The 111,599-nt window shown below is 25.4% G+C and overlaps 8 protein-coding genes and 2 non-coding genes across 14 annotated transcripts; 2 read left to right on the top strand and 8 right to left on the bottom strand.

The window, feature by feature from the left end:
* Nucleotides 1-2,231: 2,231 nt before the first annotated feature.
* Nucleotides 2,232-14,957, bottom strand: LOC122858483 (photoreceptor-specific nuclear receptor-like). Its single transcript, XM_044161414.1, has 7 exons — nt 14,505-14,957; nt 11,276-11,768; nt 8,653-8,756; nt 6,702-6,816; nt 3,255-3,361; nt 2,627-3,157; nt 2,232-2,551 (listed from the first exon to the last, which is right to left on the bottom strand). The coding sequence occupies exons 1-7, from the start codon at nt 14,623-14,625 to the stop codon at nt 2,313-2,315; spliced, it is 1,710 nt and encodes a 569-aa protein (XP_044017349.1). The 5' UTR covers nt 14,626-14,957; the 3' UTR covers nt 2,232-2,312.
* Nucleotides 3,483-6,003, top strand: LOC122858482 (centrosomal protein of 78 kDa). Its single transcript, XM_044161412.1, has one exon. It carries the CDS (start codon nt 3,791-3,793, stop codon nt 5,939-5,941), a length of 2,151 nt encoding a protein of 716 aa, XP_044017347.1. The 5' UTR covers nt 3,483-3,790; the 3' UTR covers nt 5,942-6,003.
* A 5,394-nt stretch (nt 14,958-20,351) lies between the features above and the next one.
* LOC122858478 (glycerol kinase-like) lies at nt 20,352-24,229 on the top strand. Its single transcript, XM_044161409.1, has 7 exons — nt 20,352-20,466; nt 20,550-21,616; nt 21,678-21,883; nt 21,966-22,103; nt 22,175-22,252; nt 22,321-22,487; nt 23,698-24,229. The coding sequence occupies exons 1-6, from the start codon at nt 20,416-20,418 to the stop codon at nt 22,419-22,421; spliced, it is 1,641 nt and encodes a 546-aa protein (XP_044017344.1). The 5' UTR covers nt 20,352-20,415; the 3' UTR covers nt 22,422-22,487; nt 23,698-24,229.
* Nucleotides 22,497-23,879, bottom strand: LOC122858481 (testis-specific serine/threonine-protein kinase 3-like). The gene is made up of 5 exons (XM_044161411.1): nt 23,718-23,879; nt 23,472-23,641; nt 23,262-23,411; nt 22,921-23,197; nt 22,497-22,783 (listed from the first exon to the last, which is right to left on the bottom strand). Exons 1-5 carry the CDS (start codon nt 23,877-23,879, stop codon nt 22,517-22,519), a joined length of 1,026 nt encoding a protein of 341 aa, XP_044017346.1. The 3' UTR covers nt 22,497-22,516.
* Nucleotides 24,230-24,355: 126 nt separating the features above from the next.
* Nucleotides 24,356-27,439, bottom strand: LOC122858480 (acetylcholine receptor subunit beta-like 1). The gene is made up of 6 exons (XM_044161410.1): nt 27,331-27,439; nt 27,095-27,231; nt 26,845-26,999; nt 26,677-26,774; nt 25,626-26,596; nt 24,356-25,538 (listed from the first exon to the last, which is right to left on the bottom strand). Exons 1-6 carry the CDS (start codon nt 27,419-27,421, stop codon nt 25,374-25,376), a joined length of 1,617 nt encoding a protein of 538 aa, XP_044017345.1. The 5' UTR covers nt 27,422-27,439; the 3' UTR covers nt 24,356-25,373.
* A 145-nt stretch (nt 27,440-27,584) lies between these two features.
* Nucleotides 27,585-30,275, bottom strand: LOC122858477 (acetylcholine receptor subunit beta-like 1). Its single transcript, XM_044161408.1, has 6 exons — nt 30,151-30,275; nt 29,906-30,042; nt 29,712-29,834; nt 29,610-29,641; nt 28,498-29,542; nt 27,585-28,422 (listed from the first exon to the last, which is right to left on the bottom strand). Exons 1-6 carry the CDS (start codon nt 30,206-30,208, stop codon nt 28,243-28,245), a joined length of 1,575 nt encoding a protein of 524 aa, XP_044017343.1. The 5' UTR covers nt 30,209-30,275; the 3' UTR covers nt 27,585-28,242.
* Nucleotides 30,276-30,440: 165 nt separating this feature from the next.
* Nucleotides 30,441-97,921, bottom strand: LOC122858476 (furin-like protease 1, isoforms 1/1-X/2). 4 transcript variants are annotated; one of them, XM_044161405.1, is made up of 15 exons: nt 97,575-97,921; nt 94,902-95,524; nt 93,320-94,835; nt 43,836-44,054; nt 43,622-43,750; nt 43,311-43,476; nt 43,066-43,238; nt 41,527-41,944; nt 40,862-40,979; nt 40,660-40,741; nt 40,373-40,583; nt 38,686-39,459; nt 36,684-36,959; nt 32,011-32,212; nt 31,286-31,430 (listed from the first exon to the last, which is right to left on the bottom strand). In XM_044161405.1, exons 3-14 carry the CDS (start codon nt 93,482-93,484, stop codon nt 32,058-32,060), a joined length of 2,886 nt encoding a protein of 961 aa, XP_044017340.1. In that variant the 5' UTR covers nt 93,485-94,835; nt 94,902-95,524; nt 97,575-97,921; the 3' UTR covers nt 31,286-31,430; nt 32,011-32,057. The 4 variants fall into 4 exon arrangements, with proteins under 4 accessions (XP_044017339.1, XP_044017341.1, XP_044017340.1 ...); XM_044161404.1 differs by lacking the exon at nt 32,011-32,212 and having other exon boundaries at nt 30,441-31,430; XM_044161407.1 differs by lacking the exon at nt 32,011-32,212 and having other exon boundaries at nt 36,627-36,959.
* Nucleotides 97,922-103,032: 5,111 nt separating this feature from the next.
* Trnap-ugg lies at nt 103,033-103,104 on the bottom strand. The gene has a single exon. It is a non-coding gene; the product is annotated as a tRNA-Pro (tRNA).
* An 86-nt stretch (nt 103,105-103,190) lies between these two features.
* Trnap-ugg lies at nt 103,191-103,262 on the bottom strand. The gene has a single exon. It is a non-coding gene; the product is annotated as a tRNA-Pro (tRNA).
* A 2,209-nt stretch (nt 103,263-105,471) lies between these two features.
* On the bottom strand, nt 105,472-111,185 carry LOC122858475 (proton-coupled amino acid transporter-like protein pathetic). Of its 2 annotated transcripts, XM_044161402.1 has the most exons (9): nt 111,095-111,185; nt 108,712-109,069; nt 107,846-107,896; nt 107,468-107,586; nt 107,233-107,383; nt 107,031-107,152; nt 106,367-106,957; nt 105,937-106,103; nt 105,472-105,860 (listed from the first exon to the last, which is right to left on the bottom strand). In XM_044161402.1, the coding sequence occupies exons 3-9, from the start codon at nt 107,846-107,848 to the stop codon at nt 105,613-105,615; spliced, it is 1,401 nt and encodes a 466-aa protein (XP_044017337.1). In that variant the 5' UTR covers nt 107,849-107,896; nt 108,712-109,069; nt 111,095-111,185; the 3' UTR covers nt 105,472-105,612. The 2 variants fall into 2 exon arrangements, with proteins under 2 accessions (XP_044017337.1, XP_044017338.1); XM_044161403.1 differs by lacking the exon at nt 108,712-109,069 and having other exon boundaries at nt 105,589-105,860; nt 111,095-111,182.
* Nucleotides 111,186-111,599: the final 414 nt, after the last annotated feature.

The following is a 111,599-nucleotide window of genomic DNA, read 5'->3' as shown; positions in this document are numbered from 1 at the left end:
CGATTGTATAATCTTGTCTTTTATTTATCCTCACTGTCTCACCCTCAAATAATTTTTTCATCCCCTTGCATCAACTGAGAATTGAGGAAGTAGAAGAGAAATAACACAAAGTGAAATACAACAAGTCTCGACGCCATTGCTGTATCACCCTTCAACGGGAATTTTGTTGTCCTGGTGGTAGAGAAAATAGTGGGGGGTTGTAACATCAAGATAATATCCTAGTAGGAGTTTACCTTATATATAAAAATATAAAAAAATTATTTTATTTTTCTTATACTTTGAAGCATCATACATTTCCTCAGCTAAAATTATATGTATTTTGTTCATACTCTTTGTTATTTTTTTATTATATTTGGATGTCTTTTCTGGGATTTTTATATGTAGGGTTGTTTTTATATACATGTATATGTGTGTGCATTTAGAAGGGAGGGTATATACAACAGGTCGAAAACTCCGCCCCCATTGAACCCGCAAAATCGAGTCAATACTATGTGCCAGACTTACTTTTGTACTCTCATTTTATTTTTCATCCCTCTTGGATTGATTTTATTTTTTTATTTTTTATTATTTACTCTGTGAGGTCTTTTAATGTTGGCCATGTTACCAACAATTCATACATGCATCAAAATATCGAAATTCAATTTAATCTTTGGATTAATCTATACATCATCAATTAATTTATTTTCATTTTTATTTAATAATAAACATTATGATATATTTTTCTTAAAAAAACAAAAAAAAAGCTTATTTTAAAATTAAACACAGAAATATGTAGAAAATTATTTTTTTTAATTATTAATTTTATAAATAAATAAATAAAAAAAAATTAAGTTATTAAAAATATTTTTTATTTATTTTTAAAATTTATATTTATTTAATAAATTGACTTTTAATTTTTAAGGAATCATTATTTCAATAAATAAATATATAAATGAAAAGTAAAAAAATTTAAATTTATCCACATTATCATTTTTTAATTTTTTTTTGTTTTTTTCAATTAAATTATATTATTTTTCAAAAAAAAAAAAAATAAAATTGCAAAAAATTGTTTGCTAATTTTTCAATTTACTGACTTTTAATTTTGCAAATAAATAAATAAATAAACAAACAAACAAAAAAGAAAAAAAAAAAAAAAAACAATTGTATAATCATTAGGGATATTTAACTCCCCAATAGATTTTTGACAAGTTGTATATCCCCTCATCTATATTATCCACATACATATATAAACAAGTCTCGTTCAACTTTGGCTGTAATTTATAAACACTGAGTGTACCACAGGGACCAAGTTTCGAAACATGCCATGTGGTATGAGTTTTTACAGGATTCTCCCCTTATTCACCTCAGTGTCAGTATTATGGCCAAGGGGTTGAGTCAAAGTCAGGGATTACTGGTGATAAATAAATATATGCACGCCCGTAAATAAATAAATAAATAAATATCAATTGCAATATAAACCCTGCATCCTGACATCTCTTGATGTTTTTTTTTTTTTTCTCTGTAAAAATAAAAATCAAGCCCCAGCATCAATCTGTCTTTTGCCTGTTAAATTTCCATCATTTTTTTTATATCAAATCAGTATGCTATAAAATAAATTAATAAATTCAATAAGTATATTCTTCACAGCTTTAATCAATGTTTACTTGTACACTCGAGTAAAGAAAACAAATATCAATATGATTAATCTTATCTTATTTATAATTACAATTAAATTTGGATAATCATTACATCTTGTATTTTATTTTTATTTATTTTTCATACGCAAATTAATTTATATTTTTTCACACATCTACAATGATCTTATCACAACACAAATTATCAACAGAAACATTCAAAACATGCGCGCAAAACATGAAAAAAAAAGAAAGCAAAATAACATTTTTTTTTTTTTTTTGTAAATATAATATACGTTTTTTGTTTTTTGTTTTTTTTTTATTAATTATTATTTTAATTATCATGTCTACGGTGACTAGTAAATATTCAATAAATTATTAACACTCATATACATTCGCTTTTATACAGCGTGATTTTTTTATTCGTTTAATTATCAATTATTAAATTTTTTTTTAAATTAATTATAATGATTAATGTATTTTTAGATGCCATGCTTTCGTTACATTTTTAATGTAATTAGGAACCTTAATATTTATTTGACTATATATTACACGTTTACTAAATTTTATATATTTTTTTTTTAATTTTTTGTAAGAGGCCAAATTTTATTTCGCATTTTAAAATTCATGAGATAGAAATGTCTTATTTTTTTCTAAATTAATTTATTATTATTTTCGATAGGCCATGAACGTTTTAAATTAATTTTTGTACATGTCACATAGTACTTTTTCCATTGGTGTATTACCAATTGTTCTGTGAAAATAAATTAATTCAACTCTTGCTGCTGGTACTGTTCTCAACAGTGGTAGCATCAATAATAATCTTCCAAATCTTGCTGGACTACCTGGTTGTTGTGTTCGTGCATGTTGTCCAAGCATTACTTGTGCTTGATCTTGTAAATTTTCAATTTGACTAGAATCTTTTAGACCACGTGTTTCTATCAAAATCAAAATAAATAAAAATTAATAACTATTCTTTACTTTTTAAAAACAAAACAATAAAATTAATTTACCTGGTCGAAAGAGTACAATTGCTTTCATACATGCAAATTCAGCTGGATCAACCATAACAGCTTTATAACGTTGAAGTGTATCATGCAAATGTCTCACATCAGCAGCAACTTGACTTGGTTTACCACTATTATTATTATTGTTATTGTTATTATTATTATTATTTTGTAAATGAACAACAGAATGTGGATGACCATGTGTTGATAATGTTAATGCACTTAGTTCAGCTGCACTAAATAATGGTGATGATTCAAGTGGTAAACACCATTGTACAGCATTTAATAAAAATAATTCTGACCATGCTTCTTCAAGTAGTATAACTTGATCACGAAATGGTAAACTTGCAAATGATGGTAAATTTTTAGCCCATTTAACAGCCATAAATAATAATCTTGCACTTGTTTCATAAACTGTTTCTGCACTTGCTGGTGAATAAAGTGATGGCATTACTGGTGGTAATTGAGAACATATATTTCTTTGTGGTGTCAATGGCTCCTCATTCGTGACATCTATACTGTCATCTGATATATTACCTTTTAATTTTTTAAATGACAAAAAAAACAATATGTTATTTTATGAGAAAAGGTTGTTGTTTCTTTTTTTCTTTTCTTTTAATTAAATAAAATTTACCATTATCTGGATCTTGACGTGGTGGTGATGATGATGTTGTTGTGTTTGTTGGTGCCATTGTTGGAAGTGGCATTTGTGGTGCATATCTAGCCATTGCCAATGGTGGTCTGCAATATTCAGCAAAAAAAAAAAATAAATAACAAATTAATTATAAATATTTTTTTAAAAAATGTTTAACTTCACTCAACTGCCGCGTTTTGTTTGTTTTTTTTTTGGTCAAATATTGCGTCAAGCTAGATGTCGCAAAAAACTAGCCAACTTTTTATAAAACTAATTATTTTTATAAAGTTATTTTATTTTCATTTACAATATTAAATAAAAAAGCAAAAAATTTTAACACAAAAATAAAGCAAATGACAAGACATTGACAACGACACATTTTAATAAAAATATTTTTATTATTTTTTTTTTTTTTGATCTTGTGTGTGTGTGGGTAAAAGGTTAAAGAAATAAGTGAAAAAAAAAAATACATCAAAATTGCAGGATACAAGAATAAAGAACGGCTTCGGCCGTGGGGATTTAATAGATGTGAAATAATGCCCGGAGCTATGAAAAATTTAAAAATGTCAATACCAAGTTGTGAAAATTTTTCAGCATGTTATATGGAATTATGTAAACAACAAAGATTACGTCCATTGCCAATGATATGTTTAACATTACCATATACACTAGATTTCACAACAGATCGTGTTAAAATTGATGACTGGGGTCCAATATTAAATTCCTTATCACTGGATAAAAGTTTAAAAATAATAAAAGTTAAGAGTAAATATCATTGTCGTAAATTATTGGACGATGCAAATTCAGAAATGAAAGCAAGATCATTAGGTAAATCACCAGTAATATTGAGTAGATATTTGCTGGAATGGTTAACACACAGTATTGCACAATGTGTTAGAAATTCATGTGTGCTAACACGTTTAGAAATTGAAGGTATACCATTACCAGCAGATTGTCTAGCTGCATTGTGTGTTGGTATAACTAAAACAATAAGTCTCAAACATTTATCATTGCAAGGTTGTTTTATTGGTGATCGAAGTTGTGCACTTGTTTGTAAAACAATCATTGACATACAAAGTATTAAATCACTTAATTTAAGCCAGTGTGATTTGAGCTCTGATTGTGGACCAGTACTTGCCGCAGCATTATCAAGACAACAACTTTTATTATTTCATGACACATGGAAAGATTCATTGAGATATAGAAATCCAAATTTAGATGCAATGCCTGGTCTGAGAAGATTAACACTCAATGGTAATCCACATCTTGGTGATCAAGCTGTTGTTGAAATTATTGAATCAATACAAGACAGTCTTTGGTTGAAAGCAATTGATCTACAACACTGTGGTATAACTGACACAATTGCTGATGAAATTATTGATTTACTAGAAATTAATACGACACTTGAAGTCTTTGATGTTAGATTGAATAATGGCCTAAGTCCAGAAATTGTTGAACAAATATTTTCGAGGATTCAATGCAATCATAATGGCTCAAGATTGCAATATAGATTTTTAAATATACAACCGAAAAATCAACGAGCTGTATCAGCTGGTGTTAAACCATCAAATCAATCAAAAAATATTAATAATAATAGCAATAAAATTAGGCCAAAGAGTGCTGCATTTATTAATGCAAAAATTAATAATACAGCTGCTTTGAATAAAACTCTGAATACAACACAATCAATTCTTAAAAAATCACATAAATTAAAAACACCAGTTGTACTTCAAAAACAACAACTAAAAAATGATAATGAAAAAATTTTATTATTAAAAAAAGACAAGGCAAAGATTGGTTTACATCTTGATATACAAGAAAAAATAAAATCAGTTGTTGAAAAAAATTCATCATCAGTTGTTAATTCAAAGATAAAAAAAGATGATGAAGAAAAACAAGATTTACTTGAACGTGAATTGGAAGTAGTTAAACTTCAGCAAGAAAAATTGGATGATAAAATTGAAAAAATGGAATTGGAATTACAGGAAGAAAGATCACGTCGTATTGAAGCTGAGTCTCGTTTGCAATTAATGAATGATGATTTATTAGAACTTGAAAATACACTGAAAGAAAAAGAATATGAAACAAGAGGTTATATATTGATAAGTCAACAATCATTTGATGAAATAAATGATCTATTTGAAAAGTTGTTGGAAATGTTGGATGATTTATCAAGAAAACCAGAAATAAGATGGCAAAATGATGATTCATCTGATAATGATGAAACAGAGTCGATAAAACGTAAAGTTGCATTGATATTGCGTCAAACAAAATCTGAAAGTTTACAAAAAACAATTGATATACCGAATATTAAATTTACAAAATCAACTGGGGATATACAAAATAATATGACACCATTGAGAATTGAAAGAGATGATGTTGGTGATGCTGCCAATTGTCAATTGTTATCACAAAGTTACAGAAGTACCAAGCAAGAATATTCACCGTTTCAATTGACTGATGGTGATGATCGTGAATTTTTACCAACTTTAAGAATAAATCAAGATGACGATGATGATGATGATGATGATGAAGAAGAAGAAGAGGATGAAGAAGATGAAGAAGAAAATGAAATATTAGAATCAAATCATGAATCAGCATTCTCACGACGTCAAAGAGCTCGTCAAATATTTAGTCAAGTTGTCAATAATGAAGTTATGCTAAAAATACGTTCTTTTGCAACATAAATAATTTAAAAATAATAAAAAAAAAATTAATACCGCATAGACAATACTGATGATAATTTAGAATTTTTATTTTCTTACAGTAAACTGTAATAATACTAATTTAAATGATAGAAAAACAAAACAAAAAAAAATATATAAAAATCGAAAATCTTGTCAATTGTATTTTGAAAAAAAAATGTGTCTATTTTTATGAAAAATATTGATCAAAAAAACAAAAAAGAAATATCTATTTTGACTTGATATATTCTTGAGTTGTTTTTAAAAAATTAAATTTTAATTATATAATAACCGTTGTGCAGGATAAGTTGATAAACAAGTGTTGTCTCTCTCTCTGAATAGTATTGATTATAAAATAAATTCCAGTACAATAGACAGGTGTTACCTGAAGTGTATTCTCGGTCAAATGGTCAAAGGTAATTTTTCATGATAGATCATGCTCGACGTGGCGTGATTTCAACAATATATGTGTTAAAATGCTTGCGCGATGTTGAAGTTAACACCTGCCAAGATCAAACGTGGTAACGCCGTTCATTCTTCTGTGTGTCCGGCTACTAGCTTATATATTTTATTTATTTTATCAATATATACTTGTACAGATAGCTGCTATGTTATTTTAGATTTACGATTTTTATTTTATTTTTGTCATATATCTATAGACCTTTTTATTGTTTGTATATTTTATGTGACAAAGTGATCAGTCAACATTGAAGCATTGCCATATATAATAAAAACATTTTTACTTTTAAAAATTACAACTCACCCGAATACTCCGACGGCAACAGCAGCTTCACGTATAGCTCTTTCTTGATCCATTTCTACCAATGCTTCCGGTCTAATTGTTGCTGTGTTTCTCGGTTGTCTTTCATTCTGAACAGCTAAAAATATCAACAAAAATAATTTATTATTATTCACAATTTCATAACAACAACAACAACAACTTGGACAATTTATTATTTATAAATTTAAATATATAAAATAAATATTAAATGGGTCGGTGGAGGGTTGGTCTTAAAAATAATATTGTAAACAGTTGGAAGCACATTACCACCTACTCGTCCTTGTCAATTTCACGTAACACAATTATGTCAGATTTAATTCTGCATTTGACAGGATGACTACAATACAAAGATAATATTCAACTTTTCGCTTAGATAACTTTTTTGATATATTAATCAAATACAGATAAATAATAAAATTATTTCTATTATGAACAAATCAAAATTTTTCAATACATTGTGAATGATTTGATGGACCCTTGACTCAACAAAAAAAAAATATAATATTGACTGTATATTATACACGTGCTTAACGTACTATTATTTATACCGCAAATAATTTTTCTTTTCATAATTAATATATGTATTATAAAAATTACACAATGAAATTATGAGAAATAAAAAACGAATATTTTTTATAAAATAAAAATCACATGTTAAAATATTCATAAAAATTTTTTAAACAAAATAAAATTATGTAATTATTTTTACGGTATTTAAGTTGCTTTTTGAATAAATTTTGAGTGAATTATAAAAACGTGTCTGACTGTGTGTTGCGTTAAAAACAAATGACAAAAAAAAAATGTGAAAAAAATTGTCGTGTGGCAAGCAAGTTAACAGACTCCTCTTTTTTACATGAGCCCTTTTTGAAAAAAAAAAAAAAAAAAACAAAAGTATAGTTTTTCATCTTTTTATATGTTCCCCCGCAAAAAGATAAACGTTGCTCTCATTTGCATTTATGAGATAAACACAACGGGTGGTTAAAAAAAGGGTGGAGGTGTGAAACAAGCCAAGAGCAAAAAATTTTTCCTACTTTTATATTTTATTTAAAAAATAAAAAATATATGTGTGTGCGTGTGTATGAATCCTTTAATGCCCGCGGTCGTTTTGCAAAAGTATATTTTTTATTTTTTTTATATTTTAGCCCTTTGCATACGTTTATTTCCTCCAATTAACCCTTCGGGCGTTTTGCCACGCGACCGTCGCTAACGACCGCAGTGTTTACGAAGTGAATGGTGGCACCCATCATGACAATGCGTGAAAAACACAACATACTTATTACAATTTAAAGTATTCAGTTATTAACGCAATGAGCTCATCTTTATGGATAAAATTTAAATTATTTTTCAATGATTATTTAGAATTTACTTAGTGGCTGATTAAATATTGACTTGAACTACTTTATTTCAACTATTTTATTTAATTTAATTTTATTTAATTATTATATGATATTGAAAAAAAAAAATAAAAATAATAAAATGACAATAGCATAATAATAAGAAAAAATAATAAAATATATATATAATAAGCAAGCAGGTGTGTTTTTTTCCATAAAATCAAAATGAAAGTATTAAAAGTTGGATCGAAGAATAAATGCGACATCACCCTATATCTATACGGTATGATGTGTACTTTATCCAGTTATTTATGTCGTGAAAATACAAGATGAAGAAAGAAGGGAAAAAAAAAAAACACAACACCCATCGATATAGATATATACCCTGATTGATTCTCGTAATACGAGTTGAAGAAAAATATATAAGAAAAGTAAAATAAAAAACCAATTCAAGTGATATAACTTTTTCTCTTGATAGCTTTAACATTATTCTAGCAAAAAATAAATATATAAAAATACGTAAACACACATAAAATATAATATCAATGATTGATATTTTTAATAATAAAAAAAAAAACAATTGAATAATTTTATCTTACCGTCTTTGTTCATTCCCATTTGCATACATTTTTTAAGACGACATGCTTGACACTGATTGCGATGTGCTTTATCAACAATACATCTTCCAGTTCCAGCTTGACACCTTGAACAAATATTTAAAAAATAAATAAATAAATAATTTGATTCAATTATTATAAATTAATATATAAATTTACAAAATATATAGAGACATAAAATCAAGCACTTAATACATAGACTGATGCAGCTGGAAATGGCGTTAAATTCAATTTGCCATTATTGTTAAGAGTAAGAGGGGAAAATTCAGCTAACACCGTTATCCTTTTCAAAATAAAGCCAACTGTCCCCGGGTCACGTAGATACTTTCTTCTTCTTCTTGTCCTTATCCCCAATCTCAATTTTCAATCCCAGTTTCGCATTAATCCCGATAAAATTTTCCGTCTCTTCTTCAGCATTACATAAAGAAGATAAAATTTTCTATAAATAAACAACCCTCATTCAAGTCTTCATTAAAATTATATAAAAATAATCCTTTTTTCCTTTCAAGTATTATTTTAATAGTATCAATTAATTTGACATGATAAAGATATTATAAACCGCTACATGTATGATAAAAATGATCATATCGCATCAGTTGTAAATTTGTGCAATTTTAATGTACGTCAATCAGGCGAATGTAACCCGCAGTGTTATTGAGTCAAAGGCGAATGAGGGTTAAAAAAAAAAAATTGTAAAAAATAAAATCACTGAGGTATCTTGTCCTCAGGCAGTTAATACATGCTCATGTATATATTGTGTGTATGTGAGTATAACATGTATGTATGTGCACGTGTTAAGGGTGCGTGTCATGCTGGCAGGGGTCGAACAAATTGATTTGCGTTCACACCCCAACGAATCTCACAACACTGCAACAGCAATTGTCCATATATGCATGTATATTTACTTCATCTATGTATACATATATACATTTTTCATCCCTTATTTTATATCTCATCTCTTTTTATCTGCATTATTTTTTATATCGTTTATTCACCCTTCAGAACCACATCATACATTTATTTACGCATCTCGGTCTCTATATTTGCCCCCCTTTTTAGCACACACACACACGATCCCCTTTTTGCCTTCAGCTGACTCTCTTTCTCTCTTTTTGCAGCTTTATGTTATGTAGTCTTGTCCATTTACACAGGCATACGCAGTGCTACTGGCATTGTTTGCTTTATCGAGTTACGCCTCATGTAACCGGAAGCATGTGCCCATAGTTATACTGACTTTGATATTAGTACATCTATTAATGTGTTTTATTTGTATAAATTAATTATCCAAATAAATATATAAAATCATATTACAATGATTTTAAATTTGATGAATTTTATTATTTTGATTTTTTAAATATATGCGCATTCAAAAGACAAGATATATATTTTATATGGATGCATAGTATAAACGACTTTGGTGGTGTTCCGGTAATCCCGCGATTGTGGGCGCGCGTTGGGACACATCTGTCGTATCTACCAACATATAACCCCTCGACCCCATCGAGAAGTAATTGGTTATCTGTGCGATGGCTCTTCAGTTTTTACCGCATTCAAACAGCCATCTGACAACACGAAGCTTCCAAAAGATTATATCAAAAGAAAAGCGTTATAATTTTTCTAGAAATAAATATATTCTTCAACAACATCATCATCATCATCATCATCAACAATAGAAAATAAAAAATTATAAAATAAAAAAACACGGGATATATTCACGTCACGTTTACTCTGTGTTTATTTATTTTTTACCTCGTCATCATTTTTTTATTTTTTATTTTCCTTTGAAGGCAAGCTTGTTGTTGCGAGGGTCAATAGTTTGACTATCACCGGACATTTTTCATCGAATGTAAATGTATCCATAGAATCAAAATAAAAAAAAAAAGTAGACAGCAAGTGATTTTGGGATGAGGGTTATTCGATGGAGATGGATGATCCTATGCGCGATACGAGGACTATCTGTATACAGACACAAATTCCCAAATCCCAATGGGGTGAAATGGCCATAGTTTCTCAAACAATTTGCGTGTATACAGATACTGTTGTGTATATATTAACTGGTGAATAATACGAAAGCACTTGTGTATTGTTGGTGGTATTAAGGATGAGCCTACATGATACTGGACCACATGGTAACGCATTTATTCAACTTTCAACAGCATGCACTTGTCTTTTGATACAAAAAATGATACATTATATTTATAAATTTATTTTTTATATATAAAACACGCGTACAAGCTCAACTTGCAGTGGCTATTATTCACGACCAAATGTTTGTTTGATTATTAAATCTCAATGACAATATAAAATAATTATAATAATAAAAAAAAAAATAAAAAAACATAAACAAGTAGCGAAGAAAATTGAAGAGTAATGTGTGATGGATGGGGCAGTGATAGTGTCTATTAGGGGAAATTGATACCGTGATGGAATCGTTTAGAATATTTTACGCTTGTTGAATTCTATATGTTAAGCTCTTTTCCCTTTGGATTATATATCCATTGAATAATTATTCATGTCTAGTAAATTTATTAAATTTATTTTCATAAAAAAAAAAATTATATTTATTCTTTTAAAAAAAAGCTTGCAAATGATGAATTATTTTTACCTGTAAATGAGCTTTCTACGAACACTCCGTTTGAAAAATCCACTGCATCCATTACATGCGAGAATTCCATAATGTTTTCCAGAACTTGTATCGCCACAAACAACACATATCAAACCAAGACTACGTGGTGTTTTTCCACCGTGTTGCTGTTGCTGCTGTTGTTGCTGTTGTTGTTGCTGTTGATGATGTTGATGTTGATGCTGATGATTTTGTTGAAGCTGTTGTCGATTGTCTGATGGATGCTGTGAATGTTGTTGATGTTGTTGATGCTGGTGTTGAACTTGAAGAAGATGAGAATGTCCATTGCCAATTGATGTTAAATATGGTGATCTTGCTAGTGGAAAATCAGGTGGCATTGCACGACATAGTGGAACTGGACATTCTTGTGCTGATCTTGATATATATGGATCATGACTTGATGCTGATCCAGTTGCACCAAGTGGACTGTAATGCTCTGGTGAACCTGGTGATATAACACTTGATTCTCTTGAATCTGTAATAATGAAATAATAAATTTTATCAATAAAAACAACCTTGAAGAATCCACGGAATTATTTAAAAATAATAAATAACATTCCTATCAATCAATAAATACATCGTTGTTGTGTGTTTTTTTATTTATGGCTTATGATCGCTTTGTTTGCTTTGTTATCCGACGGACACGTTATTTTTATTTTCATCAATATTATACACGTCAAAAACAAGAATATATAAATAATATAAATAACAAAATAAAAAATATATATATCGAAAAAAACATAAACAGTTGTACCGATTATTATTATCCCGGGCATCATACGCCAGACTTTGCACAAATGTCTCTTCAATTGATCGATATATGCAAAAATAAAAAAATAAAATAAAAAAAAAGTTAATTGACCCAGGTTCGGGTGTTATCTATACTAACCATTAAATAATTATTAGCATGTTTTTTATTATTTCATCAGTACAATGAATAATAATAAATTGATATTTTTATTGTTTTTTTTTTTTAAATAAATAAATTGATTTTATCAAAAAAAAAAAAAAATATATATAATTTTAATATTTTTTTTTTATTGAAATATACGTCATTGTACATGAACAATAAGCTAATATTTAAAAAATAATAAAAATGTATATTTATAAATAAATAAACAAGATTTATAAAAAATATATTTTAAAAAGACAATAATATTTGATGTTCGTGGTGGCATCGACCGAATATAAATGAGCAATCAAAAAATAAATATTAATAATTAAATAATGTATAAATTATATTTAAATGGAATTTTTTAAAATATATTTTCTTATATATATTTAATCAGCAGTATTTTAAAATTATTATTGTGGAACAAAAGCTGTTGATATTTAATTTAAGAATTTGAATCTTGAGTATTGTTTGAGACATTTAAAATTTCTCAAGCAATTGGCTTGAGGGTTGTTGTTCCCAGGGGTGAACCTGTTACACCCCCGATGAAAGTCACATATTTTTTATTTTTTCATTTGTAAATATACATCTCCTTGAGCTTTTGGGATTTTCATTTTGTGATTCTCTCCATCAGCAAACACCATTTACATCAAGAAATGAGTTTTATTTATTTTAATTTTTTTTTTTCGTCAACTAAAAATATATTATTTATTTAAATTGTAGATATATTCTTTAAATGAATAAAAATTGTTATATAAAATTGAGGGTTGAAATGATCCTATGCCATCTGGGAACTTTTAAAATAAAATTTAATGTTACTTTGGGGTTTCATGGACACTGTATAGACTGCATAGTGAATTACAATGATACTTTTGTTCAATTTTGCTATGCCAATTATTTTATTAGTCATGCTTTTCATCACTGTTGATAATTAAATTTTATTTATCACGCATGTCAGCCAACACTCTCAATATCAATCAATTAAAATTCCACCTAAATGTATATACTCATCATTAAATATTCATGACGACTGATAAAAAGATAAATAAAAAAAAATCTCCAAAATGCAAATAAATTTTTTTACATAACCGATTTTCAAACAAGAAAAAAAAAATAAAACCAACACAAATGTTATAATATTTACTCAGTATATATATTTACAACAACTCGGTCAATCATTTTTTTTTTTTTAATTTTTTTTATTTAAACAATTTACCGCAGTCATTCAACATTGCAGCTTTATTATTTTACTAAATATATTATAAACCTAAAAATAAAAGTCATAAAATCCAAGAATCGTAGTAATATCTCATCAAAATTTAGTTGGAAAATTCCCAGTGGGCTTTGTCATGATACCCGTCGGATTTTAACCAGCACACAAAAATGATCCCATAATACCAGTCGCAGGTGGCGCCCAAGAAAACTCGCGCACCATCCACCAGCATTGATATGCTAATGAAATTTGACGCCCTTGCCAAAAGCACAAATAATAATAATAATGAAAAAAAAAAAAAAAAAATTATATACAGTATCCACCACCCTCATTCTGCAACTTTTCTTTATTCTTTTTTTTATTTTATTATTACTTTTGTTCGTATTCGTTTAACCCTGCCGTCGCATTCCGCTCGTCGCTCACTAGTCTGAGATTTGATTACTCTAATGGCATAATGTACTTGCCACCTTATTCACCCCCCAACGTCCCACAATTTTATTCCACTCAAGTATAACGATTTTCGTCGTCATAGTCATGAGATTAAATCAGTGACTATTTGTCAGACACCCTGTTAAATAATGCTGATTGAATTTTTATTGATCTATTAAGCAGCAAAGTTTATGCATCAATGCAATCATCAATATAGTTCAATAACAATATCATTATTTATTATTTTTTATATTTGTTTTGTATAGGTGTTTGTGTACGTGTATTTATCAAATGATTTCATCATTTTATTTATCTTTTTTTGAATTTTGTTCCGACAGGTGCACATTGTCTACTCAATTTTTATTTTTTTATTATTTCTTTTTTTTTTGTTGTTTTTTTGGTGTGTCACTGTTTTAACTTGGCCTTGTTTTAAAAATAATAACATTTTTTTTTTTTTTTTTTTGCATTAAAACACAAAACTAAATATATCATTTAATCATAGCATATAGAAATTTTTATTTATTTTTTTAGTTCAGATAAAGCTGGATAAATTTAATGAAATAATAATGTCTGATATGTATTTTAATTGTTGTGTTAATTGTGAAAAATAAATTTTACATTTTTTTTTCCTGTTTTTAAAAGTGATTATAATTTAAATAAAAACATTGTCAGCTTACCATGACGAACACTCAAAGGACTATCTGGACTTCTAGCATGCTCTGAATTGGTGTCATGTTGTGATGTTTGTCGCTGAATTTGTTGTGAATCAGCACTACCAATTGACGTTGTTCCATTCATTTTTTAAAAAATTAAAATAATTTATCACTTGATTTATAAAATATATTACACTTAATGTTTAGTCACTAGGAAATTAAATCACAGATTATATATTATCAAATCACTTGACATATAAATTTTTTTGACAATTAAAAATATCAATACATAAAATAGCACTTGAATTTTAGATGATATTTTTTAACAAAGCAGCATGTTCGTATTCGAATGCTGACTTTTGAATCACCTCGAGTGTCTCGATGTCTCGAAATTAATCAAATTTCTCCCACCAAACTGTTCATATTTTAAGCTTTTCTTTTTTTTTTTTATAAAAATTAAAATAAATAAATAACAATAACACACACATACACTTGTAAATTTGTCATTAAAAAATACTGTCAATTGATTGTTAATAAATAATAACAATTTATAAAACAAATATAATGAAAAAAAAACTGTATATTTTTTTATTTGATTATTTATATAATAAAAAATAAAAATATGTATGTATTAATTAAATAATATAAATAAATAAAATCATTTATTTATTTCACAATTAATTTTGTCTTTGTAATAATATATTTTTTATAAATAAATATTATTTTGTGACGTTGAGACTTTACAACATTGATTATACTGAGATACGTGAATACTGAATTTTTATATTTTAGGGGTTGATGTTGCAACTTGTAGTTGTACAATATTATGAATTAATCTATGTATATATATATATTGATGAAAATTGTTGTGATTGGTCAGATTGTACTTTTGAAGGCGGGATCAGGAGGCAACGCGAGAAAAACAACAAAAACTGATACGAGGATTTAACCTATAGCTGGTATGTTTGACTTGAAATCGTGGCGCCTGCGCATACATTGATTTTACTACTTGCCATAGCTTTTAGTAATGAATAAAAAACCATAAAAAAAAAAGCTCTCTATTCAACTGGCAACTATCACTCCCTCTCCGCAAAAACCACCACCAATCTATATTATTTCAACTTACCCCTCCGAGCTTTTACCTTGTGCCACTGAATATATACACATCTCAATTGTTGATCGTTGAATGATCTTCACTTTTGCAATACACAAGTGGGAGAATATATATTTCAAGATATCTTTCCAGCAAATTATTATCTTCATTTTAATATATATATATTTATATTTATGACCTTGTTGCTTATTGTTTATTCAGCCTTGCGTATATAGTTACTTTATTATTTTTTTAATTATTTATTATTTTTATTTTTCATTTGAGGTGAATAACTCATGTAAACAGAGCTTTTTCTTTTTTTTTATTTATTATTTTTCATTGAATTTTTTTTTATTGAAAATAAGTGATAATATTTTTGTATTTTTTATGATGAAAAAAAAAAAAGATACATTTGATTTTTTATTTTTGATAAATATTATTAAATGTAAAAGACAAAAAGTAATTAATTATATACTTGATTTAAATTACGATCTCTGAATAATGTACGTAAAATGGTATTGGGTAAACGACAAACTGTGTGCAAAGAGAACATCGTTAAAACAGTAATCAATTTTCAACCCTCTGCTTTTCTCAATTGAAAATTTATCCAGCAAAATGTCAAGATAACAAGATAATTTTCAAAAGATCGTAAAAAAAAAAAAAAAAAAAGAGCTTAAATTTAGTCCGCCATGTTGAATTTTGTTAAAAAAAAAAAAAAATATAAATTTATATTTGTGTTAAAAATTCAAGTATAAAAAACCATATCGTTTTTATTTCATATACAAAATTTTATTGTTAAAATGCACCCACACAATATGAGGGGTGGTTTTGATATAACCCCTCTTTTCCCCCTCATCCACCCCTTCTTGGTTGCTACTATTATATAAATAACCAACTGAGACCAAACGACCACGCCTACATGCTCCAAAGACGAGCCAATCGTTGCACGATTTTCTGACACTCTAGTCCACCAATAGGATTACCCTCTGACACGGTCTTTCGTTTGTCACTGACTACTGCACAAGCCCCAAATGCTCCAAAATCACTACCCTCTATCAACCCCTATCATTCTCTCTTTTTTTTATTTTTTTTTATTTCTTTTATTTTTTGAATTCTTGCTTGCTTTGCTTCTCTGTATCTCGCTATCTGGTCTTTCAATTTCAAATGTTAAAATATATATATATAGGTATATATCTGTGAAGCTTTATACCAAAATTATTATTGCTATTATTTTTTATTTAAAAAAAAAATATTTATCCTTGTTTTGAATTAAATATGACGTGCGTCATAATTATATTATTTCAATTTTCTAAATGTTTATTTTTCTTTTTCTTTTTTTTTCATTTTATTTTCTTGACATGAATGAAACAGGAAAAACAATAGATTATAATTTCTTTTTGATATGTCTATTGACATTTCAATGACAAAGACCAATAATATTTCATGATAATTATGTCAATTGCAGGTGATAAGTTAATTGAACATTGAAATATCTTTATTATTATTTTTTTTTTTGTCTGAAAATAATTCATTCTTTATATTAATAATTGATTAATCCTCAATTTTAAATTTTAAATTAAATATAATTTTTAATATTAATTTAAAAATAAATAAATTTATAAAAATAAACAAATTAAAATAAAAATATTTATAATTGAAAAACTAAAAAAGTTTCATTCATTTTTATTTTGAAATATTATCAAAATTTTAAAAATAATAAATATTAATATATTTTATTTTATAAGAAATAAATTTTTGAATTTTATTTTTAAAAGAAATAAATATTCATTCAATTTTATAATAGAGAAAAAATAAAAATGAATATTTTATTTAATACGTGGCGTTTTGACTTGTCGTCACTTGATCGTCGGTCGTTCTCGCATATAAACATCAATCAACACTCATAAAAATCCGACAATTTTATTTTTAAAATAATAAACCTGCAAAAGTGTATTTTATATTTCTGATTTGTATATATATATTATATATATAATTAAAAAATTTTAAAATGTTTAGAAAATGTAGTGCGTGTTTTCAACAATCTCCAATGAATTTAATACCATTATTTTATGACAATAATGGCAAATGGGAAAGTACACGTCTCTCAGGCATGATTGAACAGATTTTTGAAAAAAAAATCAACAGAGCGTGTCCAGAAGAATTATTTGTTTGCCATGATTGTATACGAGAATTGAATCAAGTATTTTATAATTATCCTGCAATTGAGACACAAAAAAGTATTGATTATTTTTTTGAAAGACCAATTATGGAATTACCAGGTGAGTTGATAAATCATATTTATTTTAAAAATTCAATTGATAATATTTTATTTTTGTATTTTAGCTGAATCATGGATGATTCGTTTGGATGATATTGTACCAGTTATTTCAGAGCGTGGAATAAATGGCCTTCCAGAAAAATGTCTCCTCAAAATATTCAAGTACATTTCAATCAATGAAAGACGTAATCTTGAAACTGGTAATTATTTTCAACAACAATAAATAAATGTTATTTGATTTTACAATAAAAATTTCTTGTTGCAGTTTGTACTCGCTGGAAAAATGTTGTGGTAACTAGTTACAAAGATCTTCATTCTGTTCAACTGATTAATCCTAAACGTGAAGTATTTCTAAAATTATTGAACATTTGTTCTAGAACTCTGCAGAGATTGTCAATCAAGAACATTAAGCTTGAATCACTTAAATACTTTAAAGCAATTGGTCCATTTTGTTCATCATTGACTCACTTATCATTTCAAGTACCACAAGACATAGATGACAATTATTTACGTGATCTATTTTCAACAATGGAAAAGTTAGATAAGGTTGAATTACATTTTTCATCAAGACAATCAATAAATTTACAAGCTTTATTTAATAGTCTTCGTAGTCGAGTGAAAAAAATTAGTTTAATTTATGACGATTATACAGTTAATATGGACAATTATCTTGATCAGGATCCATGTCTTCATAATTTTGACAATGTAAGTATATATAATTTATTTATTCAAAGACAAGCATTTTGTTAAATATAAAATATGGAAAATTTAATTTACAGGCATTTAACAATTTCACTGGACTGACAGATGTTACATTTAAAAATTTATCAATAAGTGATAGAATGATGAGAACAATAACACAAATGGATAATCTTTACAGTATATCATTTGAAGATTCAAGAAGAATACGAAAAACAGCAGTAGTTGTAAAAGATGCACCAAATACTGCTCGTTTTACAATAACACATTCACACCATGTTGAGGCATTATTTAGAAGTTTATTGAAACATTGTATACGATTACGATACTTGATAATAACCGATAGTATAATACGTTATTACAAAGAAGAACAAAGATCAATTGATGATGTATTTTTCCAACCTCATGATGTTTTAGTTGTTAATTGCTGTGAATTTTTGGTGGTATTGGAAATAAGTAGATGTAATGGCAATGTTGATCTTACTACAGAAATAATACCAAAATTATTTAATTTAAAAAAATTAAAACTCAATGATATAACACTTGCTGATAAAACTTTGCAGGATCTAAGTGTCAATTGTCCTTTGGTCTGGTCGTTAGATTTAGAAGGTTGTGTAAATCTTACTGGTGAGGCATTCAGCAAAATTTGGTGTTTAAAAAAACTCTTGATATTAAATCTTGGTAGAATTTTTATTGAGGATATACGAGATGTTGATGAGTCAATTTTTAAAATTTTAACACATTGTTTAAAACTCAAAGAATTGACAATATTTCCTAGTCGTTTTGTTTGTTCAGATACAATGAAACATATTTGCAAATTGAAAGATTTAAAAATTTTAGGTGTTAGTTCGTGTACGAAATTTAATGATGATATACTTATAAACATTGTGAAAAATTTAAAAAAACTCCATACAATTGATTGCAGTAATTGTGTTGAAATTACTAAAAAGTCAGTTGCTTTTGCACTCGAAGAATGTTTACTTCTTAAGCATTTAGATATCACAAATTCAGGAGCAAGTCGCAACTATTGAGTGTGTTATTGATATACAAAAAAAAATTATATCACGTAAAAATAATATTGTTCTTGATCTTTACGTTTCCAAAGAATGGAAAAATTTCGAAAGTATTGTTAATAAAAAAACTCGTCTACTTAATATTCATTTTTGTAAAAATATTGATGAAAATACGTAATTTGTAAAAATGTAATTTTTTTGTAATTAAAAAATTAAAATTTTCAATTAATTAATTATTGTGTTTGTTTATTTATTTTTCAGTGTTTACAAAAATTTAAAAATGAAATTGCTAATGATTAGTTAATTTAATTTAAATTTTATTTTTCTTTTCAGTTTAATTTGTTTATTATTTTGTTTTAATAAAAATTCAAGCTGCTATTTACTTTACCGACAAAGCTAAAAATAATTTAGTTTTATTTTTTAGTCACTGGAAAAATAATAGCGCCAGCTGTTTGGCAATGAAATGTCTAAAAAATTTTGCATCATCTGTAATATTACAGATTTACTCCAAAAAATTGCAAAAAAATAAAATTATCATTTATCAATAATGTCATTTAAAAAATAATATAATAAAATTTATAATTATTTTATATTAATAATTATCATACATAATATACATAGTCATAAAATTAATAAATTATATCTATTAAATAATATCATTAGAAATATAATTATTGTAAATCAAAATAACAATTAAAATTAAATTATATAAATAATCAATAAAAAAAAAGTGTATAAATTGAAATAAAATTATTCAATAATGTCATAAATGTGATTTACAAATAGTATAATCTAAACATAATTAATTCAAGTGTGCAATAATTAGTCAAATGTCAATAGTGTTTTGAGTCAATGCCTCTTGTTGGAGCAATTGATGAAGGCACAAGTAGTGTTAGATTTTTGGTGAGTCAAATTGTCAAATAAAATATAAAAATAAACAACAACAACAACAACAAATGTCTATGAATAAATAATAAAAATTACAGGTATTTGCAGCTGAAAATGCTGAAGTATTGACATATCATCAAATACCAATAAAATTAATATACCCAAAAGAGGGATGGGTTGAACAGGATCCAATTGAAATACTAGAAGCAGTAAGAGAATGTCTTAGTCAAACAGTTGTTAATCTTCAGCAATTAACAATTGATCCTTCTGATATTGTTGCAATTGGTATTGCAAATCAACGTGAAACAACAGTTGTATGGAGCTCAATAACTGGTGAGCCACTTTACAATGCAATATCATGGATGGATATGCGTACAGCTGATTTAGTTGATGATATATTAAGTAATACAATTAATAGTAATAATAATAATGAAATATACCTCAAAGAATTATCTGGTCTACCAATAAGTCCATATTTTAGTGCATTAAAATTAAAATGGTTAATAGATAATGTAGATAATGTTAAAAAAGCAATGTTAAATGGTAGCTTAATGTTTGGAACAATTGATTCATGGTTGATATGGAATTTAACTGGTGGTATCAATGGTGGTGCACATAGTACAGATGTTACAAATGCATCACGTACAATGCTCATGAATATATCAACACTACAATGGGATCCAACTTTGTTATTATTTTTTGATATACCATATGACATACTGCCACAAATAAGAAGTTCATCAGAAATATATGGACACATACAAGAAGGCTTATTAAAAGGTGTACCAATATCTGGATGTTTGGGTGATCAACAATCAGCACTTATTGGTGAAATGTGTTTACAACGTGGACAAGCTAAAAGTACATATGGTACTGGTTGTTTTTTACTTTATAATACTGGTGAAACAATTGTTAAATCAAATAATGGATTAATTACAACTGTTGCTTATCAAATGGGACCAAAATCAAGACCAGTTTATGCATTGGAAGGATCAATTGCTATTGCTGGTGGTGTACTTGATTGGCTTAAAGATAATTTAAATATGCTTGATGAAATTAAAGATTGTGAAAAAATTGTTGAACAAATACCTGGTGATAATAGAATTATTTTTGTACCAGCATTTGCTGGTCTTTATGCACCTTACTGGAGAAAAGATGCAACAAGGTATAATTATTATTATTTAATAAATAAAATTGTTTATTTTATTTTTTATTTTTTTATTTAGTATTATATGTGGAATAACAGAGGATACAAAAAAATCACAAATAATTAAAGCAGCATTGCAGTCAGTTTGTTTTCAAATTAGAGATATTTTAGAAGCCATGGAAAAAGATACTGGATTGACATTAACAAAATTACTTGCTGATGGAGCAATGACAAATAATCAATTGTTAATGCAAATGCAAGCTGACATATGTGGTATTCCAATTGGTAAGAGAAATAATTGTTGTTTAATAAAATTATTTAATTAATAATTTAGTAAAATTAATTGGTTATTTATTCAACAAGCTAGTCAGGCCTCTTATGAGTGAAACAACAGCACTTGGTGTTGCAATGGCTGCTGGAAGTGCTGAGGGTATTAAAAAATGGGATTTTAAAATTGATACAACTGTACCAAGTGATACATTTTTACCTTCAATATCAGATAATGGTAAATTAATATTAATATTATTTTTTTTTTGTTGTACTTAAATTGTTATTGATATTATTTTTCTTCTATAGATAGAGATATTTTATATAGCAAATGGAAAAAAGCAGTTGACAAGAGTTTAGAATACCAGCAAGTGACCAACACAAATGGTCAGTGAAAAAGAATAAATTTTAAAATATAAAATTAATATTTAATTATTGAAACTTTTTTTTTCCAGACAATTCACCTATTAATTATCAAAATGTAACATCAGCTGGTCTATTTGCCATCAGCACAGTGATGCTATTAATTCTTGCCAAGCACAGATTAAATATATGACCATCAAAAAAAACAACATTACATTTTTATAAAATAGAAAAATAAAAATAATTTATTATCAAAGGGGTATGTGTAATAAAAAAAATGATAATTATTTAGCTTGACAAATCTTGTACTTTATCATCAGATAATACTATTTGTGGTTCAATTGCAACTTGATTATCATTTTTGATAATATCAACAATTGATTCATTTGAGACTGATGTATGTACTGATGTTGTTGGTATTATTAGCCAAGGATCTTGTTTGATTGCTTCAATTCTTGCTCGTGATCTTTGTGGAACAAGAATTCTCGATATCAATGCTCGACATGCATATGATACTTTTGGATATTTAATAAATGTCACCTTGCTTTGAACTTGCTAAACAAAAAATAATAACAACATGACATTAACATGACATTGTGTTGTTGAATTATTATCATTTAAATATATAATTAATAGTATGGAAATTAATATTAAACGCGTTAGTCGTTGTTGTTAATTATATACCTTGGTACCTTTAGAAGATGAGCATAATTTGTATCATCAAATGGAAGTCTTCCATAAACCATTGCATAAAGTACAACACCAAGTGACCATATATCAGCTAAATTTGGTTGATATGGAATTCCACGTAATATTTCTGGTGATGCATATGCATAACTACCACAAAATGTTTCACTGAGTGGTGTTATACCATCCTTATTTTGTTTCATATGTCCACGTGCAAATCCAAAGTCTGATATTTTTATATTATAATATTGATCCATCAAAAGATTTTCACACTTGATGTCTCTTTTATTAAATTTAAAAATATCATAATCATTTAAATTTTTTATTTTATTTATTTTTCATTTACCTGTGAACAACACCACGATCATGACAATGTTGAACAGCTTCTATCAATTCTCGAAACCATTTTCTACTTCTGACCTCGTCAATGTACGAATCACGACGTATTATGTCTAGTAAACTTCCATTTTCAGCATACTCCATTATAATGTAAACTCTGATTTAAATTGTAAATAATTAATTTATAATTTTTTAAATTTATATTTTAATAACTAACCGATGAGTTGTTTCAATTGCTTGTAAAAAACGTATCAAGTTTGAATGTCTGAGACCCTTGACAACTTCAATTTCACGTGGTAAAAATTTTTTTAAATAATCATTTGGTGCTTGGAATTTTGATACAATTTTTATTGCAACATCACAGTCATGACGATCTGATTGAGCAATCTATATTTTATATTAAATATAATATTTTAATTTATCATTTTTATTATTTGTTGCAGTTATTAAATTATGCTGTTACCTTGACAGTTGCATAGGAACCAGTACCAATAGTTTTGCCCAAAGAATAACCATGTGTTTCAAGAACTGTTTGTTTTTTTTCAACTGGTTCATCAACTTTATCATCTTTAACACGAGATACACCAGATGTTGATGGACCTGGTCCACCTTCTGATTTTGACATTTTTTTTTTATTTAAATAAAACAAAAATAACGAACAAAAATAGCTTTTTTTTTCTTGATTTTTAATCTCCTGATGAGAATAATTTTATTTCAGTGATCCTTTGTGCATTTATTAATTAATAATTATATTATTTCAATCAAAATAATCAAGTCAAATCACTAAATATATATAAAAATAATTTATTTAAATAAAAAAATTTCTTTCAATAGAAAAAGTCATTATAAAATTCAAAAAAAATAAATAAATAAATATTCCTTTGTTTATATATATAATGTTTAATTTTAAATTATTATTATTTGTTAATTAAATATAGATGGCGTGATGATTAATTAATAATAAAAATATAAAAATGACTGTGATTTTTTATTAATTTAAAATTTTAAAAATGAATTCAATCTGCTTCTTCTTGTATCCAAGATGCTCAAGTCTAGGATCTATTTGGAAAATTTGGAGACATGGTTATCAAATAACTGATTTAATTAAAAATATATTTTATATATTTTTTATTTAGTTTATTAATGACAAATGTATACAGGCATCATAAACTTACTCAATGATAAAGACTAAAATACAATATTATAATTTAGAACTTATGCGAATTTTTAAATAGCTAATTGATTAATCAATTATTTTTTCTTCCTTACGCTTTATTTATCACTAATTTCGAATGATTATATATGCTGAGCTAAAACTGAAATAATCATGCATCAAGGTTCAGAGTATTGTAATTTATTTGTCGGATATTGAATATCAATTTGTTATTTAGTTAAATAATTGAGCATTACCCTGGTACACCTAGCATTTAATAAATAAAAAAAAACACTAAATAAATTAACCAACAAAATAATTTAACAAATAAAAAAACATTAGTAAAATATAATATCATTAAATACTTTCTCTCTGAACAATCGTAATAAAATTTATATATAAACAATTGCGCCCTTACGTTTGACTAATTATATATTTATTTATTTATTTATTTTTTTATCGTAAGGAAGACTAAACTGTCGAGAGTTTAATAACAAAATAAAATATTAAAAAAACATAATGACGACTACTTTAGAATGTCCTCCACTTACAATTAATTCAGTACGATTTCTACCTTTTTTATTTTCATCTTTTTCGATAAAGATATTTACTGGATTACATGACTTAATTCTAGTATTTAAATATTTGTATAAATTATTTTTTAAAAAACAATAAACATATCAACATCGTGCTAATTTTAAAAAGTTTTTTATCTAATCTAAAAATTAGTTTTGAATTTGCTGTATGTGCGACGATATTATTTTTGTTAAATATAAAAAAATTAATTCAATTTTTAAAATTGTATTTATTTCACGCGCGTAAATTTTCAATCATCAAGACTTGAAAATTATATTTTCTAACGTGTCTTCAATCGAAATGATTTAAAATAAAAAAAAAAGAGGGAGAGACACTGAGCTGTTTTTTGTTGATTGTTAAAAACGTGTAAAATATTTGGAATAAATAAATTTACTTTCCACGATATATTTCGATGATTCTATCTTGATCAACATACTCAAATATATGTGGTGCATCCATTAAAATTCCAATGGTACCAGCAGTCGTAACAATGAAAAAGAGATAGAGTTGTAAACGATCAATCACCATGGCGACATACTTCCAATCCTCTCGAGTCTACAACAAAAACATCAAAGTTAAATATTTAACAACAAAGATAAATTAAAACTTTTAAAAAACAAATAAAAAAAATTGTTGAAAAACCTGAATATAAAGATCCTCATTTCTAAGATGTTCAGCAATAAATTCAACAGCTTCAGTTGCTTTTGTTGCTTCTGGACTTAATAAAACAGAATCAGAACTTTCTGAACCTCTACGATCACCCATACCATCATTACCAACACCAACACCAACACCACCAACAGCACCAGTACTTGTTGATGTTGTATTATGTACTTTACGATTAATTTTACAATTTGGATGATGAAGATCAGACAATTCCATTATTTCCATTTTAGATTTTGCAATTGAACCTGGTAAATGTTTTGGTAATTCAGTTGGACTACCAGAATAATTTGATGCTGGTAATGTTACATTTGGTATTTCCATCATCCATCTTAAACGTGTTTTTTTTGGTCGTCTCATTAACAATATTGTTGGTAAATATTTTAAAAATATTTTACGTATTAGGTGTGGCATTCTGTGTGTACGTGGACCACGGAAATTCCAGTTAATAATAACAACTGTTACCAATATACTAACTGTATTCATGATAAATGTAAATAATAAATATTTTGCAATTAATGGAAGCACCAATGACGTTGGTGGTAATATTTTACTGACAAGTAAAAGAAACACAACCAGGGACAAAAGAATACTAATACCAAGTGTTACCTTTTCACCAGCTTCAGCTGGTAAATAAAATACAAGAACACAAAGAAATGATATCAACACTGTTGGAAGAATTAAATTTACTGTGTAGAATAATGTTTTACGTCTGATTATTATGTAAAATGTTATATCTGTTTCTGTTGGAAAATCTCCTTGATAAGTATTCAAATATGCTGGAACACTTATGATATCCCATGTTCCACTCTTCCAGTAATCTGATAGATCAACAAAATTTTTGTCATTGTAAAGAGCAAGTGATACCTGATCACCATTGAATGTCCATGAGCCAAATTTCATGATGCAAGTTTGTTGATCAAATGGAAAATATGTTACGTCAATTGTACCTGTTATTTGCAACAAATAAATATTTTTTTATTTCATTGTTTTATAATTTAATCAAGATAAGATAGTTTAAATATTTTACATGAACTTTGGTAGATTGCTGGTGGAACCCAGAGTACTTCTCCAGTTGGATAAATTAGTACGTTGCTTTTGTAACGTACCTCGTAATTTCCATCAGCACTGTAACAAAAAAATTGACATTATTATCATCGAAATTTTTAATAATTATGATGGAAATAAATAAACTTACTTGTTAAATAAAACTATGTCAGGCTTCCATACTTTATCAGGTGGTAAACGAAGCACTCCAATACCACCATAATCGGCCTCATCCCACTGGAGTTGATAATCAGTCCAAACAAATCTCAGCCACACATTTGACTTCATAATTTGATTTTTTTCATTCTAAATTGTTTAATAAAATATAAAAAAATATTACTTGTCAAGTTGATACAATTATAAATTAATTAATCATTTTTTTTAATTTAAATTTTAATTACCACATTGATTAGTTGTACAAATGCAAGTCCAAATCTTACATGAACTTTTTCAGTCATGTTTTGGACAGGTCTTATGAGCTTATTGTAGCCCCTAAACAAATCACGAACCAATCTTTCTTCATCTTCTGAACAGAATCCTAAATAAATAAATAAATATTGGTATATTGAATAAATATTTGATGTTTATTGATAGATACTTTTTTTTATAATTTATAATTGATACTTTAATGACATACCAACACAAAAAACAGCAGAAATAAGTATAAATTTAAAAAACTTTGAGAAACAGTACATTTTGGGCGGAAAAGCATCCACCCTGACTGCCATGTCTCTCTGTGCTTGAAGCAGCTTGAAGATAATCAATAAAAAGCTCGTCGAGTAGAAGAAGAAATAGTGCTACCTAAATTACCAGCCTCGTATAAATTTTTTCCTTTTTTTTTTCTTTTTTAAATCAATTAAAATATTATGCAATAAATAAAAAAATAACTCATTTTTTTTTAATTTAAATTCAACTTTATTTATCATCAGCAAAAATTACTACAAAAAAATTTTTTAAATATAATTTTAATCAATCTACATTATTTAATTATCTCAATAAATTATTTTATTTTATTTTTTTAAATTTACATATTTTCTTTTTTCTATTTGCAAACATATTTTTATTTTCTAAATTTATTTTATAAATTATTTTGTACTGTTTGTATTTTTTTTTTTTTTAAATTTAAATATAATATTGTTTTAACATTTTTCAATATTTTATTTTGTACTTTTTCATTTGTATTTTATTTTTTTATTTGAGGTAGTTTTGTCATTGACAATTTATATGTATATTAATAATTATTGTAAATATATTTTTTGTTTTCAATTATTGATAAAATAATTTGATCTGTAATATTGCATTTGTTGAAAACAACAAAATTATTGAGCATTAATTCAATTCACCTGAGTAACATTAAATATCATCTATCAATAAAATATTAAGTTGTATTAAATTCGATATAATTTAGCACCCCTTTCTTCAATTCCTCGATAATTTTAAATAATAATTATTGTACTCGTTGCAAAGAAGAATTTTCCCTCTTGTCGAAGAATTTAATGAGGCTAAATTTCGTCATTTCAATGACTTGATTAAAAAACAAGGAACAATGCTAATTAACAATAGATTGATTTTTTGTATACATTGCAATCAATTTTTCTTGATCAACATATTCAAAAATATGTGGTGCATCCATGAGAATTTTAATTGTTCCAAATGTCGTTACAAAAAAAAATATATAAAGTTGTAAACGATCAATAACCATTGCCACATATTTCCAATCTTCACGTGTCTGAAAACAAAAAAATAAAAAACAAATAATTATAAAAATATAAATTTAAATTAATAAAATTAAATAAAATAAAACCTGAATAAAAAGATCTTCATTTTTAAGATGTTCAGATATAAATTCAACAGCACTGAGTGCTTTTGTAGCCATTGTTCCCATTGTTGCTGAATCCGAAGTAATTGAATCTCTTTTAATATCAAATCCATGATATGTTCCATTAGCTGTACTTGATCCTCCAATTGTTGATACATGTGCATCAAGATTAATTTTACAATTTGGATGATGAAGATCAGATAATTCAACAGTTTCAATTTTATTATGATCATTTATATTTGTCATTTCAGTAAAACTTGATGAATAATTGCTATTTTTTGTTATACTTAAATTTGGTCTTTCCATCATCCACCTTAAACGTGTTTTTTTTGGTCTTTGCATACATAATATACGTGGTAAAATTCTTAAAAAAATTTGACGTACTAATTTTGACATTGCATGTGTTCTTGGACTACGAAAATTCCAATTTAATATAACAACTGTTACCAGTATACTAACAGTATTCATGATAAATGTAAATAATAAATATTTCGATATTAATGGCATTACCAATGACGTTGGTGGCAATATTTTACTAACAAGTAAAAGAAACACAACCAGTGACAAAAGAATACTGATACCAAGTGTTACTTTTTCATTTGCTTCAGCTGGTAAATAAAATACAAGAACACAAAGAAATGATATCAGCACTGTTGGAAGAATTAAATTTACTGTGTAGAATAATGTTTTACGTCTGATTATCAAATAAAATGTTATGTCTGTTTCTGTTTTGTTGATATCTCTGTAAGTATTTAAGTATGCTGGTACATCAATTATATCCCATGCTCCACTTCGTCCATAGTCTGATAAATCAATGAATGATTTATTTATCGGAAATGCCAGTGCAACTTGATCACCATTAAATGTCCAAGAGCCAAATTTCATAATGCAAGTTTGCTGATCAAATGGAAAATATGTTACGTCGATTGCACATGAACTCAAAAATATTGCTGGAGGTACCCAATTCACTGAGCCATCTGATGTTATGACCACGTTGCTTTTATAACGAACCTCATAATTACCATCAGCACTGTTGAAAAATTATAATAGCCATCAGTTTAATTTGTTATTTTTAAATTACAAATTAATAAACTTACTTGTTAAACAACACAATGTCTGGCTTCCAAACCTTGTTAAAAAAAAAAACACATTTATAAATTATTTTAATTTGTTAATGTTATTTTTATTATTCAACAAACCTTGTCACATGGTACACGAATTGTTTCGATACCATCATACTCATTTTTATCCCATTTAAATTGATAATCATTCCAATTTAAATCCATCCAAACATTTGATTTCATAACTTGATTTCTTTCATTCTTTTAAAACAAAGTAAAAATTAATTATCAAAAAAAATTATTTAGTTGATTTTATAAATAAATATACATACCACACTGAGTAGCTGTGTAAATGTTAAACCCAAATGTACTAAAACTGTATCTGAAGAATTGAGAACTGGCCTGATGAGTTTATTGTATCCTCTAAATAAATTTCTTACCAATCTTTCTTCATCTTCTGAGCATAAACCTGATGATAATTAAAATAATCGAAATTCAAAAAATTTAATTAATTAATTAAAACACTTTGAGTAGTTGAAAATGATTATTATATTTTTTGTTGTTTTTAAATACTCACAGACATAAAAAAATAATGAAATGAATAAAAATCTTAAAAAAAATGAACAGCAATACATGTTGAGTTTTTGGAGGACCAAGCCCGACTGCCATATTTATATTGAGTTTATAAAATCAATAGAGCAATAGGGGATGAAATAGGAGAGAGTGTTTTCTTCATTGCCATCATTTTACACAGCATCAATTTTATTTTATATGTAGCTAGAATTTTAATAGTAATAGCTCCATTTGACCATTGATTTATTCTCCAATCGAAACAGGACAACATCAAGATGAAAAAGTAACACAAAATTAATTTTACAATTATATTTTTTTTTATTTCAATGATTTTCATACTTTTATTTACATGGACAATTATTTTTTTCTTATATTACATGATCACAGGAATTAACTAACATGATAATCATCTAGATAAATAAATTCACATGTAATTATCAAAATGAGATATAAATATAAAATTAAATACTAAAACATTTGAGCAGTATATTGCATGTTAAGTATTGCATTTTAAAATTCACACAAATGCTAGTTATGTAATTTAAAAAAAAAACAAAATTACGACAATGAAAAGAAAAAAATAAATTAAAAAAAAAAAAAACGTTATTATTTATTAACGTATTTTGAAGACTAGTGAACAGTTGTCGGAATTAAAATTACATCTTGATAATGCTTGGCAATTTTTAATTTGACTTGTTTAATTAAAATCAAGAAAAATATTTCAAAAAATTTGTAATTTCAATTACACAAAATATGTACACATTTATTTATGAAAAATAAAATAAATTTATCAAAATTTTTCATTTAAAAAATATATATAATTTATGTTGCTAAAATATTTAAAGGTAAAAAATTAATCGCTTTCAGATGTTTGTTGATTTTTCAAAGTTGAAACAATAAGTGAATTATTTTCATCATCATTATTAACAAGAGAAACTTCAGTGTATCCTTGATTATAAATTTTCCACTTGTAGTAAATAAAAATAGCAAGTATGATAATTAAATTAATGGTAACAATAACAGTCATACGATAAAACCATTTTGTTGATTGTGTTGTCCATTCAAGTGACTTTGATACACACTGATATTCTTGTGTATTTAATGAGAGAAGAGTTGAGTCATCATGACAGGATATACACTCGACATCTGAAGGTCCAGAACAATTCAAACACGAATAATGGCACATGGTACAAACATTTATTTGTTGGCTGTATGCCGGGTAAGTACTCAAAGGACACTTGGAAAAGCATCTTCCATCAAATAAATACCATTTTTCTTGGCACTCTGTAATAATAAAAACAAAAAAAAAACAAAATAATAATAATAAAAAAATATAAAATAAAATAATTAATAAATTAATGTCAACAAAATTTAATTGAATATTTAATTATTTTTTTTTTTTCAATTTATAAATGAAAATTCTTCACATGATGATAATAATAAGCACAATTATAAAAGCAACATTTAATAGCATAATAAAATAATAATTTAAAAATAAAAATACATGCATACGTGATTGAATTTGATATACATATAAAACATGCATTTATATTTCAATTAAAATTTTGTATTGTTAATTAGTTGTATTTGTATGTGGCAGAGAGAAAATTCATGTTAGTGGCTGTTGAAAATTAATTCAAAATGTCATATGACTAACGAGTTTTGTGTATTATTATTTTACAGTGATTCATTGAAACATACATATATTATTATAATAATTTTAGCATTATATATATCTTGTGTTTTTTTTTTTTTTCAATGTATTATTATTTTTATTTAGTTTATTTAGTTGTTTGTTAGTTGTGAATGAAATGGAAATGATGATAATGATAATAGAATAGTGAATGAGAGAAATTAGACTCACCGTGGTGGTGGTGGTAGTTGTGGTGGTGGTGGTGGTGGTGATGAAGCTTATCTGGGAAAGGTCAATTTTTGCTTGTACATGTGCAATTTGGGTGTGGAGATGAGATGTGGTGGTAGTTGCTGGGTTGAGATATTCCGCACTGCTGTGCAATAGTATATCGTCCCTGTCGAGAGACCATTATGTTGTCTCGATATATAAAAACCTGTTCATATATATATACTCAACTTTTTCAAATAAAAAAAAAAAAAATCAACTTTAAGCAATAATAAACAAAAGAAAAATTTATTTAAAAAAAACTTTAAAAACTTGTGTTTTTATTTTTTTTTTTTTAAATTTAAAAAAAATAAAAAAAATTATATTTCTATACACACTTGTTTGTATATCTACATGAAAATAGAGTGAAAAAAAAATTATTATTATTTTTTATTTAACAGAAAAAATAAACATAATGGAAAATAGAAATTTTTTTTTTTTTTTTCAAGGGAGTTGATGATTAAAGATATGTATGGAAATTAAAAGAAAAAAAAAAAAAAAATGAAAAGCCACCCCACACAGTGACACATCATACACAAGAGTATCAAATTTAAAATGAAATTTTTTTTCATAGAAAAAAAATTAAAGACAAATAAAAAATTGAGTTGTTGGTTTTTTTGTTTATAAAAAAAAGCTTATATTATTATTGAGAGCATAAAAAAAGGTGACTAGCATGCAGAATGTTATTCAGGATTTTTCCTCATTTAATTGATTCATGATATACAAATTTCATTTATTTTTTTTTTTCCTTTGCATATATAAGCTTCATAATATTTTCAATAACTTAAATCTAAATTCATAATATGTACTTGCGAAAAATCGCTCATCACATTCATTCTAAAATAATAATAATAATAACTTTGTGACAATTAATTTATTATTTATAAATATGTACTAATATATTTTCATAATAAATTTCTTTCGCGCACGAAATTAATCCAAAAAAAAAAAATAGTAAATAATATTGATTGATTATTATTTTCATACAATTTGAATATATACGCGTTGATTTATTTAATTATAATTATTTATGTATTTTATTTATTTATTAATATTTTTTTTTTTTTTGTAACTTAAGATATGTCGCCCTCTCCAAGTAGAGATACATTTTATATTACATACAAACATTTACAATTGATATACATATACATTATCTTGATGCTTTCACGAAGGACCAGTACGATTTTAATTATTTTTTTATTGTTAATTATCATCATCACTTTAAATAAAAATTAGGAATGTTTTAACTATTACTGACTCAATTTCATTTGGCCCATCGCGTTTGCAGCATGTATTGTACATTTCGATAACACATCATCTTCATCATCTTCATCATCATCATCACACTTTGTATCGATATTTATAAAAGAAAAAAATAAATAAATAAAATCATTTGAAATATTAATCATTCAATGGTATTATGTAGAATTTACTCTTTTTCTTTTTCCATTTTTTAACTTTTACATCTTGCCATTTTTAATTTTCTTGACGTCTATATAATTCTTTTTATTTTTTTTAAATTAATTTTAATTTTAATTGACGATTTATACAATTCAATGACTAACCAAAGTACTTTCGTGGTTGTGATGTTGAGCAGATTACGGTGGATGTGAAAAATTTAATATTTTTTTTCACTTGTTAACATTTAATTGGGTCAAATTAAAATTGTTTTATTTCTTTTTTTTTGATTTAGCACGTTTGAATAAAATTGATAATAAATTAAAAAATTAATAAATACAGTAAAATAACAAGATATGAATTTAAATTAATAGATATGTACGTGAAACAATTGTTAATAATTATAAACAAAAATGTAGTTTTTTTTTTAAGCTTTATAAAGATAAAATGTAGAAATATATTTCAACAATATTTTATATGAACGATAAATAACAATAAATTATTGTTATTTATTATTAAAATAATTTTTACTATTAATAAAAATCACGGTTTCTATTTTATTTATTATTAACAAATATTATCATTTATTGTAGAATTAGATGCTCACTGAAAATAGCATGGCAACAGATGGCAAATTAAAATGTTAAATATTACGAAATAGCAAAATAAGATATTTAAAAATTGAATTATCATACAGAAATAATAACAAATTAAATAAGCTGTTTATAACATGAATTAAATCATCAATCACAGATATTGTTACAATTCGCGAAATATTTTTTACAAATTATTTTTATGAAATTTCTTTGTCGAAAATAAACAGAAATTTTTTTTTTCGTTGATGATAATACACTGGTTTATAAAAAATTTTAAATTATAAATTTATTTTAATACTTTAGCATATTTTTTAAAAATCGGCAGTTTGTAATTATTATTAATTTTTATATAAATATTTATTGTAATTTATTAGATTTAAAATTTTTATTTCTGTCCAATTATTTCGAGGCTTTGTTTTTTTATTTTTTGATCCAGTATCGAGGACGGTATTACTGGTATATGAAATTTTTTTAAACTGCTCAATTTATCTCGTTTTAAAAATGTCATTAATTTTTATTTTCAAAAAACTTATGGACTACAAGAATTATTTTATTTTATTATCGTCACTTTACAAAAATTTCACGAGCTCAATGTGCGATCAAATTAATTTTATTAATAATTATTTTAATGGAACCGTAACTGCAGTGATGGCAAATAGTCAATCGACAAAAAAAATAATTAAAAATTCAATATATATATTTGTTTTTAACTGGTATCATATATATATATTTTTTTTTCTTTACTTTTTGGTGTTTCAAATGTTACGGCCTTGTGCTTTACATTGAATTATATATATTTATATTTTAAATTTAAGTTGTGTATTTACAGAAATTATTATGCATTTTTTTAATTAATTATCGGTAAACGTCGACGTATCTAACATCATTTAATACTGATTCATTAAACGCTTCAACATTAAAAAGCACCCACAGACGCCCACTTTCATTTATTTCATTTATTTTTATTTTTATTAATTATTATTTTTCTAATTATGATATATAACTATCTTATATTTTAATTATTTGGCAACGCTACGATTTTTTTTATTTTTATTTTTTCATGTGATTAATATTCCGTCGGGTTATTTAATTGCACTTTTTCATCACGACGTGATAAGAAAATTTTATAATTATTATTTTTGAATGAAAAATTTAAAAAAAAAAAAAATTGATATTTTTATTTTTCAATTCATTCATTCTATTATATCCACATTTATATTTTATTTTTATCAATACAATTCTTTTTCTTCTTTTTCAATTACCACAAACGAAAAAGATGAAAAAAAAAAAAAAAAAAAATGACTCTATCTTGAACACTGGATGGCACATGTTCACTGTGCCCTTGATTATATTTTATTTATATTTTATTATCATTAATTTTATTTTTCATTATATTACAAGAGTAAAGTATTAATTTTTTTTGTTTTTAAATTTCCACTTTTAAAAAAAGATATGGAGCTTCGAAGCACGAGATTAATTTGTTTTTATCTTTCATTTTCAATCGAACATTGGCAAATGTATTTGTCTTTACGTTATACTTTTTAAATAATTTTAAAAACCGAAATGTAATTTCAAGCGAAACATAAGGATGAGACACACGAGGAAGATTGATTTATATTAATCGAAATTGTTGTGTCACTGGACAAATACCACTGCAATAAAATTAAATTTCTAAAATATTTACAGTGACAATGTTCTCATGACTTGACAATACTTTTAGTATCTCATTTTAAAATATTTAATACAAAATGAAACAAAAAAAAAAAAAAATACTTCTATTGTCAGTGGGTCAATTGGGAGACACAAATACGTCATTTTGATGACGTCACTTGAGCAAGTATCACGTGTATCAATTATGAACATTGAACACCGGAAAAGTATCATTTAGTCTCGTAATTTTCATACAATTATAATTTGTTTTCCGAGGCAGTGAATTTTTTTTTCTAAAATAATCAACACCCCGTAATAAAAATAAATAAATTTTAAATATGCACTAGTTAATTACCAATTATCATTAATTTAAAACAAAAAAATTAAATAAATAAAATCATCACCCTGAACGTGTTTCATATTGTTAAAAGAAAAAATTATTCCCAAGTAAAAAAACAAAAAAAAAAATGAGGTCAACTGCGGTTGATAATGCATCCACGAATTTAATGATTTATTTATATTTTTTAAATATATATTTTCTTTGTTTAACCACTCCCTGTTTATTATTATTTTTTTTTTTTTAAATTTTATTTTTACTCAAAGAACCACGAAGAGACTTTAAGAACACCATTTTAATATTCAAGTAAAAATTACCTCACCATTATTGTGGAAAAAAAAAAATAATAAAAATGTTTCTCACCCACAACCAGATAGACAAGAACACAAACACATTCACACACTCGTTAGACACATTGAATATATTTTTCTATATAAAAAAGCAAAGAAAAAGAAAAAAAAGAATTGTTTCTTTTTTTAAATTTAAAAAAAAAAAAAAAAAAAAAAAATTGCCCCGAGTATTGTCTGTCAAACAGACAAAAATAAAATATTTAATAAAAAATAAAAATAAATAAATAATAAAACAATAAAGTGTATAATCACTTCAGCTTGTTTCTTTAGTCAATGTCTGTAGAAGAAGAAGAATGAAGAGGCACCCACCTAGGCACCGGCTTGAGTTGAATACATTGCAGCCAGCATTACTATGATTTTCAGTTGTTGGACGTTGACTTTCTGGATGTGATATTAAATCAACTTTTTGACTTCCCAATAATGGATCACCCTCGGTATCAACAACATTTTGATGCACATCAGGTGGTATGTTATCATTATTTGCATAAATATCTGGTGTTGCTGATTTATCCTTATCAATTTCATCATCAATTCCAGGTGGTGTCTCGGTACCATAAAATACCATCTCCCATTCATTCAATGAATCTGTAAATTAAACATTAAAATATTATTATTATTATTATTATTATACTTGAATTTATTTACAAAAAATTATAATTTTTATATTTTTATGTTGAAATTTAAATCAAGCATCTTCATTCTTCAAGTTTAAATGTCAGCTTGTGAAATTTTTCGAAACACATCATATTGATCTAAATTTCTATATTTTTTTATGAATTATTATTATTATTAATATTGTTGTTACAGGCATGCTGACTGACATTAAACAAACTTGAAATTTTGCTAAGAAAAAAAAATGATGTAACACATGCTAGGTAGTGTATAAATAAGTGAAAAAAAAATAAACAATTGGTATATTTTGTAAAATGATAAATTTATAATACGATAAATAAACACTTGGTCACGTTGGTTAAATAAAAAAAAATTACGCAACATTTTTAACATACACATGCTAATGATAAACTAGACGTGTATATTTTTTATTCTTGTAAATTTAAAAAACACACTTTTTTATTATTTATTATTTCATCAATTAACTGGGTTGAATAAATTTTATAAAAACACTTTGTTTAATTCAAACTGAGTGTTTAATTTATGTGTAAATTATATTTAAATATTTAAATCATTAAATGTAGATGAAAAAATAAATGAATTATTTTGTTAAATATAAAATGGTAATTTCGAAAAAATAATTGGCTTTTGTGATTGTTTGTTTATTGGCATTGTTAAATAAATAATATTATTGATTTTATAAATTTAATGAATAAATATTCAACATAAAGATATACAATTTGAATAATTATTTTTTAAAAAAGATGGTTGTATTTTTAGAAAAATAAAAACTGATATCATTTATTTGAAAAAATATTATCCAAGTGGATTTTTTAAAAAACTGCTTAGTGGTTTATTTAGTTTATTTTTTGCGTTAAAAAATATATGTTTGATTTTTATTTTTTAAATGTAGAGTTTAGCTTCACGTTTATGTGCTTCTGTTGCTAGACTGAATCTATAGATATGAAGATAGCTTGGCGCCAACGTTGGAAAAAAAAAAATTAATAAAGCTTCACGACACCAGGGGAAAATTTTCTCAACCCTCGGGGTGCAAAAGCACTGGATTCTGTGTACGTTGGGGCATGTATAGGCAGCAGAGTAAAAAAAAAATTATAAAAAGAAAAATAATATATAAAAAAGAGTAAAAAAAAAATAAATGGAAGAAAAACTGAGCGACGTCGTGATATAAACTTTAACCATGGGTAGCAAAAAATAAAATAAAAAAAAATATTAAAAAAATAAGGGTGGTCGTTGTGAAAATGAGAGAAAATTTTTCTACACTCCCTTATTTGATTTTTCTTTTTGCTGCCAATTTTTACTTCGTGACACTTAAAAAAACTATATTTAAAAATAAAAACCCTTGAATTGTTATTAATTCGAAAAATAAATAAAACCAATAAAAAAAAATTAATTCGTAAATCACACTTGACACATTATCGCAATGCACTCTTAATTAACTAAATGAAAATAGAAAAAAAATATTTCTACAATAATTTTAAAGCTCGTTAAATAACGAAAATAATAATTGCAAAAATTATTGCAAATAAACATCTAATCTATAAAAAAAATAACAACTATTTCAAAGAAAAAAAAAACTACGAAGCTTAATAAAATAAATAATACAGCAACACACTTATAAATCAACAAAATTGTGCACATATTTATACACCGATCAATAACAATAACAACAATTGAATACCCTTGTCAGTTAGTTGAAGATTTCTCGTTTCGATCTGTTGATCACGAAGTAAATCAAGTCCTTTAACACGTGCTGGATGTTGGTCAACACCTCTTGCACCAGCATACACAGGATAAAGTGGATAAAGTTGTTGTATTTTTGGATATTGTTGAAATACAACTGGTACTTTATTGTTGTTATTATTATTATTATTTATGTTAATTGTTTTAACAATTGGTTCCATGAGTATAAGTCCATTTTGTACTGGTGCAGAAGTTGTTGTTGTTGTTGTAGTTGTTGCTGAAGCAGCTGCTAATTGTTTTAAATTTTTCTTTTGATTTTTAGGTGTTGTTATTGTTAGTATTGTTGTTGATGTTGTTAGTGGTCTTGGTGTGCTACGTACACGTGGTTTTATTGTCACAATTGAACCACGTCCAGTTGTTAATCCACGTTGTGGCTGTACAGTTGGTTTTGTTACTTGTCGATTTGCTGATTTACCATTTTTATGTTGTCCTCGTAATTTATTTTTTTTATTTGATGATGAAGATGATGATATTTGTTGTAAATTTGTCACGTATGATTGACTCATACTATTTAATTTACCAGATTTGTTTAATTTAATTTTAGTAGCATATGTATTTAATGCATTTTTAGAATAATTTGAATCACGTAATTTTTGTAATTGTTTTTTAGGTAAATTAACACTTGCTGGACTGTACAATGCGTATTCTGTTCTATCTGGTACTGTTGCTGTTCCGTAGAATATCAATGCCCATTCATGAAGTGTTGCTCGACCTAAATTTTGGTGTTTTAATTTCAAATGGTACATGTTTTATAAACATACTCAGATCAATCATCAAAACATACATTTATTTTTTAAAAATATATTTTAGTCTTATTAATGATTCGTCTTGGAAATTATTAAGTTGGTTATAAAAATTTCATGTCTTTTGGCTTTGGGCCCTTGAACGTCCGCACTTTCTCAACAATCAAAAGAAAAAATATAACATTAAAGTGGTTTTCGTGGTAAGCTGTAATATTATTGGCAGTTTCGGCTGAGTTTACGACAAGTCCGACCCTACTAAAATACGAACAATGATGAATTTATGTTGCTTTTACGCTCAGTAAGACGAGAATAATATTAAACATTCCATAAGTACTGAATTTTCATAACCATTATAAACCTCAAAATTTTGAATTTATACTTGAAAAAATATAAATAAAAAATATATATAATAACAATTTTTATTTTCTGGTTAAACTAAAGTGTAAACCACGTTGTATCAAACAAAGTGGTTAACAAATTACCCAAATATCCATTATCTCCATTATAATTAAGGCACAAAGTTTAAAGTTAGATTATATCCCTAAACTTTACACACATGTGTATAGTTAACTTGTTGTTACTTGTTCCAAACAACAACAACAACAAAAAACAATTTTTTTAAAACATAAAAATACATAAAATTTCATGTAATTTTATGCCAACACATTTTTGATAATGGATTTTTAAAATTAACCATCTTGATAAAGTTACAAACCCTGTTTAAAGTTTTTAATTGAAAAAAGAAAAACACCAATATATTTTTTTAGTTGTTAGAATAATAATCCAAGAAGATAATTAATATAAGCTTAAAATAATTGTTAAATATTTTTGACAGTAAATGATTGATTATTAGTTATTTAATTTGATAAAAATATGTCTTACCAAGATATCGTCCTTCATTGTGAATGACCAATCTCCATGTACCATGTGGTCGTTCGCCCCAAGTGTGAACTGACATAAATGGCCACTGATGAAAACCAGCTTTGGATATGTCATTTGAACGTTTAGCTAGTAGAGTACTTTTGGTACCTTGTGGTGAAGTCAATGTTATCATCAAATCACCTCTTCTTGATGCCATCAATGATATCTTTGCCTAAACATTAATTTTCAAATGATAAAAATATTATTTTATAATTTTATTTTTACAATTTATTATTAATCTATTTTACCTGTACATGCTCGAGAAAATTAACACCACTACACTCCTTAACATGAAGCTCCAGGTTGAGATGACTCTTTGATGGAATTCCTCTGTTGAAGAAAAAGGCAAAAAAAAAACGAAATTAAATTGCAATTAAATGATGAAAATAAAATTAATTAATTTGATTACGCGATGAGAGTAAAGGTCAAATGAATAATTAAAATATAAACCTGTTTGTGTATGATGATGACACTTCACATTTACGTTGTTCTGGTACTGTTCTCCATTTTTTTGCTAATCGCACCATTGCGGTTGCGTCCATTAGACCGTAGCCGAAACTGTGGCTAACTGCAACAAGACAGTTGAAATATTTAATATCACAATGACAATATTTGCTTGTAAAATCACAATCTAATATTTTAACTTTGTATGAAAAACCATTTTATACACATGATTTAAATGACATATTATAATTCGTATGTTAACCACTGGTTTTTGTAATTTAGTCTGTTGTAATATTACAAAACTTTTTAGAAAAAAAAAATAAAATAAAAACTATTTTCAGTCTTTTTATATATATAAAAGTTTTGAAAGTATTTTTTTTTATTTTTTTATTTAAAACAATGTTAAACGATGACTGTAATAGTAAAATAAAAAATCATAAAATTCAAACGATTTATTCACTTTAATTTAGCAAAAGTTTTAAGTTACTTTAAAAAAAAAAAAAAAATATATCAAATAATATTAATGCAATTGTAATAAAACAAAAAGTTTCTTTTTATTTCAATTTGATTTGAGTTTTTAAACAACATAAATATTACTATATATTTTTTTTTCTATCAATTTTGTTAATGAAAAAAAAATAGTGTATATTATTTCGAAAAGAGACACTTACCATTTCTACCAACTCCATTAACAACCCAATCTGGTGCTCTTAAATTAGCTGGTTTAGCTGTTCTAACAACAATATGTTGCATATCACGCCATGTTAATTCTTTATTTGCTTCAAGTGCAAGTGCACATATACCAGCAGCAAGTGGAGCTGATGCTGATGTACCAGTATGACTACTAGTACATTCATGATGTAAATCAGTTGTAACAACTTGTTTTTCATGACCAGAACCAGAGCTATAAGTTGTTGCAAGTGTTGATGAACATGCCTCACTGTACCAAGGTACCAAGCCATTTTCAGTTGCACTACTTATTGATAATGTCCATATACTATTTGTGTAACCATCACAATTACAATCGTCAAATTCTCTACCACCATTACCTGATGCCCAAACAAATATTGAACCTTTTCCATTACGACCCTGCAAATAATATTATTAAATTTTTATTAACATAAACTTTTTCATTATTCAAAAAGTTTGTTCAATTAAGTTTATCTAGAAAATATATTTCATGTCCTCTAAATGACCTTGATTCAACAATTTTTAAATGTAAATTAACTTTTTTATTTAAATTAATTATCATGTGTCAATTTTTAGGATTTTTTTTTTCTCCTGCTTTATGGAATAATTAAAAACTTTATAAATATTTGAATATAATTTTTTAAAACTTGGATTAATTAGTACATTGCCATCAAGAGTTTATTAAAAAAAATTTATTATCATGGAAAAAATTACCTGGTCACGTACAATATAAATTCTACTTAAAAATCTTTATTTAAATTTTAGTTTTTTTTTCTTTTATAAAGTCTTGTACGCGTCAATGAATTTTAATGATGATATTATCTTTTTTTTTAAATTTTTTTTTAATCTACTTCAAAGTGGACTATAGAAAAAATAAAAAATAAAATTGTTCGCTCTATTGATAAAAATAATGAAATTGTATATAATTTTTTATATTGGAAAATTTAGTGTACCAAAGATAATAAAAATAATAAGACTATTTTGTATATTTCAAGAAGCTTATATTCTTTTTTTTTTTGAAGCTGTATTTTACCAATTTTTCTTGAATTCTCATTTTATTTTATCGGCCAATAAACAATACAATTCGTTGGATAATATATATATACGTTTAAAAGATAAATTGTATTTTCTATTCAATGGAAAAATACAAATACACAAAACAGCTGGATAACAGTACGTTCGACTGAATCTTATTGTTGCGTATAAGAAATCAAAGTGAAAGAAAAAATAAAAAAAATATATAAAAAGAGAATAATCGAGGTAATATCAACGATGCCAAGAATGTTTTTCGATATCAGCAAATAACTCGCAGTATGTTGGTTTTATTTATTTTTGTTTGGGGTAAACGATACGCTTGTGTAAATTCCTAGTCTATTTCATATTTGTTTAGATATTTCAGTGTATCTTGAAAGCCTCAATCGATAGCTATACCATAAATATCAGTAAATAAAATTTGTAAATGTAGCTGGTTAAATTTATCACGACGTTATTTATCACATTTCCAATAAATAAACATGTACCTTGGTAACTCCTTCAATGAATGCTCTTGTTGCAAGTTCACCAGGACCATCAACAGTTTTACCATCATCATCTGGACCCCATGATGCACTGTATATATCAATATGTTGAGAATTTAAACTCAATGATCTTGCTTCAACTGCATCAGTCACATCACCATCCAGCATTCTTACTCCTGCATAATTATTTTTATAATTACAAATTGATAAATTATTTAAATTAAATAAATATTTAATTCGAAACTTACCACCAACACCAGCACCATATGCAACACCAACAGCACATATTGAATTATTTGCTGTTGCAGCAACTTCACCAGCACATCTTGTACCATGACGATTACTGTCCAAGGGATCATACCTTGGCATAGGATCATTGTCATGGCTATTCACATCATAACTAGCCTGAGGATCCTGTGACAATAATAATCAAAATAAAAAAATTATACGATGAAAGAATTTAATATAAAAAAAAACCACATGAACACGTTTCGACAAGAGCTTTTATTATTCTCTCCATGTGTCGAATAAAGTTCTGAGATTTTTTTAATGTACTTACATAGTTGAGGTAGAGATCTGGATGATCTTTTTCAAGACCATCATCGAGAATTGTCACGACAACACCACGACCAGTTATTCCCTCTGCCCAAGCTCCTTGGACATTCATGTCAAGACCATTTCCACGATTCTAAATATTAAATTTAACGTTTAGTTGGGTTGTCATGTAAATTTTAAATAGTTTGGTGGTTTTTTTTTTATTTTTTTTGACTTACCAAATACCACATTAATGGCCATCTATTGTCGTTGAGATATAAAAGTTCCTTGGGTACTTTTTTAACTATTAAATCACGTTTTTTTCTACTTTTAACACGTTGCTGTTCAGCACGTTTTACTCTAGAGTCCCTAATGAGTCGATGATGTACTCCTAAGTGTGGCTCTGTTGAACGTTTTCTCAATGAATTGTGTTCAAAGTGGTACACTCCTTCAACAATCTACAAAAAAAAAAATAATATACATTTAATATAAATTGAAATAAAGTTTTAAAGTTTTGGAAAATTTTCAAGTATCACAAACAATTAAATCATAAACAACAGGTGTTTATTTTTTTTCTATTTTCGTAATTTTCTAAATATAATTTTCTACATTCTTCCATTTTCATAGGATAAGTTTTATTATTTTCATGACAATTTAAACATTCTTTTGAACATTCAAGTTGTTCAATATTTCTTTTACAAATTTTAACATTTCTTTCTGATTTAATTAAGATTGTTTTCATGTCACCAATTAGGCTATCAATTGTATGATCATTTAATGTATTTTTTAAACATTTTGTTCCTAAAATTTTTATATTATATTTTTGTTTTTTCCATTGACCAGTTGAATTAAATAAAGGCAAAATTTTTTTACAATTATTTTCAATTTTAGCTGATGGCTGTAGTTGTGGTTTTTTAATTATTTTTATATTTTCTTTTTGAATATTTTTAGCAATCCATTCAGCGTGGGATATCGTGGAATATTTGCTCAATCGTTGCTTCAAACTTTCGACGTCGAAATTTAAATTTACAGTCGAAATTGATTTATCAATATTGCAGTATCCACTTTTTGTTAAACATGGAGTTTTATATTTAATTTGATTTTTTTTTTTAACTGGAAAATCTATAATACAATTGTCCTTAAATTGAACAATGCATTTTTTTTTATTACTATATGTTGAATTAGAAATAGAAGAATTAGATTCAACAGAAAACATGGTAGCATCATTTGTCTTCGTTTTACTTTTCTCAAGAGATTGGTTTTTTTTTTTTGTCAGATTTTCTTTGTTGTCTTGATTGATGTTGGTCTGTGAATGACTTGATGGTATTATGTTACTTTTCGGTTTGTTAACATCACCAATACTCGACTGGTAATGATCTTCTGAATTTTTTTTTAAATTATCCCTCGTTGTTACTTTGTTAAAGCTTGTTGTTTCATCATTGTGATATTTTTTAGCCTCGGGTATTTTATTCCATGACACACAAGTGTTATCTAAATTATTAAATTTATTTTTTACATTTGACGAAGCTTTGGTTGACTCCCCACCTGATGAACAATCACTCGATTTATTTTTTTCTAAATTTTTAGGGTCTATCAAACTGTCTCTAATTATTTCATGAAAATTTTTTAATTTTTTTAACAGCTTTATTACAAGTGAATTATCATCATCATTGTCATTTGATTTCATGCTTGAAAAAAATCTTTTTTGTATTGAATTTTGGTTTGCTAATATCGTGCTATATTGTGGTAATTGTTTTTCACTAGAATTTTCATTTAAACTTGCTGAAATATCATCAACAATTTCCGGGAATTTTAGATATATTTTTCCAGTCAATTTTTTCCATTTATTATTGTTAAATAATTCAACAGGTCGAAAATGATTTGGTGATATGATTACACCACTTATCTGTAAATAAATAAATTATTCATTCAACAGAACAAGCTACTTGAAATATTTGATTAACCTTTTTTAATAATTTACTTGTCATGACGAATGAATAATAAATAATTTGAATTTTATAAAATGCCAAATGAAAAAAATATATGTGCTAAATTGATATTTGATCCTGATAATTATCCAAATGTTATATATTTTTTTTATCACTGAGAATTTAATTTAATTTAGCTGTTTTTTTTTTATAATAAAAATTTAATTGTATGACTGAAATTTCTTCGATTGTTTTATTTTTTATTTTAATTATAAAAATTAATTAATTGGTTATGTTTTTCGAGGTATAATTGACATTTGATGTTGTCAACTTTGAAATAAAATATTGAATGGTAAATTTGAGGATAATTAAATTTAAAAAAATATTATCGTAGTTTAATTTGTGTTGTATTTGTTGCTAATGAAATTTTAAAATATTTCAATGTTATTTAAATTTTAATGAAAAAGAATGTTAAATCATTGGTTTGCTTATCGTACTTGTTGTCAAACTTGATAATTGATTTAACGAAAATTAAATACAAACCACAATATTATATTGTTGAATATTTGAAAGCCACGAGAATAACAATGGAAATTCAATATGTATATCTCAAGACTCGATCACAGTTTGGAAAGCAATGTATATTTGACGATTCTGGTGTTACAATAGAAGAAGACATTGTTCCAAATGCACAATTTAAAGCAGACTATATTGACAAAAATCCAATAAATAATGCTGTACAAAATTCAAAACAATTTGCTGCTCATGAGGTAATGTTAATGAACATTAACACAAATAAAAACTAAATAAAATAAAGACTAAATAAAATTATTAAATAAGGTACAAACAGTTAGTGTTACTTTCAAAGAAAATGGAATGAATCACACTGAAGGTGGTTGGCCAAAAGAAGTCAATATAAAAGATGAAGAAGCTGTTGCAAGATACAGAAGAAGAGTTGAAAAAAGTGATTCATGGGCACCACGAATGCGTAATTTAATGGAACCAGTTGAACGTTGTATTTTACAAAATAATTCAACAAATATATATGAAAATTTTTTTGATGATATGGTACCAACTCAACTTGTACTACCTTTACATGTCAGGTAAATAAAAAAAGTACTTTTATTCAACAAGATAAAAATAAATTGAATTTATGTTTATAGAACTGTCAATGTCTATCAAGATCCACAAGATATTCCACGACCAATAACACATTTATCTTGGTCACCTGATCATGGAAGAAGATTGGCAGTGTCTTATTGTTCAATGGAATTCCAACAAATTTCACAACTAAATCCATACTCTTTCATTTGGGAAATTGGTTAAGTATAAATATATATCATTTTAAAAAATTAACTAAATTTTAAATTAAAAAAATAATTAGTTTATATCAAATTTATTTTATTTTATAAAATAAAAATAGTAAAACTTTTTAAAACTTATTTTGTTGGATAACACATTTCCAGTTTAATTTAATTATAAAATAAAAAAAAAAAAAAAAAAAAACTTGTAGCTTGATGAAGTGAGTTTCCAGCACAAGCGATATAATTTTTATTTAGTCAACTGTAAATGGAGGTATTCAATTTAAAATGACGATAAGTCCGTCGGGTAGAATCGAGTATATACCTATATGACGATGACGATGATAAAAAAAATATATAAAATATAGTTTAAAGTGGGATTCAGGGGATTCAAGTTAACATTTATTGAATGGTGAAAATTTTAGAAAATCCAAACAATCCATTCATGGCACTAAAGGCTGTTCATCCCTCGGTTACTATTGAATTTAATCCACGTGATCCCTCGATGCTTATCAGTGGACTTATGTCAGGCCAAGTTTGTTGCTGGGATATTCGTACTGGTAATACACCAAGTCAAATATCACATCCAAAATACAGTCACAAGTTTGTTTTAATTTTTTTTCAAATAAAATCCATTATCAACCACAACATGTTCAAGTGATTACCAAGCTAATTTACATATTTTACCTTTTTGTTTTTTTTTTGTAATTAATTCAAAGAGAACCAGCCAACTGTGCACTTTGGATTAATTCAAAAACCAATACAGAATTTTTTTCTTCATGTACTGGTGGTATTATTAATTGGTGGGACATAAGAAATTTACGTCAACCAAGTGAAACATTAATAATGGATCTTGAAAATCCACAACGTGCTGATGAAGTAAGATCAATTGGTGTATCATCATTACAATATGAAACAACAATGGGAACTAAATTTTTAGCTGGTATGGAAAATGGTATTGTCATAAGTGCAACTAGAAAAGGTAAAAATCCAGCTGAAAAATTAGCCCTGAGATTTGATTGTCACAATGGACCAGTTGTAACTGTAACGAGAAATCCATTTAGTACTAAAAATTTTTTAACAATTGGTGATTGGACAGCTAGAATATGGGCTGAAGATACAAAAGAAGGAAATCTCATGTCAACTAGGTTCGAAAAAAAAATAAATATAATAATTTTACATGAAAATAATAATAATAATAAAAAAATTTACAGACAACATAGTAGTGCACTGACTGGTGGATGTTGGAGCACATCTAGATACTCGGTTTTTTATGTGATAAATGATGATGGAGTGATAGAAGTATTTGATATTCTTGTGGGTTTGAATACTCCAGTAACAACAATTCGTCTTTGTGAAAATAGCCTGAAGGCCATCACTCCACATGAAGAAGGTAAATTTGTTGCTGTTGGTTCTGACAAGGGCACAGTGTATCTTGTTGAATCCTCACAAGCACTTACTACCAATGCTAAAAATGACAAGGCACTTTTAACATCGGTATTTTGATAATTTGTATTTTAATTTATCAATTTTAATTTACAACAATTGGCAGAGATTATTTGTTTGTTTTTTTTTTTTTGTTTAAGTATTTGGAACGATGTAGTAGATATGAAAAAGCTGTTGATAATCGATTGAAAGAAACTAGGCTAGCTATACGTTTGAGTTATTTGGAAGATGCTGATATACCCTTGACAACATCAAGAGGTTAATATAAATGATTTTCTCATTGAAAATTTAATATATTATTTATTTATTTATTTAAATTTAATACTAGGAAAAAATAATAAAAATCGAGCACGTAGTTTATCTGGTCAAGGCATAAAAAAAGGTCAAGATGATAAAAAAATTGATGATAAAGCTAAAATTGATGAAAAAGAAAAAAAAAAAATAAAACATAGAAAAAGTAAAAATATTTGGGAATTGTTGGGTGATGCGGAACTTGCTGATGCTGAACGTCAGTACCTCGAGGCTGTTCATCAGGTCAGTGCCGATAACAAAATTTTTTTATTATTATTTTTTTTTCTTCTGGCAAAAAAAATGAAAAAAAAAAAAAACAAAAAAAATATATGAATCCTTTTCAACGATGGATAAATTACTAGTTAAATTTTTCAAGCTGGCTCAATGCTGGAATATTAAATGAGTTTTAAAAAGAAAAGTAAAAAATAGAGATTTAAAAAATGAAAATAAAAAGTAAAATAATAGTAATAGATCCCCTTCAGTATACCGTTGAGTTTAGAGTGGTACTTTATCTCTTTTATATTTTTTTTTTTCAAACTTTGTTTGTATTTATCTCGTCAAATTTTCTGCCAAGATCTTGTGATTTTTATTCAAGCCATTTATTTATGTATTTTTTATTTTTATATATAAATCTTTAGGAAATGGAAAAATATGCCGAGGCTACAGTGGCACTTGGTGATGCATCAGAGGCGACAGTCTCGACACTGGCACTTGAATCAAAGGATCCAGCTTTATTGAAAAAAAAAAAAATATATGATTCAAGACGTAGCACAGTATCACGTACAAAAGGACGTTTTAATAAAAATGATAAAATTGGAAAAATCAACAGAAATGAAGAGATTGTTATTGTTAGAGTTGATGATAATGGTGTACCACTTGATACTGATCAACAAACAGACTTCAAAGACGACATAGACGAAGAGTATCAACACAACAATGACGATGATGATGTTGATGATACTCAACAAGAGCAAGATCAAGATCAAGATGAAGAAAAAAAATATACAATTGACAAAGAAATTCAAGATGATGTGGATGAAATACCAACTGATGAAATTGAAGATAAAATTTCTTTGAAAGAACACAATGAAGCAAAATTAAATAAACCTTGTGGAGATGATATTTGTGATCCAATGATTTGTTGCCTTGATAAAATAGGTAGGTCAATAATAAAACTTGAAATATATACTCGAAAAATTGATTATTTAAATTGCATTTATATGAAGGTTTGATGATCAAAGTCATTTGGCTAGTTGCCTAAATAACCCAGTCAACTTGTTTAGTAATTTCACGCCTAGTAGAAACACAACACAATCTTTCTCACTTACTCTTAACCTTTCTCTCATCAACTTAATTAAAATTACTCTATGGTGTATATATCTATAGAGATTATGTGTGCATGCACTGTGCACTAATAACTTTACCATATATTATCATCAAAGATAGTTTCATCAAGTTGCCTTGATACATAATTCTATGGATAATATTATACATGATTCTTACTACCAGTACTACTTGTGTTCAATCTTCCTTGATATACTTTAATCAAATTATAAATTTACAATAGCTTTTTCTTTTCTTTATTTATTTTGTTAAATTTAGTAGATGAATTTCATGTTCCATCATGTTGAAAGCTTCTCTATTTTGATTATTTTTATCTTTCAGAATCAACGGTCACTCTGACAGATGAAGATGCTGAAAGCTTTAGCCAAAATTCTGATAAAGAAAAAAAAATGAATACAGCAATTGTTGAGATACTTGCTGATCTACCAAAAAATATTCTACCAAGTCAACTTGAAAATTTGCCATGTTATACAAGAAGTGAAAAACGTCAAATTTTAGCAATGAAAGATGCACCGCCATCAGTCTTGAAGATTGCTGTTAATGAAGCTAAACAACAAATTAAAAAAATTCAAGAAACTCCTACAACTAAAAAATATACTGCCAGGCTTCGTTTGAATAAACACCAAGACAATTTATCAATAAGTAATGATAAAATAAAAAGCATTAACAATGAAGGTGTTAGAAAGAAAATAGTGTTACCAAGAAAAATTAAAAAAATGAAAATTCCAAGTAAATGCCAACCGATTGATGATAAATTTGGATCTAAAGAAATTCTTGGTATTATTGGTAAGGACATTAAGCTAGTTGATGATGCTGGGCCATCAATTGAAATGACAAAGTTAATTGAATCTTTGAAATACAAGGGAGACTATCCAAGAATTTCAGCAGTCAATATTGATGGAATCAAAAAAGATGATGATTAATAAAATTATTAAAATTTATTCTTAATTTATTTATGTTTGTATTAGTTTAAATAAATATAATTGCACAAATTGACGTTGTTGTTTAACAGATGCACATCAACGTCTGGCAGAATTGTCGACTCGAATGAAAAAAGTGTCATGAAAATTAAAACTTGACCTAATAATTCAAGTGCACACACAAGAGATATTCAAACATAAAAATATATTGTAATTTTTTGCATGACAGCAAAGTATAAAAAAAAAAAAATTGAGATAAGTAAATATTAAAAAGCAAAATAGCATTTATGTGTATGGAAAAGTTTTTTTTATATAATTTAAAATTTATAATAATAATAGAGCAAATATTATGTGGAATAAAATTTTAGGTTGTAGATTTAGTGAGTTTCAACATGTTGCATGAGTTTGTAAAATTTGTAGGGTTTGAAATAAATGTAACATGAATTTTAAACAAGTGAAAAATACACATGACTCATGTTGCAGATTATAAAATTACTTTTTAAAATCCATAGAGTGCATTACATTGTTATTTGTACAGTGAAATTTTGCCAGTGGCTTTACTTTGTATTGTGATATTCTCAGTGATGTTTGAAATATTATTTAATTTATTTAAAAATAGTAAAAAGATGATAATATATATTTACTTTTCATGTGTAAATTTCATTCAAGTCAATTTAAATTATTACAATTGCTCCAGGCAATGGAAGGTATTTTTTTTGTTTAGCTTTATTAAAAATATTTGAGAAATATAGTGTATTGTAAAATTTTAGCAATTTGAGGCAAAAGATTCTTTGGAGTTTTAAGATTGAAAGTTTGATATTAAAATTCGTTGGATGGTATTTCATGGGTGATGGATGCCAACCTCATTTTATCATCTCGAAACAAAGCATGTCCATCGGGGTATTGGGGAAAAAAATTATAAAATGCAATTGGGAATAATAAAATATTTTTCAGCTGTTGGGAAATTTAATTACACGGGGTTTTGATAATTTTTAAATATAAAACTACATTATTAATTTATCAAAGCAATAAAAAATAAATATAAAAATAAATTATCATTAACGAACAATTTAATAATAATTAAAAATATATTTAGATAAATTTATGAATTTTCATGCTCAAATAAATTTAATATTAAATATTAAAAATTAATTTTAAATATCAAAAACATTGTTCATTAAATTTTCATTTATTTGATGAACTAAAAAAAGACGCTTTCAATGAAAATATTTTAACCATTTGACTTAAAAAGTAATAATAAAATTTTAATTAAAAAAAAAAAGAAAATATGATTGAAAAAAAAAATTAATTTGCAAGATGATTGCTTCGAATATTACTGATATAGAATAAAAAAAAAAAAATTGTTTATTTGAAGGTTTGAAATGAAGTAGTAGAACATTGCATGACGTATGAAAAAAATTTTTTATAATAATAAAAACTTTATAAATAAAAAGTTGAGAAAAATAAAAATAAAAAAATATGAAATAAATAAAATAGATGCTCGACTGCAATGGAAGACTTGGATATCACTGAGCCATGCACTCAGATGAATTCTTTATTTTTCTTCATTTTATTATTTTTTTTACCTTTTGCATTTTCAAGAGGGTCAAAGAAAAATATTCAAGCGAGACACGAATCAACAACAGATGACATCATGTACACACAATTGCGCATTGTTATATTCTTTGTCACAAAAAATATAAATAATAATAATAATAAATAAACAACAAAAATTAAAAATTGAATTTTATTTTAAAATGCAATCATTTGTATCTCTCTTGAAACTCAGGCTGATAATTATATTTTCAATTTACAAAAAGCCAAAAAAAAAATCATCAAAAATACTGTAAATTAGGGTAAATATACTGTGCAAATATCGAAATTCAAAAATTCAAAATTAAATTAAAACTTTGTCAAAAAGTTTTGATGGATATTAAATAAATTAAATTTATTTTCTATTACTTTTATATAAATAAATAATTTTATTTTTCAAAAAAAATTAAATATTGATTTTTCATTTATAAACTCGTATCGAGCAAAAATAAATCAAGACGTTGATGTTGAACCGGATATGTTTTTTTTTTTTCTGTCTTTCATGTCACACATGAATTTCTATAAAAAAAAAAAAAAAGTAATTAATGAAAGAAAGATTGAGCAAAAAGAAAAAAAGGTGTTTCTTATGTCGTAAGTTGATTTTCACCAAAAAGTTTGTTGTGTATTTTGAAAAGTTCACAGCTTGTGATGAAAATAAAAACAAAAAAAAAAATGTCTAGTTATCTAAGAAGAAAAAAAAAAAATAATAAAATAAAATAAAAAAAAATCGATTCCGGTAGTTAATAGATATCTTGCTTGCTGTGAGCGCTCAAGCAAAGTTCCGTTTGTGACTATTTCACATTGGCTACACAAGTTTTTTTATTTTATCTTTCAGCCAGTGACTGTGGCCAAGTCGATAACCAATTAATATATAACTATATATAAAAGAGAGACAAGAGCATGAAAATCTATATCTCAGTGACCAGATTGTGGAAAGCCGAGAGGAAACTTGGACCCTTCGATGAAAAGTTTCAAAGCCTTCGAGAGAGACTCAAGCATCATTAGTGATTCTGTACTATTAATCAATTTTCAATACAAAAATATATATCTATGCAATCTAATTAGTAATAATTTATGACCTTACTTTGATCATTCGGAAATTTTAATTATAAAAAGCTGATTTTTCATGAAAACTCGTCAATTAATTTCGATGCTTTTCGCATAAAGTTATGATCAATCATTTCGAATGATTATTTTAAAATTTGAATAATATATAAAAACTATTTATTGCTTGCAAAGCCAAATGTATTAATTTTTTTTTTTTCTTCAATTTTCAATATCCACGCAATTATTCTCCAGAGAACTGCAAGTAATTTCTTTTCAATAAAAACTTTTAAATTTAATTGGGCTCTAGACACGTTTGAAGCTTTATTCATTTGGCTATTTTATTTTTTTTTCTTGCCTCAATGTTCACTTTAAAAAGTTCCAAGTATTTTACAGGATACATGTGAATTTATCAATTCACGACATGATCAATATAAGCCAAATATTTTGAAAAAATTTATGAGCTATATAAAAGTAAAAAAAAATTATATATCTTATGATATTTTGTAGTAAAAAATATAATTGTTTAAAGTTGTAAAAATTTTTAAATGCTATTATTTTTATCGAACGTTTTATGTTGAGGAAATGAAAAGTTTGTATACGACAGAGTATAAAAATTTTAAAAATAAAAAAATGTTTAATGACAAAAAATTAACCGACATATCAATTTATTTTTAAGAGAATTGTACGAATTTATAATAAGTAGTTTTTTATTTTTCATAAATGGATATTGGAGACAAAAGTTTTTTACTTTTTTTATTTTTTATTTTCATTTATAAAAATTATATAATCCTCATCGTTTGTTAAATTAGGAATTTATATTTTTCGGATTTTATCTTAAATTGCTAACGGCTTGAATTTTTTAAATATATTTTGTATATTTTTTTTAGCTGGGAAATTTTTGAGCTTTGATGAATGCCACTTCAGACTTATGATATTAATATTCAACTAGACCAATACATAGATATTATTTCCATCCCTAGTTTATATATTTTCTCGTAATCCGTGCTCATTAAAATTCAAATTGGGCTCTTCTAAAATACACGGATGGTTAATTCCATTTAAGTTAACCGAAAAATTAATGACTGGGCTGTTGAAATAAAAAAGAAGGAAAAAATTAAAAGACACAGGGATGAAATGTGCACAGAGATAAACCAAATGAATAAAAAGTTAAATAACCTTAAAGAAGGATTAAAAAAAAACTGTATAAAAAGTTTGGAGGAATAAAAAAAATTATTTCTCATCATTTAATTTGTATTTTAAATGAAGAAAATAAGTTAAATAATAAGGAAATTATTTTGTTGGGGTAGTTGAAAACTATAATGACAATAATAAATTCAAATTCTAGGAAAATTGTTGAAGCAATTCTAGAATTTCAATGGGTTTTTTTTCAAGGAAATATTATTGAAGTAGTTATAAATTGTCAAAGGGCATATTCATGATCAAAATTACCTTAAATTTACCACAAAAAATTCCCAGCATCTTGTGGATTAAATATTTACATTTTCAAGATGTTTTTATTTGCGACAATATTTAATTCACATGAATAATTTTAAAAGCTAAAAATATTTCCCAAATGTCTTGAAAAATATTCAAAGTCTGGTTTTTATCTTTAAAATTTTTTACGAATGGATTTATCAGCATAAATATAAAATTTTTATTATTTAAACATTAAAAAAGATGAAAAACAATTTAAAATTTATTTTAAAACTCAAATTAATTACTGCAAGTATTTGAATTATTTAATGGAAAAATCAATTGTTTGTTTTTAAATTTAAATGTGATTTTAAAACACTCGGCAAATATATATTATTAATTTTAGTAAATTTTAAACATTACTGTGATTTTAGAAAGAAAAAATATGTAAATTTAATTTAAGTAAATTCAAAAAAACATACAGCAAAATGATCTCAATGACGTATCAAAAAATTAGTATTCATTTGATTATTTTTTTAATAATTCATTGCTTTGATAAATTGTTATTTTTGTATAAATACGCCAGAGGCAAATCTGTTGAGCTTTAAAATTCAGTATGGTAAATTTATCTGGGGCTGAGTTTAATGTGTGTTGGCGTCATCGATCCCAAAACCCGGTTGAATGAGGTAGAACTAATACACGTGTCGACTACTAGATTGTGCCTTCAATAACACTCACAGCTATGTGTGTTAATAATTTTTTCATTTATTTAATTTCAAATGAATTTCGTACTTATTAATTAGTCGATATTAATTTTGCTAAAAAATATATTTGTCTATTCTAAAACTATGCTTCTCTAAAGTCAGTATATATATTAATTGATTGATTTTTTTTTCCTTTTATTTTTCATTTGATAAATCATAGTGGTATTTTTTTAAATTGAAATAATACTTTTTCTTTTTTCATCATTCACTAACGAGACTTTTAAAATTTTATTTTTTTGTTTTCAGAAAAGTTTAGTATTCCATTTTGCTATTCATCTATCGTTCTGAATGTAAATGCTTTGTTTCTATTGACGAATCATTGCCAGTACTTTATGAAAAATAAAAAAAAAAAATATATATATCAACAATGAATACGTCGAGGGTAATAGACGACAAACAGAAAGGATTTTATACTTTTTCATAGAAAAAAAAATTTAAAAGAGTTAATCTCGGCATAACCCTGTTCAACACTAAAACAATGATAACAATGAAAAACTTTTGTATCATACCCAAGGCACCTGTTTTCAAGTTGCTTTAAAATTGAATAAAATGTTTAATCATAATTCATCCAATTGAAATTCATGGCTTTCAAGTTGAAAACAATTTTAAATAGTATATATTATAAAATTTTCAATTCATTATTATACAAAATTAGTATAAAAAAAAATATAAAATAGTGCTTTAAATTGTTGTCAAGGCTTTTTTATTAAATAAAAAATTTCAAGCTCTCTTTTAATTTTATTCAAATATTAACCTTTTAAACATTAAAAGGTAAAAAAAATAAACATCTTTTCTTCGTTTGGTCTTGAAAATTAAATAGAAGCTTTTATAAATAAATAAATTGTTGGATTTGAAAAAAAATTAAATAAACTTTGACTTGATAATGTCAGTTTCATGTTTGGAAGCAATTTCAAATATCCAGAATTCAAGGACGTATATGATGCGCTCCTCAAGAGAAGTGTTGGTGGCGATTAAAGGAGCTTTTAGCTTGAAAGCTCTTTCATGCTAGAATGATGATAATAATAATATATAGATATTTAAAAGGGTAAAAAAAGAAATGCATTGAAAGAAATAAAATAAATCGACGATGAATTTTGTTGGTTGAAAATCGTTTGATACAAAATGTTTACATGTACTTCTACTTGTTTTTTAACATTCACATATTACAAACGAATGCTCACATGTGAATATCAAAGTGAAGAATTGAAAATGGATATAGGAAAAACATGAATATACAATAGAATGAAATGTATATATATTTTTATATTTTGATAAATATATTTTATAAAGGGTTTATGACAAAAATACAAAAGATTTCAACAAAAGATTGACGGATTTTTAAGTGCATTCAATCTTGCAATATCCGTTGAATATATTTGTGCTTTCAATGTAATATATTATTATCATTTGAATATTCAGAGATGAAAAAAAAAAATGTAAGCTATGGAGTATAAATTTTACTCACGTAAAGCTGGATTGAGTATGAAAAAAGCTCAGCGATTATTCGATGAACAAATTTACAATGGCTGACAGTTGATGATGAAAATAAAAAATTTAAACGATGTGATTGTTTTATGCTTTTCGATAAAGAGATTGGCGGCTATCAATTTGGAATTTACATAGTTATTTATTTATATTGACTGTTTTTATTTTTATATAGCAAGTTAAATTGAATTTGCAAATTAGCTGATATTCAAGAAAATCAAAGAAACACTTTGCTTGTAAATGTCGATTGAAAGTTTAAATAAAATATTCTCAAAGTCAGCTTTTAGATTTTATTTTCTTTCGTAAGCTCATTTATCAAATGAAAAAAAAAATTGTATTTTTATTTTAAATTTATGACTGGAAATGTTGACAAAACCAAGTCAAATATTAGCAGTTCATTTCACCAAGTTGATGATGATTTTGACAAACGAATTTACGTTAATTCTAAATTGCCTAAAAAAAAAAGACAAAAACCAAGTATTTGTTCTCTAAAAACTCAGCTAAATTAACAACTTCAAATTGGGTTACTCGAAAATTACTTCATGAACAAATCAAAGCTTGATTTTCATTGTTTTTAAAAATGATTTTATGTTTTTTTTTTTCATCATGAGGATAGGTCACCGATAAATTATTGCTCAAGATATATAATTTTTTTTGCGGGCGACATTGAGTCGCGTCTGGTGTCAATTTGAAAAATAAATTTATGGCATTCAAAATGATGCCACTCAGCTATATAATCCTAACGTCAGAACCATCAAAATTATATAGGTCTACTGAGAAACAAAAACGTGTGAAATTGGACATAAATCTTGAATGGTCAGTAGGTAATTTTTCGTACGTAAAAAAAAACAAGTAGAAAAATGAGTTTCATCGCCCTCATGTGCGCCACTTTTATCAACCCTCTTGCGAAAATAAAATACTGTGTAGCTATTCTTCATCGGAACATGTATGAAATACTTTCAATTTTTTTTTTTTTTTTATATATCCTTTTTGTGTTTCTTTTGTTTGTTTTATTTGTATTTTTTTTTTTATTCTCTCTTTGACCATTGAGTTTTATCCATGTCTTTTCTTTTTTTTTTTGTTCGTCTGTATTTTTTTTTTTTGAGTTTAATCTTTCTCTATGGTGCGCATCAAGCGGAAATGTAGACCACCACTTTCCATTTAGGGGAAACTCACGAGTCGGCAACTTCGCTCCATAACTCACGCAAATCCTGTACTCAAACCATCTACAATTCACAAAGGTTCTACCGTTGTAGAGATCCTGAATGTGTTTCCTTTTTCTCGCAAATAAAAATAAGCCAAAAAGCATTTTTTTTTATTTAAAATAGCTAGTGTAAAAAAATAACATGATTGTAGTATTATTAATGGAGAGTAATAAAATATACTGTCGTTCTCTTCCATCAATTTTTTTCAATCAAATTACAGGAAGCATTGAAGCAGTACACTCAACATATTGTGTCCAGCAAATTGTTTATCTCCATATGTGTGTTGTGTGTTTACAGCGAAGCAGCATTAAAATTTTATGAATAAATTAAACAAGCCAAGATGTGTTTGTGTATTGTAAGATGCTTGAATCAACAAACTTTTGAGTATATAAACTCGGACAAATGGGTTAATTAAAGTCCTCTGGTACATGAATTCAGCGACAACTTAAATTTTCATAAATTTTAAAACATGCCTGAAGCATTTCATTCTCTCTCTACCACAACTTACCCATACTTTTTGTTTATAACGTAAACTTCAAAGTGTCCAGCCAATAAAGCTCCCTTATCTTCTCAACATTTTACTAGATAAATTTTGTTATAAAGTTTTATCCAGTATACTAACCTGCAACAAAAATAAATACCAATATGATTAGTCAAATATTTTTCAATCCAAAAATAAAATACAAATTATATATTCTACTGGTTATTTTTTTGTTATAGAAAAAAAATACACTACACAGAATCTTTTTATAAGATGAACCAAAAATTATATTTGAGGGTTCAAGTCACCCTAAAAATTCAGTCGACCCTTCGATGAAAAAAAATACAAGCAAAATGAAAGCAAAAGAAAATTTTGTCTTTTATTGATTTCACACGAAAAGTTGGCATTTATTTGTTTATTTATTTTAGTTTTTTCTATTCGTATTATTTATTTGTAGCTTAGTGTTTCAAAATGTGCGTGTTGATATTATTTTTATGAAAGGGCAGAGAGGGAGGGAAGGTTTAGGGTTGCCATATGTTGTAACTGAGCAAGTCATGGGAGTTTTATTAAAACGACGTAATATAGCCAAAAAAGAGAAAAGAGAAAAAAAAAAAAAGGTAGTACAGGATTCAACGTGTGGTTCAAATCACCCTTAGTAATCTCAATGTATTTTCCCCGTTCCCTTTTGCCTTGCTTCAATGTGTTCAAATGGTCCTGAAGCCATTAAGAGGCCTAATATTCGCAAACTCCCTCGTACAACTCCCCTGCAACTCAGATATACCCTGAGCCAACCTACACCCAAACCCTTCGATACACACCCAAACCTTTGTGTGTTGTTGCAGTATAATAATATCTCAGTGTATCATACTGGTGAGCTTGAAACATCAAGTCAAGCTACAACAGCAACAGCAGCAAGTGCATGTGTTACACTATGTACACATATACATTCATTGTCAAGGCTATAAATACCTTGTGCACACATTTATCAAGGTAATTTTATTAAAGTTGCTCTACACACACAAACACACATCACTTGGAATATCTTTAATAAACTCTCAAGCATTATTCATGTTTCAAGTTATATTCTGTTTATGTCTTTTGTCTTGTAGAACTTTTCAATGCTCATTATAAAACTTTGTTGCTGCAAGTTTTTTAATATCAAAATACCATATAATATTAAATTTTTATAAATATGCATATTGTTTTTTAATATTCACAAAGAATTTCTAAAGAATAATTAATTTTTTTATTTTTATTATCAACAGTTTTTTTGTTTATTTATTTTTATGTATATTAAAAAACAATCGTGTTTTTAATATTTAATTTAAATATTTAAAAAAAAATTATCATGAAATTGTGGGAAAATGGATTTTTGAAACTTTTTTGGTGAAATTTTAATTACAAATTCAAGTCTCGTTTGGTCTGTTTTCATCGTGAATAGAATGACAAGTACGATAATAATAATAATAGAAAAAAAAAGCAGCAGCAGCAGCAATATCTATTTTCTCACTAGGCAATTCTTGATGAAGATTATCATCAAAAGTTTTGAGCTAAATGAACGGTCGCATTGCGGTGTAACAGAGCAACATGAAGTTGATTTTTTTTTTCTTTTCGTTAAATGTAATCACACTAAAATAAGTATTATGGAATCAAGGGTAAAAAGGAAATGAAGAAAATTAGAAAAAGGAGGAAGTATAATACTATATCCCAAGGGTGATACGATAATACTATCTCTCTCCTGCTCTCTCCTTCTCTCTCTGTGACTTGATAAATATTCGACGAAGGGTATATTAATGAGAGTTTCGTCAGCTTCTATTTCTTAGATGCAGCATTTATACAAATGGTATAGCCAACAACCCTCTGTAAAGAGCTGAAACTTGGACAAGTGACTTTTTAAAGGGGGTTGTAGTAAAATACTAGCTTTGGCTTTGTAGTTTGAGGTACTAAAACTAAACTCGAGATAAAAGTTCTCACAATGACTTCTATGTGATACCACAGAAAGGCTATCATGAAATACATAATGCTATTTTATTTTTTTCATTTTTGTCATTAAGCTTTATTTTCAAAACTAAAAAGCACTAAATCACAATTTTAAAATCCCAAAAAAAAAAAAAAAAAAAAACTTTTTATTTTGATAGCATATTTATCATAAAAAAAAAGTTAAAAATAATTTTAAATATACAATAAATTAATGATAATTTAAATTTTAAATACGACCGTCTTTAATAATTATTGGGGTCTAAAAATAAATAATATTTTATGAATTTATGACAAACATTGACAAGCTGAGTAAATAAAATTATTAAAAAAAAAAAAAAAAATAAATGAACCTTGCAATGTTGAAATATTTAAATGTACATTATCATCATCATTGAGATAATAATCTTTCTGACATCGATGATTTAATTTACTCTATAAAAATATATAATATTTTTAATATTCTCCCAAGGCAATATTGAAAATTTACTTAACAAAATTATTGTTATTACTTGATGAAAATGGAAATTTTTATCTAGAAAAAAAAGAGATAATTTATTGCGAGTCTAAAAGTGCACATCAAACGATCGATATTGTATATTTACATGTGATGGAGAAAGTTCACATGGCCAGGAGCATTGTTTGATATTGGAACTTGCGTTCATCTGATTATAATTTTGTATCCATCATGTACACACACACACAGTCCTCAATAAACAGTCATAAATTTATTACTCGAAAATTATTGTGTGTGTGTAGAGCTTTGAGGTTTTGTAGTGGTGACAATTTATCAATGTTCTACATCTAGAATAAAAAATAGAATTTTTTATAAAATAAAAAATTGATTACATCGAAAAAGTTTTTGTGATGATGGTGACTAGATAAGAGAGTTTGACTTTCAAGTTGAAACACGTTCGATAAGTCGAGCTCAGTGTGTAAAAAGACAAACTAGTACAGAGGATAAGGTTCAACCACATGATACTTTCTAATAGTTAATAAATACACTTGAATAACATCAATATAATCTTTTAAAACAACTTTACAACAAACTGGAACATCACTGACTCAATTTTACTTTTTACTTTTTGTATCACGCCTCAAACTTTTTTCAAAAAATATATTAATTTAACTGTTAAACATTTAATAAAGATTATATTTTTTTTTGCAGTATTTAATAGTGATTTAAAAATTAATTACTAAAACATTTTATAAATTATACAGCTTAAGGTATAATTTAAAATATTTTAGCTATTTTTTAAAAAATATTTAGCCTTGTCTTTACTTTTCAAAAAAAAAAATAAGAAAAATTTATATACACGACAGTAAAAAGTGAGAATTAAAATCTTCGTTGTTAGAATTTTTTTAACGTAAACATACTTTAAGTGTCGGAAGAATAAAAGAATAATAAAAAAAATAAAACAAAAGTTTTAAAAGAAAATTACAGTTGAATATATCAACATGTCCTTTTTTCTGAAATTGTAGTAAATTAGTTCGTGCTCAACAACTTTACCTACAAATATAACATTCTATTTTTAACTGTGTATATTTTTAAAAATTCTTCAACATGTATTTTTCAATTCTACAATTATTTTTCTATTTTTTTTTTCGTTATCCACACTGCCAGCCTAATTTGAGGGGTGAAAGAGAGTAAACCTAATATAAATCTTTCCGTAGGTTAACCATATTTCAAAAGCACCCTTGCTCATTGCACAGGTTAACATACAAAATTTAGTGGGGTAGTATACAAAGCTCACCACTCTCGTATGTTTTTTTACCCTCCAAAAAAAATTAAATAAATAAAACACAGAATACACGAAAGGGAAAAAAAATAAATGAACGCCAAAAGCAGAGATGATGATATTGATTTTTACTTTATTTTCTTTTGAAGGACAAAATTTGTAAAATGTCAGTCAACTTTAAGTAAATTATAGAAAGCATTATTGCATTGTGTTTAGAAACAGTAAGAAGAATTTAAAATTATGAAATTTTCTTTCAACATGTAGAAGGCTAATGTGAATGTCACGCTCTACTTTGTAGCACGTGTGCATTTTACTTTTCCCAACTGGGGTCAAGAAAATTCAATTTTCACCGGTACGGCCATTAGTAGTGGTAAGCTTGTAAATACATGTTGCCTTTTCTAGATGTTGACTTAAATTAATATATACATGTCCTTGACTCGAATGTAATTATGCGGTTGGTTTATTAAATTTTGATAAGATGATACACCAAAAAATTGGACATTTTCCAACTGACCGAGTTGAGAAATATTTTCAACAATATTACAATAAAAATATATAGATTTAAAAATAAAAATAAATTTGAAAAAGCCTTTGAATTAATTAGGGAGTAATTGCTAATGAATTTTAGTTGATGAAATAGGATAAAAAAAAAAATTGATGATGAATTTCTGTTGAATATTTGATGGGATTTGATTTAAAAAAAAAAATATAATTCAAAAGTAAATTTAATGGTTAACTTTGATGTTGAAAAAATTAAAAGTATAATTATCATCAACTTTATTTGTATATTATAATTTTATGGGTGATAAATTTTCAACCGCGAATATTAATTACATGAAAAATAAATATATTGATTACGTAAAAATATTGTTACAAAATATCTTTGGTGTAATGTTAAATATACCGGTGTGTGTTTTAGATAAATATATAATAATTTTTTTGTGAATGGCAATAAGGAAGATGTGAGAATTTAAGTAGTGAAAGCGTTGGGTAAACCCAAGAGTCTAAAGTGTCGGATAAAATTACACGGCAGTTGTTAGTTCTTACAGTAATTATGAGGGTCCTCTTTTTCACCTCCATATTTAACCACAAAATTTTCATTTTAATAACATGTAAAAAAGATTTAATTACCACACTGTTATCCACAATTTAATTCAATAAAAATGAAATAAAAAACCATCAAACTTTTGACAGCTTTATTAATGAAAAATAAAAAATATTTTAAACAATAAATTTATCCTGATAATAGTATAAAATAATCATCAAATTATTGAGTAATTATTATGAAAAAAAAAAAATATTCCAATGAGGAAAAAAATGTATAAAAACAACTGGTTTTTATAAATTATTTCTCAATGCTAAATTAAATGATAGCCGCGTTTATCCAAGTACAAAAAGATTACGATAAAAATAAATATATAAATTGTTCAATGAACAAGTATTTTTTTAAACAGAAAAAAATATATAAAGGACAAATGCGATGAAAAAAAAATAACAATAGTAATTTTAATATCTTCGTTTATATTTCACATGCACCTCATTGCACATTTATTGCGAACTTGACGGCACATATATTGCTGGGTCATGTTGCTTGATATATAAAATGAAAAAAAAATAATAATAATGGAAACACAATGATAATAGAGATAAGAGAAATCACTGAGCCGAGAAAATATGAATTGCAAAAATAATCTGGAATGACGTAAATGACAATCGATTAATGTTTGTGTATATCAAATAATTTATTTATTTTTTTTCTTCTATTGTTAATAATAAAATGCATATCAATGAACATGATGCATCATTTTTCATGACAATGACAAGATAAAATCATGAATTAAATATACAATGAATAAAAAATTATGCAATATGTTCAAGTTTCTCGTGTTTAATAAATAATTAAATAAAAATTGTTAATTTATTTTAAACACGCAAAAACTTCATTAACAAATAAACAAGTATTTTTTTATTTTTCTTGGCTGTCAAAGAAGCAATAAATAAAAATATTAATGATAAATTTAAAGAAATAAAAATTGAATAATCAAAAGGATAAATATGTATTTGTTTTTTTATTTTTTATTGGGAGTCGGCCAAAATCTTGATTAAAAAAACTTATCGAAAAACCGATAATAGAAAAAATAAGGAAATATATATTAAATTGAAAATTTATTTATTTTATAGAAAAAATTATTGTGGATTTAATTTAAAATCAATTGGCAATAATTATTGTGTTCGTTGAATTGAAGCCGGGGGTGGTCTTGATGCTGAATTTAAATTAATTAAACATAAATTGATAAACGACAAAAAAAATTAATTAATTAATTTTTTTTAAATAAAACAAATGAATTTGTTAAAAATATATTTAAATAATTTAAATTAAAATATTTTTACATGATTTTAAAAAATTATTTTATTCCAAAAGTTTATTTATTTCTTTGGATCAATTTGTTGTTGGAAAATTTTTTCCTCTGAATTTTCTTTTTATTATTGTTAATTTTAGAATAAAAAAAATTTTTCATATGTTTATTGTGTGACATAAAGTTTAAAGGGTGTACAGAAGTTTATTCTGTAGACAAAAACAACGGGATATTTCTCGTGGTAAGTTGACTTTGCTGTACCTCCGCACGATGCTGCATGGAATTTGAAAGTAGGTGGGTGGCAATGGTGATATTACATTCAGTAAAAATGAAAAAAAAAAATACACTAACATCAGCTACATAACCACCACTACTACTATCACCATGAAGCTTTTTTTTTTTTTTATTTTTTCATATCATTTTTCGTTTATTTCATCTTTTTTAACCGATATGTCTTTCAATTCAACTTTTTTTTGCCACAAGCACAGGAATATGCACAGCAGTGTAACATCACAATGCAGATATATTTTTCACATCTATTGTAAGAGGAAAAAAAATCATACAATTGTATTCTATTGTGTATATTTTCATGTAAAAAAATATAAAGCTAAACTACAGTGAAATTGAATTTATCATTTCCAAAAATTTCGAGAAATAATATTTCATTTTTTTTACTTAACAAATTTGTCGATTTATTAAAAAAAAAAAAATAATAAAATTAATTTCAATTGCTATTTTACATTAATAATAATATATACAATTTAAAATGAAAATAAAATAAAGGTTTATTTTTATCAAATGTTGCTTTTAAAAAAATAATGAAAAAAATTTATTAAATCCGATTTTAACTCTTGCATCAGTTTCGTTGAAGTAGAGATTATCAAGTTATTTATTTAAAAAAAAAAAAAAAAAATTGTAATACTAGATAACAAGTATTTTTCTCGTTAAAAAAAAATATTATTCATCAGTGGGGATTTTCAAAATGAAAAATAAAAACTACTCGAAATAAAACGAAAAAAAAAAATGAAAAAAAAAGTTAATCTTGAGCTATGTGTAGTTTATAAACAATTATTAACAATTATCATGAAATTTACAGTGGTAAGATTAATTGCTCAAAATATATATATATCCGCATCCATTTATTTCAATTGCGGAGTTTCCGAAACATGATTGCACGATGATATCAATTACAGCAAGTCAACGATCTATTATATTCTCTACAATTTCCAATAGCCATTGGTGAAATATATATAAGTTTGATTTGCGCAAGTCACATGGACTATTGAAACTTTAACCATCATCAACATGGATATATAGAATATTGTATTTGCAAAAGAGCCACAATGATGCATGTTCGATAATAATTATAATAGTATTATGACTTTGATCATATTTGGCATCATTATAATTTATAGTCATCTTGAATATGAACACTCATCCTCAAATGACAAATGAATTTCGAAATAATAATCTACTCGAAATGCTTTTTATAATTTACAAACTGATTATTAAATATTAATTAATTTTTGACTTGTAATTATTAAATATTACAGCTTTGATATAATTATTTGTTGCTAATTGCAATTGTTATTTTAAAGGTTATTTATTTTTAATAAATTAAGTTGATTATTTTAATTGTTTTTATTTAAATTTAAATTGTTTAAAAATATTTCTACTTCAACGGTGAATAAAATATTTAAAACCAATTTAAACTCGAAAATCAAAATTTAAAAATGATTAAAATAGTAATCGTATTAAATTTGAATAATCAATTTATTTATATATTTATTTCTTTTAAAATTTTAATTTTTTAAAATATTTAAATAATTTTGATCAATTTTAGGAAATATTTCTTATCAATGGAGAATATTTTATTTGGTGATAATTTGAATGACAAGTTTTTATTTATCATTTGAAATTTTGTCATTAAAATTATAGAAAATTTAAAGAGATACAAAAATTGTAGAAATTTTATTTAATATATAAAATTTAAAAGATGTTGATAATTATTAAAATTATAAATTAATTTTTTAATAATTTTTATTTATTTCATCGATTTAAAAAAATTTCTTGAATTAATTACCAAGATAAATTTTTAATTAAAAAATTTTTTAAAAAATTGTATTAGAGATATAAAAAATTTTCATTTTTAAATAGACCTAAATTTAATGTTCAACTTAAAATATCCAATTTTTTAAGAAAATAATATAAAAAAAAATTATCTTGTACAATATGAAAATGGATACTTGCAACATGAAAACCAAGCAATATAATCTTGAACCTTAACTGGCGTCAGTTTGGCTAGCCAAAAACGAAATTCAGTCGAGCTGGTTTTTCTTTATATATATATGTATTCAGTGCATTACGTTATCGCAATACTACATGACTCTTCTCCAGGCCTTTCAGTGCCATCAACGAATTGAGCCAAAAATATTTTATGTACCTTGGACTCGGTTTTGTATAATTCCAAATAATTTTTTCCTTTATTTTTCATTTATTTTATTTATTTCTTATTCTTGTATTGTTCCCGCAGTTGAAATATTACATATGTAAGTCATGCTTGAATAACATCTAACAAGAAAAATGCAAGAAAAAAAAAAAAATTAGAATGCTTTTTTTTCCTTAGCTATTTTGTTGAATGTTGAATGGAAAAAAAAAAAAAAAAAAGCTCTGGTAGTTTGCGCGTCAATTTGATGAACCAAGGGAAAGGCAAAAAAAAAAATGAAGATGAGGGTTTTATGGCACTTGACGTTCATTCAACCCCTCAAAATATCGATCCAGTCTTGAAAATAGATGAGCAATTTTCAACGAGTAACTAAGTCCAACTACCACCTGCACTCGTGAAATAAAAAAAAAAAAAAGCAGCAAGCTCGGTGTGATGATAACTAAAAAAAGAAAAATGAATTCTACATGGTTCATCTTGGCTTTATTCACAAGCCAGTTGATCCAAAGATTTCAAATCAATTCCAATCCATCTTGAATGTCAGCTTATGCCCAATAATTTCTGGATTTTCTATTGAATATTTTTGCTCAAATAAAAAGTCCAAAAGATGTCCAATAAATGCAGTTGGAATTTTTGTAAAACAAAAAATTTCAATGTAAATTTATGGTTACATTTAGAGCTACATAGGTTATAAATATCAGCCGTATAACTTCACCAATGTTTCACATTAAATTAACCAGAAACATACTCTATCCGTTGCACAATTTGAAAAGCCAGAAAAGCTCTATTTGGAATAAATACCTAGACTAAATTTCGTGAGAATAGTCAACCATGTGTCTGTATATTTCCAAGTAAAATTTTATATACATGTTAAATCTCATTCAAAGTTATAAAAGCTAATTAATAGTTGATACCTCCAATAACATTAATGTCACACATAAATATATTTATCTTTTTTTTTGTCAAGTGATATACATTCAAAATTTTCCAACTAAATTTATATATTTTCATTATTTGTTCACAAATAAACCTAGTATAAATATAAAACTTTTTTTTATTGATTACAAAGTTTTCCACGTCATCGTTGTGCAGTTTAATAAATTGAGCACACCCAGAAGGCTAATAACACGTTATTTATTTATTTTTTTTTCTTTAAAAAAAAGCACCTCAGAAAATAATTATTCATTATCAAAAATTTCATTTTTTGTTAATTAATAATATAAAAATAAATCTGCACCCTGGGACATTATGTAAAAATTTTATTTTAATATTAAAATTCACAAAGATATATAAATTATTTGTTCAACTAAAATTTAGTGTAAATTTCAATAAAAGTAAACTATACATTTAAAAAAAAAAACAATATGTTTGACATTGTGTGATGCTAACTAGAGCATGATTTCCATTGCTGTTATAAATTTTAATAAATAAAATGATGTAGAGCTTTTATCAATTGATAATTCAAAATTATATATTACTTTGTATCTCTATATTTATTTTATAAAAATAAGTTTGAAAATTAATTGGCCAACTGTGATTTATTGTAAATAGTGGACAGTATGAAAAATATATAAAATAATTAAAAAAATAATCTACAAGGTAATTAATAATAATGATGTAAATTTATCTTTGATTATTGGATAGAGAGTAAAAGAGGGAAAATGGTCTTGATGGTTAAAACAATGACCTCGATAGATATATAACGACAATACTGATGTACTGATTTCAATTATTAATTAAATTGAACATGATGCTTCATTAACAGTCATGTCTAGAGGCATTGAATATTGAATTTCAAACTTTGTAATCGGCTCAATAATTGTCATTTCATCAACCATTCACTTGATCATTTTTACATTAATAAAATAATAAAAAGTCAAGTTGTTATTATCATGTGGATACTAATTAAAATATTAATTTAATCATGTTTGTCATTGCGTGTTGAATGACACTCATTGATTTTAGATAATCAAGTAAAAATAAAAAATAATTTTAATTTACATTTCGATGAATATTCTTTACAATAATTTCAATTTCATTTTGCAAAAAAAAAAAGCTACACATACGTAAATCGTATCAATAAAATCGACAATTGATAAGAATCGAAATCCCAATTTGATGGTAAATGACAGACATTTAGGAGAACAAGGGTAAAATTTTCCTAGCAATTGTCCCTCGATTACCCTGAAAATTGTAACCAATAAAATTACATTACGCATGAATGACTCGAAAAATTGCTATACTGTATAAATAATAATTTTTTTTACCATATAATTTTCATTCAATTTAATTAAAAAAAAAAAAAAAATATTATTATGCAACGATAAAGTGTGTAAATTATTTTTAGAATAAGGAAGGTCTATTTTATTTATACAAAGTATACAAGAGTTGTAAAAAATCTCATTAAGAAAATTAGAATTTTGTTGTTATTTTTTTTTTTATGATGTAATTTAATTTAACAAGTTGGTGTATTATGAATGAAGATGTTGAAGGGTATTTTATATTTCACTGGGTCATCGCACATTGAACATGTTGGTGTGGAACACAGCTGTTATATTGATTTATTTTTTGGTTTAATTTAGTGGATATTTTATGGGGATGCAAATATATATATGTGTGTTATTCTAAAGTACTGTGATGCAACTCGTCCTTGTCAGGACAACCTGTTGATCTTTTGGTCATTGACCAGTGCACGTATACTTTGAGCAAAGTGCAAAAGCCAAGATATATAGATAACAAGAGAGAAAGAATTTGAAAAGTAAAAAGTGCAAATATAGAATGTTTAACAGGTAAACTGAATGAATCTTTAAGCAATTTATCATCAAGATGAATGTTTCAAATTCATATTTAATTCTAACATCTTTGCCCATAAACTTGCGGATCAAAATAATTTATTTATTGTTAAACTAAAACGACAAAATATCTCGTCAACATTTTTAACAACAAAAATTATTCATCTCAAATGAAAAACACGCTACGCTATAAATTTTTCCAAGCTAAAAACTTTTGTTTCGCCAACAACAACAATTACACAGTCATTATTATTAAAATAAACATTTTAAAAAAAAATAAAAAGAAGAAATTAAAAAAAATAAATCCCATGGCATTGTGTTACACGAAAATAAATGAGTTGTAATTTAATAATCAAAAATAAAAATTGAGCTTTTTTTTTTTAAGAGGTTTTAAATTAGTGGGTACAACAAAAATGGATAAAATTTCCGAGGTCGTTATCTTACCAACTTGAATAAAAATAATAACAATTTTTAAACATTCTGAGAATAAGATCAAGTCAAATGATTGCTAAATGGTTTTATTGTCTATATTTTTTTCTCTCAACTCATTATAATTTTTTATTGTTATTATTTAATAAAATGTTATTAAATTTTGTTCATTAAAATATGAAAAAAAAATATAGTCAAGGTAAAATGATACTCCATTGGATCATCAATTTGAGTGAATAGAAATATTAAAAATATATTAAAATTATCCAGTTTAAAGTGTATAATTTATTTCCTCATTGAAAATAGAATTTAAAAAATATTAATAATAATAATAGCGATTATGAAGAAACTCGTTTACCTTAGTAACCAGTCCAGACAAGTTTTAAATCACCTTCCGTAACCTGGTAGCCAGATCACCGAGTTGGACAATTTCCAAAGTGATTTTATATATTTTATATTTTGCATATTGAATTGTATTTGTTAATTTTCCAAACTGCGACTAAGCTAGATAAGATCCAAGCACACAATTATCAAAGTAAATAAATTGTTGAGTAAATAAAATACATTGTTTATCTAGCATCTGTATTTCATCCGTTAATTAATTTTATTGTTGAAAAGATAATTAAATTTCGATTAAATATATCATCACTCGAGAGAGATGGATATTTTTTTAATTTTAAATTTTTAATAGTTTATTTTAATGATTTCAATTTAAAAAAAAAAAATAGTCTTTGGTTTGAATTTTCGACGCACACTGTGAATTTGATTAACGATCTGAATTTTCAGTCGATTTGAATTTATTATAATTTTTAATTTAAATATTTAAAATACTATAATAAATAATAAAAAAATATTTTTAATATATTTTTTTTAAATATGTTAATTAGCTTGTCGATTTGTGTTTTTATTTTTTTTTTTATTTCTAAATTAAGCTCCGCAAGCTTTTGTCATAATAAAGCCATTGACACGTTTCTTGGTTATTGATATTTTTTTCGTTATCTATATTGCCTCGTTAATTTTGTGTCAAATAAAAAAAAATGAAACTAAAAAAATTAGCTCAAGGCAATTTTTTTTTTTTTTTCATTTTTCTTTTGTTGTTTATTTTAGCGAATAAGAAAAAATATAAATTATACACGTTCGTTTTAGTCTTCTGTCTTCTTTTGAAATATATTTTATATATTTTTGTTTTTTTTTTTTTTCATTATTGTCTTGTGTGTATCCAACGAGCCCAATTTTTTTTTTCTCGTTGATAAAATTCATGGCGACATTAAGCTTTACGTATATCATAACTTAAATCTCCAATATCTCGGTTATATTTTTTTTCATCTGTCTATATGTCTTGGTCGTTTACTCGGACATTTCCAAAATGAAAAAAAATAAAATAAAAGTAGACAAATGAATGACCGACACGCCCTGTGTGTTCATGCGTGCCAATAAATTCAGAGTGCAATTGGTTTATCATAGTATGTCTGTTTTTCTATGTGCTGAAGAATAAATTTACGAGCTTTTTTGTTTGAAAAAAAAATTTTTAAAATACACTGAATAGAACAAAAAAAAAAACCAGGTAAATATTCAAGTTTTCATCATTTTTTTTCCTTTTTTTTTCTACCTTCTTTATACCATGCATAATAAAAATAATAATAATTTTTTTTGTAAAAATATTTTTTCTATTATTCTAAAATATATAAAATTATATTTTCATTTTATATAAACTTTTTATTTCATGCTAAAATGAGATGATAAAATTTACTCTTGACTGCTAATTTAATTTGGATATTTTTTTTTATTTAAAAAATCATAAAAAGGGTAGGATTAATAATAAACATATTTAGTGAATTGATAATTGATTCTGAAAATTATGCTAACAATAAAATTGGAATAAAAAAAAATATACAAGCACTTTAATGATTGAAGACACTTTGAAGGATAATGATGATGATGATAATAAAGATGAATAGATCAAAGGATACTTTAAACTCAAAAATAAACCGTAAAAGTTGGTCAAATTTTAAGGCTGATTTAACGAGACGTATCTCTGAAATGTACACATCAAAAGACTGGACATAATTTCCATCACAACTTCAACATTAACCACAAAACTGTAGTCATACTTTTCAGTGTAATAACTCATATTTGGCATTAAAATATTTTTTTTTCTTTTATATTTTAATTTTTATCCTCAGCAACAGACACACAGTGGATTAAAATAAAAAAAGAGAAAAGCTTTTATTACAGAGTTTACTTTTCTGCATTTCATCTTTAAAATAGCATTGAGTTAAAAAAAAAAAAGCTCTTTACTCGACAATTTTTTAAGATTAATCTTCTTTTCTGTAATAATTTGAAGCCATTATTATTATAATGCTTTTTTTTATCAATAAAAAAATAAAAAGTAAATTTTTATGGATAATTTTATGGAAGCGTGCTTTTATTCTGAATATAAAATGATATTTTTTTTTTATGAATAATTGAGATAAAAAAAAAAATACAAAATCAATTAAATACTTGTGAAACTAGATATAATATATAAAAGCTTTGTAAAATCAAAAGAGACAAGGTGTACAAGTGGAAAAATGAGCCTTGATTTTAAAACTAAAAAAAAATTAAATTTACAGCGTAAACCGATCATCCTGGTATGCCATTGGTGCTTTTATATTTGACAAATACCATGTATAAATAAAAAAAAAAAAGCAGCAAACTTTTATTGCATACTATTAAAAAAATATAGTAAAAATATATATTCATCCCTAAAGTCTATTTATTTATAGAAAAAAATTTTTACCATTCACTGAAATTTGTGTAAAAAAATTGTAAATAAAAATCAATGATTCATGGTGAGTTGGAAACAAGAAAAAATTAAATAAATAAAAAAATCGTGACTATTTCAAATATCGTTAAAAAAAATAAATGAATCAAAATCAATCATGAATGGATACAAATATAATGTAGCATTCACGTTGTAAATTGGATTGAAATTTATTGAAAATAAAAAAAATAGCAAAGAGCTTTAACAACGTATAAATAAATGAATGTAAGTTTTTACAGTCAGCAAAAATTATAGACAAATGTATTGATGTTAAATTTAAAGGAAAAAAAAATATTTAAATTGAAAAAGGTCGTTAGCCAGGAGTACAATGAAAAGACCAGACGAGACTTTATCATAGTCGTCGTTGGTGGTGGTGGTGGTGGTGATTCAACACAGTCAAAAACTTTCGGGGGTGTAAGTTTATTGTTCAACCTCAGTATATTATTTAATAAATATAATGAAAAAATTTTCCATGGAAAAGTCAGTTCAATAGCACACCCTATAAAATTTGGCTTTTACAAAAATTCATTGAACCTTTTTTGCTTATTTTATATTTGCTGTTGGTTTTTTTTTTTTTTGTCATAAATTAAATTCAATATGAATATAGTCTAGAATAGTATGTTATACCACAATTCATCATTCACACACATACAGCATTATGTTCAACGACCCGTTCATCCATAAATACATTCATACAACTTTACAAAATAAAAAAAATAAAAATGTACATAAGAAGAAAAAGAAAATGTAAACTTGGTGATAAAAAAATTGTAAGAATAAAAAATGAGCTGAGAATAAAGATAATACATTAACGTCAATAATTCAAGTGTATGAATTAATCAGCTATACATTTACTTGTCGGTTTTATATAAATTTAAATTTACAAATGAATTTTAAACTTGTTCAAATCGATAATCAAAAATTAATATTAAAATTTTTGAATATACTTTTTAAAAGCAGCAAAATAACTTTAAATTTTCATTAGTAAAATTAATAAGTTAATAAAGTTAATAAAATTATATAATTTTTTTTATTTTTCCAAGTATAAAATTTTATTTAATAATTGTTAAATATTCGAAGAATAAAAAAAACTTAAATGGTTTCATTATTTCGATAATAATATCATTTAATTTTTTTAAATTTATAAAATTGGTTTCATGTACAGAGACTTGTTATTTTCCAACTGACCTTGATAATTATATTTTTTTATTAAAAGAATATATTGTTTTATTTTTTATACAGTTTGAAATAAAATTGTTTGGTCTGAATCCCAAAGGGCAGTGAAAGAATCGTGTGAAGTTTAAATTGCTACATGGCTAGTTGAAAAGCAAAGAAATAAAAAAAAGTAGAAGAAAAAGAAAAAAAAGACAACTGATGGCTCTTGGCAAAAAAGACGTTTGTCCCGAAAATTGTCGGGGCGAAAAACTTGCACCATTGACATCAGCTGGACCAGTTGGTTATAGCTAAACTCGTAAAAGTTAACGATCTTCAAGTACCAATGAAATGTTCGTAAACGATAACACAAACCAATCATTCAAAACTTTAACAATTGATTTCGAATGAAAAAAAATTATCCCAATAATACACACAGTTCAAAAAAAAAAAAAATATATATCTAGTTGAAAATTAAGTTGAATTTTCAAGTCTAAAATTACTATTATTATTTTAAAAATATTTTTGATAAACTATGTCAGCTATAGAGTGATATAATCACTGGTAAACGTGGTTGTTTGCGATAGGAAAATCTAGAAATCTATATCCACAATATGGACAACATAAACGTCATATACATTTTCACTACAACAAATTTACAGAATGGATATTGAGTAAGTACTTTATACACCATGTAGACACATACAGGGATATATGTACACACAAATAACAACCTTAAGTGGCCCCAGGTCATGGGGCATTATATTGTACTGCTGAGCAATCGATTCGACATGCCCACCAAACAATTTGCATCATGTATTCTAATAAATTTCTTCAATGTAATCTTACCCCAAATTTTATTGACAGTGTATTTTTTTTTTTTTTTTTTCCCTCTTTTTCTATCAAACAAGTTACGAGTTTGTTTAATTTATAACTCCAAGTTTTGATACAGCGCCAATAATATATCAAATTGAAAATAAAAAATATAAATAATAAATGTTAAAACGGTCAGACAAATTTGCCAAAATGACAGTTAAAATTAATTCATATTTTTTATTTGTTTTATTAAACTTGTCAATGTACATATATATATCAACTTTAAAATAATAAAAATAAACTTTTTTTTTTTTTTTTAAATTGTAAATATGTTGTAAAACCACACAATTTTTTTATTATTTTTTTTCACAGACTACTTGTGAATATATCAAAAACTTTTGATGGAAGAAAAAAAAAAATAAAGAATTTTTAAAATGTAATAAAAATATATGTGAGAATTATTTTAGTATAAGTTTTGATGGAGGAGCCTGGAGGACATGAACCTATCCAAATGTAAAACTTTGATGTGTCTGAAGAGGTCAGCCCTCAGCTCACAAGGTTATCAAAAAAAAAAATAATAATAATAAAAAGAGACAAGTCTTTTTTCCAATTTTCTTTTTGAAACTTTTTTGTTTTTTTCTTATTTTCAATTTATAAGTAAATTTATTTGAAAAATAGAAATAAAATAATAAAATGTAATTTAAATTGAATTTATTTTTAAATGAAGATGAATTAATGATTACAAGATGAATGTAGTTTTTCAATTGTCTAGTTTGTATCAAGTGTCTGGTTGGCCAATCACGTAGTAGTCGTGGTGGTGATGGTGGTGTTTGATATTGGGAGGTCAACACACACCAAGAAGAAACTTTTGAATGTAGATCAAGTTTGGTGAGAGTGAGACATCAATGTATGCATGCAACCTGGGGTAAGTTGCTACCACTAGTATCAACAACAAAAAACAACAACAAAAACAACAGCACAAGCCAACATTGAAACATTTATGTTGGCTTTCATCGTCATCCTCGTTGTCGTAGTTGTTGTCGTTGATGTTGATGTTGTGGTAGATGGAAGGTAGTTTAGCTGTGATGATGATGGTCATGTGGTAAGTCTTCCCAAGGTACTTTTCATCTTGATTTATCCACTATACTTTCATCAATATATATTATGGCTTTTGATAAATCATCACCATAAATTTTAAACATTAAATATTTACTCTTAAATAATTTTTCAAGTTTTTAATTAAATTTAAAATTTTCATCAAGTTTTTATCAATAGCTGTATATGAAAATTTATGTATGTATATTTTCTTTTTCAACTGCATTTTAAAAACACTTTGAACTTTTAACATATGTAGAATAAATTTTTTTTTTTTATAGAGTGATGAATAAAAATGATAGAATTGAGTTTTTTCTTTTTTTATTATTTTTTTTATCAAAACTCTCATGTGAAAATAAAATTGATTGGATTTTACTGATCTTAAGTTATAGTTTATTTTCATTTTGTTTTTTCTTACTTTTGTTGTTGGGTTTTTATTCATTTTATGTGTGAAAAAACATCAAGAGTTTTATTGACGTGAGTCACATAAAAGCGACACATTTTCTATCCACTCTGACGAGAGAAGAGGCTTTTAGTTTGTTTTATGTTTTTTTTTTTTCTATTTTATATATACAGTTTTTATATATTTTTTTCTTTCAGCAGGCAAACGTATTCGATTTCAATTTTTATCGTTGCATCAGAAAAAATATTATTTGGCATATGCGGATGATAAAAAGGCTGATTGGGCACTGGCATGAATTTAGATGTGAACTAGTGAACAACTTGGTCAACACAGTCCAGCATCACAACCCAATGAAAATTTAAATATTTCCACAAACAAGTAGACAACATGAGAAGTTTAGAAAATAATACATTCAATGATAAATAAATTCTATTTTAAATTTATCATTGAAAAAAATAAATAAATCAAAAAAATTACAATTTAAAAAATAAAAATCAATAGCTAATTTGAAATATAAATTTAAAAAATATTAGAAATTTAATTTTACATACAATTAGTGATAAAAGCCACGTGTCATCTTACCTGTAACAGAAAAAAATAAATAAATTACAATTAATAATCAACTTTCATATAAAAAAAATTTTTAAAAAAATAACAAAATCATTATTAAATTTTATTTATATAAAAAAAATAAATGACATGTTTTTTTATTTATATTCATTTAAACCGTTATAAATTTACGGTCTATTTATTTGACTAAATATCCGACCAATAGTAGAAAATATTTCTACATGATAATGACGTTGATGATGAGACATAAAAGTACACACACTGGGCTATTTAATTGCTGTCTGTTCTGGTCATTTAATAAACTACCTTTTTTTCATTTCAATAAAACTCCAAGCCAGTATTTCAAAAACCGAAACAAAAACTCAATTAAAAAAAAAAACCAACAATGGATATTAAATTATAATTAGTATAGAATTAATATTTTTTTTTAAATTTTACATTTCACAAGTGAAGCAGTCTTTGGTAAATGAACAACTTGCAAAATAAAAAATTTTAAAAAAAATCTTACAGACAGTGTAAAGGTTTATAAAAATTTATCGATGTGTAACTTGGTTGGTCGTGTTGATGATGATGATGATGATAAAATACACGATGTCTATATATATTTTCGAATCGAGCCTGGTCACAGAACATCAAACAAGTCGACTCGGTTGTCTAGTTTGATACAGTTGATGTATCCATAATACATACACAAACAAGTATAACTATTATTATTATTAAATGGCACTGGGTGAGGTTTATTTCCTCCCTTCTCCCGCCCCTTCCTCTCTTTCACTTCAATAATATTTCGTATGATGCATGAATGCTGCACATGCGAGGCCATTCATCCCGTTCATTACACCTTTGTATACTTAGAGATACATCATTGCAATACACACGCATGCACAAACAACACATTTAATTTTTTTTTTACAATGTCTACACACATACACAATTTATACACACCGAAAAAAAAACATAACGTAAACCTACTTATTGTATTTTTATTATACACACAAGGTTCATGAGTATGAGGGTCATTTGTTGTTAAATAATTACGCAATTAAATTGGCAACAGTGACCTTGATGATAATAAAAATTATTTTGTCAAAGAAATCGACGTTAATAATGTTATACAAATATTATTTTTTACATTAAAAATATAACGGGGTATGGCTTTTTTTTATTTGGCTGTTTATTTTTGAGGTGATGGGTTTTTTAAATGCCCTGTGGACAATTTGATATTAAATACTGCTACACTGGCAAAGTACATGCACGAATTAACGAGCCTCACGTGTAAAAAGGGTTTTAAATATTTATCGTTATTATTATTATTGTGTAAACAAGTTTGATAATTTTTTTTTTACAAAGTATTAAATAGTTTTCATTGATAATGATTTGTCGCATTAGTCATTTTGGTCCTTGGCATGTTTACTTGTGTCAAATAGAGCCATATGTGGGTATTAATTATAAAAAGAGTTAGATTTCATCAATTTAATTTTTAAATTATTTTTTGTATTGTATGTATATGGGTAATTAACAGAAAAAAAAAGAAAAAAAAAATAGATAAATTACTCGTCTGTTTGATAAATTTATTGACGTATATATATTTTTTTTTTCTTTTTGAATAAATTTAGATGTAACCAGGTTATGATCATGTGTCTACTGGGTTGTTGGGAAATTACATTTGCGTTTGTTGTGATACCACATGAGCTGACACTGTCAGATTATAACTGTGTGTATATGTTGTCCTTGTGTCTGTGTTGATTTCAAGTATGCAGATAAGAGGGCTGTTTCCATCTCAATTGGTTCACTCTATTAAATATTTTACACTATTTAAATCAAGGGTATATTTTAGTACACCTGTGTTTGCACACATCTACTATTTTAATTTTTTTTTTTCAACAAAAAAACTCAATTATTTCATTAATTTTTCAGATGGTAAATATTATTTATTATTTATTTGATTTTTAAATATTAAAATAGATAATTGTTGCTCAATTTTTACATAATTGAATAATTTATTTTTATGCTGTGATTTAATTTATATTTAAAATGCTAAAATTAATAAAATAAATTGATAAAATTTATTAAAATATTTATTAGAATGAAAAACACTGTTGCTGAATAAATTATTTATATTTTATTTGATTTAATTGATTAAAAATTGATAAAAACAAAACAATGAAAATATATTCAACAATTAATATTCAGTTACTATTATTATTATTAATTAATTGAAAGCTCGGAAAATAAATATGTAGTTCAATTTTATTTAAATGAGGTTAAATTTCATTTGATGGTGAGATTATCCCTATTTTATACTTGAAAAATAATTATGACCCTCTAATTTAAATTGATACCAGTTTTAAAAAATATATGCTATTATAAAAATGGCAAGTGTCATCGGTCTTTGGAAACTTGATTAGTCGTCGTTTTTCCGACTCGCTAAAATTATTTTTTAGCCTTTTTTCTGATGTCAATTAAATAAATAATATAAATTTTCGTTTTTTAATTAAATTCGTTTTTCAAATTTTTATTTTTTCAAAATTTCGCCTGAGAAAATGCGACGGTAGAATTTTTTTAAATTTTTCAAGCAATTAAAGGTAGACTTTAATTATTTATAAAAAAAATTTTATCGTGGGCCAAGCATTATTTATTGCTAAAAAAATAAACAGCTTCTCGCTCTGGCTTATATACAAATAAAAAAATAAAAAATAAATTAAACCACATTTCAATAAATAAAAATAATAAAACCTTGAAAATTAATTTACCACGTGTTATATATTTGAAGAGTTAAAAGTATTTATTTATTTTTTTTTTTTCCTTTTTATAATTACTGTATTTTTAGTTAAATATGATAGCGCAATAAACAAATGACCTCGTCAATTGCACAATTTATAATTGTTTATTTTGCAATGTCCATTTACACGTGCGAGCATCGTTGTGTTAATAAAATGCCAATAAAAACAACTGTCTACAGTCATGAAGCAAAAATAAAATATATAAATATCCAAGATTTTTTTTTTTTTACATTTTTACATTGTCGTATAACTTTAACAAAAAATAAATAAACAATGTGGAATAAAAATAATAATAGCGTTATCAGCGACTCGGAGTACAACATCCGGACGTAAATTTACCACGCGACGACTTTTACGGTTTCCGATTTTATATATAATTTATATATATATTATTTTGTGTGTTTTTTAATAATAATAAATTCAAGGGTAGAAGACCGAAAATATGCTACGTGAGTACATATATAAATAAATATTCATGCTGATATTTGAAGATGTCAAAAAAATATATCTATGAAAATTGTAAATATTTTTTTAATCTAAAAACAAATTTTAACTTGAAAACGTGATGTTTTTTTAAAAACTCAATTTAAACGTAAAAATTTTCTTGACATTTTCAAATGATACATCATCACTTGTTGTCGTAATAATATTTTTAAATCAAATTATTAATTAATTTATCGCAATGACCAATAAATAATTATTAACAAAAAAAATTTTGGGTTAATGTAAAAATTAAATTGAATTTTGAAATTGTAAAATTAATAATTTAAATGATTTTGAATTTAATTATATATGAGAATTATGAAATTTGAAAATTTACAAATTTAAAAACAGCTGTTACAATGATGACTTAATAAAATTAAAAATTTAATATTTTGTTTTATGATAATCGAGTGATTAGGATAGCCATAATGATAATGATTAATATATTTATTATAATTATATATTTCTTATCATTTTAAAAAATTTTTATTAGTTTTTCCTCGTTATGTTTTATGGAATATAGAGACCACGCCTTAGTAAGTCACGCAGCTGCAATCGATTTGAGTTTGTCTCGAGGGATGTAATTATAATGAGATAACAAATAAACTTGAAAATGTTATAACAAATAATTGTCTTGAATAATAAAACTATACAACAATTTTTTTTTATATTTATATAGAATTATTTGTTGGTAAATATAATATTTTTAAATTTTATTTCAAATTTCATTATGCCAAGAGTTTTTTTTTTTTTTTTTGTTTAAATTGTTTTTTTTTTGTTTAAAAATTTTTTTATTGTTTATTTTTGTAATGTAATAAACGCGTTTTATTTATTTTTTATTGTTTTTATAATTTTTATGGTCTATAAAGCAACAAAAGAATTTTTTTTTTTAATTTTCGTAGAAATATGATTTTTTTTTTTTTTTAAATTTTAATTATATTTTTAATTTAAAAAAAATTTGTAAATCAAATTTTTATTATAGTTATAAAAGAAATATTAAAATGAAAATTCAATGGAAATGATCAAAGTGTAATTCAATAATATGATCATGTAAAAAACATAGTTGATATTTTTATAAAAATTTTAAAATAAAAAATAAAAATCACAAAAATATAAAAATGACAAAGTTTTTTTTCATAGCTTTCTAAACCAACATGACCATTTGGTTGTTCAGCCATTTTCCGTTTTAGTATGTTATTACAGTGAGAGAATATTGGTAGGATTTTATATGAAGCTTAATAAATATACATTTGCAAAGACTCTCAAAGGAATATCGACTAAACAAAATGACAAAAAAAATACTCAAAGTAAACATTACCTAACGAGTATAAATAGAAAATAAAATAACAAAAATTTTCATATAAACAAAAAAGAAAATTCAATTTAAAATTACATTTAACAAAAAATCAAAAATATTATTTACACGTTAAAATAGTAGTAAAAAAAAGTTAAGAGCCAACGAGGTGTAAAATTTAGGGGTAAATAATTCAAAAAGAGAAGAGGTAACGAATCAATGATCTGGCAAATTTTCATGAACCTGACAAGAATAGTTAACTCTCATGGAACCAGTGAAAATCAACGAGACTTGTGAATAATATAGAGTCCTACAAACGAAACAATGAATTCACGTGTCAATGTACAAAATATACACACACACAACTATCTCATTCCACATCATTCTATTATATGTTTAACAACACTCACTGATAATGTTGGCTCAACAACATGCATCTACTGCACAATATTTTACTGCACAAATGCATTAACAAAAACAACAAAATTCTCTACAAATATCCCCTGAATATGTTGCAGTTTATATTGTATTATTTCATTGAAAAAAAAAAAATGTAAATATTTTTTTTTTTTTCATAAAAATCATCAGCTCAATATTTATAAAAATAATTATAATAAAAAAATTTGTTAATTTATTTTTTAATAATATATTTAGGGATCAATAGGGAAAGCTCTTATTGAAAGCTTTCAAGATAATCATCAAGCATCAAAATAATAATTAGCTGAGTAAATTGGTAAAAGCGTATTACCATGGCATCATAGACATCAATGTCTGCAAGTATTATTTAAACGTGATCAACACTATTATTTAAAGCTTACTTAATCTCTTTCACAGATCGTGGATAAATATTTTTTTCTTTAAATAATAATACTCGGTGTTAAATAATATCTAATAATAAATAGCCATTAAATTATTTTGTAAGTATAAAAATAAATTTTAGAAATTCGAAAAAAATCACGTAGAAATTGTGGAAGAATAATAAATAGAAAAAAAAAAAAAATATATTAATAAAATGTGGTGAAAATAAATAATAATTTGATTACAGTTAATTAAATTAAATGAAAATATAAAATAAAAATTGCAGGTTGTATTGAGTGGTTGTGGTATATCTTGGGTAAATATTTCACACTGAAATTCAAACCATGAAATTTTGACGATAGATAGAGATTTAATATACATATAGATGTATAAGCTGAATGCAATTTCATGGAGTAAGTCTCCAAAGCTAAAAGGGATTTTAGTATACACGTTGGATGAAGGGACTTAGCCCCTGAATCACCAAATGCTTATTATGTTTGCTGAAAATGGCTACAATATATGGATAGTCATTTAAATAAATATATATATGAAGATGTATGGATGGAAACTGATGGAAATTAGCATATTGCCAGAAATTGTATTTACAACGTTTATTAGCAGTTGCTAATGAATTTTAGAATTACAAAATTTTGAAATTCAGTCATGGGAATATTCAAATTTGATATATATTGACTCACTGTATTTAAATTAAAGCGAAATTTAAAAAATAATTTAAACATAAATAAATGATGGCTTGATTTGATTTAAACAAAAAAAAAAAAAAAAAATATTTAAAAAACACAAATAAATATGTTCATTTAAATACAAACATTTAATTGTATATATTTTATTTTTTAAATTTTGGTGATTCAATTTATATTTGAATTTTTTATTATTGATTTGATTTTTTTATTATTTTGTAGTGGCTATTTTGTAGACAACAAATGTATTGTGGATGAAATTAAAATAATGACATACACATATGTAGATTGTGACAGTCTGACAGCTAGGGATAATGTTAATGTAGATTCAATTTAATCGAATTTAATCAACTTAATTCATTCGAGAGTATTCTGCTTGTTGTGTGATGGTCAATTGTGGAATATGTTCAACAGGCATATATTAATGGGTTCATTAATTTTCCACATAAAATTCATTCAAATAAATAAGCAAATAGATTGATTCTAAGCAAGTTAAATTATAATTATTATTATTTTTTTTTTTAATTTAATTTATGTGTAATGATATTCAGAATAAATTGTAACTATTTAAAATTGATAATAATTAAAAAATTATATATTTTTGGCTTGGTTATTTCGTAAGTGAAATTAGTCAAATATATTTTTTTGTTTTTCAAGAAGTGTTGAAATTTGTTAATTCAATTAAATAATTTTAAATTTTGTTAAACGACTGAGTGCACGGTTTAATTTTTTTTTTTTTCTTTATTCTATTGTGAAAGGACAATACAATAATTGTCTCATTTTATTTTGGAGACTTTTTATTTATTCAGTCATTGGTTGATGCTTTGTAATTGAAATTAAATTATTTAACTTTCAGGATAATTATATTTGGGTGTTGTTTGAATAATAGAAGCCTTATTTTGGTAGATTTTTGCTTTGGAATATACTTTTAAACAAATTTGATTTTCGACAAAAAATACCAGAAATGGCAAAATATAAAATTATAAAAAAAAAATAAAAATAATTGAAATTAAATTTTCTAATTTTCAGGATAATTATATTTAGATGTCACTTAAATATTAGAAGCATAATTTCATGAAATTTTTGTTTAAAAATTTTTTTTTTTAACAATAATAGCCTTCAGCAAAAAATATCAAAATTTCGCAAAACATAAAATTAAAAAAAAAATAAAAATAATTAAAATAAATTTTTCCAACTTTCAGGATAATTATATTAAATTATTCTCAAAATATTGAAAGCATAATATCGTGAAATTTGTCCTTGAAAATATTTTTTTCAAGCTCACATAAACTCTACCAAAAAAAAATCAATTCATAAATTACATTACATTGTATAATAGAAAGTTTAACATGAAAATAAAATGACGTTTTTATAGATAATTAAAAACCATTAAATAAATAAAATTCGTAATAACACTTTATATATATTTCACATATATAATATAAAGGAAATACAAAGATGAATTGTTATATGATGAAAATAAACGAGAAAGAGCCATTGAGCAATATAATTTTGGTACTATGAGTTTACATATACATGAGAGTTTGAATATTCTGCAGTTTGAAATCACACATCTGAGGCACCATAAGCTTCACCACTTTATATATGCACACAATATAACTATTATATTTAAAGACGAATAATACAACTCAGTACTTTCCATAATCGCAAGCTCACTCGCAAAATTATTGTTGCTAGACAAGGCTGCAAGTCTTGTTGATATACCAACTTTATCCTTGTAACAATCATCAAATAATAATAATTATTATACATAATTAAATCCGCAAGTTTGTATTTATAATTTTCATTTACTTAGACACGATAATATTTTTATAATCTACAAATTTATCACTTTATTTTTTTTGTATTTCTATTTCATCTTTTATTTATCATGTTGCGGCTTTGTGTTTCTATTATTTTTATTTTTTTTTCTATATAAATAATTATTATCTAGTATTTTTTCTCGGTAAAGTGGCTATTAAATTAGCGGAAAATTTAGTAGTGCTAATTTTATGCTGTATGTATATGTAAGAATTTAACCTTGAGTGTTAGTCTTGAAAGACGTCAAGCATCAACAAGTGATGATTTTTTAAATATTTATTTTTGCAATGCAAATTTCGTTTGAATGCGGATTTGTAAATGGAATTATATTTATTTTTATTTATATTAAAAGTTTATGTTAACAAATATTTATAATTAAGTAGTTAATTTACTTTTTTTATTTTCACAAAATGTAAAAGAGTTTTTAAAATTTTTTATTTTTTTTTTTTGAATAACTTTCTGTATTTTTTAATTTAAAATATTTAATTTATTTTTGAAATATATATATTTTTTTATTTTTACAAATAAAATGTTGTTAAATTTTTTGCGTAACTCGTTAGTGAATAGTGAGCAACTTAAAAATATCTTTTCCGGTCCGAGAGTTTTATTTCTACGTGAGCCAAATACGAAATTCAACGATTGAGAACAAATGCCTCGAAATTTCACTAACCCACGCAGAAACAATAATACTTTTTTTAATTTATTTTAAAACTAATTCATTCATTTTATTTTTTATATATTTATAAGCAAAAAGTATATGGTCTTTTAGAGTTTTGGCTTTACGCGACTTCAAAGTAAATCACAGCTTCAATTGTCTAATTTATATTTTTTTTTTTGCTACTTACTTTGACAACTTTCTGCACGTGCTTTATTTTCTAAAATTGATCAAAATAAATTGTCAAGATGAGAGTATCTCTGTTGAAAAAAAAAGGTAATATTTTATCTTCATTCAACTTGAGGAAAAAAAATTATTCTCTTTTTACTTTTCCCCAGTTTTAAGTTGGGGCTGAAAGCAAAAATATAGGACAAATTTTCCCTTACTCTGGATCATCATTTTTTTTTTTTTTTCATTATTATTTAACTACTTTTTATTCGTGTTTTTTTTTTAATTCGTTCGTCTCGTTTTCGCTCGAGAAGCGCGCCAATTTTAGTTGGACTTTAAGCGCGAAAAAACTATTGGAAAGTTTACAGCAACTTTTTACCACCCTTTCTTATCATAATTTTTTTGTTTTTATTTTTTTTTTTATACCACGAGATTGTTGGTGTCATTGTGCACTTGTTAGGAACTTCATTTGTAACGCCACGAAAACTGACAACATCTTTAAAGAAAAATTTTCTTTTTATCAACTTTTAAAATAGAAAACAAAAAAAAGTTTAAATAAAAAATTGATAAAAATATTTTTGATCGTAAATGCTAATATAGAAGCTATCAATGACAAGTGGAAAAAAAAAATATTGTAATATCAAATTTACTTGGCTCTCCATACACTGTACAATTTGAAAAAAAAATAAATATTTTTTTGATATGCATTGAAAAGCCATAAAAACATTACGACAAAAAAAAATGATTTAAAAATTTTTATTCCACCTGATAGACGAGATAAAATACATGGAAAACAAAATTAAATTTTACATTATTTTTAATTTCATTATAAAAACTGTTTAAACGTAATGGAAATGAAAAAAAAAAAAAAACCAATTTTTTTTGGATTCCATCAATTCATTGTGTAGTTGAAAAATATATTTTTATTTTTTCAAGTTTATGAAAATTGACGTTTTCATAAATCGAATCGTGATGTCAGTATGTTGTTGGATTTTTTTTTTTTTTTTATTTTCATTTTTTACTGCATCACAGCTGTTTGATGCAAGTGTGCAATTTTTTTTGATGTTATATGATCGGTTCTCTCGCAAGGCATGAAATATTCGTGCAAAAATATTAATAAAAAAAAAGAGGAAAAAGAGTCCCGTGGGATAATAGTGAGGGAAGAAAACCGACATGAAGAAGGCCAAATTGCTTTTGATTTATTTTCCAATACACTTTTCTAATCAGTCGATCCCCAAGGAATATTGACGATGAAAAAAAAAAATATACGCACGTGGATCAATGAAAAGGAACATTCAAGATATTCGAGATAATAATAATAAAAAAAAGACTTTGAGAAAGCAAACTTGCTGCTCCATCATCAGCGAAATATAAAAAAATAAAAAAGCTACAACATGAGCCCATATTAAATCGATCATAATATCGAATGAAAAAAAAATAAAAAAAGAATTCTGTTCGGTTGAATAAAGTAATAAAAATAAAATTCAAAAAAAAAAAAAAAGTTATTTCTATACAAGCTAGTTATATTTTTTTTATTAAATAAAAAAAAAAGTTAAACGATTTACTGACTTGTTGAAGTTATTTCGAAATGATTTAAATTACCAAAATTTATTTCGAAATATTACTAAGGATCATCCAAAAATCTGTTAATTATATTTTTTTAATTGCTCATTTGCTGATGAATGAAATAGTTTATAATAATGATAATAATTTTGGAAAATTGTAGGCTAAAGTTGAAGAATTTAAAATTTTCTTTGAGCAAATTTATCAGCGAGGGAGAGAATGTAATTCAAGACTTGTCTGACATGTCATCTGTAGCCGGAAATTCCAGAATTCATTTTGGTATAAAAGTTACAAAACCCACACGAATATAAATACACCCTCACACACAACCTATATAAAAAAAAATAAAAAAAAATAAATACCACATATTTAAGGATAATAAAAATCCCGGATATCCAAGGTCGTTTCGAGCAAAATAATTTAACCTAAACCCGGAATTTGATAAATCATCAAATCCAAAAGGCAAAAATAAAATTAAAAAATAAATAAATTATCTATATCTGCAGTATGAAAAAAAAAAAAAATAAAATAATATTACACTTTAAATATAAATATAAATGATTAATATTTTCCATTTTCTATTTTTGTTCAAAATTTTTCCAGCAATTACATCTGCGTTACAAAATAACAGACGTAATTTTTTTTTTTTTTTGTAAAAAAATCTGTTCAACGAGACATTCAAGACCATAAGATGTAATGAAAAAAAAAAAAAAAATGAAAAATTCCAATGACATCACAACAAAAGAATAAAGAAATTCAATGTTTGCAATATAAACTAAAGAGAAAAAAAAAAATAAAGTTTCATGCTTGAACAATTTATACGCTAGACAGATAACCGAATCAAATTCGCATAATCTCGTAATCATTCGTCATCCTGTTCTCATTTTATTATATATATATATTATTCCGCATGAATTACAAAGAATAGCTCCAAGTTGGTCTAGTATGGCCTCTTTCCATTGTCACTTTAATAAAAATTTTCGTAATAATCTTCATTCAGACAATGACATTACGTCAGATCAAAAAAGTTTCGTTAAAATGAAAAAAAAAAAATATATAAATTAAAAAAAAAAAAAAACAATAATAATATATTATTTATAATATCAAAAATTTTTACTATTTTACATATTAATTTAAATCTGATTTGAAAATAATTTTTATCATTATTTGACCTATAAGATATTTTTTTTTATTTTTTAAATATTGCATAAATAAAATTATTTAACATTAAAAAAAAAATAAAAAATATGGTTTTTATACAATAGCAATAAACGTGTTTTAAAAACATTCACCTGATGAAAGTCATTCTTACAAAGAAGATGAAGAAAAAAAATGATTAAGAAGAAGGCTTGGTCGGAGAATGGAGCAAGGAAGACAATTCTGCTCAGCAATTTCGACCGGTTAAACAAGGGCCTCAGCTTATATTATTTATTTTTAATATAAACAACAATAACCACGACAATCTAGAGATGATTACTAGTTAATATATACTAATGTGTTTTTCACCTGTTCATTATTTTTATGTGGATGTATAAAATATAAATCCTTGAAACTTGTTCATCTTAATTTTTTAATTTTCCATCTCACTTGGTTGTTGTTGTTGTATAAATGTTTGCACAATTTAAAATGTTTCATTCGTCTTTAGAAACATCAAGATATTATATCCTTCAAACCGAAAATTCTACTTGTCTCAATCATTTCCATATGACAAGTTATATTTTTTTCTTTCTTCAATCTTATCTTGTGAAATAAAAATAGAATACTTGTTATCTTATCAAGACAATGTAAATTTAAAAATAAAAAAATATAGACACAGTCGAGTGAAATTCAATATTTTAATTATTAACATTGTTATAAAATTTTTTAATTTCAATTAATTGAATCGAGTGAAAACTTTATGAAAGTTTATTAAATCTGTGAAGCAAAAATCTTCAATGAAGCATAGACTTAATAAAACTTTTAAAGTAAATTTAATTAAATTTCAATAAAATTATTTCTTTTAAATTTTAGTATTTAAAGCTATTTTATAAGGTCAAAACACAAGTTTATCATTTTGGTAAATAAAAAAAACTTTTTGAATAAAATGCTCTTGTTCTTGTTGAGTTGGTTGATGATAAAAAAAACTTTGGAATTTCTGGAAGGTTTTGGTATTCGTGACTTTAAGTATTTTTCATTTGGAATGGCAATATATATAAAAAATGTTGGGGAAAATCCTGGGACCCAACTTGGGTCACGCTAGTTACTCGTCTAAGAATCCAGGTAGTTGAATTTTCTCGAAAGGTTGTAAAAATAAAAAAATATATATATAAAAGTACAGAAATTTCTTATATATATATATTTGGGAAGCAAATCATTTCCTTTCGTTTCGTCTCTAAAAAAACCACATTGAATTTTTAACAAAGAAATACTGAAGGACATCTGAAGCACAAAGAAATAAATCCATGAATTTATTTTTTGCTTTTTTTTTATAGAGCTTTAACTATTGTATTTTTTGTTCATTTGATATTTTAAATTTTATAATGGACAATTATTATATCTATACAATTTAATTAGTAATAATTTATGACCTTACTTTGATCATTTGGAAATTTTAATTATAAAAAATTGATTTTTCATGAAAACTCGTCAATTAATTTCGATGCTTTTCGCATAAAGTTATGATCAATCATTTCGAATGATTATTTTAAAATTTGAATAATATATAAAAACTATTTATTGCTCGCAAAGTCAAATGTATTATTTTTTTTTTTTCTTCAATTTTCAATATCCAGGCAATTATTCTCCAGAGAACCGCAGGTAATTTCTTTTCAATAAAAACTTTTAAACTTAATTGGGCTCTAGACACGTTTGAAGCTTTACTCATTCGTTTATTTTATTTCATTTTTTTTTCCTCAATGTGCACTTAAAAATTTCAAAGTATTTTACAGAATGCACGTGAGCTCATCACGTATAAAATATAATCGCGTGAATCAACAATCATCATGCAAAAAAAAACGACCTAATTTTTTAGCAAAAAAAAAGAAAATTTATATGCAAAAATTACGAATGAATCAATTGATTGTTGGCAAATCATGATGATGACGACGATCATGATTCCAGCGATGATTTTACGACAAATAAAATTATTGATTCATCAGGCAAAAATATAATGAAAAGTATTATACATATCTGGGTTAATATTAAATACCAACTGAGGAGGGTTCTGTGATAATAATAAAAAATTTTAAAAAATCATATGACAAAATTATTCTAGTCGTGCTCAACAACTAATTTATACAAAAGAGAACTGCGTTTTCATGTAGCCCTTGCTCTCGATTTGCCTATGGCCTTGTGGCTCATTTTATCTTCTTTTTTTTTATTTTATTAATTTCATTCACCACAACATTGCACAATCATTTATTTTTTAATATTGCATTTTTTAAATTGGCTTTGAAAAAAAATTCTACATATGGAAATTCTTCGCTGTTTTTTTTTTTCGAAAGATTTATATTTGATTAATTATTCATAATCGAAAAAAAAAATAGAGCATGGTTTGTAATTTAATTGAGCTTCTAAAAAACAACTTTATTTAAAAAAAAAAGGAATGCCATTAATTATTGTCATGTGTATAAATATTTTTTTTTTATTTCTCACTTTCGTAATAAGTGAAAAAAAAAAAAAATGATGTATATAAGTTTGGAATTTTCGCGCCATAAGCATGATTCTTGATGTGTGTGCCAACGCAAATAAATAAATCAACATTGAAAATATAAAATTATTACGATAATAAAAACATACAGGTGTGAAACTACTCTATTTTATTTGAGAGCATATAAATATGTAGGAAAAAAAATTTAACAAATAATAAAACCGCAACAAAGATAATATCCATCAATTTACATATATAAACTCAAGTGTACATGTATTAATTTTAAATGTATACTCAATATACTATTTTTTTTTTTTGCAACTATCATTTTGCGATAATTCTTTAGACAAGTTTAATATTTATCTTTTCCGTTGGCATTATCAGTCGCATTAAAATGCAGCAAAATGATTTCTTAAAAATATTCCAATTCAGGAAAAAAAAAAAAAAATTGAAAAACAAAATTTACGAGTTGTTTTTTGTTATCAAATTTTTTATCTTTATCACTTTTAATTACAATGTAATCCACGCTCTAAATGGTCAACCAGTCTTTAAAATGTGTAATATATATATTTTTTTTTTTGCATATTTAAACAGGAAAATAGTTTTATCGACTTGTCTATTTTTAAAATGAAAAAAAAAAAAAAAAAATATCCATGAACTAGCTGACGTGTACTTGATTTAAAATAATAGAAAAAATAATAATAATAATTCTGGATAATTAATTAATTAATTGTTGATAAATATAGGCTGTTGTTTATTTTAATTTAATTTTTTTTTTTTTTTTTCGTAGTAAGGCCTGACGAAATATCGATAGCAGCCGGAGAGTTAACGAGGTCGCGAAAGAAGATTATCCGATTGAGAGTTTGTATACAATTTATATATAGTATAAAAGAGATATATAAAACCATAGGGTATATGTTGTATACAGCTCTCTTGGCGACTGAAGAAAATGGAAAGGAGAACTTTGATCAGGCCAAAGTAACTTTAAATGTGAGAGAAGCAAAAAGATAAAAAAAAAAATTTATATATCAGAGAAATGTAAATAAACTTTAAATATTATTTCTATGGTCGCTGGATCTGTCATCATTGCATCCTGTAATATTTTATTTTACATAACATCAACGAAAAAAAAATTTAAAAAAAAAAAAAACAGACCAACTTGGACAAAAGAAATTAGAAAAATTTATTTGGCAAATCACCAAAAAGTGGTAGAAATTAAATTCAAAGATATTTTTTTTTTTTAATAATATTTTTATCAGCGTATTTTTTAATAAATAAAATTGATAAAAAATAATTCTTTATCAATTCTACATGACTCATTGGGAATTAACCAGCAGTGGATAAACTCAAAAAAAAAAAAGAAAAAAAAAAAATAACATACGTAAAAATTAAAAAGAAAATTCGTCATCAAATTTATCAATTTCGTATTTTTAAATAAATAAGTAAATAAATTAAAAAGCGTTCAATTGAAAATATAAATTAAGTTTGAAAAAAAAATAGTCCTCTCAGAATTGGGTATTCAGTTATAAACTATTTTTCACGAGTTTTAATATCCGGATGACCTCCCACCGATCAACCGATTCACGTACATACATGACCAGTTTCCTCCGGCACATGAACATCCTCCTCTCCAAGATATTTACTGACTTTCCAATTTTATTTATACTCCCTTTTTTCTCTCTCATAGTCTCATCATACCTATACACACACACACCCACATTAAATCCAGAAACTACCTATATATGAAAAAGCTTCGCGGTATTCCGTTCCATTTACAAAAAAAAAATTCAACCGGATATAAAATTCAGTCTTCAAATATACCACGACAAGTACAAAAATTGCTGAATAAAAATAAAACGACCCAATGATATTTAACAATAATGTTTCGTTTTTCAATATCCGATACATTTTTTTTTCTTGATGAAAAATTTACTGGATAATTTTAACTTTGCATATCAATTTGATAACAATCTTTGATAATCTGCTTATTAAATAATAAATTAAATAAATAATTTAAATAATTTTTTAAATTTACCTTTCCGTTATTTGTAAATCCATGATCTCGTGCAATATCCGATGCAAGATCATCATCAGCAACATGAATATGAACAGCCCACTGTCTTGACCATGCTCCAACCCGGCACTCCATTAAAATTAAAAACACAACCGCCAAATACACCGTCAATTTATTCGCGTACATGATTCCTTTTCAGCACAATGATAATTTAAAAAAAAAAAAAAAAAAAAAATCACACAAATCACTTCACTTTGTGACCACTTTTTCAATTTATCCTCTACACCACATAACTAAACTTTTTTAAAAAAAAAAAACTAATTAAATATAGATATTTAAAAACGTCATTAAATATTCCTTGTGTCTTTGAAATATGACATGAATAAAATTAAAAAAAAAAAAAAACCAAAAAATTAAAACAGTATCACAACACTTAAAAAAATTTTTCTCAATTTAAAAATAATATTTTTTCTACCTTGTTGATTAAAGTGAGTGGAGATAAAAATCAGCCAAGTCTAGATTAATAGCCGATATAAAAAAAAAAAAAAAAAAATTAAATTGTTAAAGAGCAAAAAAAAAATACGCACGTGGTCAATGAAAGTAGCAATATAAATTGATTTGAAAAATAAAAAAAAAACATTAAACGTGTTGTAGAAATGTTTCGAGAGTCGAATTGTTATGACTTTTTTTTATTTATTTATATTGACGTAACCGCGAGGCTGACTTTGACTCAACTGAATCGTGCGCAATTGGTTTGTGTCGTTTTAACTAGTTGTAGTCAGTGTTCATGTCCCCACTGACGACGATGATGCTTCTTCGTAACTTAGCAGCGGTATTCCACCACGCCACCCCATCAACAAAAATTATGTAGTATGTATATTTGTGCGCGCGTACAGTTATTTAATTGTGTATATTCAACAGCGATTAGAATAGAAAAAAAATACACAGCAACCAGTAGAATATTGACTTGATTTATCTTTTTTTTTTCAAAGTTGAATTACTCGAATTGACCATTGGTGGGGCTCTTCACGACTGTCTCATCTTTTGTGTCAATGTTGTATTTTTAAAAAAAGAAATCCTGAATAAGGCTCAGGTTTTTTTTTTTTTTTATTTTTTTACTTCAGCGTGTATTTTTCACTTTCACTATACAAACGTGAGTTGTTGTTTTATTTTTATATTTTTCTTCAATTCTTCTTACTTTTATTTTTCATAAATATTTTTTTTTTACTGCAATTTTATATGACTCAACTTTTGGACTTGTACCAGGATTTTATATATATATTTTTTGTTCCAGGGGCTTCCTGGTTGAACTGTGCACTTTGAAATGTATGAGAGAAAAAGAGGAATAGTAGTAGTAGTATTCCACAACCGACAACTGGAAAGAGTATAAATGGAATGAATAGATAGAATTTTATTCGGCAGAAAGTAATCAGTAAAATCACTTTGATAATGTCAGCCAAGAGCTATCGAGATGATTTCAATCAAAGACAAGGATAGTTGGCAAGTACAATTCTTTGCATACCGATTTCAGCAAATTCTAAAAAAAAAATATATTAAATTGTAAGCTTTGTTTTTTTTGTCATTTAATATTATTTTAACTAACCTTGTGAATTTAGTGATGAAGCAGGAGATGATGCAAGTATTTTGATGATGCCCGGAGATGGAGAAGGAAAGACTACGGATATCCTGACTATTCAAACATCTAAAAATGGCATTTAACTTTAAACCAATTCCTTTTTCAGTAAAACTAGATTTCTATCAATTTTTTTTTTTTTTTATTCAACTCTAAATGGAATTTTTTTTTTATCCTTCTTTGTTTTTTTTTTTCAAGAAAATTCTGTATTTTAATTTCTTTTTTATTGTTAATTATTTTTTTGTTAAGCCATTTGTGATACTTGACAATTTTTCTGAAATACGTCTCATCGATTGAATAAACTTCTCAAGATGCAACGACCCCAAGAAAATACGACGACGTCTTATTTTCTTCCCTATTTTTTTTTCTTTATACTGCCTTCCGGTATTTTTTTTTTACTTGAATTTTTTTCCTCTTGCAGACAACTTGTGCGGTTGATATATATTCTATCCAGCTACTTTGTGCTTTAGATGCATAGTCGTTGAGTCCAAAACATCATATTATTTTTATTTTTCACATTTTTTATTTTATATAATCCTTTGATCTGTCACTGGGGATCCAATCACTCTTCTATCTTTTTTTTAACAGCAAAACTGAAAGCATAATTTATACACAAATTATTCAAGTTATAATTTTAAATATTGCAATTACAGTATGACAAAATATCGATTAATTATTTCAAAATTGACAATGACATTTATAAATAAGAAGCAACAACGACGACGAATTATTTGCTAATGGAATTTCCAATAAAGGTCAGAGAACTTGGCCAATTAAATTATTCCATCGTTCATTCAATTAAATATCTCTCTCTAAATACATATTTTAATTTTTATATATAAAAGTGGCAAAAATATTTAAATTACTTGCGGCTGGAATTGAAAGTGTATTGCAAATAAAAATTCAACGACATGATAAAAATAAATTTAAATTTAAATATAACTTGTACTGTTTATTGTTGTTGCAATGATTTTTTCTGTTGGATTTTTTTTGTCAGGAGGAGGAGGAGAAGGATAACAGGGTTTATCAAAAAAAAAAAAAAAATTAAATATATATATAAGAAAGGAAGTAGAAGGCCTTCACGCTAAACTTGTTACCGGAAATATGGCGGGGGGGTCACGGACTCACGGTCTAAGTTCATGTGCATTGAAAAGCCCTTCTATTCTATATATAGGTTCATCACATATACAAAATATTTCTATCATATTCTCGTCTCGAAAAACCTCCTTCAATATGTAAACCTCATTAACCTTCGATGAAAAAAATTAAATTGATTTTTAATCAATAAAATTCATACCCAAAAATAATTCTAAAAATGTTTTTAAAAATTTTTAAAAAACAAATTTGAATATTATAAAAAAATATATGGATGTTAAATTTAAAATTAAAAAACAGCTTTCACATTTTTTTATAAATACACACAATTGATTGGCTCTAATTTAAATATTGAGTTACAATAAAAAAAAAATAGTTTAATTAAAAAAAAAAAAAAACTAACAATGTCTATTGCAATTTTACATTGTTAAAAGTAGAAAAAAAAAAAAAAAAATTGAGTCAATACAGACACAAATGAATATAATTGTGAAGAAATAAAAGAATAGTTTTTTTATTATTTTTGTCAATGAATTAACGGATGTACAATTAATGATTTCCTCGATCAGTAAACACCAAGAATCCCGAGGAGCAAATTACATCACAATGGTATGTAAAAAAAAGTATATATAAAAAAAACCGGTATGGACAAATGACTGCGACAAACTAAGCACACAAAGTAGCTGCAGTACAGAGAAAAAAAAAAAAAAAGTATATTCAAATAATAGAGATGTCCAGGTGCAACTTGGCGACGAAAAAAATAAAAAATTTCATCTAAAAATTATATACCTACAATTAAATAAAAAATTAATTTGTTGATAAATAAATTATTAATAGGTTTAATTAAAGTTTTATAAATAGTAAAAATTGATGTCAGATAAGGTCGAGATAAACACTCGTGTCGAATATTATAAATAAATAAAATTAAAAAAAAATAAATAAAAATGTCAAAAGCGAAGAGCGCTGATGTTTGGAGCCGGCGCACAATTTAACGTGCACGTGGTTTTAAAAAACCGGCAATATTTATAATAATTAAATTTTTCCTATAAAATATAAAATAATAATTTTATTATGAATAATAATTATGTGATATTAAAAGTCAATGGAAAATAATATATTTCAAATGGTCAGTGAGAAAGTAATGACGATATAAACAAGTTTAATATCACACTGTTGCCGGACGTTGAAATACTCACAAAAACAAAAAACAAAATTATTTAAAAAAAAAAAAAAATGAAAAACGACGCCTCTCAAGTGTAACGGTATCCTGGATTTTCTGCGATACATTTTATACATACAAACCCATAACCAATATACAAAACTATCTACATTAAAATGTCGATCAATGAATTCACATAAATGACAAAAAGTTTGAGTTAAAAAAATATAAAATCATATAACAACAACATTATTGCGTCAATATTTTTTATGATCTATTAAAATTGCATGAAAAGCCAATATTATTAATACCAACTTGATAAAAATAAACAAAACAAAAACACACACACACACACATCCAAATAAATAAATAAATAAATAAAAAAAACGTACTGTAAAATATCAGCTCTTTTTTTTAAACATCAATGTTGTTGACAAATCTTCAAGATGATCTTAAATAATAATAAAAAAAAAATATAAAAAAAAATAAAACCACGACGCTTCAAAATACTCCAAAATAAAAATTATTATTTTTTTGTGTTGATTATAACAACAAATAAGAAATATAAAATATAATTTCACAATTAGCAATTAATTGATGTCGTTTATATATATTTGTTTATAATGTCACTTGCACGCGGTTAATAATAATAACAACAATAATAATAATTTATATCCGGGTGAGATTGTGAGTCGTACAAACGGCACGAACTCACCCCCACGGCGGTCCACGTATGACTGAGTTGGGTCCAGACCGCCCAGTCGGTAAGAAATTGTTGGATGTATTCTCACTTCTAGTTTTTATACTTGTTTCTCTTTTTGTTGCTTTGATTCGTTCCCCACTCTTGATCTTTCTCTCTCTTTCTCTCAATCTCACACACATACACACATGTATCATATACACTCATCGTTCCAGCACACTCACTACACGGCAAGTTGGCGGCGGCGCCGATTGCAATTTTCCATCTCTTTTTTCCTTCGTCCTTTCCCCCTCCCCCCCCTTGCACGTCACCGCCGCAGCACATATTTGAAATCCACTGTGTGTTAGCCACTTCCTCCCCGTCTAGCCGCGTACCGATCAACCTGAGAAAAAGTTTTAAAAAAAAATTATATATTTTTAAAAAAAATAAAGGCTCTCTCTATCTCTGTAGTTCACCCACGCAAACAAGACTACAACGTGTGGCTCAGTTGTTCTTTCGACCATTGCTAGGCTAACGTCTCTTCTTCTGTATTATCTATCTATTCTTCACATTGCTGGGCATTGCTGGGCATGAAAAGAAAATAAAATTCAAAAAAAAGGACGAAAATGCAGGCGAGAAATAAATTGCAAGAAAAGAGAAGAGGGGGAGAGAGATGCACGAGCAAAAGGGATTCCTGGATTATACACTCATACATGCAAGGATGAGTCTACTTTTTCCTTTTTTTTTCTCCTTTTTTTTTTTTTTGTGTGATTCTTTTTTTCAGCATCTTTATCTCTTTTATTTTTTTTGTTCTCGTTTTCATTCTCCTTTCCTGCATTGCCATGGTCACCACTTAACTCTTTTTTTTTTTTTCATTTTTTTTTATTGCTCAACTTACTACTTGGAGCTATCGAGTCTTCTCTTTGTTTTACTTTTACGAGGTGTATATTCATGATGATGCAAACAGAGAAATAATAATAATGAAATGATACATTTTTAAAAAAAAATGAGGTGAAAATTACTCAAACAGAATATTTAATAGCCGAGTTTTTATAATAAATTATAAATTTGTCTAGTAGAAAATAGAGGAGAATATAGTTTTGATAATATTTTATTTATTTAGATATTTTTGTGCGAAAATTTAAATGACATTTGTATTATTTTTGTTGACCTCGTGTTATTATTTTCCATTTTTTAAATGTTTAAATTTCACTTTGATGTTTTTTGTGTGGTTACTTTGAATGGCCCTTATATTTATTTTTCTCATGTTATCTGTTTACCCTCGTCCTTTGTGGCGATTTTAATAACAAATTTCAGAATATTTTAATGAAGGATTTTTGATTAATGCCAACGGCAATTTGACCTGTTGAAAAAAAATAATAATTCCACATGAAAAAACATTTATTTTTCAATGAAAATTCAGATAATAATTATTATTAAAAAAAAAACTTTAATTGTTTTAAAATCAATTAAAGTATTAATTGAAATTTATCAAAAAAAATAGATAATTTTATTGGAATGATTTAATTTTATTTTGACAATGAAAAAAAAAATGAAAATTCAATTTATATATATTTATAAGTATATAAGCTGAGAAGTTATTGAATTTTTTTTTTCCTCAATAAGTTTATATAAAGTTATGAGGGAATTTTATATTTAATATTTTTATTGTAGTGTTGAAAAAATTGGTTTTTCAAGGCGCGAACCTTTTACGATAGTGTGTAATCTCTCAGGGGCCAAGTCCCATCGATTATCCTGCACCTTGTACATAGCTGAATGACACAACCACGTACACCTTAAAGCTATATCTTCAATTTTATTATTTTTTCAATTTTTATATTTTATTTATTTACTTTTATTTTATATTTTTATCGCATTTATATAAATATGAAATTTATTTATTTGAAAAGAAAAAAAAAATACTCTAAATTATTTTTCAATTTATTAGATTATTAATAATTGAATGATTAAATTAAATATTGTATTATTAATTTTATAAATTTATGTACATTTGTATAGTGTACAATGGAAAGTCTTAATTTATTTACCATTGAAGGGTAGTTTTGCAAATTATTTAAATAACCAAATGTGGTGAAACTTTAACGTGTGTATATTATGATTAAACTCAAAATTTTCTAGTTAACTGCAATGCTATTTTTCAACTAAAGTTTATGCTATTTAATTTATATATACATTTGTCTTTTAACAATACTCAATTTTAGCAACAGATAATTTTTATTTGAAAAAAAATCTAATAAATATATTAGAGAAAATTTTTTACAAAAAACCGAGTAAAATGGATAATTTTTTTTTAAATATCACGTAGAATTTATAAATATTATTAAACAATTATTAATTGATAAATTTTATAATATAATTTATATTTTATAAATAACAAAAATCAATGAACAGTTAAACACTTTGTCTTTTAATTTTTAAAAACTGAGTGGCCAACAAAGTGATCTCTAATTATTTAAATATTGTTTTAATTTATATTAGAAATACATATGAAAATTAATTAATTAATAATAATAATAATAATTAGTCACTAGTCAAATTGCTTAATGTACATATAATTGTAATTTGTAAGCTGTTGATGAGATTTCGTTGCATAGGTATATGATGACACGAAGACATGAATTCATAACCGTGAAATGAAATTCTCATCAATGTACAGATATATATGAAAATTATTTTGCGACACACAAGATAAATATTTAATGCATATACATGTGTGTTCCATTGAGATTGGAAATCTCAGTTTGCCTCAGGGATAGATGAAAATTTTTAGTTTCGATGTACTACTACTAGCTGATCCAAATGACTTTTAAATAATCATTGATCAAATGATCATGCGATGATCATATTGCACATTATTAATTCATAAAGCAAAAAAAATAAATAAATTTTAAAAATATATTTGCTGCAGATGTAGTACATTTTCCAATGTAATTTTCTACTGCTGAAAGGTTTTTATATACTCCATTTGGACCACTGATAATAATTTCGATTTATCTAGCAATTTACAGATTTATTTTCAAAATTTATTGCTTCATGTATAAGTCGTTTATTAAGAAATAATATCTGGTGAACGATGAGACTAAGCAAAAATGTCCTCCTCTTTCATACAACTTTAATTCATTGGGGAAAAAAATATATATAAAATTTGAATATAACTTGCAAATTCATGCAATACTCATCAATAAAGATTATCATTTTTTTTTTTATTTGGTTGAATGGGCTGCAAACGAAGGACCATTTATAAGCTGATAAAACATATCGCCATCATTTTTGAAAAGGGCAGAATAATGCTCATGTATTTTATATTTTTATATTCAAGTACGATCGAGCCCTCGAGTTTTTTTTTTTTATTTATTTATTTTTTTTTCCCTTACAATTTTCATATATTCACGCAGAGTATATATATTTTCATGTTGACCCGAATGTATATATTGAGTTACATGGATTAAATATACAGAATATATATTTGATCGAATATCTAAAATGCATTTGAAATTTTTGAACACCGTTGTAGAGTGCTGTTCGTGCTCACGAATACACAATTTGAATTCTTGAAACACACTGTATGTCTATATGTACTCTTGATTCTGTTTGTCATTGTGGAATTTACTTGGACATTTGGCATAGACAGAATTTGAGTTTACATTGTTTAATCGATAGCTCTTCATGGTCATCAAGTGTCCCAAAATTCATTAGTCAATATTAATATTCGAAAAATATTTATAAGTATATTTAAATAAATTTTAAAATTTATTTAATTATTTAAGATTTATTTTAAAGCAATTAATTTTTATCTACCAAAAACTTGACCAACAAAATATTCAAAATGTATTTTATAAAATTGCAAGAATATTTAATTTTTTCATCAGTATTATTTTGAGTAAATTAAATATTTATATTACCAGTAAATAACGTTGATGTTAATAATTAAGACATACAAATTTAAAAAAAAAAATTTATAAATTTAATAATAAATGAAAATTGGCGAGTGGGTGTTACAAGTCGATAACGACTTTGAAAGAGTGTTAACATAAAGTTTGTTTAACACTCGTATATCGTTACTAATTTTGCCTGGTTAAAAAGTAGTCGACGTTAATGCTCTTAACATACCACAAAGTACCATACGTTTAATATATATACCCCCACAAGTTGTTACGGAAAATTTTACATTTAGTTTGACTTTTAAATGTTGCAGTATTTACCAACCAAGGGTGCAGGCAATGTATGATGTTGATATTTTTTTTTTTCTTTTTTTATCACTGCAATTATGAGATTCCAGCATTTATTTATCAGTAAACACCAAAGTTCCTTGAACATAACTACCCTCTATTTATTTATTTATTATTTTTTTAAAACTAAAATTTGAATAAATAAAAATAATGCTTTATTTTTTTTATTATTTTCTCACGATGACATCCTACATACATGACTTTATTTATGACTAACGTAAAAAGTTTTTTTATAATTTATTTCGATTGGTATAATAAAAAAAAATTCAAGTGACGAAATTTCTCTAGAAAAACATCTAAACGAAATAATTTGTAAATTTTTTTTCCTTCTATTTAACTAACAAGTAAAATACGAAAACTTTTATTTTGTATATATAGACAAAATGATGAAAAAAAAAAAGTATTAGATGGAAAATTTTGTAGAAAGGATGAGAAGGAAGAAAGAGATAAGTTAGAGTGATGTACAAGGACCTCAACTGGATTTGGCAAGGTGCCAAATGTCTATGTATACGACGCTAGACAGTTCAAACTATTAACCATCTCTTCGTTGACTCCTACTAACTCTTGTATATTTTTTTTTATTTTAACATGGAAAAATATAAATTAAAGAAAAATAAAAATATACAGATATAAAATAAAAACAGCGGAAGCTGCTATGGCCCACTCGTTTTTATTTATTTTAGTCTTTTCGTGTGTTTATCTTTATTGCCATTTTTTTTTTTATTTGATAACATTTTCCTTTATAAAATTGAATTTTTTAAAATTCAAAAAATAAAAAAAAATATTCACATTAATTTTCGCTTCATCTTTATTGTTCAAATGTTAATTGAATAATTAATTTAAATTGCAAAATTAATTGTTTAATGAATTAGCAATCATATGTGATATTTAAAATAGAAAAAAAATGCCAAAAAAAATGATGGGCCGAACCGGGATTTGAACCCGGGACCTCTCGCACCCAAAGCGAGAATCATGCCCCTAGACCATTCGGCCACCCATATTATTGATTGGTAAAACCAGCTTCTTCAATACTTTCTCTCAAGAATAACTAATAAATAAAAAAAATGCAAAAAAACGATGGGCCGAACCGGGATTTGAACCCGGGACCTCTCGCACCCAAAGCGAGAATCATGCCCCTAGACCATTCGGCCACCCATATTATCGATTGGTAAAACCAGCTTCTTCAATACTTTCTCTCAAGAATAACCCATAAAATAATAACTAAATAACAAAAAATTAAAACATAAAAAAAATAACGAAAAATTAATTTTTTAATTAAATTTTCTTCACTCAACACTTTTAAATTAAATTTTCTAATTAATTAGATTCAAAAGTTAAATATATTTAATAAGAATAATTAATTAATTAATTTTCCTTGCTCTGAAAAATATCATCTTTTTTTTAAATTGATTTAATTCAATTTATTTTTAACTGATATTTTTAAATTGTTTTATTTAATTTCTATCAACAACTCAACGACATCTTGACAATACAAAGAGAATAAAAATAAAAAATATTCATATTGTTCTAAATGAAAAAAAAATTTACTTGTCAAATCCAGATATATTTTTTTGGCTTTTATTAATTGAACAATTCACTGAGATAGTTTAATTTTATTTTTAAATCTCTTGAAAAGTTTTTATGCTAAAGTGATATTATTATTATTATAAATAATATTTAAAATATTTTTAACATTCTCCAAAGCAAATGTGTTGCAATGAATATATATATTTTTCATGTAAAAAAATTTTCGTTAGTAACATACTGAATGGGCACACTCAAAAATCAAAATTGTATTTTGTTGAATGGTCTATCTCATATCATCACAGTCTATTATATGCACACATGAAAATGTCAAAAGCAAATATCTGCACAAAGTAGAAAATTACAGTTCAAAAAGCTTCAAAAACTTTCGTGTGCTTGGCACAACTGTGTTTGTTAATATCACAAAAATAAATACTCACAAATATTAATCAACCAAATGCAAATATTTAAACAATAAAATTAAAATAATAATTAAAAAAATAAAATCAATCAAATTTATCAAAGCTCGCAAAGATATATTGCAAATTTAATATTTTTTTTTTATCCTCTATATAAAACTTTTAAAGAAAAAAAAAGCTGAAAGTTTTATACAGCTGTTGTGTGTATATCAACATTATTTTCCTCGGAAAAGTTTATTGGAATTTTCATGTAGATTTTGAGGGGGAATATGCTAAACATCAGTGATACAAAATTGTACATAGACAAGTGGATATATTTCTACGTGAAACAAAGACATTTTAGTTTTTTATTTGTAGAAAAAAAAAATAGAAAAAATAAAATGTGTTGTGTTTTGCACACCCTGACTGAAATTTATATCCCTGGAGACTCGTATATGTTTGTTAGCATCATATTGTCTTTGGTGTTGCTATGTTATTATCATATAATACCAATAAATTCAAAAGCAATTATAAACCCATGAACAATTTTATTCAAAACATTATATATACACTTATTTTAAAAGTACACTTGTATGACTTTAATTCGTTGAGTCTGTTGATAAATAATTTAATTTAAATTTTAAAACTTGCTAAATAAATTTTCACGTAAACGTAAACAAAAATCTCGTGAAATTTTTAAATAATTATCTATTTAATAAAAAAAAATAACGAGTGATAAAAAATACTGAATTTTTTTATGAAGAAAAAGTTGGTTAATAATTAAAAAATTAATTTTTAAAAGTTAGCAAATTATTTTTAATTATTAAAATGATAATTTATTGATTTGGAATTATTAAAATTACTTTGAAGCAATGCAGTGTCTTTTTTAATAAATAAAATAATGAAATAAATCAAAATAATTAAAATTATTCATTTTAAAAATATATATTTTTTTCTAAGTCATTTATTTCAAGATAATTTATTTTTTTCAATTTAAAAAGTATTGATATTCGTCCTTGGTACAGGTCATCACAATATCAAATGCCAATATCATGAAAAAAGATTATCACACTCTAGTGAACGCACGTTTTTTTCTTCATATCATGAAGTAAGAAGTTTAACGATAAAATGATATCAAAACTTAAAAATTTATTAAACTTGGATGAGTTATGTCCATGTGTATAAAATGTGAAAATATATTTATATATGAAATTTTATTATTTTTTTTTCCAGCTAATGTCTCAGTTGGTTTTCTTTTTTTTTATTTATTTTTTTTCTATCTTTCGTGTTGCCTGAATGAAAATCCACCGCTTAGGTATAAGATTGGGGATTTGATAGCATAGCTGTGGTGGTTTTGTCTTTTTTATTTTTTGATATGAAATCCAGCTCAAGACCATCAGTGTCTTCCAACAAATATGAGCGAGAAATAAATTTACAATTTTATTATTTCATCTTTTTTTTTTTTATTATTATTTTAGTTACATTCATCAATGGAACAAATGATTATTGAATTTATTTTACAAAAAAAAACAAAAATTTTAATTGAGCAGTTAAATTTAGTATTGTCGTATTTTAATAATTAATTTTCAAATATAGCCTTTTTGATGCCTGGTATGGCATCAGCAGAACCATAAAATATTGCAAATATAGCAACAACAACAATAATTATATTTTTAATTGCAATCCATTTACAAAAACCAAAACCAAAATTCCATACTGTTATTGTTTCAAGAATAACTGGTAATATAAAACCTTGAATTGAAAAACAAAATGCTCCAATCAGTGACATGAATGGTGATATTGCTGGTACAGCAACAGCCAATAAAACTAAAAATTAAAAAAAAACATTATTATTAAAACAATAATTAAATGTTGTTTTATTTTAATTTTCTATTAAACTTACCACATGTTGTCATCATCATTGTTCTCAGTGTATAATCTATCAGTGTTGATTTTTTAGCTTGAAAATTTTCCATCCAATTTTCAGCAATTTCAAGACAAACACTAAATAATAAACGACATGTGCATATCACTGATGTTCCCACTAGTATTTTTAAAACATGAGATATTCTGTAAATTAATTTTTAAAATAAATTTAATATTAAAATTGTTTTTCTCTTCTTCAGGTATATAAATTAAAAATTAAAAAAATTTGCTTAAATTTATTAATGGATTATTTATCAAACTGCTAATTATTTTTTTTAATTTTTGTAATTAATTTTTTGATAAAAGTGAGCAATTTAAAAAAAAAAAAAAAAAATTAAATTTATTGTCAAGAATTTTAAAGAGATACCCAAAGTGTAAAATTATCTAATTGATAAATAATTACTCACGGTTCTTTTGATGATATTTCAAGAACAATCATGTCTTCTGTTGAATTTGGATTGTTCATATACCCCACAACTCCAATGACAACATACATCACAGTAATTCCAGTCATGCCTAAATTAAGAACTCCAAATGTACCAATGAATTTCTTGGGTGTTTTCATTTTATTTTCAATTGGCATTATAACACCAATTGACTCCATGGCAAAGATAATTATACTAAAGCATTTTGGAAATTTGTCAATAAATTCTTGAAATGTTGAAGGATAATATACAAATTTACTTGAATCATATGTGCCACTTGCAAAATGACAAAATATCCAATAAAATATAATAACTACACTTGTTATCATTGAAATATTGGCAATCATTGAAATTGGAACGAGATTTTTTAAATCTGGTATCCATGATAACATAACAAGTGGAATTAATAAACAAATTATCATCAATCTTAGACTAAAACCATCTTCAATATTTGTACTTTCTGTATTATAAAAATACCAATTTACAACACTTCGATAATTTTTTGCAGCGACAACAGCAAATACACTGCATGTACCAAAATATGCAACGAATAATGTTATCTCAACAATATATCTAAAATAAAAAATATAATTTAATTAACATTATCCAATTATTTGCCAGATGATGATGATGATGATGTTTTTACCTTCCAATTTTGGAATATTTTTGAAGTGGCTTTGGTCCAATTGATAGAGCTTGTTCTGCAACTTCCGGAAAACTCATTGTTGTTTTTTCAACTTTGTAGTATAATATATGTGCACATTTTACCTGAAATGTAAAATAAATAATGTTATTGTTTTTACAATTTAATGATGAGTAATAATACATATTTAGGAATTTTAATTTACCAAAATGTAAGCACAGTGAGTGCTGATAATTCCAATGATGATTGCTGTTAAGCCACCAAGAAGTATTCCAGATTGACGAAATGCAAATGGCATTGAAAGAATACCAGTTCCAAATACAGCTTTTAGCAAGTGAACAAGTGTATCAAAGTTCCTGTTGAATGATTTTTTTTTTTTTATTAAAAATATATTAGATTATAATTTAGCTTAAAAATATAATTATTAATTTTATAATTACGTTGTTGGATTTTTAACGATCCGACTGTCAAATGGATCAAATTTTTTTGGGCTCACACCTCCTTCAACTTTCAAATCAATTGTTTGAGTATTTCCAGGTGAAAAATTACCTTTAGTTCCCTGAAATTTATAAATAATAAATCAACAAAAAACAACAGATTTAAAGATATAAAATTAAAATTTTTTTTTTCTCTATAAATTATTCAAATAAAAAATAAAAAACTTGAAATCAAAAATATTTTTAAATTTAAATTTATCATTGAGAAATTATTATTCAGATAAATCAAGATACATCACAGGTAGATAAATAAAAATACATTTATTTTTTTAATTTAAAAAATATTCATAGATAACAGAAAAAAAAATATATTTATCTTACCATTTTTATTTAATTTAATTTCTTCGTTTTTTTTTATTTCCTCAAAATGACCTGAAAAAAAAATTAAAATATCTATTTTTAAATAATTTTCATGTTTTTTTTTTTAAATAATATTGATATTTCAAACGTCAATGCACTGAGTAATGGGACAAATGACCTTAGTAACTGAAATTCTTGATCCTAAATGAAAGTCAATTTACCTTATTTTTATACTTTGAAAGTACAATTCTCCCCTTCTTTCATTTTAACTTCTATACTATTAAATTTCTGATGTAACTAAACTACTGTTTTCATAAAACCTGATTTTACAAATAAAAAATTATCAACAACAACAACAATAATTATTATACTCCAAGTTGATGAATTTTAAAAGTCCAAAATTATAAATAAAAAATATATAAATTGGGTTGACAAAAGTTTATCAAATTTCCAAGCTTAATAAAGGTCAAAATTATTTAAAAATAAAAAAATTAGTCTGTAAATGTGGAGCATCCAAGAGGGGTGTTAATTAAATTCAAGATAAATATATACTCGTCTGAATCTAAAATTAATAATATCTCGATTCACAGAAAATATCCATTAGAAGCCCCAAAAAGTCATTAGAAACATTCGAAAAAGATAATAGAAAAAAAATAAAAAAAAAAAAAAAATTTTATCAACGACAGTTTGATGGTGTTATCTACGAGCTAATTGATGAAGAAAAAAAAAAAAAAAATATATTTGTGGTTTGTCCGTTCAACGTGGCTGACCTGAATCATGACGAAAGACTATTTGATTTTAAATAATAAAAATAGTAATCTATTGACAAATAAACAACTCGATGAAAAAAATAATTGTAAAATTTAAATTTAAATAATATTGCTTACCAAAAAATAAAAAGCCAATGTAATAAAATACAAATAATAATTATTTGCTAGCTTCTTGTTCTGTCTGATGAAATTAAAAATTTTTCCTTACAAAAGGAACACGTACTCATAACGCTTTTCTATTTGATAATCTTTTTTTAGTATTGAGTGAGGAGGTTGACTATGTTCATTGCTTGACAATGCTTGACTGGCTTGACTGGCTTGACCGATCAAGACTTGTGTGCCATCAAGCACCACCAAGTATTTTTCTTCTTCTTCTTCTTCTATTTTTTCTTTTTCTTTTTTAAATTCTCCTTTTTCAGCAGACACTTGCCATTAGATTTTCGGTATTTTTCGTCAATTTTCGTTCCAATTTTTCCTACACGCATGCGTAAAAAATCAACTTGTTATTTATTTATTCGAAACAACAGGAAATAAATCAAAAAATTTTATTTCCTCTTTATAATATCATTAAAAACAAATCTACATATATATATTTTTTTTTTCCAAATAAAGCAATGTATTATATTTTTTTTTTAGATTAAAAAAAATGTATCATCGAAATATGATGAAGCAATTTCGATAATGGTACACCATAAAAGACTCTACTCAGGCTATTTCATTGTACAAAATTCCATGAGGTGAATTTGGCCACACCAATGTAAAGCCCATATCATGATATTCATTTTTATTTTTTTTTTTTACTTTCTTTTTAACCACTGGTATCATTTGCATATTCCAACGAATGGTCAGTAAATGTACCGCATCAACTTGATCATTTCAAATAAAATTCAGCTTCATTTGTGGCTAAAATTTTTAAAATATTATTATTATATTTTTGAATGTTTTAAGTTATATTATTTTAATAAACAGCCGTGTCATTGGACCCTCGTTGCTTAATATATACAATAGCTTCATGATCACTTTAATAAAAACATAATCTCATGACCCAAGTTACTATACACTAAATTAATGTCAAATAGAATGCGTCACATGCAGCTTCAATATCATTAAACATCAATTTAAATAATACACAATACAAATAAATTACTGTACATATACGCTTATTATATTTTATCATTTTAATCATAATTATTATTATTATTTTATTTATTTGTTTGGTTTGGTGATTGATAATCATTGTTATTTTATTAATTATTTATTAAATTGTTTATGGTTAAATAATTAACTTGTAAATATTTTATTTAACTAATTTGGTATTTTAATTATTAATTAATTGAGACAACTAAATGTAATTAAATTTTTTTTTTAGTTTTATTCGATTTTTCGAATAGTCGAATAGTAACGAATAATTCGACTGTATGTTTTTAATTTTTCGAATTAAGCTTTTTTTTTTTTTTTTATTTTATCATAATGTCTCGGAATTAATAAATTCTCTTTTAAAATTAGCTGCTATTGATTGTAGTAATTTTTTTTTAAATAGTAGTTTCATAAATTTGTTCAAAAAAATAATTAAAAAAATGAAGAAATAAAAAAAAAAAAAATTTCAAGACTTAGCTTTTCGAATATTCGCACACCCCTAATTTTTATTATTTATTTAAATAGTGCGAAATTAAATAAATCAATTTTACTTAAAAAAAAAAACAATTTTCCAAGTACCTCAATTGATCAAATAAATTATAAATTATAAATAAATTCATGTCAAATTACATCGACATAAAAATTAAATTAATATATTTAATCTTTAAAAAAGAATAATAATAATAATTCTGCGAAATGTCAGCTTAGCATCAATTTCAAAAGGATTTAAAAAAATCACTGGGGTGTTGTAATTTTCATTTAAAAATAAATATACAATTGAAAAAAAAAACAACAACAATCCTCATGTATTGTATATTTTGGTTTCCCTTTCATTTATTCTTTTTTGCTCAATGAAATTTTTGGAGAAAGGTGAGATCTATGTCAAACACTTTGAACGTAATAATAAGAAAGAAAAAAAAAAAACTCAATGATTAAAGTAGACTTATAAATATAGGGGTTTAATATAGGGGAGCATTCAGAGGGTTATGCAAATCTGGGATATTGAAACGCCACTAGGGCGAGGGTTCATTATATTTTGTTGCATTTTCACATTCATATATATCCCATTGACCTCGAATTTATACTGGTTAAATTGTCGATTAAAATACCTCATTGCATAGCCTCATTATTAATTTAATAAACAAAATTTATATCCTTATTTTAAATAACAAAAAAAAATAATGAATTCTCAATTTTTACAGATATAATTTAATAATTTTTATATGAAAATTGAAAGGCTGTAAATTTCATTCAGATGATTAAAAAAAAAAAATAATAATTAATGATGTTTTCGAAATTTTCCTGTGGCTTTTGACTGAATATTTCAACTCGAAGAATATTTTAATGAAGTTTATATACATACTTGTAATATAAAGAATATGTCAGCTGCAGATATATCCCTTTGAAATGACAATGTCTGTCGTTTTTTTATCTAATTTTTTTATGTCTGGTTTTTAGTCTATTATCTATCTCACTTTTTATGTACAAGGCGCCACTCTCTTACTACTATCACATCCTCCTTTTTAACAATTTGCTTCACAATGTGATTTAATACCCAAGGATCTTTGAGATGTAATGCATTCAATGCTTATGTTCATCTTTCATCTCATCATTTTTCATTTTTTTTTTTTTTTGTTCATTGAATTAAATTCAATGATGTTTTTTTTCTTCTTTGTTAATATATTTATATATATTCGTTGAAAAATAATTCAATGGATATTATAATCAATAATTTTATATTTTTTAATTTTTTAATTTTTTGTATCTAGATACCCCGAATAAAAAATACCGAGTAGTTGAAAACGACTCAAAACGACTCGATATTTTTTATCCCGGGTATTAAATTGTAAATGTTTATACTTGGAAAG

Source organism: Aphidius gifuensis, linkage group LG5 (assembly GCF_014905175.1).
Source record: "Aphidius gifuensis isolate YNYX2018 linkage group LG5, ASM1490517v1, whole genome shotgun sequence".
Lineage (NCBI taxonomy): Eukaryota > Metazoa > Arthropoda > Insecta > Hymenoptera > Braconidae > Aphidius > Aphidius gifuensis.
This window is presented reverse-complemented; position numbering and strand designations above follow the sequence as displayed.

Coding starts and splice junctions, on each gene's coding strand:
- LOC122858482 (XM_044161412.1), top strand. CDS start 3,791: ATGCCCGGAGCTATGAAAAATTTAAAAATGTCAATACCAAGTTGTGAA.
- LOC122858483 (XM_044161414.1), bottom strand. CDS start 14,625: ATGAATGGAACAACGTCAATTGGTAGTGCTGATTCACAACAAATTCAG. Junction 11,769..14,504: donor TCCTTTGAGTGTTCGTCATG/GTAAGCTGACAA, acceptor TCATTATTACAG/ATTCAAGAGAATCAAGTGTT. Junction 8,757..11,275: donor CGTAGAAAGCTCATTTACAG/GTAAAAATAATT, acceptor TATTTGTTCAAG/GTGTCAAGCTGGAACTGGAA.
- LOC122858478 (XM_044161409.1), top strand. CDS start 20,416: ATGCCTCTTGTTGGAGCAATTGATGAAGGCACAAGTAGTGTTAGATTT. Junction 21,617..21,677: donor TGGAGAAAAGATGCAACAAG/GTATAATTATTA, acceptor TTTTTTATTTAG/TATTATATGTGGAATAACAG. Junction 21,884..21,965: donor CATATGTGGTATTCCAATTG/GTAAGAGAAATA, acceptor TCAACAAGCTAG/TCAGGCCTCTTATGAGTGAA.
- LOC122858481 (XM_044161411.1), bottom strand. CDS start 23,879: ATGTCAAAATCAGAAGGTGGACCAGGTCCATCAACATCTGGTGTATCT. Junction 23,642..23,717: donor GTTCCTATGCAACTGTCAAG/GTAACAGCATAA, acceptor TATAAAATATAG/ATTGCTCAATCAGATCGTCA. Junction 23,412..23,471: donor GCAATTGAAACAACTCATCG/GTTAGTTATTAA, acceptor AATTTAAATCAG/AGTTTACATTATAATGGAGT.
- LOC122858480 (XM_044161410.1), bottom strand. CDS start 27,421: ATGGCAGTCAGGGTGGATGCTTTTCCGCCCAAAATGTACTGTTTCTCA. Junction 26,775..26,844: donor GACATAGTTTTATTTAACAA/GTAAGTTTATTT, acceptor TTTTTGTTACAG/TGCTGATGGAAATTACGAGG. Junction 25,539..25,625: donor ATGAGGATCTTTATATTCAG/GTTTTTCAACAA, acceptor TTTTTGTTGTAG/ACTCGAGAGGATTGGAAGTA.
- LOC122858477 (XM_044161408.1), bottom strand. CDS start 30,208: ATGTATTGCTGTTCATTTTTTTTAAGATTTTTATTCATTTCATTATTT. Junction 29,835..29,905: donor TTACACAGCTACTCAGTGTG/GTATGTATATTT, acceptor TTGTTTTAAAAG/AATGAAAGAAATCAAGTTAT. Junction 28,423..28,497: donor ATGAAGATCTTTTTATTCAG/GTTTTATTTTAT, acceptor TTTTGTTTTCAG/ACACGTGAAGATTGGAAATA.
- LOC122858476 (XM_044161404.1), bottom strand. CDS start 93,484: ATGTACGCGAATAAATTGACGGTGTATTTGGCGGTTGTGTTTTTAATT. Junction 44,055..93,319: donor GATTTACAAATAACGGAAAG/GTAAATTTAAAA, acceptor TTTTTTTTGTAG/ATTGTTGAAGGAGTGTACCA. Junction 43,239..43,310: donor ATATGGTGCTGGTGTTGGTG/GTAAGTTTCGAA, acceptor ATAATTATGCAG/GAGTAAGAATGCTGGATGGT.
- LOC122858475 (XM_044161402.1), bottom strand. Junction 107,384..107,467: donor ATCGTTAAAAATCCAACAAC/GTAATTATAAAA, acceptor ATCATTCAACAG/GAACTTTGATACACTTGTTC. Junction 107,153..107,232: donor CTCACTGTGCTTACATTTTG/GTAAATTAAAAT, acceptor TTTACATTTCAG/GTAAAATGTGCACATATATT.